Source organism: Phyllostomus discolor, chromosome X (genome assembly GCF_004126475.2).
Source record: "Phyllostomus discolor isolate MPI-MPIP mPhyDis1 chromosome X, mPhyDis1.pri.v3, whole genome shotgun sequence".
NCBI classification, from domain to species: domain Eukaryota; kingdom Metazoa; phylum Chordata; class Mammalia; order Chiroptera; family Phyllostomidae; genus Phyllostomus; species Phyllostomus discolor.
The window spans coordinates 38503861-38641668 of NC_050198.1; the positions used below are offsets into that span (position 1 = coordinate 38503861).

Genomic DNA, 137808 nt, shown 5'->3' on the forward strand with positions numbered 1-137808 from the left:
GTAATTCGTCCTCTTTCGTTTCTGACTTTCTTTACTTGGGTCCTCTCTTTTTCTCTTGATGAGTCTGGTTAAAGACTTGTCAATTTCTTTTATTATACGGGGATTTTAGCATTGATTTTTGAACATCGTATGGTACAAGAAATTTTCTGTAACATATAATAATTACAACACACAAGAACAGATACAGAGTATTCCAGGTACTACCCATGTATCATGTGCATCCTTATTTTTCCCACAAAAATTTGGGCAAAAAGTTTGCATTATACACGGCAAAACACGGTACATTTTCTTTTCTTTTACAAATTATATCTTGTTGATTATGCTATTACAGTTGGCCTGATTTTTCTCCCTTTGCCCCCTACACCCAGCGTACCCTGCTCTCTTAGGCCACAGTTCATGTCCATGGGTCATGCCTATAATTCTTTGGCTACTCCATCTCCTATACTGTACTTTACATCCCCATAGCTATTCTCTAACTACCTATTTGTAACTCTTCATCACCTCACCTCTTCACCCATTCTCCCTCTCCCCCCTCCCATCTGGCAACCCTCTGGTAAGCAACTTCTTTTCTCCTTCTTTTAAGACTCTGTCTTCACCTTTAAGGTCACTTGTGGCCTTTTAATAATGATGTGTCTTGCAGTGGGCCTCTTTGCATCCATCATAGTTGGGACTCGGCGCTCCCTGCACTTGCATGACTAGTTCCTTCAGGAAATTAGGTAACTTTTCTTTCCCTATTTTTTCAGATAGATTTCCAATTTCTATTTTTTTTAAATATTTTATTTATTTATTTTTAGAGAGGGAAGGGAGGGAGATAGAGAGAGAGAGAAACATCAATGTGCGGTCGCTGGGGGTTCTGACCTGCAACCCAGGAATGTACCCTGGCTGGGAATCGAACCTGGGACACTTTGGTTCCCAGCCCGCGCTCAATCCACTGAGCTACGCCCGCCAGGGCTTCAATTTCTATTTTTTTAACGTCCAGTTACAGGTGTCCCCATTTTTCCCTCATTACTCTCCCATGGGCTGTCCACCTCCACCTCCTACTTTCAATCCTACCCCCCATTGTCTTTGTCCATGGGTCCTTTGTACACGTTCCTTCGCTTCCCCCCTCCCCACTGGTCACTGTCAGTTTGTTCTTTCTTTCCGTGTCTCTGGTTCTGTTGTGCTCACTTGTTTGTGCTGTTGATTAGGTTCCACTTATATGTGAGATCATATGGCATTTGTCTTTCATCACCTGGATGCAAAGTAAATATTCACATTTCCAATTTCTTGCTCTCTGTCTTCTCCTTCTGGCACCCCTATGAGGCAAATGTTGGACCTCTTAAAGTTGTGCCAGGTACTGTTTGTACTATTGTAATATTTCTGCATTCTCCTTTCCTCTTGATGATTTTTGCTTCCTTCTGTCCCAAGTCATTGATTTGATTGTCGGCTTATCCATTCTACCATTGTTGCTTCTGTAAATTGTTCCTTATTTCAACTAGTGTTTTCTTCATTTTTGACTGGGGCTTCTTTATACTGCTGAGGTCCTCACTAAGCTCCTTGGGCATCCTTGTAAACAGTGTTTTGAATTCTGCATCTGAAAGATTGCTTGTCTCCATTTCCTTTAGCTCTTTTTCTGGAGTGTTGATCTGTAGTTTTGATCATGGCTCTTTCATCTGAGCCATGTTTCTTTGTCTGCTCATTTTGGCAGCCTCCCTGTGTGTGTTTGTATGTATTAGGTAGAGCTGCTTTGACTCTGTGTCTTGGTAGTGTGGGCTAATGCTGTAGGAGTACTATAGGGAACAGTGGCACAGCCTCCCCTATCGCCCAAGCTGGGTAATTGAGGTACACCATTTGTATGGGCTGAGTACGGCCTCCTCTTGTAGTTGAGCTTTGGCTGCTGTTGGCAGATCAGTGGGAGAGATTTACCCAGGCCAGTCAGCTGGAACAGCTGTCTGTGCCCACTGACCACCAACCTCTGCCCTCCGTGGAGAACCAGCTGTGCAGGGGCAGGGTGGTGGTGCCCCGATGTTGTCTATAGGTGTCTACTGGGTGAGTTGGCCCCGGGGATTCCCAGGTGGTGCAGGCCAAGGTCAGCCCCCACCTGTGTTTTGCCCGGGGCACCCTGCCTGAGCTATAAAGCAATCTTAGATGGCTGCTACTTGTGCTGGGCTTGGAGATTTTCAGGTGAACCTGAGCTGTGACTCTAATCTGGCTTCCCCTAAGGCTCACTGAAGCCAGCTGTTGCTTGCTTGGTAGGATTTAGGATCCCCGAGCATCCATTCTTATGGAAAAGCAGCTTGGGTGGGCCATAATTTGGGTGGGGTAGAGCCTCTGTGGATCTTCAAGGTGGGCCACTCAGTGTTGGTTTAGCCATGTTGGTGGACTGTGAGGTAAGCACCAGCCTAACCAGCTCTGTGGGGGGGAGGGCTCAGCAGATTGACAGTGGCCTGTGCTCACCCCGATGCTGGGCACTTTGTCTCCCTGTATACCGCTGTTGCCCTTCAAGCTGCCACCCCGGTGCTAGAGCTCAGAGGGGGTGAGTCTGAGTAGGTGAGTCCATGTGTGGGTTCCCCAAGAGGAACTGCTTAGGGCTCCAGCAGCCACCTCCACTGACTCAGTCCCCACTGGCTTTCACAGCCAGGAGTTGTGCTGACTGACTTGCCTTCCTGGCACTGGGATCTTGGGCTGGGGAGCCTGGTGTGGATCTGGGACTCCTGGCTCCCGAGATATCCCTCCCGAATTTTTATCCATGTGGGTGAGGGGTCAGCTTGTTCCATGTCCGCACCCCGCCTACCAGTCTGGATGGTTGGGGTTTCCTCAATTCCGTAGCTGTCAGACTTCCACTCAGCTGAATTTCCGACATTCCTGAGTGATGGTCGTTCTATGTTGTAGTTGTGATTTTCATGTGGTTGTGCAAAGCGGTGAGCCGTGTGTGGCTATGTCACCATCTTCACCAGAAGACCCAAGGCTTGTCGGTTTTGTTTCTCTGTCAAAGAACCAGCTCCTGGATTTGTTGACCCTTTGAATTATTCTCTTAGTCTCTATGTCATTTACTTCTGCTCTGATCTTGACTATTTCCTTCCTTCTACTTGCTCTGGGCTTTGTTTGTTGTTGTTCCTCCAGATCTTGTAGTTGTAGGGTTGGGCTGTTTATTTGAAAAACTTTTTACCTCTTTTAGGTAGGCCTGTGTGGCTATGAACGTCCCTCTCAGGACTGCCTTTGCTGTGTCCCAGAGGATTTTGGCTGTTGTGTGTTTATTTTCATTTGTTTCCAGAAATGCTTTGATTTCTCCCCTGATCTCGTTGCTAACCCATTCATTATTTAATAACGTGTCATTCAGTTTCCATGAATTTGACTGCTTTTAACTTTTTTCCTTGAGCTTGGTTTCCAGTGTGAAGCCATTGGGATCTGAGAAAATGCTTGATATGATTTCAGTTTTCTTGAATTTGTCCAGGCTTGTTTTGTGTCCTCTCATGTGGTCTACGTCTGAGAATATTCCATGTGCATTTGAACAGAATGTATATTTTGCTTCTTTGGGGTGAAAGGTTCTGTGTGTATCAGTTAAGTCCGTCTGATCTAGGGTGCTGGCCAGTGACACACTCCCCTTGTTGATTCTTGGTTTGGAAGATCTGTCCATGGTTGACAGTGGGATGTTAAAATCCCCTACTGTAACCCTGCTGTTATCTATTCTTTCCTGAAGTCCTCCGAGAGTTTCCTTATGTACTTGGGTGCTCCTATGTTGGGTGCATATATGTTTCTGATGTTTACGTCTTCTTTTTTAAATTTGTATTTTAAAGGATTTTATTTATGTACTGTTAGAAAGAGAGGAAAGGAGAGGGAGAGAAACATGGATGTGCGAGGGCTGCATCAATCAGTTGCCTCTCGCACACCCCCAACTGGGGGCCTGGCCCGCAACCCAGGCATGTGCCCTGACTGGGAATCGAACCCACGACCTTTCGGGTTGCGTGCCCGCAGTCAGTCCACTGAGCCACACCAGCTGGGATGCTTGTGTGGCCTTGATGAGTTCTTCCCTTCAGTATTATGAAGTGACCTTCTCTGTCTCTTTTTATGGTCTTTGTTTGGAAATCTGTTTTGTCTGGTATAAGTATTACTATGCTGGATCTTTTTCCTGTCCATCTGGGAATATTTTTTTTCTGACCCTTCACTCTCAGTCTGTGTAGGTTTTGGTTCTGAGGTGGGTCTCTTGTAGGCAGCATATATGTGGGTCCTTTCATTCCTCAAGTGTATTCTGGCCCTCTGAGTTTTTTTGTTTAGCAAAGCTGCTGCATCCTGCCGCATGCACAGGCCTGCATTCCCAGGTCCCCACCAAGCCTCAGGAATGTCTTAGCCCAACTTATTTTTGGAATATATTTTATTGATTATGTTATTACAGTTGTCCCATCCCCCCCCTTTATTGCCCTGCATGCCCCCTCCCACCCAAATTCCCACCCTTTAGTTCATATCCATGTGTCATACATATAAGTTCTTCAGCTTCTACATTTCCTGTACTACTCTTAAACTCCCTCTGTCTATTTTCTATCCACCATTCATGCTACTTATTCTCTTTACCTTTTCCCCCTCTCTCCCCCTCCTACTCCCCCTCTGATAACCCTGCGTATGATCTCCATTTCTGTGATTCTGTTTTTGTCCTCGTTGTTTGTGTAGGGTTTTTTTTTTACGTTTGGTTGTTAATAACTGCGAGGTTTTTTTGTCATTTTACTGTTCATATTTTTGATCATCTTCTTTTTCTTACATAAGTCCAGTTAAATTTCATATAAGAAGGGCTTTGTGATGATGAACTCCTTTAATTTGACCTTATCTGGTAAGCACTTTATCTGTTCTTCCATTCTAAATAATAGCTTTGTTGGATAGAGTAATCTTGGATGTAGGTCCTTGCCTTTCATGACTTGGAATACTTCTTTCCAGCTCCTTCTTGCCTGCAAGATTTCTTTTGAGAAATCAGCTGACAGTCTGATGGGAGCTCCTTTGTAGGTAATTCTCTCCTTTTCTCTTGCTGCTTTTAAGATTCTCTCTTTATCTTTAATCTTCAGAAATGTCATTATGATGTGTCTTGGTGTGTTCCTCCTTGGGTCCAACTTCTTTTGGACTCTCTGAGCTTTCTGGACTTCCTCAAAGTTTATTTTCTTTTCCAGATTGGGGAACTTTTCCTTCACTATGTTTTCAAATAAGTTTTCAATTTCTTGGTCTTCCTTTTCTCCTTTTGGCACTCCTATGATTCGGATGTTGGAATGTTTAAAGATGTGCTGAAGGTTCCTCAGCCTCTCTTCATTTTTCTGAATTTTTGTTTCTTCATTCTGGTCTGGTTGAATGTTTACTTCTTCCTTCTGGTCTAAACTGTTGATGTGAGTCCTGGTTTCCTTCCTGTAACTGTTGGTCCCCTGTAGATTTTTCTTTATTTCACATAATGCCACCTTCATCGCTCCCTTGGTCTTTTTTTATGTTGTTGAAGTACCTATTGAGTTCCTGGAGCATCCTGATAACCAGTGTTTTGAAATCTCTGTCTCATAGGTTGGCTATCTCTTTGTTGCTCAGTTGTATTTTTTTCTGGAGCTTTGATCTGTTCTTTCATTTGGGCCATTTTTTTGGTCTCGGCTCACCTGTTATGTAGCAAGGAGAACATCCTTAGCTGTTCACCAGGTTGGAGCAACCCATGTTGCTGCCTTGTGATGTTGTATGTGTGTGTGTGTGGGGGGGTGGTCAGAGAGGGAACAGTGCTGCTTGCTCCACTCTCTGCTGGTTTTTAGTCACTTCTCCCACTACCCACAATCAAATTGGGCCCTTCTGGTGCTGATTCCCAGATAGGTGGTTTGTGTACATTCTAGGACCCTGTGGGTCTCTCCAACGAACTCTTCTGTGAGGCTGGGAGTTTCTCCCACTGCTGCCTCAACCCCCACAGGTGTTTTCCGTCAGAGGCTTTGAGGCTTTATTTCCCCGTGTTGGAGCCCTGGGTTGCTCAGTCTGTTTCCCTCCTCAGTTGTTCCTCCTGGTTTATCTGTACTCGAATGTGGGAACACCCAGTCCACCAGTCACTGCCTTGCCCACCCTTGTCCTTCAGCCACTGCCTGCCTGAGAGTCCCCTCTACCCAGCTGCATGTCTCTGCCCCTCCTACTGGTCTGGATAAATATTTCTTCTTTTACTCCTTGGTTGTTGGACTTCCATACAGTTTGATTTTCTGGCAGTTCTGGTTGTTGTTTTTTTTTGTTTTTAAATTTGTTGTCCTTGTTTTGGTTGTACGAGGAGGCACAGTGTGTCTACCTATGCCTCTACCTTGGATGGAAGTCCAGTCTCACTTTTAAAAGAGTTTCTATGTGGCCCCCACACTGTAGCATGAGTCCCTGTGGGCCCTGTCTCCATGTGATAGGGGACTCAAGAGTTGGAAAATTTTAGTTTAAGGTAAAAGTTATAAGCCTAGTAAGTAATACATATGTTAAAGCTATTGTTTCAGAAACTAAAGATAAGGTCCATCCTGGCTCCTGGGAGAGACAGCCAACCTCCTGGGGCACTTCGAAAGATTACTACCTAGGGACAAGTGGAGGTATCCAGGCTTTTGTGTTCCAGGGAGAGACAGATGATCACCCGTACCTGGGAATATCTAACTTCCCAGGACAATAATGCTGCACTTTCTTTCACCTAATTCTTCCTGAATTTCAAAAGCTCTCACCACACCTTATTTATTCCCTGTTATAAATATGTTGGCTTGAACTTCTGGCCAAGTTGAAGGTGTAGGCAGATACACTGAACCTCCCTGCATAACCAAAAGAAGGACAACAACAAACTTAAAAACAAAAAAACAACCAGAACTGCCAGAAAATCAAACTGTATGGAAGTCTGACAACCAAGGAGTAAAAGAAGAAACATTCATTCAGACAAGTAGGAGGGGCAGAGATGAGTGGCCAGGCAGAGAGGACTCACAGCAAGTGGTAGCTGGAGGACCAATGTGGGCAAGGTGGCTGCTAACAGACTGGCATGGTGGGTGCTTCCAGAGCCCTGCTTTCCACAATTATGTGCAGATAAACTGTGAGGAACAACTAGGGAGTGAGAAAGACTGCACAACCCAGGGTTCCAGTGTGGGGAAAGAAAGCCTCAAAGCCTCTGACTGAAAACATCTGTGGGGGTTGAGGTGGCAGTGGGAGAAGCTCCCAGCCTCATAGGAGAGTTTGTTGGAGAGACCCACAGCATCCTGAAATGTACACAAATTCATCCACCTGGGAATCAGCACCAGAAGGGCCAAATTTGCTTGTGGGTAGAGGCAGAACTGATTGAAAACCAGCAAAGAGCTGAATAAGCAGCATGGTTCCCACTTGGACCCTTCTCACACATATAGTGCCACAACACAGCAACCTGGGTTTCTCTGCCCTGGTTAATACCTAGGACTCCTCCCTTTACTACATAACATACATCAAGACAAAGAAATATGGCCCAAATGAAAGAACAGATCAAAGATCCAGAAAAAATATAACTAAGTGACAATGAGATAGCCAACCTATCAAGTGCACAATTCAAAACAGTGATTATCAATATGCTCACAGAATTGGTTGAGTATGGTTGCAAAATAGAGGAAAAAGTGAAGGCTAAGAAAAGTGAAAACGGGAAAATCTGCAGGGAGCCAACACTGATGGGAAGGAAACCAGGAATGAAATCAATGGTTTGGACTGGAAGGCAGAAATAAACAGTCAACCAGAACAGAATGAAGAAACAAAAATTCAAAAAAATGAGGAGAGGCTTAGGAACCTTAGGATGTTGGAATGTTTAAAGAACAACTTCAAACATTCCAACATCCAAATCATAGGGGTTCCAGAAGGAGAAGAGGGAGAGCAAGAAATTGAAAACTTATTTGAAACAATAATGAAGGAGAACTTCCCCAATCAGGCCAAGGAAATAGGCTTCTGGGAAGTCCAGGAAGCTCAGAGAATCCCAAACAAGTTGGACCCAAGGAAACACACACCAAAACACATCATAAGGACATTACTGAAGATTAAAGGTAAGGAGAGAATCTTAAAAGCAGCAAGAGAAAAGGAGAGAGTTACCTATGAAGGAGTTTCCATAAGACTATCAGCTGATTCCTAAAAAGAGAACTTGCAGGCAAGAAGGGACTGGAAAGAAGTATTCTAAGTCATGACAGGCAAGGACCTGCATCCATGATAACTCTATCCAACAAAGCTATCATTTAGAATGGAAGGGCAGATTAAGTGCTTCTAATACAAGGTCAAGTTAAAGGAGTTCATCACCAATCCCTTATTATATGAAATGTTAAAGGGACTCATCTAAGAAAAAGAAGATGATCAAAAATATGAACAGTAAAATGACAACAAAATCATGACTATCAAGAATTGAATCTAAAAAATTAAAACAAAAACAAACTAAGCAAACAATAGAACAGGAATAGAATCACAGAAATGGAGATCACATGGAGGTATATGAGCAGGGAGGGGCAAGGGGGAGTGGTGGAAAACATACAGGGAATAAGTAGCATAAATGGGAGGTACAAAAGAGACAGGGGGAGGTTAAGAATAGTATAGAAAATGTAGAAGCCAAAGAACTTATATGTACGACCTTTGGACATGAACTTAGGGGAGAATGTGGGTGGGAGGGGCCATGCAGAATGTAGGAGAATAAAAGGGGAAATGGGACAACTGTAATTGCATAATCAATAAAATATATTTTAAAAAACGAGGCTTGGAAAGAAAATGTAAGATTTTTTTTAGGGTGTGAACCTGCCATTTTAGATCACCTGCCATTTGAATAAAATGCCCATAAAGATTTAATCCCTGTCTGCTTATTGGGTTTGGTATGTGACAGGTGGCATGAGCTCCAGTGTCTTCTCCAGTTGCACATATATTCCCTCTGCCCCCAAATCACACAGTCTCTTATAGTCACAGCTGGCTACCTCCTTACAGGGCCTCCAACAATTTTATGTCAAGTTTCTTTCTGAATCCTTCCTGGGTAGCAATGGAAAGATCCCCTCAGCTACACTATAGCATGAAGCGGTGATGGCCTGCTGTCCATGCTCCCTCTGGAGATGTTTAGCCTTGGGCCTGCCTGTTCTTGCTGTGCTGTTCCTGGAGCCCACACCTCCCAGGCATTCTCTTGCCACCCTGGTAGCTCACGGGTCATGAGATGATCTACAGCTGCACCAAATCTGTGCAACCAGGAGTGCTGGGCTGTACAGTGTTGTTGGTCTGCCTAGGAAGCCTGAGCCTTCTCTCACCATCTTGTTAAACTCCCTGTGTAAAACTCACCAGAGAGGTTTGAGATACCTGGGAATGAATCCTGACTGATACTTGAGGGCACCCCAAATAATTCTAAGATGCCTGCATCTACCCCTGCAGCTCTAGTCAGGGCACCAGCAGGAAACAATGGGAACCTTTGAAGTATTTAACTGAGGAGTGCTTAATGAAAAGACTATCTAGAGGGGTGTGAGCAGGCAGGGCCAAGGGGCCAAGAAGCAGTGGTGAGTGGGAGTTGCCTCATGTGGGCTCCGGAGAGCTGAGAGTTAAATCATCAGAACTTTGGGAGCTGGATGTGCACTGGAGCCAATAAGAGAGGCTTCTTTTATTTTATTCTCTAAACCACTTTATTGAGTTATGTTTAACAGGTAAAAAGCTGTGCACATTTCATGTATGCACGTCTATGAGGCCGGGGAGAAGCACACACCTGGGCAACCCTCACCACCATCAAGGCCATAGACATACCTTCAACCAAAGTTTCCTCCCACCCTTTTATTATGTTTTTGTGTATGCGTGGGAAGAATACTTATCATCACACTTAACGTAGCCAATTTTAAGAACCCAATTCAGTGTTGTCGACTGGAGGCACGGTGCTATACAGTGATCTGCAGAAGTCACTTATTTGCATAATAATTCAAATTTCAATGATATGAACTTACGATGAAATGAATTAGACTTTTAAAAGGTAAAACCCTTCATTTTCTAGTACTGTGCTACATGTTACTGTCACCCATGCTCTCACTGTTAATTTTGTCTATTGCAACTGTATGATAGAAAATTTTTTTAAAAATTTTATTTCAATTGTTGTTGCAGTGCAATTTTCTATCTTTTACTCCCATTCCAACCCACCCACCCAGCCCTCCCCTCCTCCCTCCCATTTCCACCTGCCCCTAGTTTTTATTCATGTGTCCTTTATACTCGTTCCTCTAAACCATTCCCCTTTTCCCCTGAAATTCCCCTGAAATTCCCTCTCCTCTCCCCTCTGAACTCTTGTCAGTCTGTTCTTTATTTGAGTGTCTTTGGTGATAATTTGCTCGTTTCTTTGTTTTGCTGTTTACATTCCTGTTAAAGGTGAGATCATATGGTATTTGTCTTTCACTGCCTGGTTTATTTTGCTTAGCATAATACTTTCCAGTTGCATCCATGCTGTTGGCAAAGGGAGGAGCTCCTTCTTTTTTTCTGCTGCATAGAATTCCATTGTGTAAATGTACCATAGTTTTTTGATCCGTTCATTTACTGATGGGCATCTAGGTTGCTTCCAACACTTGGCTATTGTAAATTGTGCTGCTATGAGTATTGGGGTGCATAGATTCTTTTGGATTGGTGTTTTAGGGTTCTTAGGATATCATCCTAGCAGTAGAATTGCTGGGTCAAAAGGCAGATCCATTTTTAGTTTTCTGAGAAAATTCCATACTGTTTTCCATAGTGGTTATACCAGTCTGCAATCCTACCAACACTGCACTAGGGTCCCCTTTTCACCACAACCTCTCCAACACTTGTTGTTTGTTGCTTTGTTTATTATTGCCATTCTGACTGGTGTAAAGTGGTATCTCATTGTGGTTTTAATTTGCATCTCTCTGATAGCTAGCGATATTGAGCATCTTTTCATGTGTCTCTGGATCCTCTGTATGTCCTCCTTGGAGAAGTGTCTGTTCAAGTCCTTTGCCCATTTTTTAATTGGGTTGCTTGTCTTCTTAGAGTGGAGTCATGTAAGTTCTTTGTATATTTTGGAGATTAAACCCTTGTCTGAGGTGTCATTGGCAAATATGTTTTCCCATACAGTTGGTTCTATTTTTGTTTTAATACCGTTTTCTTTAGCTGTGCAGAAGCTTTTTTATTCTGATGAGATCCCATTTGTTTATTCTTTCCTTTATGTCCCTTGCTCTGGGGCACGTATCAGTAAAAATGTTGCTGGGTAAAATATCTGAGATTTTCCTGCCTATGTTTTCCTCTGGGACTTTAATGGTGACATGGCTTATATTTAAGTCTTTTATCCACCTTGAATTTATTTTTGTGTATGGTGTAAGTTGGTGCTTGAGTTTCATTTTTTTTTTTTGCATGCAGCTGTCCAGTGTTCCCAACACCATTTGTTGAAGAGACTGTTTTTACTCCATTTTATGTTGCTGCCCTCTTTGTCAAATATTAATTGATTGTAGAGACTTGGGCTTATTTCTGGGCTCTCTGTTCTGTTTCATTGGTCCATGTGCCTGTTTTTATGCCAGTACCTGGCTGTTTTGATTACAGTGGCCTTGTAATACAGTTTGGTATCAGGTATTGTGATCCCTCCTACTTTGCTTTTCTTTCTCAAAATTGCAGCAGCTATTTGGGGTCATTTATGGTTCCATATAAATTTTTGAAGTGTTTGTTCTATGTCTGTGAAATATGCCATTGGTACTTTAATAGGTATTGCATTGAATATGTAAATTGCTTTGTGTAGTATGGACATTTTGATGATGTTAATTCTTCCAATCCATGAAAATGATATATGTTTCCATTTGTTTTTGTCTTCCTTAATTTATTTCTTCAGTGTTGTGTAGTTTTCTTTATACAGATCTTTTACTTTCTTGGTTAGATTTATTCCTAGGTATTTTATTTTTCTTTTTGCTATGTGAAATGGGATCTTTTTCCTAATTTCTGTTTCTGCTGTTTCATTGTTGGTATACAAAAATGCCTTTGATTTCTGGATATTGACTTTGTATCCTGCAGTTTTGCCAAATTCATTTATTAGGTCAAGCAGTTTTTTTAGCAGAGTCTATAGGGTTTTCTATGTACACTATCATGTCATCTGCAAACAATGACAGTTTTGTTTCCTCCTTTCCAATTTGGATGCCTTTTATTTCCTTTTCTTGTCTGATCACTGTGGCTAAAACTTCCAATACTATATTGAATAGAAGTGGTGAAAGTGGACAACCTTGTCTTGTTCCTGATCTTAGTGGAAAAGATTTTAGTTTTTGCCCATTGAGTATGATGTTGGCTGTAGGTCTCTCATATATGGCCTTTATTATGTTGAGGAATGCTCCCTCTATTCCCACTTTGCTGAGTGTTTTTATCAAAAATGGGTGCTGTACCTTATCAAATGCTTTTTCTGCATCTATCGATATGATCATGTGATTTTTGTCTTTGCTTTTGTTTATGTGCTGTATTACATTTACCGATTTGTGAATATTGAACCATCCTTGCATCCCTGGGATGAATCCCACTTGGTCATGGTGTATGATCTTTTTAATGTATTGTTGGATGTGGTTTGCCAATATTTTGTTGAGGATTTTAGCGTCTATGTTCATCAGTGATATTGGCCTGAAGTTTTCTTTCTTTGTTGTGTCTTTATCTGGTTTTGGAATTAGGATGATGCTGGCTTTATAAAAAGAGTTTGGGAGTCTTCCATCATTCTGGATATTTTTGGAACAGTCTGTGAAGGATAGGGATTAGCTCTTCCTTAAATGCCTTGTAGAATTCACCAGTGAAACCATGTGGACCTGGACTTTTGTGCATCAGGAGTTTTTTGATTACTGCTTCAATTTCATCTGCTGTCATTGATCTGTTCAGGCTTTCTGCTTCTTTTTTATTGAGTTTTGGAAGATTATATTTTTTTTAGAAATTTGTCCATTTCACCTAGGTTTTCAAATTTCTTGGTATACAGTTCTTCATAGTAATTTCTTACAATCCTTTGTATTTCTGTGGTGTCAGTTGTAATTTCTCCTCTTTCATTTCTGATTGTCTTTATTTGGATCCTTTCTCTTTTCTTGATGAGCCTGCTTAAAGGCTGGTTGATTTTGTTTATTTTTTCAAAGAACCAGCTCCTGGATTCATTGATCCTCAGAATTGTGCTTTTAGTCTCTATGTCATTTAATTCTGCTCTGATCTTGGTTATTTCCTTCCTTCTGCTTGCTCTGGGCTGTCTTTGTTGTTTTTCCTCGAGTTCTTGTAGACATAGGGTTAGGTTGTGTGTTTGAAATGTTTCTGTCTTTTTTTAGGTGGGCATGTATCACTATGAACTTCCCTCTCAGGACTGACTTGGCTCTGTCCCATAAGTTTTGGGTTGTTGTGAGTTCATTTTCATTTTTTTCCAGAAACTTTTTGATTTCTTCCCTAATTTCATTCTTGACCTATTCTTGGTTTAATAGCATGATATTGAATCTCCATGATTTTGAATGTTTCAGGTTTCTTACTTTGGGGTTGGTTTCTAGTTTCAGTCGCTTGTGGTCAGAGAGAATGGTTGGTATAATTTCGATTCTCTTAAATTTGTTGAGGCTTGCTTTGTGTCCTATCATGTGGTCTAGCTTTGAAAATGTTCCATGTGCATTTGAAAAGAATGTGTATTTTGCTTCTTTGGGATGAAGGGCTCTATATAAATCAGTTAAGTCCATTTCCTCTAGGGCATTGTTCAATGCCACAATATCTTTATTGATATTTTGTTTGGAAGATCTGTCCATTTTTGACAGTGGGGAGTTAAAATCCCCTACTATAATTGTGTTGCTGTCAATATCCTTCTTAAAGTCCTCTAAGATTTTCTTTATGTATTTGGGTGCTCCTATGTTGGGTGCATATATATTTACAATGTTTATGTCTTCTTGGTGGATTCTTCCCTTGAGTATTATGAAGTGACCTTCTGGGTCTCTTTTTATGGACCTTTTTTGGAAGTCTATTTTGTCTGATATAAGTATTGCTATCCTGGCTTTTTTTTCCTGTCCATTTGCTTGGAAAATTTGTTTCCAGCCCTTCACTTTTAGTCTGTGTAGATCTTTTGTCTTGAGGTGGGTCTCTTGTAGGCAACATATGTGTGGGTCATGCTTTCTTATCCATTCAGCTATTCTATGTCTTTTGTTTGGAGCATTTAATCCATTTACATTTAAGGTTATTACTGATAGGTACTTATTCATTGCCATTTTCGTACCTGTGTTTCTCTTTCTCTCTCTCTCTTTTCCTTCTTTTCCTTACAGTAGGCCCTTTAGCATCTCTTGCAGTGCTGCTTTGGTGGAGGTGTATTCTTTTAGACTTCTTTCATCTGGAAAGCTTCTTATTTGGCCTTCTATCTTGATTGAGAGACTTGCTGGGTAAAGTAGCCTTGGGTGCAGACCTCTGGTTCTCATTACTTGGAATATTTCTTGCCAATCTCTTCTGGCTTGGAGTGTTTCCATTGAGAAGTCAGCTGCTAACCTTATTGGGGCTCCCTTGTATGTTACTTCCTGTTTCTCCCTTGCTGCTTTTAAGATTCTCTCTTTGTCTTGGTATTTTGCTATTTTAATTATGATATGTCTTGAAGTGACCCTCTTTGGGTTCCTCTTGATTGGAACTCTGTGTGTTTCCTGGACTTGTGTGACTTTTTCTCTCATCAAATTAGGAAAGTTTTCCATCATTACTTTTTCAAATAGGTGTTCTATCCCTTGCTCTTCTTCTCCTTCTAGTATCCCTATTATACGGATATTATTACGTTTCATATTTTCTTGCATTTCTCTTAATCCTCTTCATTTTTTCTGAGCCTCTTTTCCTTTTCTTGCTCTTTCTGAGTGTTTCTTCTACTTTGTCCTCTAGCTCACTGATCTGATCTTCTGCTTCATCGATCCTGCTTCATTCCTTCTACTGTGTTCTTCAGAAATTGTATTCTTCATTTCCTCTTGGCCCTTGTTGATAGTTTCTATTTCCTTTTTCATGTTGATGTAGTTTTCAGTGAGTTCATTGTAGCTTCCCTGTAGTTTCTGGTGAGCTCATTGAGCTTCCTGACAATCATTGCTTTGAACTCAATATCTGATAGTTGAATTGTCTCTATTTCGTTTAGCATTCTTTCTGAGGCTTCTTCCTTTCCTTTCACTTGGGGATTGTTTCTTTGTCTTCCCATGGTTTGTGAGTCTCTTCTTGTTAGCCTCAGCTTCTTAAATTGATCTGTTCTGGCTCCCAGGGTTTGTGGTGTGAACTTCTGTAGTAGAATAGCAGTGGGTTTTGGTGGTGCAGTTTCCTTGATCTCCCGAGCTCACTGGTCTTAGGTTGTCATTTAAGTTGGCTTTGTGTTTGCCTTTGGGTTTTTATTGTTGTTGGGTCTTTCTTTGGTGGTTCCTTCCCACCAGCTGGTTAAATGAAGGTCACTCTGTCCACCACCTTTTGTATTTTGTTGTGCTGGTGAGGGCAGGTTGTGTTGAAGCTGGTTCTTCTGTGTGTAAAAGGTTTTAAGGATTCTCTCTTGCTCTTGTCCAGTTGTTTGTATTTGGTTCTGTGTCTACTGTTTAGTTGTATTTCCAGATAGGTCCTGGATTGAGGTTTGTGTGGTTACTACTCCCTCCTTCACCTTCTTCTGTTGTTATCTGTTAGTGGTTCCTTTGTTGTTGGGTTTCCTCTTCCAGTGGGTATCCTGGTGTTCACCACTTCCACCTACTCTTTTTTGTGATCAGTTGGAGGGGAAGGCAAAATGGTTGAAGACAGCAAGACAGTATTCTATGATATTTACAGTTGCAGCCAGTAGAGAAGAGATGGGAGATCCTTTGACTATGTATAGTGTTAACTGTGATCTTCCACCCAGCTAGCTGATTTTTCGAAAGGATGGAAAGAAGATAAGACTCTTGTTGGGGAAGAAAGGATTGTGAGTTGGATCTAGAAAGCAGTGAGGTTGTGGGAGGTCAGATTCTGAGGTAAGTTGAGAGTAAAGGATAGTAAATAGGTGTAGTGTGTGAGAGAATATAGTTAACCACTATAGTAATAGAGTTCAGGAAACTTTGAAATGGGCTAAGATCTGGGAGGGGTGTTTTGAGGTAATTACAATTGCATGGAACAGCAATTATTTACAATAATATTAGGGCAACAATCACATGACAGAATCTATGAGATCTATGTAACAAGAATAGGGAGTACAGTACCTCGAGCAGTGTGCTAATGGGACATAGGTGCAGTAAAGGACAGTAGATTAGCAATACGCTATGAAAGAGATATCAGGGGAAAGCTGTCAGGTCATTCAATATAACCAGCCTAGCAAAGCAGACTATACAAAAAGAAGAGGGATACAAAAATATTATTTAAAAAAAGATGTAAGAATACTGGAAAAAATAATAATACAAATATGCAATAACTTGCAGGTTCTCTGTATTAGCAAAGTGAAATTTGTCTCACTGTCCCAGCTGTTGTGATGCCCCTTCTTTGGGCTCAACTTTGGTCTTTTCACAGATCCAGGATTTTGTCTCACTTGTAGGTATTTAAAAAAATAAAAATAAAAAAGGCAGACGAAGGAAGTAAGAAGAGATAACATTGGAGGAAAGAAAGGAGGAAGGAATAAAACAAGAAAGCAGGAAAGAGAGGGAAAAGAAATCAAAAGAGAATAAAAACAATACAATTTAAAAATTAAGAATTGTTAAAAAATAGAATAAAATTAAAAAGTCTCTTGGTTTCAAAGTGGCCAAACCGGTTGTTCTGCTCTTGCTGGCTGCGGCAGGCTGAGGGATGATTGGTATGGCTTTTCTTTCTTGGTCAGCCACGTGCACTGTCTGGGAAGCTATCTTGGCTCCTCAACTCTGTGCCCTGGGTGTGGGAATCAGGCGTTTCCCCAGGGTTACTGTTGTGGACTGGGGTGTAGGGATGCTCTCCCGGTAGGCACGCTCACTCACCCTTGGCTGGGTGGCAGGGAGGGTGGGGCGGTTGATCACTTTAGGAGAATTCCCCAAACAGTGTCTGTCTTGTCACTCCTTCATCTTGAGAAATTCCTCCTATTCAAGCCTGCTGCTCCACACAATGGCCTAGCTTCTCCCGCAGCCCAACTCTCCTGCCACACCGGAGACTGTGGAGATCAGGGCCCACTGTGCAACCCAACTCCGCCAGTGTCCACAGCTTCCAAGGGTGCTCACAGCCCTTGTGTGTTTGCTAGCAACTGGGTTCCTCCCAGTGCCACTCAGACCTTGTTTGGCTGGGGAGGGAGCAGTTGTCCTGGCTCTCTCCCAAGGACTGTGTGGCAAACCCAGCAGCGGGAGCTGGGCCTAGGGCTGCAGCCCCTGGACCCCACGCTGGTCCCTGGGACCCTACCTGGTTGCAGCACTCCTCTTAGAGCCCGGTTTTTTGGTTCACCACAATCCTTTGTCCCCTATCTTCACACATGCTGAAGTATGTTGGTTGCTTGATCCTCTACTCTGTAGATCGGCCAGGATTGTCTCTCCTGTGTAGAGGGAAGCCGAATCTGCTCCTCCCTACTCCGATGCCATCTTAGAGTCCTGAATCCTGGTAGAAAATTTTATAAAGGTGAGCCAGTCTCTGTGCAACACTGTTCCGCGGTGTCCGCTGGTGGCTTGAAATTGGCCAGGGTTAGAATATTGACACCACAGAAACTGGCAAATGCTACAAATCAGGCCTCGGCTTAGTGTTTTGTCGATGGCCTAGCTTAAGCAAGCGATGGAGGAAATGTTAATAATAAGATGAGCTGTACCGAAAATTGTGTGTCGTCTGTGGCTGTTCCAGTGTGAGTAGCATAAACATTTGGGGAAATGCTTCTGCCACAGTTTAAGACTATTATTTGACTCAGAAAAGAAGTCGCGTATGTCGCTGATGGGTGTGTGTCTGTGTTGTTTCCTTTCTGCCTTACTCATTGATTAACGTGAATGAAGATCTCAAGCAACGTTTGAGTTAAGGGTTTGGCAAAAGCCAACTAAAACAATCTGTGAGAATCCATGAAGTCTATAAAATGTACAAGGAAGAGATCATTCTATTTGATTATTATTTGTAAACTGTGTACTACACATTCTTTATGAGTGAGAATTATAACAGAGTTAGAATTAGAGTAAACCTATTTGCACATGTATATGCATGCTTTTCAATCCCACCACCCTCCCCACACCCCAGGGAACAAGCTGTCAACCATTTGCCAGCATGCCACAGCTACCACGGGATGGTCAGGCTCCAAGGGAAGCCACCTTCTCTATAGCAATCCTGGGCCTAAATGTAGGGGCAATGCTACTGCATCCTGGTGAGAGCTGAGGAATGCAGCCCCTCCCAGGGCCGCAGGGAGCCTCAGAGGATGAGTGTTAGGGGAGGGGGCTACAAATGCCCTTGGTTCTCACTCCCCCCACCCTCTGGTCTCTTGCCAGTGGCCTCCATTGGCTGAGCCCAACTGGCAGCCTGAAGAAGGGCGCTTCCCGAGTGGTGCCATCCATGTGGGGCAGCCTCTGAGGCACAGAGCAGAGCTGGGTGAGGGCAGTAAGCAGAACAGCAGGTAGAAGGGCGGTTCAGAAGTAGCAGAGAGGAGCCTAGACGTGGCCTGTGTCACCTCCTGGGCTGAGGTGTGACAGGTGGGGCCTGGCACAGGAGCATGAGCAGTCAACATCACCAGTGAGGCCAGCTGGGGAAGCACTGTCCTCCAGGCAGGGAGCCCAAGGACGGGAAGGGGGCACTCTGAGGCGAAGTTGAGAAAGTGGAATGACGGTCACCAGAGGCTTTGACCTCCGTAGCTGCTTCGATCCCTGCAGCTTAATGAGGGCATTTGGTTTTGAGTTGCTTTGAAGAATTTTCGATCACAAAATCTTAGTTTACTGCCTCTGTCCTGTGCCTCAGCTGGGAATACCTGTGAGACCTTGGGTCCTCCTCTGTCATACCCATCGGAACAGCTAGCATGGATTGTCAGTCGGCACAGACATTGTTTCTGTGTTTGGTCACCTCAATCCTTGGCTCCCTGTCAAAAATATCCATGTTCCCTCTGGCAATGGGCGAGGACACACCTGACTGGTGCTGTTGCTCTTGTATCAGTCAGGGGCAAAGCAGTTGTACAGTCCTTAGATCATCCTGGCTTGTTGCCTGTGTTGGTGGCCAGAGCTGGTTCATGCCTGGGGCACATAACAAAAGTATTCACATAAACACAGATGGAGTCAGTGAGGTGCACCCTGCTATGCACTGAACATACAAGTCCTCTCTTCCGCATAATTGGAATACATTGAAGCCCTGACCCCGGGCAAATAGCGTTTGAAAATGGGGCTTAGATGAGGCCATGAAGGCAGGGCCTGCACGATGGGATGAGGCCCAGCCACGAAGACACTGCCCACTACTGACCTCCCAATTTCGGGGAGAACCCTTTCCTTGGAAGTCGTATGCTTCCCCTGATGTTTTTGCACCGTCTTTGGTTTTATGTGGGGGAGGTTGGGAGGCGGTAGCCCTTACTGCCTGCCTGTAGCAGCATGGTTTGGGAGCTGCTGTCAAGGCCGTGGGGGTGGAAGGTTCTAGTTAATCTCTTGGGAGTGTCTCCGTGGGCACTTAGGCACTTTCAGAGCCCATGCTCAGGGGAAGTGAGTTTCTCAGTTGGCCGGAGGGAACTGGCTGCTTGTGGGACAGGAGCTCATTGGTATGTTTTTCAGACATACTAATTATTCTCAGAATCCCCGAAGTCTGAGGCTGGCAGAGATTTTTCTTTTCAACCTTGTTTGAAACTAGCCCACAAGAGAATTTTTTTTTTAAATATTTTATTTATTTATTTTTAGACAGGAAAGGGAGGGAGATAGAGAGAGAGAGAGAGAAACATCAATGTGCGGTTGCTGGGGGTTATGGCCTGCAACCCAGGAATGTACCCTGGCTGGGAATCGAACCTGGGACACTTTGGTTCCCAGCCCGCGCTCAATCCACTGAGCTACGCCAGCCAGGGCTGAGAAATTTTTTAATAAGACCCATTTTCCCCCAGCATGCCAGCCGCTACTCGCTGTTTACTTATAGACACACAGGGGGCCCACTGGGACGCAGACCATTTCTTTCCCTCAGGCACACCTCTCCAAGTCCTAGCCATGGTGGCCCTCCAAGGCTATGTCGGCCACATCTTGACCCTGCTTCCCCTGCCACATTCACCCCATCTTTCTTCTCCCCTTCATCTGGACTTGCTCTGCCATTCAGAACCCCGATGACTCTCAGAGCAATCTGTCTCTTCCAGGATGGGCGTGGCCTGCGGGTCCTCAAGCATAGATGGGTGGGGCTTGGTGAGGGCACCTGGCGCCTCCCTCACAACGCAATGGGGTCTCCTCAGCGACCCCAGCTGGACAGACTGTGTGGTAAGTGTGGCTTGGCGGGAACCAATCCCGTGCCTGGAGCCTCCCATGAGTGCTGTGTGCACAGGCGCCACCTCTGGTGAGGAGGGTGGGTGGGGCTTTCTGAGAAGTTCTTGTGCCTCAGCAGTCAGAAGAGACTGCTGAGTGTGGCCTGGTCAGTGCTAGATAGCCCAAGAACATGCAGTCACCCAAGACCAAAGATGATGAAGGCTCGGACAGCATGGTGAGAGGTGCAGGACCACCCATTGGCCCAGGGGACTCCGTGGGCCCTGGAGACGCGGACAGCACCGGAGCCGAAAGCGCTGCAGCCGGGGAAGATCCCCAGGTCGACAGAGCACCACTGGACTCAGGGCTGGCTGGAGAGGCCTCTGACTTTATCAGAGACCTGGGAAGTGAGATGCAGGAGTTGTATCCTTTTTGAGGAGCCCCCTCCCTCCCGACATGGAGGTGAAGGGAGAGGGGTGGGCAGGAGGAGGGGGGGATGCAGGACGATGGGCGGGAGAGGCTTCGGGTCCTCGTGGCAGCGGGGTGGACTTCTGGTGGGACGGAAGGGGATTATGGGGACCCAGGGTCGCTGGGAGAAGCAGCTGCGGTGACCTGGGGACATGGCGGGGCGGCTCGAGGAGGACTGTGGTGCAGAGTTCCTTTAAGGGTCATCCCGGAGCGTCTTGGGTGTCCTGAGGGTGAGGGACAACCTGGCAGAAGACTGGCCTCTGACAGGTAAGGGGGCTTGAATCAGAAAGCCTGTGTAGATGGTGCCTTTACCTTAACTCCACCAGCACCCTCACGGTGCCCTTCCTGTCTAACGTGGATGCCGAAGTGGCCCTCAGGTTCCTGTTGCCAGGTGCTGACCTCTACCGCGGGATGGTTCTTTGGGAGCTCTCGGTGAGGGGCAGTGAGCTCTTTATGTAAGTACTTGAAGGGCCTGGGTCAGAGTAGCAGCAGGAGACGGGGCCAATCTCTGCTTGAGGGTCGCTCCATTGGAGAGGTGGAGACACCAAAGGGTTGGTCTAACTACGGAGGGCGGGGGAGAGGGTCACCGGGTGTGCCCCAGCCTGAGGACCTCCCCAATGAAGGAATAGGTCTAATTGACACGGGAAGGGGGGAGGGGTTGGAGTGAGGAGGGCCAGGAGTTAGCGCCTCTGACGTGATTTTCTTTTCCCCTCACTCTTAGTCGATTAACTGCTGAAGACTCTGAGCTCCTGCAAATTTCCACTGTGTCCTTGCTCATCCGGCTCCTCATAGTGGTGCAGATCATGCAGCACATTGTACCCCCGGTTTTTGCTAACTTTGAGCCCAAAAGAGCAAATTGAAGCCACAAGAGTGTCTCATCCTAGGCGGTGCATCCATCTCTAAGTCCATGATTTCTGCAGTAGTTGCTACTTTATTGGGGTAGCGGGGCTAGTTGTTTGCTGTATTGGCTCTTGGACGCTCTTGCCCTCTTCTTTGGATTGGTGCCTGAAATGTTCCCTCCTGCGGATAATAAAACTGAGCTAAAGTTTTGTGTGTGAGTTTCTTTAGAGCATCCAGATTAGCTTGCCTTTCTCCTTGGGTTGGAGGGGAGAGGTTCGTTCTGGGGTTCAAATATTCAAGTAGTACAGGCAATTGAAGACAAATTAGAAAATGAAAGAAAATGAAAATTACTTGCCTCTTCTCATTCAGTTTAACTACTGTCAGCATTTTGGAGTACATTTATAGAGGTGTGTGTCTACATTAATGTGTAGTAGTCGTGTAAACAAGCAAGGCTTATCAGGTTAACATTAGTTCTTTTTTCTCCTCTGAAATGTCCTCATTGAATATCTGGGCCTTATCTCTGTCGAAAAACTCTTCGAAACATCTTACTGAATGGAGGCATAGAAGATGCATTATACATAGATGCATTATATGCAGAATGCACAGTTGCATTATGTCATTGCTCAACACTTAAATCTTTCTCATTTTCCCCCAGCGTACATAATGTTTTACTGCAATCTTTGTTTACAAGTCTCTGCCTGATTGTCTGTTTCCTTAAGGTAGATTCCCAGAGGGACATCTATAATACAAAACTGCTCTCCAGGAAACGTGCCCACCCCCACAAGAATGCTGGTTTCCCCACACTCTGGTCACTGCTGTACGTGTTTCCTGCTGCAATACTAATAATAACAATGCCAAATTAAATTTAAAATAAAAAAAAATTAAAAACACTCATGCAGAACACTCATGCTCTGCATGAACAGAGCAAGGAAACCAGAAAGACTGGAATGTGAACTTCTTGCTTTACTGTCCTTGTTTCAGGTCAGAGGAGAAGAGTGCTGGGACAACTGGTTAAGAGTTTGGAGGGGGGGGAAGGGGCGGGGACAGCATAGTGCAGTCTTGGGGAAATACAATTAAAAAGAGAGTCATCTGTGCCCAGGCACCCTGATATGTACTTTGCCTACATCATTACCTATTCTCACAACAATGCAGTGAGCTAAGTAAGCACTAACATACCTTTTATGGGTGAAGAATTGCAGATCAGACAAGCTAAGCAACTTTCTCAAGGTCACTGAGCTAGGAAGTGGCAGAGGCCTGGTTTGAATGTAGGTCTGTTTGGTTCGAGCACCCAGTGTCTTAGCCGTGGTATCATACCAACCTCAGCACTGCCGCGTGGAGCCACGAGGAGGCTGGGATGGTGCTTTTCCTCCCGATGGCTCCGGGGAACATCCACGTGGCTAATGAAAGATGCCGAAATGGACCAATGCCGGAAAAGTAGAAGAGGAAAGAAGGTTGGTAAGAAACCCAGTCCTGGCTTTCCAGGGGCTCCCTGTACTCCCAGATCCTTTTACACGTTGAAACCTTATTTGACCCTCTTCGAAATGGACGTACACTGGTGATACCCGTTGCCCTGCTCCCCTGGCCTCACTCCTCACCTACAAAGAGGGCTCTTTTCAGGTGCTTTCAGGGCAGAAGAACACAATCTGCTGCCCACGCAGAAAACGTCTCCATAAAAAGTAGAAGAAAAACAGCTTTATTGTTGAGTAACCATTGCACCAGAACGTGATGTACATACATCACAGGCAATCTGCTAAGAGATTCCAAAGACAGAAAGCAATCTAACCCCTTTGCACAGCCAAGCAGCTGTAACTCATTGCACACACGTTCTCAAGGTGTCCGTAACCGGCCCTCAAGTAAGAGGACTTGACACCAGCAGGCCTCACACGTACTTCATCTTAAGTTTACCTGGTAGCCGGGGTGACCATATGCATTAGTTCACTGGTACCTTGGACTGAATGCGTGTGTCCCCTCCACACCTCAAATTCATATATTGAAGCCCTCCGAGTATCCATCATCAACTTTCTTGACCAGCTTTCCCCGGTGATGGGGACCGTGCAGCGCTTTGGGCCCCCCCCGCCGCCCGCCTTTCCCGCCAAACCTGGGCTGGGAAAAGGGGGCTGAGGCCCAACCTTGTATCCGGTCCTAGACAGTGGACCCTTGCCACAGCAGGGATTCCTGCAGTAGGTGCCACTTTCCTATGGGGCCCTAATCTTCTGCCTGCACTGGCCCTTGGGCACTTGCGGGCCACTCGTTTTGTTTAGCGCTTCAGCGTTTGTCTCTGCAGCAAATACAACTGAGCTACTATTCCATTTGAGTTTCTTTTCAACTGCAGCACCTCTTAACAGGCTTGGCTTTGTCTCAGGCTGGGCGGGGGGAGGTCTGGGAACCGTACTCAAGCACTACAAGGTAACTGAAGACAATTTAGGAAGTGGAAGATGGGTCTTGTCCCTCAGTATTAACTACTGTGAACATTTTCGAATCATTCCTTAGTTTTATAGGTGTATTTATATAGTCAATGTATAACAAATTGTTGCAAGCTTAACATTTTTACTAAAACTTTTCATGTAACATGAACTTTTCCTTTTTTCCTGAAGCTTCTTCAAACACATTATCTTTTTTAAGGATTTTATTTACTCATTTCTAAAGAGGGGGTGGGGGAAAGAAACATCAATCTGTTATCTCTCACACACCCGCCACCCGGCCTCTGGCACACAAAGCACACACGTGCCCTGACTGGGAATCGAACCGGCGACCCTTCGATTCCCACAGGTCTGCACTCAACCCACTGAGCCACACCAGCCAGGGCTTCAAATGCATTATTGAATGGAGGCATGGCAGACACTTTACAGTGTAATTATTGACCATTTAAATTATTTTCAATTTTTGTCCTATTACAGGATTCAAAGGAATTCTCATGAATAAACGTTTGCGTGAATGAATATGTCCTTAAGACAGACTCCCAGAGGCCCTGGCCAGTGTGGCTCAGTAGGTTGGAGTGTTGTCCCGTACACCAAAAGGTTGCAGGTTTGATTCCCGGTCAGGGCACATACCTAGGTTTTAGGTTTGATCCCTGGTCCGGGAGTGTATGGGAGGCAACCAACCGATGTTTCTCTGTCACCTCAATGTTTTTCTCTCTCCCCTCTTCTTTCCTCTCTCTGCAAAATCAACAAACATATTTTAAAATGTTTTCAAAGATACCTTCTAAGAGGTGGACTTACTGAGTTGAATATGATTGATTTATAAAGCTCTCCGTCTTCACTGCAGAATGGCACTAGAGAAAATGGACCCTCCAACCAGAGTGCTGGTTTCCCACATCCTTGTCACTATTGGGACTCCTTGGCAAAAACGTTTTTCAAAGTCTAGTTTGCACGAGAAGGGCAAACAACCCAGATATGATAAAATCAGAGCTTTGTGGGCTGAGTGGCCTTGTCTCAGGTCAGTGAAGAAAAGTGCTGGGACAACTGTTTCAGCCTTTCATGGGAAGGAGTGAGTTCCCTGTGTAGTATAGCGCAGCTCTTGCTAAGCTCACTTATTATAGCAGCTCTTTTCAACAGGCCATCGGATTATCTCCAAGATGATCATGTTTTCTTAGAAAAAAGGCAGTTTTACTTCCTTTTCAATGTGGATGACTTTTTTCTTTTGAAGATTTCATTTATTTGTTTTTAGACAGGGAGGAAGGGAGAGAGAAAGAGAGGGAAGGAAGTATCAGCACGTGTGGCCTCTGGTTCGCCCCCTACTGGGGACCTGGCCCCCAACTCAGGCAAGTGCCCTGATTGGGAATCGAACCAGTGATCCTTCGGTTCGCAAGCCAGTGCTCAATCCACTGAGCCAACCAGCCAGGGCTCCATGGGGATGACTTTTATTGGTTGATATCTTTTCTCATTATCGGACTGTGTTTTCCTGCTTCTCTGCATGCCTGGTAATTTTAGACTGGATGCTAGATATTGTGATTTTCCCTTGGGTGCTGGATATCCTTGTAGTCCTAGACATATTTTTTGCCGTCAGTAGTTCTGGATGCTGTTAAGTGACTTGGAAAGACTTGGACCCTTTAGAGTCTGGCTCTGAGGGTTTGCTGTGTGGGCCCTTTCAGAATGGGAGTCACCCCCCCCCCCCCCACACACAGGCACTACTGACGCAAAACCCTTGGGAGCGCCCTGCCCGATGCCTCCCAAATTGTGAGCGTTACCATCCTGGCTGGCGGGGACAGCCACCAGTCCCTGTCCAGCCTGAGCTCCCGGCATGGTTCCCTTTCATCCCTCCAGGTAGTTCTCCCCCGGCCTCATGTACTCTCCTCACACGCTTGTGCTGAGCCGCGGTCTGCGGAATACTCCAGGGGGACCCTCTGCGGTTAGGCAGCGTCCTCGCCCTGCGCCACGCTCTTCCCTGCGGTCGTCTACCTCGCTCACTCTAGGTGCTGAGAATTTCGGTTCCATCTCCTCAACTCGGGCTGTCCATGGGGCTCTGCCAGGAAACTCCCTGTCCGGACACTCGGCTGCGGCAAACGCAGGGCAGACCTCTCGTTTCTCGAGTCCCAGAGATCACTGCCCGTCATCACTCGATACCCGTCATCTTTACACCCTGCGTTTCATACACTGCGTCTGGTTTGGGGGGGTTCTTTCAAGTGAGCGGCAGCGTAAATCCAGTCCCCGTTACTCCATATGTGTGAACAGGGCCAGCCGTTGCAGAGCGTGGAGAACTCTGACGTGGTGAGCTGCGGGGAGAGAGCGGCTGATGCTGTCCCTGGGGTAATGGTGGAGGTGGTCATGATGAGGCCGACGAAGAATGTCCCCTGACAGCATGCAGCAGGAGGGTCCCTCCCCTCCCTCCCTCCCTCCTTCTTTCCTCCCTTCCCGTCTTCCTCCTTACCCCCGTTCCTCTCCATCCCTGGTCCTCTCTTTCTTGGTCCTTTTTCATTTTGTCCTTTCTTGATTCTTCCTTTTTAGAGAGTAATTACCAATGAATAGAAGAGGATTTGGCTCTTTTCCAACACTGTGCACTCTGCCTCTAGTCCTGACTCTTCCCTTATGGTTCTATTACATTTGGTTATTTCTGAAAGCTTGGATATTTGAGGATTACAGGATGGGGCGAACGTAGGCTTACACTTGTTTGTATGGAAAATAATCCAATAGTTAATAAAGAATAGTACACGAATAAACTGTGTTTCGAGCTCTCACAACTGTAAACCTGCTTTTGCCCCACCCTGTATAAGGCGTTCTGGGCGACATTCCCACAAAGGGAAAATGAGGAGCTGCAGGGCCCCATTCCTCCACTCTAGGGACTAAGGGACTGGCAAAAACTGTCAGAATCAACATTTACAGAACTCTGGAATCCAGTAGATAATGTACCACCAGGAATAGCTGGTGAAAAATGAAGGTGCTGATTTGAGGCAGGAGAGCGCTGTGGCATTTCAAATTGCCCACCTAACGTCCCTCAATATCCCCATCGTCAGCGGGGTGGACACAGCAGCCAGCACACCTGGCAGGTGGCCAGTACCATCATATTCACCGCTGCCTGCTGCCCTCGAGGTGAGGAGATTGTACAGGTTGTACACGACAGGAATCGGAATCTGAGTGGACTTGCTGAAATTCTACCCACCTCAGGAAAGGGCTGGGGAGAGGCCATTCTGTGAATTACAATTTGTGCCTTTTATGCTTTTGTATCACAGATTATTTCCCTCAGAGCACTTGTCAGTTTTAAAACGAAGAACCAATGGATGTTAGAGTGTATATGTATACTCACATACATGTGAGGAGTCTTGGTCAGTAAGGAGCCTTAGAACGGCATCAGGGAGGGACTCAGGGGTGGCTGGTAGGTTCCAGGGGTTGGCGGGTGGGGAGGGGGTGCCGGGGCTGTACCGTGTAGCAGCATTCTCTACCGATCCTGGCTCGGCCTCTGCTGTCCTGAACAAATTCCGTTTTCCTCCTGGGCACTCGGGACTGGGCCTGCTCTCTGCCTCTCTTTCTTCCCCATGCCTGTGGTGTCAGGCATGCGGGACGGCAAGAGGTTACCGTTGGGAGCAAGTTACCTAGTGCAATGGAGCATCACCTGCTCAGAATAAAAGCTTGGACTTTGTGGAGAGTGTTAGAAATGAAAACTGCTGTCTTCATCGAAATGGCTTGACTCTTTTTGCTAATCTCGTCCATTGCGGCCCTGAGACACACTGCCACTTGATCAGAATCTGGGGTCTGGGTGGTTGCCCTGGGATGTCTGTCTGAAGGGTGTCCGGGACTCTAAGATGATAAAATCCTGTGTGTCCCGGCCTTCTCTTTGCATCAGAGAGGTGACACTCATTCTTTCGGTTTTGGGGATGAAGATTCTGGCCGTCTCTCTAAGGTCCCTCAGCAGATTTCCTAACTGAAAACTGACATCCGAACGTGCCCTCTGCCTTTGCCCTCTGGCGCATGACCTCACGGTGCAGCCAGTGCGAGTAAGCGTGTGGAAGAAGAGTCAGAAGCAGCCTGCCACACAGTACAGTGGCTCTCAGCATGGGCTCTGTAGCCGGACACAAGGATTCATTCAGTCGGAGGCCCTCCCCTTGAGAGCTAGGTGACCTTCGACCACTACTCTGGCAGCTCTGGACCTTAGGCTTCTGGGTCTGGGGACTGGCGATGGTGACAATACTACCCGCAGGGGTTTTCCCGAGAAGTAACTCAAGTGAATGTCATTCAAGCGCTTGGAATAAGCACCCATGCAAAGGTGGGTTGCGTAAAGGTTAGCAACCATATTCTGTTGTCGTGCTCTTGTAGCCTCGGTCCTTGTTCCCGTTCCTGTGGCTGCATGGGAAACTGCCCCCAAAGGTAAGCGGCTCTACGCAGCCACAGGCCGTGCGCACAGATCACAGACTGTGGGGGTCAGGAATTGGGACAAGGGCAGTGGAGATGTGCTGTCCCTGCTCTGCCGTGTCTGGAGCCTCTGCTGGGAGGACTGGGAGGACTCAGGCAGGTGTGAGCCGGAACCCTCACTCCCTCGCATCACTCCCCTGGTGGCGTGGCACGACTGGAAAGCTGGGGCCCTGTGGACCGGAGCACGTCCACACGTCCACACGGCCCCCCACGCAGCTTGGCTCCTTCACGGCATGGAAGCCTCAGGGGGGTCCATCTTCTCACAGGCAGCTCAGGGTCCAGGGCACCTAGCCCAGGGGACAGACAATCCAGCAGCTATACCACCTTCCACTACTCAGCCTTGCAAGTCACACGGCATCACTTCCACTGCGCGGCATTGGTGCAAGCAGTCACAAGGCAGCTGAGACTCAAGGGTCGGGGACACAGACCCCGCCTCTCAAGAGGAGACCGCAAAGGACATCGTGTAGCAGAGCACGTGGGTGGACTGAGGTTAGGTCCATCGCTTGGAAAAGACACTCGGCCACACTGTTGTGATCACCGTCAAACCCACAGGTCGAGACATGGTGGTGAATCCACTCTCTCCACTTGAACTAGGAATGCTCTTTGTGAGGTCAGCCGGTGAGTCTATGGCCTGGGCAGGGGGTTCACATGCCATGGTCCGCACAGGGGTTGGAAGGGGGCGCCCATCTCTGTCTCTGCTTGGCTCCCAGGCCCACCCAGTGTGCCCTGAAGTCCCCACCCATGCATTTACTGCCACCTGGTGACAAGACCCTCCACTGCAGATTTTCCCCCCCTTAGAAGTCACAGGAACCTCTTGAGTTCTGCCCAACAACTGGTTCTTATACAGGCAGAAGGTGAGAATGCCATCACTTCTTTGATGACCCTTCATCGGGCAGCACACTCAGACAATGCGAGGTGGTTTGGGTGACTTGCAATTCCTTATTGGGTCAGCTTGGGGAAAAGCGACAGACTCCCATTCACATTGCAGGAGAGGGACGCAGAGAAGCCAGCTGTGACCAGTGGGCAGCTGGGACCGAGTGTTCACCGAAGGCAAACCCTGCGACTTCGGTAGAGGTTTCCGTGAGACCATTTAAAAAGGTGACCCCTGGGTACACAGTCCCTTCTGATGGTGTCCAGACCCAGAGGGAACCTTCTGGCCCCTCCCCGACCTTGTCGACGGCGTCCCATAGTGCACGCACCCAAAGTGTTGAGATGCCCAGGGAACACAACTCAGAAAACTATTCTGAAACTGCTATGATTGCAATGGTACTTGGATTCCCAACTCTCCATGCCTCTGTCATGGACACAAGAGCACCGATTTCCTCCCAGTTGTCAGGGGGATACCTGAGATTATTTGCAAGACTGGGAGAACCGTAGATCCCTCCAAGGTGCCACGCAGCTGAGAGTTCTGTAAGCCTTTCTCCCAACACTCTGAAGAAACCAGCTTTTCTCTGCTTCCATCTCGCTTGCGTGCGCTCTCTCTCTCTCTCTCTCTCTCTCTCCCTCTCTCCCTCTCTCTCCCTCTCTCTCTGTCTCCCTCTCTCCCTCTCTCTCCACACACACACACACACACACACACACACACACACCCCGCCTGACAGGATAAAGGGACCTTGAGAATCCTCCCTGTTTATGCCTGAGCTGTGACCTTCTTTGGAAGAATAAAATATAGGCATGCTGTCTCTCAGGGAGAACTGGCCCTTCTTCCCAGGAGATTAGCACCTTTGATCTTTAGCCATTCCCTCGGGCAGAACTGGCCCTTCTCCTGGAGGGACAGAGTAGTTAGTCAAGTCACAGAAGGCCTTTGGCGTGTAGCCACTTTTGTCTAAAACATACTTAATCCTAGCCCCCAAAGTGACACTTTGGAATCTCACCCAAGGGAAGGACACCTCGCTTGGAACTTTTCCCAGGTGGACCCCGGATGCTGCTGTCTCCAGGATTCCCCAGTGTCTGTGTTCGGGTGTTGGTGATTTCCCTCTGCCGATGTATGCTCTTGAATCTTGCTTTCCTCTTGCTCTCGCTTAACAAAGCGCTTAACTATTCGCCTTTGACTTGGGGTCTTCATTGTCGGTGAATCCAAACCTCCAAATCAAGTGGCCACAATCTCATACGTGCCCCTTAATGGCACACCGCCCCCAACCCATTCCCTCCCTTTCATGCTGTATCCTTCCCAGCATTCTTTCAGAGAGGACATCCTGGAATCTCTCAACCGGAATCGGCTGGAAGAGCCAATGTGCAAGAACAAACAGACGGGGATCTATAGTTCGGTGAAGGTGACATTTCAACAGAGCGGGGGAATATTCGGTCAGTTGTGTTGGGACAGCTGACTGACAACGTGGACAGAAAACAAGGTTAGATCCCAATGACTGGGATGGTCATTTCAGCACTGCTAGTCAGAGTGAACAGTGAGAACGGCACAAAGGCCTATAGTAGGGGGCTGGTTCAAATAGCCATGGAACACACGTTTGTGGATCACGACACAGCCCACTGCCCACGCCCTGCCTCCTGTGTGTTGGCGTACAGAAGCTTTAAAAGCACAAACGGGTGTGGGAGGTCGTCAGAATGAAGCCCCTCCTACGAAGGAGAGGGGCGGCAGGAGCAGCGGCAGTGGAGGGCGAAACAGGCACTGCCGGGCCTGTTCCCTCCAAAGAGGGGAGCCGGGGAAGGTCCACGAGGGTGACAGGGAGCTGAGCTGGTGGTCCCCTGAGGCCCAAGGTCTGGTGTACAGTCTGTTGCCCCCACACAGCCGTGTCCGATAGGCTCACACAGACACGAGAACCCTAAAAGAAGATGATGGGTTTGCCAGAGCCAGCCCCGGCCCACCCGGGGGTGTCCCCCTCGGCACCCAGGCACCGAGTCCCCAGCGCCAAGTCCACCCAACCGCACATCCTCCTGTGTCACCTGGGCTTGGCGCACTGAGGCCCGTGAGCTTGGTCACAGGAGTCAGCTGCTCAGAGCCTGACTCGCCCTGTCTGAGTGCCTCAGGCACTGCTAGAGGCGGGCGCTGGCACGGGGGAGCACCAGCCCATAGGTCCCAGGGACTTCACCAGGTGTCCCCTCCCCAGATGCCCTGTCACGGCTCCTGCCCCAGTCGTGGCAGGCTCTGGCCCGGCCTCCCTCCGTTCCACCCCGTGCTTTTCGCACAGCAGCCGCCAGGGCCTCATTGCTGGATCCAGACCTGGAGGCTCAGCCTTGGCGTGCCCTGGTCAGGGCCCCTCCCCCAAGGTCATCTGGAAGACCCAGCTCAGCTGGCTAGGCACTGAGCACAAGACCGCTCCCACTTGCAGCCCTGGCACCCCAGGACACACTCCAAAGCCCCCAAACATGCCACAGAGTGACGAGGGCTAGCTCAGCAGCCCGTGGCGTTCAGGAGGCCTTCTGTCCTCAGTGCCGACCCTGCCCTGCTCCTCTGCCAGGGAATCGGTTTCGCTCAGCCCCCAGTCCCTGGGGGAACAGTGGCCGGCGTTGCCGGTGGTAGTTAAAGCGGCTGTCCAGAAGGCTTCCTTGGCCTCCTTCCCAGGCTCCTCCTGTCCACGCCCAGCATCCTGTTCTTGCAGCCCCCACTCAGCCAAAACTCTCCCTCCCACAGTGCCCCAGGAAGGGGCTACTGTCCTACAGGTACACTCCCAGTACCTGTCCAGTCCCATCAACCACTCGGATGGAGAGCAATCAACCCCCCGTCAGTCAGATCGCTCATCTACTCCCCACACACGCCGTTCTCTGTATGTTTGCTGTATGCCACCTGCAAGCTGCTGGCATACAGGAAAGGCCAGGGTCCAAGCCGCTCTTGACTCTCGCCTGGATGCCAGTCTCCCCGTTTCTGCCTTGTCTGCCCTCAGCCCTTTCTGAACACGGGAGGCACTAGGGTCCTCTCTAGCTATCAGGTGGCCCTTCTCCCTCTCTGTGCAGAACCCTCCGCTGGCTGCGCTGCACCCAGACTCCTCCATATCGGACAACTCCCCACTGTCCCCGTTGTATCTCAAGCAATGTGCGCCTACCCACCACTTCTTCCCCATCTGTTAGAGAAGGGTGAGGGAGATCCAGGGCTGGCCAGGAGCATTCCGGGCCCAAGAAAGAGAGTAGACAAGAGCAGGGTGAGAGATCATGGGCTGGTTAAGGACAACACGTGTTTGGGACTATTCTGTGCCAGGCAGGCACTACTCCAGGAGTTGGGCATATGGCAGGGGTAATGCGTAACGCAGCGGGGAGGGGAGGAGGGTTGCAATTTTAAATAGTGGGGCCAGGAAATCCTCTCTGCAGGGGTGGCATTTGAGGACCTGAAGGAAGTCGGGAAGTGAGTCAGGTGGAAACCCAGGGGAAGAGAGTCCCGGACAGGTCAGAGCCAGTGCAAAGGCTCTGAGGCAGCACAAGGGCCAGGTAGTTTAGAAAGCGAGAAGAGGCCAGTGTGGCTGAATCAGAATGAGCAAGGGAAAGAGTGGGAGTGCTTAAAACCAGAGAGGAAAGCAGGCCAGATCACATCGGGAGTTTTAGGTCTTCGGCTTTGTGCCTGAGTAAGGGTCCCCTCTGCCGATTTTCTTGAACAGAAGAAGGAAGTGATCTGACTTGTTTCACAGCAACCCAGCAGCATCAGCCGCCCATCTGTCGGGCTACGCAAGTAGACTGATTCTGGGCTTTGCAGGAGACGGAGGGAGAGCCGACTGTAGATCAAGAGCATCAGGCAGACAGGACCCTGGGGATGTGCAGAGGACCCCTGGGTTACTCAGGAGAATGCTGATCAGCACATGTGTGTGAGGAAACTACCCTAGGCCTGAGAAAGGGCCTCCAGAAAGGATTCAAGGGGGCTGTGCTCATTGCTCAAGCTGGAGCTCTGTGAACATCTGTCCCCACCGGCCACAACAGAAGGCTCTCTCTTCTGCAGACGTGAGGGAGGGACCGAGGCGCTCAGAAGGGTGATCCTGGACGCATGAGGACTTACTAGAGCCATTTTACCTTTTGTTTTCCGATTGCTCTGTATGACCGTTGTTTCTTTTCCCTCGTGTTTCTGTCTGTTGTTTGAGTGTAGTGGTTCTCGATGGGATTCTTTTCCCCACCTCCCCTTGTTTGCCAGTTTCGTGTCTCGGCTCTGGATTTTTGTTTTGTGGCTACCATGAGATCTGTATAAAGTGTCTCCTGGACACAATAGTCCCCTTTCTCCTCCTTGCTCTTTCTCTTCCTTTGCCTGGACCAGGTGAGCCCTTTCCCCCTCCTCTTGTATGCTTCCGTTATCACAAAGGATCCCTTTTCACGTTGTGCACCCATTACCATGTGCAGTAGTTATAGTTAATTTTCACATCTTTTGCCCTTTAACCACTGTTATAATTCAGTGTCTGATACCCTGTTCTGAGGTAACGTTGCGATTTCCTGCTTCCGACTGCCATCTTACTCACAGTTCTGTGTATTTTGTCTGTTTGTTGTAGGTGCAAGAGCTCCTTTCCGCATGTCTTTCACTGCAGGGCTGGTATAACAAATTCCCACAGCTTTTGTTTGTCTGGGAATGCCTTCATTTCGTTTTCATACCTAAAGGGTAACTTTGCTGGTTTCTCTCTTTCAATATTTGGAATATACCATTCCATTCTTTCCAGCCTTGTAGGGTTTCTACTGAAAACTCTGACGATGACCTGAAGGTGTTTCCCTGGCAGGTTACTGTCTTTTCTCCCTGACTGCCTTGAGAACTCTTTCCGGGTCATTAACTTCTGACAGTTTTCATACAATGTGCCTTGGGGGAGGTCCTTCTGTGTTGAGATATGTAGGTATTCCGTTAGCCTCTTGTATTTGAACGTCCAGCTCCTTCCACAGGTTTGGGAAGTTCTCACTGATTATCCCTCTGAATAGACTCTCTGTTCCCCTCTCCCCCTGCATCCCTCTGGGAAACCCATTCTCCTGATGTTGCTCTTTCCTATGGAGTCAGATAGTTCTCATGGAATTCATTCCTACTTTTAAAATGTTAGTTCTCTTTCCTCTTCCCCCTACCCCCTGAAACATTTCTAGATTTCTGCCTTCAAGCTCGCTAATAATTCTCCCTTCCATGTGGTCTGCTATATTTTCAATGCTTTCTTTTTTTTAATTTTTTAAGATTATTTATTTATTTATTTTTAGAGAGGAAAGGGAGGGAGGGAGGGAGGGAGGGAGGGAGGGAGGGGGAGAGAGAGGGAGAGAGAGAGAGAGAGAGAGAGAGAGAGAGAGAGAGAGAGAGAGCAAACATCAATGTGCGGTTGCTGGGGGTCATGGCCTGCAACCCAGGCATGTGCCCTGACTGGGAATCGAACCTGCGATGCTTGGTTCGCAGCCCGAGCTCAATCCACTGAGCTATGCCAGCCAGGGCTCAATGCTTTCTAATGCTATTTCCGATATGCTTCATCCCATTTGTTGAGTTCCTCAGCTCCACAATTTGTTTGGTTCTCCCTGACAGTTTCAAGCTCTTTGGAGATGCACCCCTTTAGTTTGTTAAGTTTGTTTCTGAGCTCACAGATGTGCCTTTCTGAGTTTTCTCAATCTCATCGAGTTACTTCATAACTGCAATCTTGAATTCTCTGTCATTTCCATGACAGTCTTCCTGACTGAGTTTGCTGTCCAGAGACGTTTTATTCTCTTTTTGCACTGCCATGTTACCTTGCTTATCTTTTTTTTATTTTATTGATTATACTATTACAGCTGTCCCATTTTTTTTCTCTTTTATTCCCCTCCACACTACAGCACCCTTCCCACCAGCATTCCTCCCCCTTAGTACATGTCCATGGGTCATACATATAAATCATTTGGCCTATCCCCTGGCTGGTGTGGCTCAGAGGATTGAGTGCTAGACTGTGAACCAAAAGGTCAACGGTTCGATTCCCAGTCAGGGCACATGCCTGGGTTGCAGGCCAGATCCCCAGTAGGGGGCATGCAAGAGGCAACCACACATTGATGGTTCTCTCCCTTTCTTCCTCCCCCCCTCTCTAAAGGAGAATAAGTACAATCTTTTTAAAAATAAAAATGTTAGTAAAAGTGATTAACTGAACATTGTGCTAGGAAAATATAACTTTTTCAAGAAATAAAAAAAACCTTAGTAGGACTAAATTGAATTTCAAGGAAATTGAATCAGTGGTTTAAAATCTACCATCACCTACATGAAATCCATTAGGTCTAAACAATTTTATCAAGCAAAGAGGAGACATTCCTAATGTTATACAAACTTTTATGTAGAAAAATTATGAGTGCTGCAACAGCTTACTTAATAAAGCATCATATAATTTCATACATAAATACTGATTTGTATGCATAAGAGAAAGGGCCTTTTTTCTTTTGGAAAGTTCAATGACAGTACCATTTTCCCACCCACATGGTAGCAGGGTGGGCATCTGCAGCCTGTACTTTTTTATTGGGGTCACACCTTATACATAACTTTGTCTATTGGTTTTTTCACACCAACATGCTACATAGTGTGTTCCATTATCACAAGATGCTCACAACACTGGCTGTGCAGGTGCATGTGGTTGACATGCAGCTTGTTTTTTCTCTGTGGCTTTTGGTGGCTACAAATGATGGTTCAATGAGCTCCTCTACAGTGCCAAAGTCACTGTGTGTACCTGACTCTTACAGTTAAACAGGTTAAGGACACTTCCTGAGTGCTTGTTCCATCCTGCCACATAGGAGGTGTAGCATTACAGGCCTGTCCCCTGCACCTTGCCAGCGGAGCACCAGAAGTCTTTATTTGCTGCACTTTAAAATTGCTTTTTGTTTTAGTTGGAGTCTGTGTTGTTTTAGTTACTAGCTCAAGAGAAGTGCTTTTTATTGTGCTTATTTTACTGGCCACCTGGATTTCTCTCGAGCATCAAGCAGCTGGTAACACAGATGGCGTGTGTGTGAACGGGGAACAACACAGGTTCCAGCAGGATGTGCTTTCAGCTGTGCATCTCTACCCCCTAGACTCAGCCTGGAAAATCATACGGTCATGGCTAATAACTCAGGCATGCTACTTGCCTCACAGGAAGCATCCCACCACTTGTTCCAGAAACCCAACCTAAGTCAAGTCAGAAAGGAAGTAGAACCCCTCTTTTCTGGGCAAACAGCCTGGTTTAAAATCTTTGGTATGGAGCCCTGACTGGTGTGGCTCGGTTGATTGTCATCCAGCTAAGTGAAAGGCCGTTTGGTTCCCAGTCAGGGGGCACACCTCGGTTGCTGGTCCGGTCCCAGTTGAAGGGTGTGTAGAAGGCAAGTGATTGATGTTTCTCTCACACATTGATGTTTCTCTCCCTCTCTTTAAAAATAAATAAATCAAATCTTTTTAAAATTGTCTGGTGTGGAGTATAGAGTTGGCCCAACAGAAGGAAAGAGACAAAAGACAAGGTTCCAAAGAGCAGCATCTCCCAGCCACTGCCCAGTGCCATGTGTGGGCCCGACTCAGGTGGTCCAGGGACTAGGAGGGAAACTGTAAGATTCCCAACTGCTACTGCAGCTGTGTGGCCCATACGGGTACCACCCCATCAGAGCCTGAGGAAAGTTCCCGGGAAGAGAATGTTCACCTGTCTCACTGTTCCTGTATCTCACCTTCTTTCTTTCAACCACCTTCCAGAAGAGGGAGCTGGTAAGAGAAGGGCTTCTATGTGCCTTTGTTCACCCTGTTAGAAGCATGAAGCCCACCACGAGAGCCAGCCAGCAGCCACTACTCAGGGCACAGGTGGTCTAACAGCCCCATCACACTGCAGCCTACCCCCTTCTCCGCCCACATCCGCTGGCTCCAGTAGCAGTGACCAGCTGGAGACGAGATGTCCTAAGAAACAACAGTCTCCACGCCTGCAAGGGCCTGCCCTGCACCAAACTCCAGCTTTCCTTGCCATAAAGCACCATGTGCTTTTGCAGCTCAGTGGCCACCATCAGCCTGGGGAACGTGCCATCTAACACAGCTGCGGGTCCTGAAGACACCTGCCTGCAACTGCACTTGTCCTAATCTGTGGACTCCAAAAGATGCCCCATACTGGGTTGAATGGTGACCCCCTAAAGTATGCACACATCCTGACTTCCAGAACTTGTAAATGTGACCTTATTTGGAAAAACAAATTTATGGATATATCCACAAACTTATTTGTGGATATAATGAAGATAAGGATCTTGAGGTGAGATCCTCCTGGATGGCAGAGGTGAGTCCTAAATCCAATGACTTGTGTCCTCGTAAGAGACAGAAGAGAAGACATGGTCAGCCTAGGAGAAGAGGCCATGTAACCATGGAGGCAGAGAGTGCAGTGACACATCTACCAGCCAAAGAACACTAAGGGCTGCCACCAGAAGCTGGCAGGGTAGCCTGGAACTGATTCTTCAGAAGCAACCAACCCCGCCCACAACTGGATTTCAGACTTCTGGCCTCTGAAACTGGTAAAAAAATGAATTCCTGGTGTTTCAAGCCACTGAGTTTGTGGTCATTTTTTACAGCAGCCATGGGAAACTAATACATCCTCAAAAACCTAAAAGTGCTCTTGAGAAAACTGAGGTATTAGGATTGAAATGTAGCACCCATGGGTGGAGAACCAGGCTGCATCTTTAATTTTTCCCTGAAGCACAATCTGCATTTAGACATCTGGGCTTCAGGAAATGGGAGTCAGTCCTAGCCCCGGAGAGACCAAGAAACCTCTTAGTCCAGGCTTGTTTTCAGAAGGAGCTGCTGGCCGTCTTCCAGCATGAGACTTAAGCCCTACTTCTAGTCAGCCCTCTCACTGCCAAGCAGCAGACAACCATGTGAGAAGGCCCAGGGATAGATTAGCAACATCCCATTCCTACACAGGGGAGCTTGCAGGAAGGCAGGATCGAGGGCCAGGGCACCAAGGAGTAAATGATGTGTATTCTTCCTCCATTTCCACTGTCCTTTTTTTTTTTTTAAACAATGTTACAGGGTAAATGCCTATGGCTTTGACATCCTAGGAAATATTCAGAATCTTGCAAAACAACAAGCAAGAGTCCTCTGGTATTTGTAATCTGCCAGTGATTGCCAAGTGGCTTTCGTTTGCAAAGCCAGGGCGTATAGGACTGATGCAAGGAACAGCGTCCCAAACTTCTAGAATGTGATGAAACGTGGCCACTGCCACTCAGGCCAGAGGGCAATGCTCTCGGGGAGAACAACAGCATGCTTCAGTGCTGGGGAAAGGAAAGGTAAAGTGTACCTGTGAAGAGCATTCCCCGTCAGACCATGAGGTGGCTGCAACTCCAAACCCAAAGCAGTGGAGGAAAAGCGGATAAACGTGACTACACAAAGATGACAAACTTCAAAACATGCTAGTGCAAAGTCACAGTAGGGAAAGGTCATCGCAGCTTCCATCACACAGAAAAGCTGATCCCATTAATGACCAAAGAGCTCCTACAAACCAGGGAACAAATGCTAACGGCCTAATAGCAAAATGGGCAAAAAACACAAACAAGCCATTCACGCCAGAATTGAAAAAGAACCCTGAAGCTCTGAAAGATGCTCAAGCTCACTCTTAATAGAGAACTATACACCTGGTGGATGGCAAAAGCCCACAGCTTGATACCCCTCACTGGGGCAAGGCTATGGGGAATGAAGGGAGAGCAGGAAACCACACTGGGGGGCACCAGCACCACCAACCCCATTCGCAGATGCTCAGTGCGGCCGCTTGCTTCTAAGAATCCAACCCAAAGACACACATGATTGATGCACATGGGTTTTCACTGAGGTGTTTTTTATGGCAATAAAATGACTGACAACCCAAACGCCATGGTGCAGCCTCCCAGCGGAAGAGCACACAGCCCTCGAGTGCACCAGCACCACCATGTGCTGGACCTGGGCCGAAAGGAAGGCCCCCTGCCATCTCAAGCTGTGAAGCAGTTCTGAGAGCCCCAGCCTTGATTCTTGACTTCCCCAGTTGAGGTGGAAGAAGAGGGAGCCCTGGAGGCAAGTGGTTCAAGCAGACAGAACGAACAGAAAGAGCAGCATATCGGGCCTAGCTGGGACGCTGTGTACCCTAGAAGAGACCAACCAGCAGATGGCGGAGCTGAAGCAGAACTCCCTGCAGCTAGCTCTTGGGGCTCAAAGAAGTGGCCCGCCGTTTGTCACCTAACCTGTAAGTCAGGACTAGACAGGCAGGAGAAGAAAGCACAAACTGCACTGTCCTGGGCTGTTCATCGGCGGGCGGCCCTACTGAATGCACTCCATGACATGTATCTGCAGGGTGTCGATATCAGGAGCCTGATACTGGCACTTGGGACAACAGTAGTCAGGTGGATCCTCTGGGGGGCTTCTCCTCTGGGGGGGCAAGGGAAAGGACTGGTGAGCTGCGGAAAAAGAACAGGCACTGGTTATAGCACAAACTGCAGGGAGGGGAGGAGAGAGAAAGTACTGAGACTTAATGGGACCATCCATCAGATCCAACTACCAGGGTCACCACCACCTTCCCTTTAGCAACTCCCCTGGGTGGGGGGTACCAATAAGGAGGGGCAGCCAACACAAACACCCACCGCCTAGGCTCCATGGGCTGCCAGCACCTTGCCCTCCCGTACCCTTCCTCCTGCAGCTCACTCACCTGGGGCAGGGGCCAAGGGGGGCTGGGAGACCTCTACGTGCCGCTTCCTCATATCTTCAATCCTTTGAGAAGAGAAAGCATCCAATCAGTAAACGCAAGCCAAGCTCCAAATGGCACACAAAGCTGACAGGAGGACAAGGGTGATAGGCAGGGAGAGAAAGGGCCAGCTCACCCCACCTGGACAAGCCAGAAGCACTCAGTCTCTCGCAATTACTACTGAAGCCCCGACAGCACCCATCCTCCTTTGCACAAACTGCTCTGAGGCACGTGCTCCAAGGCCTACCTGGCGGACTCCTGACAGCTGGCCTTCAACCTGCTATACTCCCGCTGTAGCTGCTCCAGCTGCTCCTGCAGGAGCTCCTTCTTCTCAGCCAGCTTCTCCCGCGCCTGCCTCTCAGCCTGGAAATCTGCCTTGTAGATATCCGCCTGACAAAGCCAAGAGAGGGGATCATGACCCCCCCATCAGACATTCATTGGACACTCCGTGCTGGGCACCAGGGGGCAAGGCAGAGCCCACTCCCACCTCCCACAGCCCATGGCACAGACAGAGTCACTCCAAGTATACTGAGAGGTCAAGGACCAGTGCAAGGGGCTCGAAGAGCTTCCAAGAAGCCACTGCAAAATGACACCAGAGGCATGCCAGGTCCCAGCACCAGTGGGCCTGGTCTACTCGCCCACATGCAAACCACAGAGCAGAGCCCTCACCTGGGCCTTCAGCACCGGAACGGTCTCCATCACAATCTTGTGCTGCTCAGCCTCCTCTTTCAGCTTGTCAATCACTTCCTGTTTAGCCACCAGGGCCTCCTCAGCCTGCTGGAGCTGCTGCCTGAGATCTTCCAGCTGCATTCCCTAGGGATAGGCGAGGGGAGCTGACGAAGCTGGAGCTGGCCCAGGGCTGCAGTCGTGCTAGCCCCAGGCTGGCTGCTACTTCAGATGAGAAAAACCAAGAGAAAAAAAAATCGGACCCAGCTGGCCCACCAACCACAGATATCAGTGTGTGTAGGGCACAGGAAAGGTGGAGGCCTAAGAGGGGACTTCTGAGGTTATCTGGCACAACCTCCCACCCAGGCTGACATTCCCTTCCCAGAATCCCCAGCTGACAGCCCTCCTCCAACCCTTCAGAGGACAGGGGCCACACTCCCTCCTGAGGCCATCCACTCCACACTGACCTGGTCTAAAAACTAACACTTCACCACACGCCCACTGAGCCAAAACCCATCATCAGTCCTCCCACTCTGCCACCTAGTCAGGGGCCTGCCGTTTCCTCACAAACACACTCACACACAGACACAACAGTCAGGCACACACACAGGTGCAGTCACAGTACAAATACATGGGCACACAAACAGCTGCACACACAGACACATGTGCAGATAGATACCTGCATAGATGCACTCCCACAGACACACAGATGCACGCGCACATACCACCCAGCCTTCCCTCTGAAGATCAAATGGCCAGTTTTGTAATTAACTCTTCCTATATAACCAGTTTCAGGCTGTACCCTTCAAAGCCTCCTCTGGGTATGTTCGTATTTCACGAGCTCCTTCTTAAATTGTGATTGCTGGAAACTGAACCCAGTACAGGCCTAATAAGGACAAACTACAAAAGGGTTCCCAGTGGACTTTAACACTGGAGTAGAAGCATTCCTGAGGAAATCCGAGCCAGGAGCCAAGTGGTGATGGGTAGCTAAAGGACCCAGCACAGGCAGCTAGCAGCACAGCCCACGTGTTCCCATGCCCCATGGCTGGCCCTAAGCCATCACACTGCAGCCTTGACCAAACTCTAGGACAAGTCGAGTATCCCTCCCCAAAGCCAATTATCCACAAATCTGGGAGAGCAGGCCCCATGGGAGAGGAACTAAGGTCAGTTCAGTCCTAGGTAGTCCCAGGGAAGTCCCTGCCATACTCACTCGGTTGCGTTCGCTGTTCGCCATGCTGTTCTTGATGTGGTTGTCATAGTCTTGGAAGAGCTGGTGATAGGCTACCTGTAGCTGGGCCAGCTTCCGCCTAAGAAAAAGGAGCTTTTGCTGGAGAAACCACCTTGTCTTGGTCCAGCCATAGCTTCTCCTACTTCCAACTCCACCCTCTTTCTTCCCTCCACAAATCTGAATGGGGCTCCCAGGGCACATTTGTGCCCTAAAGGCCATCAGCCCTGAGGCATGCTTGGCTAAATAGTTAATATCATTTTCCTTAAAACAAGTATTTGTTAGAGTATAAAAATAAATGTTTATAATAAAATAGAACTGTCCTGCATACTTTAAAAAAGTCAACTTCAGCCCTGGCTGGTGTGGCTCTGTGGATTGAGCGCCAGCCCGTGAACCAAAAGGTTGCTGGTTCAATTCCCAGTCAGGGCACGTGCCTGGGTTGTGAGCCAAGTCCCCATTTGAGGGCAAGCGAGAGAGGCAATGAATGTGTCTCTCCCTCTCCCTCCCTTCACCTATCTCTAAAAATAAATAAAAAAATAAAATCTTTAAAAGAAAAAAAAAGTCAACTTCAAGAAAAACATAGGCAGGCAGGACTATTCTAGATTAAAGGATACTCAAAAGGTATGCCAGCAAAAAGAATGAAGGATCCTGGACCAGATGCTGTTAACACATGAGCCAAATGGTGGAGTGTGAATAGGGACTGGAAAATGGAGAATGTTACCGTATCAAAGATGAAATCATTTGGGTGTGATAACGGTAAGGCACCAAACCCAGCCCTCAGCCACAGAGTCCCTAGAAGGGCTTCCCCCAAAAGCCAGAAAGCCACCAACAGCTGTCTGGTCTCCATCCCTCCCATATTGAATGCCCACTCACTTCTCCTCTGAGGCAGCCTGGCGCTCCATGCGCAGGGCAGCCTCCATACTCTGGTTCTGCATGCGCAGCTGATCCACCTGCACACTGTGCTGCTGCTGCAGTGCCTCCCGCTCGCTCTCCAGCTGCCGGGCCTGCTCGCTGGCTGCCCGGGCCCTGGCATGGAGGAACAAGGAAGTCACAGTAGGGCCCCAGCAGGAGCAAGGGTGCTTGCAGCACCCCTGCTGTGCTGAGGACTGCCAGCAGAAGGAAGCTGGGAGACAGTGAACTAGAAGCTCTGCAGTCTTCGGGGAGAGGACAGGCACTGGGAGCAGGGCACAGGGAGGAGTCAGAGTTCAGAATATCCTGTCAATGCTGAGCCAGCACAGCATGAGAAGGGCAGGCACTGTCACTGGACACAGGGACAACTGCAGGGCACCAGGTTAGCGGCAACACATTTGTATCAATGCAGGGCCTGGCCAACAACCAGATGCAGGTGGCAAGGAGACCTGGGGCTCAAGTTCAGATTTATGACATCCATGTGAAAGCCCCTTCAAAGGTAAAGGAGGTAATCCCAGAAGATGTGATGGGGCCAGGGCAGAGGAGCCCCTCGGAACTACCCGTTAGGTTCTAACAGGTGGGTGCTGGGGGCCCTGGCCAGAGCAATCTCAGTGGAAGGGTCAGGTGCGATTGGCAGGAGAGGAAGTAGAGGCAGCCAGCAAAAACAGGCCTTTCTAGAAGGTCAGGGGAGGGGTAAGGTAAGAAATGAGGTGGGGCTGCTAGAGGGAGAGGCAGGGTCAGTGCACTCGAGCAATGCTTCCCCCCGCCCCAGTTGCTGTTCTAGCAATGGCAAGGAGGTGGCCGGCCCACCTCAGTGGCTCATTTGGAGATACAAACACCCACACCTGTAAGAACAGCCTCCCACCTACCTGCCTGAGAGACGCAACAGCCTTGGCAGGGAATTCCTCTTTCCTTCTATACTCCCACTATAACAGCTCATCTCTTCTCCCCTGGGTCCCCCCACAGCCCCCAGTCTTCTAATCCAGGCCTCATATGCCCCATGGCCCCCAGTCTCCCATCTCCACACTCGTATTTCCTAAACCTCCAGTTCCAGGTTCCAGTCATGTCATCCCACTACCCTGAGGCCTTCCACAGTTCCCACAGCAAGGCGATGGTGGATGGTTCTGGGTGGGAGGAGGTTAGTGGGGGTTGTCACTGGTCTGGTTTTCTACATCTGTCCAAGTATGTTGAACCCACATTTCCCTCTGTGATCGGATAAAACCTAGGTGCAGCTGCCATCATCACCAGATGGAATGCTGCCTGCCAGGGGCCCTGGAGACGGGGGAGGATCGTTCCAACGTGACAATCCAGAGACTCATAGGGCAGGCGTGCGTGCGAAGTTCGAGGCTGTGCAAACGGCCACATTGAATGATCTGAGAGACACAAGCAAGGTATTGTGTCCTGAGCAGTCCAGCTCAGCGTTTATATGCTCAGCTACATCAGGGAGGGGCAGGAACAGAGACTGCCCAAGAGCCTATAGCTGCCAGAGTAAATGCCCCTGTGGAGTGCTTAACTGACCCAAGTCAGCTGTGAAACTGCACTGACAACATAAATCCTCCAGCAGCTTCTATAATGTGCACAGAAAAAAGGCAAGAAAAGCCGCAAACTCTCCTCAAAACAACACGTGACTTTAGAAACACAGAGGTACAGAAGAGTATATAGGAGAAAGCAGCAGAATGCCGTGAGCAAGAAACAGTGAGGCTGAGCCTTTCCTCACGGCCTGATTTCCAGATGGAAGCATCTTCACACTGTCTTCCATATCACTCTGATGATGGGTGGGGAAAACTCCTGACTGCTCCTCAACCCTCTTTCAGGAAAGTGCCCCCGACACACCTAATGCACCCTGATCCCCTACTGCACTGGGGAAGCTGGGGCCACCCCTGTCAGCAGGACATCCTCCTGCAGGGCAGCAGCTGGATGGCATGGGAACCAAAGAAACAGCCGTGCCCGTTGATGCAATGGCTTCACTTGTGGGAACCCTTCTTTGCAGAAAAGAACAACTGGCAGGCCTGAGGTGACCAGCTTCAGAAGGGCCACTTGCAACACTGGCCCTCAGGTGGTGGGCACATGGGCCGTGAGCCGGTGCACGTCCCCTGGGTCGATGTGACAATTTCCCTACTGATAATGGTGGTCCCTGCGCCTGGACTATTTGCACAATAGGGTGGGTTACGTGGAGCACCTGCTCTCCTTTGGGAGTGGGGCATTTGGTATGGCACAGGGGGCCCACGTGACCAGCCCCCAATAAAACCTGGGGCGCTGGGTCTCAGGTGGGTTGGTTCTCTGGGTCTGCAGTGACACATTTTTCACTGTTGAAGAGGGAGAGTACTTGGCAGGCCCCTCATGGGATTGAGGGGGAGAGGAAGCCTGAGGCCTGGGGTTCTCCACCCCTGACCTGTGTCCTCTGTCCTTGAGGGTCCTGAGGGTACCCTTCCCAGTAATAAATCTCAGCCATGAAGGCACTGGGAGTACTTCCAGAGACTCTGTGGATCTCAGGTATGCACCTGTGCCCCCACAAATGCCACATAAGGAAATAATTCAAACTCCAGCAAAAAGTCAGAGAGCCCAGAAGTGCTGCTGGGATCCAGGTCCCAGATACCCAGTTCACAGCTCGGCTACATACCTGCCCCAGTGCCCCACGCACTCGCTCATCAAGTCCTCCAGGCTGTCCTCCCACAGAGGGACCCCTGGAGGCTCCCAAACTGCCTCGTTATTCTCAAGCACCCTGCCAGTGGCCTCCCTGGTGGGCTTTCCCTCCCCACTCACCTGCCCTCCAGAGCCTGCCGATCCTTGGTGGCAGCCTCCAAGCGACTCTGGCTCTCCTGGAGCTCCCCCAGCAAGGATGTCACCTGGGCTTTCACCGAGGCCTTGTCCTCAGCCATCTGCTACATGAACAAAAAAAGCCACTTCCTGTCAGCAATGCTTTCTCACCAGCTGCCCACTCCAGGGGACCCCAAACCCTAGGGCAGCCTGCGAGCACTAAGATGTGTCACCTTGAAGGCTTCTCCCCTGCCCTTGGCGCCCCTGCTCACTTCACCTCTCACCTCCAGGAGTCTGCTGACCCCAGCAAGGCGACTGAGACAGTGGAGAGGGGTTAGTCCCCTAAGCCCACATTCCCAAGCCCCTCTTCATCTCTACAGACAGAGAATGATGAGACCCAGGGACACCAGAGCGCAGAGGGACCTCAAGTCTCATAAGGCTGATGACCAGGTCGTGAGGGCAGAGCCCCACAGGAGTCTCTCAGCCTCTCTGAGACTTTGTGTCAAGGGAGGCAAGACACAAAGACAGCGACAAAAGTACATGCTCCCTTCCACAGGCCCAGGGTCACTAAAAGGTAAGATGGACTGTCACTGTTTCCAGAAGACCTCCACCAGCAACAAAATTCAAGAGCTATCCAAACTCTCCACTGTCTGGCCGCCCTCATCACACTGTCTGAACCCAGGTCCTCTGTGGCCTCAGGCTACTGCAGCCCAGGGTTGAGACTCAGTCGTCCCCTCCCCGACCGCTCCGCAGTAATCCCTCTGTAGTAACCACCACTCCTGAGGTTGTTCTGGGAGACCTCTCTGGAAACGATGACATCTCTGTGGGTTTTCAGAATGCATATGGCTGGTGACACAGGTGGCCAGAGCCCCTAGCTCTCCCACACCTGGGAAAGGGCCTGCCCTGTCCCCTTGGCTACCTGTTGGCATCTCTTTAGGTGCTCCACCTCCTGCAGGGCCTGCTCCCTCTGCCTCTTCAGGTCAAACTTCTCCAGATTCAGTCTCTCCACCAGTTTCCTGGCCTCCTGGAATTTCTGTACAAGGAACTCCTTCTCCTCCCTCTGGCTGCCTTGAAAACGCTGCAGCTCCTCACAGCATTCTCTCAGCATCTGGTTACTCTGCCGGATGGCATCTGGTAGCAGAGGAAATGGCAGAGGGGAGGTAAGGCCTGGCCACTGGCCTGCCAGCCTCTCCCTGGGCCTGTCGAGGCGCCTTCCCCATAAAACCATGCTGCCTCTCACACGGAGAGAAGGCTTCAAAACACTTTTATTTTATGAAACACTTTCAAAGTCAATTATGCTAATGATATGCCCCTAGATTTCTCCAACAAAATACTGAACACATTGGCTTCACTCAGAAGTGTGTCCCAAATGTCACTTTATTTGTAAGTGATTCCTGGAACTCATTTGTATTCTGGTGGTAGTTACAGGCATGCCTGCCCTAGGGTGCGCAGTCGGTCACTGTCTTTGGGATCGGTAGGTCCTGACCCACCTGCACACTCAGGGGATGACCACTAGGGCAAACTTCCCTGTGACCCTGCTGGCTGCAGCCTGGGAGGGCCAGAGGGCTTGAAGTGGACCAGTTACTCACCTCTCTGAGACTCACCGTCCTCATCTGCAGATTCAGCGGGGACAATTGTACCCATCTGACAGGATGAGGAGGGTTAAATGAAAGAGCAGACAAAGTACCTGGTGCACAACACAAATCCAAGAAACAACCAGTCCCGCTCTCACCACGCTGAAGGATGGGCATTTGTAAATGCCACACACTCAGCAGAGGCCATGGAAAGGCGACCCACACACCCGGGGGACACCCCAAGCAGCAGCAGACCATCAGGGGTGACAAAACTAATCAGTGATGTGCAAAGGTTCTAGCAACTACAGAGCTATAGAAAATGGGGGCAGGCAGTAGCTTTGTGTCACCCACCCTCTGGCCAAAACCCTTGACTACCTAACTAGCTCCTGCTGATGGAATATTTCTTTCACTGGAACTTCAGGGGCTTCTGAGCCTGGCTCCAAAGCTACCTTCTGCACTCTACTGTCCCTGTGTGACTCGTCCCCTGCAGAAACTCAAAGCCCTCCTGCCCTAGGTACACTATTCCCGCACCAACCTCCGCCTGTTACAGGCCTGCCCAGCCCCTGTCCAAGGCTCAGCTCAGGTACAATTTATTTTTCCATTGAGGTAAAATGCACAGAACATCAAAGTCATTGTTTTAACTATTGGGATTATTTTTAAAAAAGAAGAAGGTAAAAAACTCATGAACACGGACAACAGTGTAGAGATTGCCAGAGAGAGGGAAGTGGGAGGGTAGAGGAGGGTATAGGGGAGATAAATGGTGATGGAGGGAGACTTGACTTGGAGTGATGAACACACAGTACAGTGTACATATGATGTTTTATGGAATTGGGCACCTGAAAGCTGTATAATTTTGTTAACCAGTATCACTCAAATAAATTCAATAACAAGGGGAAAAGTCTATTTTAAAGTATAGCTGACCCTTGACCAACATGGGTTTGAACTGCTCAGGTCCACTTATATCTGGATATTTTTCAATAAACATAAAGTAGGCCCTCAGCATCCCTGGGTTTCGCATCCGAAGATTCAACCAATCTCAGACTGAAATGGTGTTTTTCATCCATGGCTGGGAAAACATGGATGTGCAGGGCCTACTGTATGCAGTAGTCCCCACCTTTTTATTTTATTTTGTTTAAGATTTTTGTTTAATGTTTAGAGAGAGGGGAAAGGAGGGAGAAAGAGAGGGAGAGAAACATCAATGTGCGGTTGCCTCTCACACACCCCCAACTGGGGACCTGGCCCGCAACCAGGCTTGTGTCCTGACTGGGAATAGAGCCAGCAACCTTTTGGATTGTAGGCCAGTGCTCAATTCACTGAGCCACACCAGCCAGGGCCTCCGCCTTTTTATATAAGGGAATTGAGCATCCGTAGATTTTAGCATGGGGTTGGGGAGGAGTCCTGGACTCAACCTCTTGTGGGTACTGAGAGAGCACTACAGTTAAGTTTTCGGTGAATCAAGTTATATAAAGATATTCAACTGTGTGGGGGTCAGTGCCCCTGATTCCCATGTTGTTAAAGGGTAAACTATATATAGTCATTCAACGGTTTTAATGTATTCACAAAGCTGTGAACCCATCACGTCTAACTAGTTCCAGAACATCTGCATCACTCCTAAAAGAAACCCCATACCTACCAGCAGTCACTTCCCCAGTGTCCCCAGCCCCTCATCTGTTTCCCCAGCCCCTCATCTGGTGGCAACCACTCATCTGTTTCTCTGGACTCACCTCTCCTGGACATGTCACATAAATGGACTCTGACACTAGGTACATGCAAGTTCTTCCATACAATTTCCCCCAACACATTCCAATCAAAGTCTATGTCCTGCCTTCTGCCCCCTCCTCCACAGATACAATCATGAACATCAAGGGGGAGAGACACCTTCAAGACCTCAGGGGTTTGGCCCAGGGCCTGACACACAGCACCTATTTAGCAGAAACCCATGTAGCCAACCCACTGCATAAGGGTGGGTCAGGTAGCACAGGTGAAAGCCATGCAGCCACAAGGCCTCCACCTGCCACTGGAGCCTAAGCTCCCTGTGAGGGAACCAGAGGTGCCACAGTCCTTGCACTGGGGGCTTACCACACTCTCACTTGAGTCCCCCTTGCCAGAGTGCTCTCCTGAGGGCAAGCAGAGGACATGCACATAGCTGTGGAGGATGAGCTGTCTTCCCATCCCCAACCTGGCTGTCAACTCCATGTGGCCCCAACAGAGCAAGACAGTTGACAACCTCTGGGAACACTGTTGGTGATCATAACTGGAGGGGTGCTACTAGCAACTAGTGGGTGAAGGCCAGAAACGCTGCTCAATACCCTGCAATGCCCAGATATCACTGGATGTCTGAGCACTGAGGTGGAGAACTCAGCCCTAAGGGCAGGCGGGTCTTGTTGGCTCTCTGTGCTCCAAACAGGGCTGTCTCCAAAGCAGGCCAGGCATCCAGGAGACCAACCAGCCTCTTGGGGGCAAGCTGACTGCACTGGACCCCTTCCATCCTGGAAGGAAAGACAATTAATTTCTCTTGACAGGAAAAAGAGATATATTCCAGGCACAGGTTTGGCACTCTGACTGCAGGGCCTCAGCTAGATCAGTCTCTGAGGCTGACAGAGCATATGACTTGCCAGCACAGGGCCCCACATAACATCCCATCACACCAGGGGACACACTATCCAGCAAAAGAGGTGGAGTAGTGGCCTTATGCCTATGACCTCCACTGGTTGTGTCACATGCCAACTCACCAGTCCACTACAATAGTGGACAGCTGACTGAAGACAACAGAGACACTGGTCTGGAGGCAATTTACACAAGCATGAGGCGCCACCCTCCAGGACATGGTGTACATAGGGGCTGTGACCTTTACAAGCCCTAAGTTCCCAGCATGAACCAAGGGATAAAGCAAAAGGGGCTGCATACCCCATCACTGCCCATGGCCCACCTGGGAGTCTGTGCGCTCCTCCCTACAGCTCTGGGCTCAGCAGGTTAGACGGTCCCCACAGCAGAAACACAAGAGTCTCTTTGAATTAGAAGCTAGGGGTGCCCCCTGGGCACCTGGGGCTACTCATAAGTATTGAAGGAGTGGCAGGCCAGATTTGGAGCCCCAAGGGCATGACCATGAGGAGGGCCCCACTGTCACACGGGAGAGGGAGGGGATGTACAGCACCCAAGGACAGCCATGTCACCTGAGGGGCACAGTACCACAGCCACTGGGACCTGGAAAAGCTGCTCCTGATCCAGGTGAGGACAGTGAGTGAGTGGGGGCTGTGATGGAGACAGGGATGGGATGGCCAGAAAGAAACTCGACTACCAGCTGCTGGCTAGGAAGGGGCTGCTGAAAGAAGTCCCTTTAGCTGAGGGCTCTTCACAAAGCTGCTAGGCACCTAGCCCAGGGTTGGGAGCCAAAGACTCCTCCCTTTCTCAAATCAGCCCACAAGCCCTTCCCAGGCAGGCCACTCCCCCTCTTAGGAGACCCAAACCAAGTCTCGCTCCTTCCCAGGATAGTTAGCCCTTAATGACTAATCAGTATGGAACTATAAAGGCCTGGCCATGTTGGCCCAACTTGGGGCACTTCGGAAGGGTCATTCCAGCTCCCTGTAGGGTCAGCCTGCACCGCAGCCCAGCTCTCCCTCTGTCCACCCGTTTCTTTCCTGTCCTTCCCTTCTCTTCCCCAGTTTTGGTCCTCAAAGCACTCAGAGCACAAGAAACTTCCTGCACATTATTCTCCATCTAACAATATGCTTCCAGGGAACCCCACCTAAAACAAAGGAGGGTAGCTGAGCTTAAACCACTAGCTGGCTCTGAGATGCGCCCGTCCCCCAAACCCAGTAAACACAGAGGCACAGGTGAGAAGAGTAAGCCTTCCCCCCAGCACAACTGGGTGCCCTGACTTTTTACTCCACACCCCCTCTGTCCTCCTCACCTCGGAGCTCTTGATTCTCTTCCAGATAGCGCTGGAAGGTCTCGGGAGCACCCTGCTCTGAAGGCAGGTGGAGCATGGCCGACTTCCCCAGAGAAGATTCTTCACCCAGCACGTCCTGGTCCCCAGCCGGGCCACTGCTGGGCTGCACCATCTCACAGAGCTGGCTCTTCCAGGGGGGCCTGATCATCCAACAAGTCAAGGTCTGGAAGGAAAAGGCAGTGCAGGTATCACACGAGACCTGTGCAGAACTCTTACCCTGCAGGACAAGGAGCGCAGTCTGTGCAGTGGTTTGGGGGCCACACTTTAAGCAGAATGCCGAGCACTTTGGCAAGTGTAATAGGGTGTTAAATGGGCTTTCTGGTCTAAAAGGTGACACATACTCCCATTCCAAAGGGAGGCGTATGCCCATATGTAGGACTTAGAAAGGCCATGGCTCAGCATTGGTTATAACTCTGTCTAGTGCCTGTTCTGGGCTGTAAGTTGAAATGAAGAATTTCACCAAAGGGAAGAAATCAGAAGAGGATGACTTTTGGAGGGAGGTGTCTGTGTGGTGGGAATCCTACCCCATACACAACATCTCCAAGCAGGAGTGAAGGCTGTTGGCCCCTCACCTAGTGCAGTGGGTTGAATGACTGCCACCAACAAGATATGTCCATGTCCTGACCCTCAGAACCTGTGGGCATGACCTTATTTGGAAGAAGGGTCTTTGCAGATGTAATTAAGTGAAGAATCTTGAGAGATCATCCTAGACTAGGGTGGTCCCTAAATCCAGTGACAGGTGTCCTTATAAGAGATAAAACAGAAGACACTGACAGAGGAAAAGCCATGTGAAGGTGGAGGCAGAGCCTGAAGTGGTGTGGCTACAATCCAAGGAATGCCTGGAGGCACTAGAAGCTGGAAGAAGCAGGAAAGATCCTCCCCTACAGCCTCAGGAGGGAGAAGGGCCCTGCCGATAGTTGATTTCATACTTCTGGCCTTCAGAATTGGAAAAGGATAAATTTCTGTTGTTTTAAGCCACTCGGTTTATGGTCATATTTTACAGCAGCCCTAGGAAATTAATACACTTAGTAAGAGGGGCTTCAAGGAAACTGATCAGAATCTGATAAGTGTTCCCTGGAACTAAGGGGGCCAATGGGGACATCTGGCATCAGACATGTGCTGAGGAATCCCAAAGTAGGAGCTGGGCTCACAGCCTGAGACAGTGAAGCAGAGAGACGCGCTGAGCTGTTCCCATTCTCTTGTGAACTAAAGCAGAGGCAGGCCATGTGTGATAGAACCCACCTGGAGCCTTTTCAAATCCTGCCCAAGACTGACTACCTGGAGTAACAGGCCAATCTCAAATCTCCAGGCCTGAGCAGACGGGCTTTAACACCAGATAAACTTGAACATTTGACTATTCCACTGAACACCCCACTAACCCATCAGCAGTATCTGACCAACCTCTGATCCTTCCCTAAACTTCCAGAACAGCTCACTCTCCTGGTTTTCCCTCTACCTCACTGGCTGCTCCAGTTCAGTCTCTCTCACTGAATCCTTCTTCTTAATCCATCCCTTCATGTTGAGGTGCCCCAGGGCTATGTTCTGGGATCTCTTCTCCTGTCTATCTAATGCCACTCCAGTATTAATTCCATCCAGTGACACAGCTTTAACCCCCACCTTAATGTTTATGATGCCCCAAATCAGACTTCTTTCTTGACTTCCAGACTCACATATCAAACTCAACATGTCCACTTGGAATCTAGTAGTCCTCCCAAAATTAACCTATCTAAAAATGCACTCCTGACAGTTCCCAAAAGCCAGTTCCCTACAGCCTTCCTTATCAGTTGATGGCAAATCCACTCTCCAGTTATCAGGACAAATATCTTAGAGTCCTTCTTGATCCTGTCTCTCACAGCTCACATCTAATACATCAGGAAATGCTATCAACATGTGTCCCTGAATCTACTTGATGACACTAAGCAATTAATGTTAATTATCTTGGGTGTGATAGTGGTATTGTGGTTATGTTTTTTTCAAAGTCCTTTCTTGGAGATGCATACTGAAATACTGATAGATGGTGTCTAAAATTCACTTCAAGATAATGGGGAAACTCCTAGGTGTATACCCAAAAGAAAACACATGTCTATACACAAATGCTCACAGCAGCATTACATAACAGCCAAAGAGTGGAAACAACCCAAATGTCTATCAACTGATGAGTAAACAAAATCTAGTACAGTCACATGCTACAACATGGACAAATCCTGCAAAGCGTATGCTAAGAAAAAGAAACGACTCACAGAAGACTACATATTGTATGACTGCATTATATGAAAAGTACGGAATAAGTAAATACATAAAGACAGAAAGATTAGTGGATGCTTAGAGGTAGGGGAGATGGAGTGATGGGGGTGCTATCCAAAGGGTACAGGGTTTCTTTTTGGAGTGATAAAAATGTTCAGGAATTACTGGTAATGGTTGTAGAACTCTGTGAATACACTAAAAACAGTGAACTGTACTATTTAAATGGGTGAATGTTGTCGTGTGAATTATATCTCAATAAAGCAATTGAAAATAATAACAGAAGATTGCAAAGGGTATAAATTAAACAAAATTAGCCATGAGTTGATAACTGTTGAAGCTGGGATGTGGGTACTTGGGATTTACAATACCGTTCTTCCTACTTTTGTATATTTTTGAAACATTTCATAAGGAAACACTCAAAGCACCATTGTCTCTCACTTGGAGTATTACTGCAATAACCTCCTAATAGGTCACCCTGTTCCTAACCTTAATCACTACATCTGGCCAGAAAAATCAGCCTAAAAAGTAATTCCAATCATGCCCTTCCTCTAATCAGACCTATCATGGCTCCTCATTGCCCTTCGTGTAAAAGCCAAAGTCCCAAGGGCCTACAAGATCCTGTACCATCTGATCCCCCATTGCTTCCTCTCCAAGTACCTCACTCACTCTGCTCCAGCCATAGTGGCCTTCTTGCTGTTCTTTGAACATGCCAGAATGGCCCATTCATCCTCTAGTCACACAAACGGTATGAGGTCAGGTAGACATTAATCGTTTTCGCAAAGTGAACAAATGGAGGCACATGAAATAAGATAGCTGCCAAACTGTATTGGGGCCTTTTTAAACAATTTTAACAACTTCAAATGCAGCCAAGTTTGATGAACAGAAAAAGTCTCCGAACTAGAATCATGCAAGAACTAGGGGTGTGGTCAAACTCCGCGGCAGCAGAGGAGGGACAGGTGGAAACAGTCCCACTAGCCACCAAAGTAACTTGGGTCCTGCATTGGCACCGCCTGGGCCGGGGCTCTAGAAGCGAGAGGTAGAAAAACACGGGGCCCAACAGGAGTAGAAAACCTGGATGTCCGGGGGAACCTAGGAGGCGGCGGAACGCCCACCAATGGTACCCTGTCTTCCTGTCTTCAGGAAAGAGGACCACACCTGTCAGCAGAATCCGTCCTACGTGAGATGGGCCGGAGCAGCGAGCCCCGAGCGATCCTCGGGCGCCGTCGCTCCAAGAAAGTCCCGATTCCGTAGTAGCTCTGCCCTCCTCCCGCGGCTAAAATTCCAACTTCCGGCTTCCGGTGTCTTACTGTGGGACCCGGAGGTAAAACACACAAGCCCCTCCCTAACCCAGAAAGCCAGCAAGAAGTGTGAAGGTGGTTGTTTTAGAAGGAAGCCCGAGCCCGTAAGCCTCGGCCTGCCCACAGGACGCTCCCCAGTGATATCCACCACCCGCTACTTTTCCTGGTGTCAAACGTACCTTCCCCTAGTCTCTCGGGTAGCGACGACCGGCCTACGGTTGCTTGGGTGCCCCGCCCCCTCCAGGGGAGGAGCCACGACAAAGCAATTTAATAGGACTGATTTGACCCCAGCCAGCGACCGGTCCGGACCAGGGGGTGGGGCTGTGCTGTTAACGTAGTCTAGGGGGCGTGGCCATGGCGCCGGCGGATGTAGAGCCCTTCACGAGGGCGTAAGGCCGCCGGGGGCGGGGGAGAAAGCTGGGTTGTAGGAGTCGGGACTATCCTGTGATGGATACGTGAGCAAACGGCGCGGAGCTGCACGCGGATCTGGTAGGCGTAGGGTACGTGGCACAGCGGCACGGCAGAGCGGCCGGCGCAGGTGCCCAAGGGGCGGGGCGGGCCAAGGCTGGGGACGTCGCGCCAAGGGCCAGCCTGCGATGCGCGCGCACCTGCCCGCGCCCCGCCCCCGCAAGGGATGGGTCCTTGGAGGCCCCGCCCGCGCGCGCCTCGTCTGAGACGGTCAGCTCAGATCTGGCGCCCGCCCCCGCTGGTTAAATGGACCGGCGGGTCTCAGGCCCCGGAAACGGCCAGAAACTTCAGGGCTGTGAGCGCGACGGGCGGCGAGGCTCAGGTAACGAGGTGATGGGTGTCACCCCAGCGGACAGGCGTGCTGCCCCGCGAGTCTCTTCGGTGTGCCATGCTTGGGAGCCGGGCAAAATTAAAGGGTCTTATACCATCCCATTGTCCCCATTGGACCCCTGAGGAAACAGACCATGAGACGGGCGGTGATTTGCCTAGGTCTCCCAGCTTGGCCGGAGGAGGGCTGGAGCTGCGGGGTCTAACTTGCTCCAATTCTGTGGACTTTCCACCTGATTTCCAGGGAGATGTGAACCTAAGGCAGGTCGTGCGGTACTCCAGCAGGTTTTAACTCAGTCCCACAGAACTGAGGCTTTAGTTGGAATCCACCAGTGTTTTGAGTAATTTTACAATGTACACTGTAAAAGAAGGCTGCCCGGGGAGCATGGCCAGAGCCCAGAGCCAGAAGTTTCTAACCCCTAACCATCCTGCCACTGCCCCTGCCCCTACCATTCATAGACAGTGAGTGGTTTTAATAATCAGACCTCAGCTGGGTGAGAGCCCAAAAGACCCCTCAAGAAAGGGGCCAACTTCTCAATGCTCTTCTGTTCTCTTGCCTTGTTAATAAGTTTTTCTTTCACTAGAGAGCATCATGGCAGAGCAGGTGGCCCTGAGCCGGACCCAGGTGTGCGGGATCCTGCGGGAAGAGCTGTACCAGGGTGATGCCTTCCATCAGTCCGAAACACACATCTTCATCATCATGGGTGCTTCGGTGAGTCTCCCCCAGGCTCTGCATCTTAAAATCCAGACTTAGAGTGTGACTTTGCTTTTGGTCCCTTCCTGCTGGGTGCCTGAACTTTCCCATCTGGGCTTTCCCTCTTGCTCCTGCCTGTGTGCCACCCCAGCACCACCTGGTATACACTCACTTCAAGGCATATCTGGAATCTGTGCACAGCCATTGGCTGTAGACCCAGGTCCTAAAGCCAGGGGGTCCTTAGGGACTATCTGATTGGACTTCCTCCTCCCTGGGGAAAACTGAGATGCAAACAGGAGAGACTATTCATTGTGTCTATGTTTTTAAACCTGTTTGTGACTTGACAAATGTCACACAGTCAGTTAGTTGCAGGGGCAGGATCTGAGGCTCAATCTCCACCTTGTCTCTCTCTACCACGTCAAGTTCCCTGGGGACGAACATTCAACCTTTGTTTGAACGCTATCTCTTTGCCCCAACTTCCAAGGCCTGCTGAGGAGCTGTGACCTGCCCCATTGCCTAGCCAGTGGCACTGCCATTTGCTCAGATAGGAAAAGTCATGACTCCCACACTGGGGCCTCCTCCCAGTGTAAAGTGTAGAAAAGAGATCTGCTGGGTGGCAAGATGTGTACAGGGGTTGGTGAGATGAGCTGTCAGGGCTCATCTGGAAGTAAAAAGCATTTTTAACCCTGGACGTGACCAAGAATCTGATAAGCATCACAGGACCATTTTTGCCTGTAACTTACCACATAATCTTGAGGGAGATTCTACCAAAACTAGTTAGCTCTTGAAAGGATAGGCATTGTCTCTCTGCACCTTTCACACCATGGTCCCCTCAGTCTGGAGGACCTTGATTCTTTGTTCATGCTTTATAATGTGCTGTAGCCCTTTGCAGAGACTATTCTCCGTCAACTTTGAGATTCTGATCAGAATTGAAAAAAGAAAGCCAGAATGCAGGGCAGAAGGCAGAGCAGGGAAGAAGGGCTCTCTGCCAGTGGGACTGAAGGGAGGTCCTCTGATTCCCCATAAGGCCAAGTCTGGGGAGTAAACAGGAGGAGCACACGAGGGAAGGCTTGGCCTCCACCCTGGCCCCAGCCTGGTCCTTAGGGGAGCTATACCTGTGTTGGCCGCCAACCTTATCACCTAGGACTCTGACCATTAGGCCCTTTGTCCAAGAAATAGTTTGGAAGAGAAAGTAACCCAGGATTATTTCTCCTTTTTTCCTCATTCCCATGCCAGCCTGACACAAGGTGCTCTAAAAGAGCATCCCAGACCGCAGTAAATGGCTTACAGTTCCAGACCCTTGACTCTTAGACACTTCATTGAGGGCATCCAAGCTTGCTGTGTAACCTGGGGCAAGTGTCTTGTCTTCTCTGAACCTGTGTGTCCACATAGCAAATGAGGCCTTTGAAGCAAGGGTCAGGGTGCTCAGGCTCTGCCAAGCTGCTTCTGTGACTCCTCACTGCCTTCACCCTGTGGGCTAGCTTGGGATTGGGCAACTTTGTTTCTTTGTAATCAGTAGGGTTCCCCTTTGTTCTCCTCTGCTCTAAGAGTGACAACAGAGGCTTCTAGAGCAGAAGTGGGGAAGTGCCACTCCAGCAGGGTGGACTGGGGGAGGACAGGGTGTCCTCCAAAGAAGAGCCCTGTTTGTCTGTCCATCCTTCTGTTCAAGGGGGCTGGAGCAGGGTGGGCTGGCCTCCCACACTCAGGGAGCACCTAGAACAGCTCCCAAAAATCCAACCTCCCGTGCCTGCTCCTTCCATGTAGAAGGTAGGCAGGGTGGTAGTGTGGGAAACCAGTGAATTTTCTGTTTATTCATCCAGCAAATGGTGATCAAGTGCCTCCTCTGCAGCGCAGAGGCACAGGCCCCGCCCTCCTCCTGGGACCTGTGTACTAGGGGACCAGGACCCAAGGTGAATTAGCAGCCCAGTAAGAATTCAGAGTGGCACATGTGACAGAGGACACAAATGGGCCCTTGTGTTCCCAGCCCCATTCCTCAGCACGTAAATCTGATGAGGAGGGCCTTCAGAGCGAGGCTTGCAGAGCCAGGGCCGGGAGCCGATATAGAGCACACAGTAACTGGCAGGTCCCCCAGGGCAGGCTGGGCCCATGTGGCATCCTGTGTTCTTTCCTCCTCCCTCGCCCGCTTACCCAACCCTCACCCGCACACCCCGCTTCCTTCCTGGGGGCATCATGATGTTACCCAATGGGCTTAGAGCTGCTCTCTGTTCCTTCTGCTGTATAGCCACTTCCCCCACCTTCTCAGGATTCCCAACCCCAAGCAGGAAGGGAATAGAAGTACTTACTCTATTATGTCCCAGTCCAGAAAGCAATGAAAAGAAACCAGTTTTTCCCTACAGACCAGCATGGGGTGGTCTGCAGATCCTTGGGCCTGGCAGATCACTTCCTCCTCCATCTGATAGGACCTCTACCAGACTGGAATGACTCCTCCAGGGGATGTAGAGAGGAAGGGGGGTAAGAGAAGGAGATAGGACAGGGGGTCTGCTTGGACAGGATAGGCTTACTGCATGGTCCTCAGTGAGCCCTTTATCTCTCTGGGCCTCAGTCTTGCCACCTGGACCACAAGCGCCATGGGCTCAGTGGGTGCTCAGGACCCATCTCAATGTACAAGGAAAGGATGACCTGGCAGCCCTGGCCGCTCCCTTTCCTTGGAATGTTTCTGCACTGCCTTCCCCTTGGGCTGATAAGATTCTTGCTGTGTCATGATGATATTGGCACCCCCCCAAAGCCCTGGTGATTCATGAGCCCTAGAGTGGAGGAGGGAGGCCCTTTTGTTGACTTTGCAGCCAAGCTTACCTCAGTAGCCCCCAGTTCTCTCATCCTTGGCAAGGAGCCATCTGTGCCCCACCCAACACCCAGGCTCCACCCTGGGAAACCCAAGCAGACCCTTGACCTGAGTGACCCAGGGCGGATGGGATGGCCCACCCCTACAGGGCCTCCAGCTGGCAGCCAACCCCTGGCGCTCTCTGCCACACCTTCTGCCCTAAAACCCTCACAGACAGACATCAGCAGTGGTTTGGGCTTATAAGACAGGATACTGAAGTCAAACCTGAATGACAATAAGCAGGTGGTAGCCCAGGTTCTTTGGCTCCAGCCAGGCCAGATATTGGTAGCTGGAGATCCCAGTCAGGTCCTGCTTCTCCAGCTAAGTCACCACGTCCCCAGACAGCTCCTTCCCAGCTGTGGTCCTCAAGCAAAATTGAAAAATCCAGGAAAGATTGCCGTATCTCACCACGAGCCCCTATAAATTTGTGCTTAGATTCGGTCAATGTCTTCCCACATTCCTTCTTGCAAAGGAGTCCAGCCCTAGCCAGCAGGGAAGGGAGCCCAGATATGGCAGCTGCCAGACTACACACCCCCCTCCCCACCCCCACCCCCCCCACCCCCGCCCTGGTCCCACATCACCTCTTCCTTGGGTGACTTGGAGTCCGGCAGACCTGCTGGCTGCAAGGGCTGAGCTAAACAAGACCAGCAGGTTCTATCGCTAATTAATCCCAAAGGCAGTAGTAAGAACAAACAGCTTGGGGTGCGGGGCACTGTGACTCAGCAGAAGGGAAACTCATCCCCTGCCACCAGTCTATTGCCCATAGTCTGTCCTGATTCCTCACAGCCTGCTGGAATTTGATGGTAAGCAAACTTTTCCTGCCATGAGGAAGGCTGGGAGAAGTTTGCAGGTTGTGTGTCTCATTGTTTCTCATGGGGGCTAGCCCCCAGCAAGCCCTCTCTGGAACCAGCAGGGCCAACGTGGAGCCAAAGTGACAGAAGCAGAGTCCCCATCCAGCCCCACTGGTGAGAGAGGGTAAAAGCTGGCACTGACAATTAGCCATGAGTAGTACCTCTGTGGGGGCCATTGGGCACTGAGGGACATGGAGGGGAATCTCAAAGCCCAGACTAGGGGGTCAGAGCTGGACCTTGAAGGACCAGTGAGGGCAGCCATCTGATGGGGCTGTGGCAGCACTTCATGTGGAAGGCGGCAGTCATAATAGAGACCCACTCCAGAGCATTTGGGAGAGCAGTTGGCAGGCTTGAGCAGGGGCACTGGCACAGTGTACCCTTGTTTGGGGACTGCCCATTTTGGAAATGTGGGGTCCCGATGGAGCCTGAAGAAGGCCAGTAGACATGTTACTTGTGTGAACTTGGTGCTCAGCGGACTTGGGGCTGGAAGACACTTGGAGTTGTCCACATGCAGGTCCCCACCTAAAGCCCTGGGTAGAGGTCCAGTCACCCAAGGAGACTGGAAGTGAAGCAAAGAACAGAGGAACAGGAACATTCAAGACCCCAGACATCCCTGAGCTCCCACAGAGCCTGCTGTCTCAGAAATGGCCTTCCCCCATCCCCACCCATAGTAAGGTGGGATTTCCTGCCCAGGAGTACCCTCCCCCAGGCCTCCAGTGCCTCCCTAACTGCCTATCTCCAGGGAGATTTTAACCAGATAGGGATTGCTTTGGTTCCAGTGGCATGGCCTCCTTTTTTTTCTGCCTGGGGCAAATTCAGATCCACTCCACCCTAGCATGTTCCCCCCTCCAAGTGGTTGGTAATGCTCAGTGGACAACCCACGCCCATCCTGTGCTCCAATTACAGGGCAGGCAGATGAAGGGGCTCCCTGCTCTGTTCTCCAGGAGCCTGTGACCATCCTTACCCTTTCCTCTTCTACCTGGAGGGGGAATTCAGTTGTTAGTTTATAAAATTTAAGACTGTTGGAATGACTACAGCAACTGAACTGGAGCTTGAGGAGAAGAAACTTTGTGATTCTTTCTAGTGAGACTTCCGTCAGATTTGTGGGATTCACCATATCATTGCTCACAGTTGCTGTGTGTCCCACCCTTGCTTTTATTTTGGAATATTTCTCAAGTACACAAAGTCAACAAAACAGCTCTATGCACAGCCACTGTCCATCACCCAGCTCCCACAGCATTCTGTTACCTTGCTTTTATCCTCTCCCTACCCTCTGCTCAGTTCTTGTTTTTTCAGTCTTGCTCTTTTTTTTTTTTTAAGGAGGGGCGTGTGTGTGTGTGTGTGTGTGTGTGTGTGTGTGTGTTTCAAGATTTTGTTTATTTTTAGAGAGAGGGGAAGGAGAAAGAGGGAAACATCAATGTGTTGCCTCTAGCGCCCCCTACTGGGGACCTGGCCCACAACTCAGGCATGCGCCCTGACCGGGAGTCAACCAGGTCTGCAGGCCGGAGCTCAGTCCACTGAACCACACCAGCCAGTGCAGTCTTGGTCTTTTTAAGGCAAAATGTGCACACATTGAGATATCAGATCTTAACTGCAATTGGTCACAAGTCTTGATGATGATACAAGATGTTTCCATCTCCCCAGGAAATTCTTGGATGGCCTTCCCAGCCAATCCACTCCCTGCTCCAGGCAACCACTGATATCATTTCTATCACAATAGATTAGTTTTCACCTATTCTAGAGTTTCATTTAAGTGAGCTCAAAGAGTAATTTGCCTCAGCGTGTTTTTGAGACAGCACCTCATTGCTTATTGTTGGCTGAGTAGTATCCCATTGAGTGAATATACTGTTTGCCCATCTACCTGTTGATTCACTTGAGCATTGGGGTGGTTTTCAGCTTGGGGATATTGTAAATTAAGGCTGTTATGAACATCCATGTACAAACATTTGCTTTACATCCTCTCCATCACTTGGTGTTGTCCATCTTTCAGAGTACAGCCAATTCTAGTGGATATGAAGTGGTATCTCATGGTTTAATTTGCATTTTTCTCACAAGTGATGATTTTGAACACTTTCTCATGTGTTTATTAGCCATTCATTTCTCTTCCTTGTGAAGTACGTGATCAAGTCTTTTACCCATTTTTAATTGGGTGGTTTTTTTACTATGGTGTAGAAGTGGCTTGTATATTCTGGAAATAGATAAATTTGGTGGCTATTTTCTCCCAGTCTATGGCTTGTCTATTCCACTTCTTAATAGTATCCTATGAACAGGAGTTTTTTAATTTTGATGAAGCCTTAATTTTTCAGTTCTTTCTGGTTATTGCTTTCTGTGCTCTAAGAAATCTTTGTTTACTCTCATCTATTGATTTATTTAATCTAGCAACCTTGCTAAACTCTAATTATAATAATTTGTCTGTAGCTTGGTTTGAGGTGGTTCTATTTCAGTAGACAAGACTGTCAGCCATTGTACAAGTAACGCCAGTTGTTTTGGGTTTGTTTGTTTGTTTGTTTGTTTGTTTTGCTTCCTGTCTCACCCTTACATCATTTTCATTCTGCCACCTTGCTGTGCTGGCTAGGGCCTCTAGTTGGTCTTGGACTAGGGGCAATAAGACCCTGGCCAGGTAGCTCAGTTAGAGCATCATCCCAATACACCAAGGTTGTGGGCTCCATCCTCGGCCAGAGCACATATAAGAATCAGCCAATGAATGCATAAATAAGTGGAGCAACAAATTGATGTTTCCTTCTTTTCTCTCCCTCTCTCTAAAATTAGTAAATAAAAGAAATTTTTAAAGCTAGTAGAAGGCACTCTTCTTGCTCCTGGTGGTTATTTTTTTTAAAAGATTTTATTCATTTATTTCTAGAGAGAAGGGAAGGAAGGGAAAAAGAGAGGGCGAGAAACATTGATGTGTGAGAGACACATCCATCAGTTGCCTCTCACACACCCCCGACCCGGGACCTGACACCTGGCCTGCAACCCAGGCACGTTCCCTGACTGGGAATGGAACCAGCAACCTTTGGGTTTGCAGGCCGGTGTTCATTCCACTCAGCCACACCAGCCAGGGTGCTCCTGGTTGTTTATAGGGGATTATCTCAACATTTTCCCCCTATGTATGATCTTTATGGGGCTTTTATAGGTACCTTTTATCAAGTTAAGTGAGGAAGTTCCCTTTTATTCCTAATTTGATAAGAGTTCTTACCGGGGTAGATGTTGAATTTTGTACAACACTTTATCTACATCTGGTGAGTTTAGCAAGGTTTCCAGGTTTTTAAAAATCAATAGATAGAAGTAGACAGTGGTTCCTTATAGATTTTTTATTTACTCTGATACTATGGTGAATTTCATTCATTTTCTTATTTGAATATCAAGCCAACCTGTTGTTCCCAAGATGCCTCCCAATTTGGCTCTAACATGTAACATTTATAACATTGCAGGACTGGGTTTGCTTATGGTTTTTTGCAGGATTTTGCATCTGCACTTGTGAATGTGAATGAGACAGGCCAAAGAGTTCCCACATACCTTTCTTATAGGTCTCAGGACCAAGCCTCTGCAGGCCCCATAAAGTGGCTTAATGAGTGCTTCCTATTCTGTTTGCAGCAGAGTTTGTCTCAGACTGGAGCGCTTGCTTCCTGGCGTTGTGGCAGAACCCGTTGGCAAAGATTCCTGTGCCAGGGTCAAGGTTGGGGTTGTCTTTGTGGGAAGGTTTAGTGACCGCAGTCCTGTTTCCTTAATGACCATTGCCCACTCAGGTCTTTCACCCCATTTTGGTAGGTTGGATTTTTCAAGAAATTTGTCCATGTCTGGGTTGTGGTCCAGGTCCACGTTAGAGGGCGCGTGAGAGGCAACCACACATTGATGTTTCTCTCCCTCTCTTTGTCCCTCCCTTCCTCTCTCTCTAAAAATAAATAATAAAATCTCTCGCTCTCTCTCCCTTTTTTTTTTTTAAAGAAATGTGTCTATTGCATCTAAGTTGTCAATGTGGAGTAAGGCTGTTCATAAAATCCTCTCATGTGTTGCCTGACTGAGATTTTGTCCCATTGCCTTCCTAATTCCTGGTGCCTTTTAAAAAGCAATCTTGCCAGAGAGTTGTCTGTTTTTTATTAGTCTTTTCAAGCACCAGCTTTTGGCTTTCTTCATCTTTTGGTTTTTTGTTGTTTTTTTTTTTCCATTGTTTCCCACCTTGTAAATTTTTTTTGGCTTAAAAAGCCTGCTGTCCTTTTTCTAACTTCTTCAATTGAATGCTTAGCTCATTAGTTTCAAGTCATTTCTTTTTTTTCCCCCTAACATAAGCATTTAAGGCCACCTATCACAAGTTTTGATATGTGCTGCTTCCACTGCCATTTGGTTCTAGTGAATGGAGTTTTCAAGTTTCCATGTTTAGCTCATGAGCTGTTTAGAAATGGGCTTTTTGGTTTGGGTTTGGTTCCTCTTGCTTGCACTGAGACCAGAGATCATGGTGTTTGTGACTGACTGCAGGGAGGCCAGGTTGGTCGTGGTGCTTCCTGGCCAGCACAAGGTGCATCCACTTCACCGTGGCTCCTGCGATGTACATGGGCACTGTTAGTTCAGGGTCGGGATAAAGGGCTAGCATAGGCTCTAATTCAAGCTCCTCTGACTACGTACAGGAGCAAAACAGGTATGCCTGTGGTTGAGTGGTGACCCTAAGTGGGTTGTTCTGTGGGATTTTTGGAATCTCTCCATACAGTTAAATAGAGGAGGGGAGTGTACTGGGTACTGGGTCTCCAAGTGGGGAGATGATCTAGGTTCATGTCTCCAGCTTCTCCTAACCATGCCTGTCCCCTCTGCCACAGGGCGACCTGGCCAAGAAGAAGATCTACCCCACCATCTGGTAAGCACCCTTCTCCACTGCCCCACTGCCCCTTGCCCTCTCACCTTCACTGCCCTCCCTGCCCTGGCCACAACCATGCTCTGCCCTCAGGTGGCTGTTCCGGGACGGCCTTCTACCCGAAAACACCTTCATTGTGGGTTATGCCCGCTCCCGCCTGACAGTGGCCGACATCCGCAAGCAGAGCGAGCCCTACTTCAAAGTGAGTAGCTTCTGGGTTCTCTGAAGGAAGTATCCCCCCACCCCGTCCAAGGATGCCCTTCCCTCCTCCCATCCCACTTTCTGTTCTTCCTCCCCTCAGGCCCTGCCCTTCTCTCTCTGTCCTGAGGGCAGGGCCATGTTAGAACAGTCACCTGGGGCCACTCACACCCAAGCACTTCTCATCCTTGCCCTCCACAAAACCACCCACACCACACTGCAGAACTGGCACGGAAAACTCTGCCTACCTGCTGCTGCCACTCCCCAATGACAGGAGCAGTGCAGGGAGCCTGTTTCCCATCTCGCCTTCATGTGGACTCACTGTGCCCCAGGGCTAGAGGTGAAGAAGCCTCTTTACCATAGAAACCCTACAGATTTGGGTTTTTCCAACACACTGTAGTTTGGTATAATGACTTTAGAGAGATTTTTCTCCAGTATGTTTCTCCCCGGTCAAACATTCCTGAAGTTTGACTTCTGTCTTGGGGCACGAGGTCCCCAAGGGTGATGGTGCCCATCGTGGGCCTGGCCTGGGACTGCTAGGTCCCCATCTGCTGTAGTGACACACGTCACCTTGGCCCCCCTGCTTGGATGTGCAAAACTGACAAAGTAGGGGTGAGCCCCATGTGGGGCCAGGATGGCTGACTTCCATAGGAGCCTGCCCTGGCTGTGGGAAAAGCGAGGAAGGACTAACATCCTTTGTCCGTCTTTCCCAGGCCACCCCAGAGGAGAAGCCCAAGCTGGAGGAATTCTTCTCCCGCAACTCCTACGTGGCTGGCCAGTATGATCACGTAGCATCCTATGAGCACCTTAACAACCACATGAACACCCTCTGCCAGGGGTCACCTGCCAACCGCCTCTTCTACCTGGCCTTGCCCCCCACTGTCTATGAGGCCGTCACCAAGAACATCCGAGAGACCTGCATGAGCCAAACGTAAGACTTGCCTTCTGCCCTTCCTTCCTGCCTGCGTGGTGTGCCATGCCTTGGTCTGGCCGGCCCTGGCAGCTGTCCAGTCTCTGGGGCACGCCGCTCTAGGGAATCCGAAAACGAAGAATGCCCCATTTGTTCACTGCGTGAATTAGCTCCACAAAGAACGGAAGAGTCTGTAAATATGGTAGCTTTCTGACGTTCTTGCTGAAAAGGCTACTACATGTATTTACATTTTAAATCCTCGTGTAAATCCTCAGGGTCTTATCTGTATCACTAGAAATCCAGCTGTTCCTGGAAGCAGTCCCCACAGTAGCACAGGGCGGCAATGTGGCTCCATGAAACTGCTAGTTGCTGCTTTTCTGGCTTTTTGGTGTTTCCCAGGGTTCCCTTCATGGTCACCAGGTGGCAGTGTTGCCCAACAAAAATCCTGCTGCCTGGGCTTGGGCACCCCGTTGTTTTCCCCAAGCAGAAACCATCTTTCACTTTCTCCTGGTTTTGAAAGCCAAACGCCATGTTGACTCTCAGTGGGGACTAAGAAAGGGACTTTTTCCCATTTTAAAACTCATGGAGATAACTGCCCTTGATGTCCCCTCCTGCTCCTCCACTTGCCCTGGAGCCAGTTCTGTCCCCACTCCCTGAGGACAGGTTATCGGGGGCGATAAGGTTCTAGCCCCTGCTCCCCAGTGAGCATGTGGGAGTGACGCCACTCTGGGCTCCTGCAGAGGCTGGAACCGGGTCATTGTGGAGAAGCCCTTCGGGAGGGACCTGCAGAGCTCCGACCGGCTGTCCAACCACATCTCCTCCCTTTTCTGCGAGGACCAGATCTACCGCATCGACCACTACCTGGGCAAGGAGATGGTCCAGAACCTCATGGTGCTGAGGTGCAGCTGGGGCCAGGGCAGGGGCAGGCACTGGGGGGCCTCGCCTGCCCTGCAGCTGCCCCATCAGATGCAGCACCAGCCTCTGCCCTGCCCCTCCCTCCCTGCAGATTTGCCAACAGGATCTTCAGTCCCATCTGGAACCGGGACAACGTCGCCTGTGTCATCCTCACCTTCAAGGAGCCCTTTGGTACTGAGGGTCGCGGGGGCTACTTCGATGAATTTGGGATCATCCGGTGAGAGCCCATGTCCCCCTTCCTAGAAGGCCCATATAGGCATGGGGCACAACCCTGCCTCCCTGCAGGGTCACCCCTCTCTTTTCTAGGGAACTCCTCCTTCCCTGCCCCAAAGTTCAAATTCTGCAGTGAGAGTATCTGATTAGTCAGTGGTACCTATGAAGGGAAGGTCACTGTCTCCTTCCTTGCCTTGAGGGGACCTGGCAGACACTGAGGATCAGGAAGCAACTTGTTGCTCAAAAGTCCCACTTGAAGCCCCTGCCCCTAGAACCTGGCCAGCAGGGTGGGGCTGAGGCTGGCTCACTCCTCACACCTTTCTTCCAACCTGGAAGCCCCTCACCTGAGTTCCACCTGTTTCCCTGCCAGGGATGTGATGCAGAACCACCTGCTGCAGATGCTGTGTCTGGTGGCCATGGAGAAGCCTGCCTCCACTGACTCAGATGATGTCCGCGACGAGAAGGTGGGTGGAGGGGCACCCCCGGCCCTTGGTGCCAGCCCTGGAAACCAGCCCTGAGCAAGGGGTGCATTGGGCTGGGACTCAGAAGCCCAAGATGTCACGTGGCAGGACTAAGTGACTGCTGTGCGACCAAGGGCAGACCCCTTGCCTCTCTAAGTCTCGGCTGCTTCAGAAAAAAAAAGGGGGGGTGTTTCTGGGAGGCTTTGGGGTCATGTGACTCATACTCTGTCCCATGCATGGGGCTGCTCCACCTTTTTACCCAAGAGACCCCTGTCTCCCCCACCTCTTTCCCAGGTCAAGGTGTTGAAATGTATCTCAGAGGCACAGCTGGAAAATGTGGTCTTGGGCCAGTATGTGGGGAATCCCAACGGAGAGGGTGAGGCCACCAAAGGCTACCTGGATGACCCCACAGTGCCTCGGGGGTCCACCACTGCCACCTTTGCGGCTGTTGTCCTCTATGTGGAGAACGAGAGGTGGGATGGTAGGTGACATCTCCGAGCCTGGCAGGCAGGCTGGTGAGCCCTCACAGAGCTCTTCTCCCTGGGGTCCGACCCACTCAGGGGCATCGGGCAGCCCACAAGGGACGCTGGAACAATGAGAGCCCGTGGGGTGGGACCTTGCCACACATGTACACACCTTCACTGGCACGTACCCTGTCAGATTCACTTACACACACTCCCTCATACTCTCATGCACATGCAACATGTGGTCTGGGCTGCTAGCAGACCCGGTTCTGAGGCCAGCCTTGTCCCCACACAGGGGTGCCCTTCATCCTGCGCTGTGGCAAAGCCCTGAATGAGCGCAAGGCTGAGGTGCGTTTGCAGTTCCGCGACGTGGCTGGAGACATCTTCCAACAGCAATGCAAGCGCAACGAGCTGGTGATCCGCGTGCAGCCCAACGAGGCCGTGTACACCAAGATGATGACCAAGAAGCCCGGCATGTTCTTCAACCCCGAGGAGTCAGAGCTGGACCTGACCTATGGCAACAGATACAAGGTAGATACCTAGCCAAGGGTGGGGCCGGGGGGCTCAGTGTGCACAGGTAGCCTCAGGGACACCCTCTTTTGCAGAATGTGAAGCTCCCTGATGCATATGAGCGCCTCATCCTGGATGTCTTCTGTGGGAGCCAGATGCACTTTGTGCGCAGGTGAGGGGGGGACTCGTGCCATGTGCAATGGAGCTGGACTGGACTCCAGGCAGTGGGGATGGCCTGCCCCCTCCCTTTCTCCCTCCATGTCCCCACATCCCCCCAAAGCTACAGTGTGTCCCCTCAGTGACGAGCTCCGGGAGGCCTGGCGGATCTTCACCCCACTGCTGCACAGGATCGAGCGTGAGAAGCCCCAGCCCATCCCCTACATTTATGGCAGGTGAGGGGGTGGGCAGGGCAGGAGGGATGGGTGGGGGACACTGGGCTGGAGGCTCCCTCATGTCTCCCTTCTGCCTGTCTCTCTGTCAGCCGAGGCCCAGCGGAAGCAGATGAGCTGATGAAGAGAGTGGGTTTCCAGTACGAGGGTACCTACAAATGGGTGAACCCTCACAAGCTCTAAGCACTGGGTTCCTCCCCATCCCCTGTCTGTCTCTGCCTTTCCCACCATCCCACCGCCTGACCCCGCATCAGGAGGACTTTGGGACCACAGGCCTCAATTGCACATTCCTGGCCCTGGGCGCAGCTACATTCCTCAACTACCGACACTCAACCACACTGTGATCGTCCACAGCTGACCCTGGCCCTGCCTGAGCCAGCTTCTGTCTATGGGACTGAGCCCCAATGGAAGGAAGGAAGAGTGGCCCCTCCATTTGTCCCAGGCTTCAGCCTAGGACAGGAGTTAGGGATGAGGTAGAGTATCAAAGGGACAGTGGCCAACCCAGGCCCCCATTGGCTACGGGCAAGCTCCTCAGGACCTGGGGAAAGGGGGCAGATGTGTCCGCACTAGCCTCAGGGCCACTCTACATTCCTGATCACTTGCCGGAGGGGACTTCCGTGCTGCCCAGCCATCCCCCATGTCTTGGGCCCCCTGAATGTCCCTCTGCCCCACCATGCCAACTCTGTACTCCATGGCTCACCCCACCTGCAGGTTCCCCCCTTGCTATTAGAAAAGCAGAAGCAGCAGGTGGGATGCCCCACCTCAGCCCCTGCCATTAAATGTAGACAGACACACCTGTCCCCTGGTTTTGTTCTTGCCACCTGTGACTGCAGAGGAGGGTACCTGCCCCTGAGGCCAGCCTACCTGGTAGAGGGCCTCTAGCTACCTGCCTTTCTCAGGACCCACCTCTCACCCCCTCCCTGTCTCCCACTTGCCACTAGTGGCTGGGCTGGGAACCTGGATGTCCTTCACCCTGACCCCATGTCCTGTCATGACCCAGTCCTGCATTGCAGTGCCTCCAGAGTCCCCCTTGCCTCTGTGCCTTCATTCTTCCCCACTCCATGGGATACAAGGATAGATCAAGTTATTTTCATCTTCCACCTTCACGCTTCGCTGAGCATCCGCCCCATGGATCTCCACCCTGACTGTTCCTGCCCTGGCCAGGTCACTTTAGGGCACAGGTGGCAAACACAAGGCCTGTGGACCAAATCCAGCCTAGCACCTTGTTTCTGCCTGGTGGCAGCACCAAGCCCTCACTTAACTGTTAAGGAGTAGTTACATGTATACAGTCCTAAAATTACATTCTACTCTTTGAAGGTAACTGTGAAGCTGATGTGTCCCCTGGTGAGTTTGACACCCCTGCTTCAGGGAATTGGGGAAGGCCATTTACACACATTGCTGTCCCACAAAAGTAAACAGCATTTAGGAAGGAAAGGCAGCAGGAGTTTGTGACTAATATCAGATGCTAAGAGGGAGGGGATTAGGGAGGTACCACAGCTTGGCCACTCGGAGGCCAATGGCTGGGGTCTTGAGGTCATAGAGTCTGCTTGATTTTGTTCCCCAGAGCTGCTGTAACAGCGTTCGGGGTGGGGGGGGGCGGCGAGGGGGCTTAAGACAACTTGTTTATCCCTTCACGGTTCTGGAGGCCAGATGTCTGAAATCGAATGGGCAGGGCTGCACTGTTTCTAAGGCTTTATGAGGGTCAGTCCTTGTGTCTTCCAGTTTCCGGTGTAGCTGCAATTCCTTGGCCTGTAGACATCAGTGTCTGCCTTCATCATCATGCAGCCCTCTCCCTGTGTGTCTCTTTTTGTTGTTGCATCCTTAACATGGCATTTCACTTGTGCTTGGGGTGGTCAGTTGTGGGGGAGAGTTCTATAGAAAGGAAGATAGGTTTTTTCTCTCTTAAATCTTAACCAAGGTTATGTTTATTGATTTGAAAGAGAAAAAGCAATGTGAGATAAAAGCATCCATTGGTTGCCCCTCTATGCTCCCCAACTGGGGATTGAACTCAACCTAGGTATATGTCCTGATCAGGAATTGAACCCACAACCTTTTGGTGTACGGAATGATGCTCCAACCAACTGAGCAACCTGGCCAGGGCTGTCTTCCTGTTTCCTTATAAGGGAACCATATTTGATTGTGTGCCCATCATAATCCAGTGTGACCTCAACCTAACTTACCTTAATTACTTCTACAAACAGCCTATTTTCAAGTAAGGTCATATTGTAAAGTTCCACATAGACACAGATTTGGGGAGAGGGCAGACCGTACAACCCAGTGTACTCCCAACAAGGGCAGCACCCCTTGAGCATCCATCCCTGCTCTCTGGCTTCTCTCAGCTTAGCCCTGGGGAAGGTGGCAGGCAATGACACTGGCACCTGCATCCATGGGCCTGGATCCTGTTAGATGCAGCCAACCAGGAAGTAAATGAACAGATGAAATGATCAGGGGGTGAGTGGTACATTTTCTGGAGGGAACAAACCAGTAACCCAGGAAATGGCCAGGGGAGGAGAGCTCAACTCCCAGAGGTAAGAATGTGCACTGGGGCCCTGCAGCTGGCAGGGCTCCGTGTTACAGAATGGGGAAGTGCTCCCACTGTTAGCAAGAGCTTGGCCACCATGGCCCCTCCCTCCAACTGAGCCTATGTTCCCTCTGTCCCTCACCCCTGCTTGAGAAGGTGATTGCCCAGGGCTTTTGGCCACCATGGCCCCTCCCTCCAACTGAGCCTATGTTCCCTCTGTCCCTCACCCCTGTTTGAGAAGGTGATTGCCCAGGGCTTTTTCCTCCAACCATCTTTGGCCTGCCATTGAAAGCCAGTTGTTCCTACTCCTGCACAGTCCCCCCTGAGCTGGGATGGCAACAGCTGGAAGCCTAGTGCAGTTTCACAGGCGGAGCAGCAGGGAGGAGGGATGGATGAGCCAAGGATCCTGCCCAGGTCTCTTCAGAAGCAATATATAGAACAAATGAAGAAATTCAAATTTCGGGTTGGCCTGTTGCCATCCCATAAGTTAGGATGGCACGTCACCACACACACACGCATGTACACACGTACCATGTCCAAACTGCGTCCCCAGGCACCATTCCTGCTGTCCCCATCTCCTGTAACCAGGGGGGGCAACACCACCATGTGGGAGGAGGGAGATCAAGTTCACCTGGACCCCACTGAGTAGGAAAAGGAGATTTATGGGACAGGGACAAGTCACAGACCCTTAAGTAAGGTAACTTTCCAAGACTGAATTTGGATCTCATGGTCCCTCCTAGCCCAGCTCCATTCAGAGCACCTGAGAAGGCTCCATGTGGACAGGCTTTGTCTGGGGGACTGGCCTTGGTCCTTACTGCTGTGGTCTGGAGAAGGTGCAATGGGGCCAGCCTAGGAACTCAGGCTCCCTGTAACCCTTTGGCTTCAGGGGGCTACAGAGAGTCTTACCCTTGACCTCTCTTAGGTGCAACCACATGGCTGCAACAGGGGCAGGCAAGGGTTTCTAAAACGCCCAGGATGACACAAAGAGCAATGGATCCCCAGATAGTGACCCCAACGGTGCACAGCTAGTCCTTGAAGGCACAGCCACGCCCCCCCCCCCCCCCCCCCCCCCCCCGCTTACCACAAGAGGGCACTATCCTCTTGCCTGACCCCACAGGAGTCTTCATGCTCAGAGCACTTTCACTGAGCTCCCCTGACCTGGCCCAGATGTTTACAGATTTGGGGGGGGGGGGGAGCCTAGCAGAGCTGTGTGCTACACTGAGGCATAGATGTGAGGACACTTAACTGTCACCTGACCTCTGGGTGCCTATGAAGGAGAAAGAGGTGAAAGCCTTGGTGAGGACTGTCATCTGTCATCTCAGCTCTAGGAGCCTGCAATGGGGAAGAGGTCCCAGGTAGAAATTCAGCTGTAATCTCCAGTCTGGGTACCTACAATGAGGCACAAGTATAAGGGACCAGTGAAGACAGTCAGTCACTTGTCACCTCATCTCTGGGTGAATACATTCTGACACAGAGCTTGGAGCCTCACTGAATTGAGTCAAATATCACCTCAGCTCTGGGGCCCTACAATGGGAAACAGATGATAGCCAGGTGAGGAGAGACATCTGTCACCCAGTGTACATACACTGAGGCAGGTGCAATAAGTCGCAGATGAGGAAAGACACCTGTCACCTGAGCTCTGGGTGGCAACACTGGTGTTGAGGTATAAAGGTTTTCAACTGACATCAATTCTGTACAATGGGACAAAGCAGGAAGGCCACATGAGGACAGGCAACAGTTCCCACAGCAGGGGATGCAGGTGTTGACAGTGCACGAACATTTAACTTCTGGATGCCTAGACTACGGTGAGGTTTAAGGGCCCACAGTGGAAAGCCACCTTTCCCATCAGTGCTTTAAAAAAAAAGATTTTATTTATTTTTAGAGAGACAGGAAGGGAGGAAGAAAGAGGAGACAAACATCAATGTGTGAGAGAGACATCAACTAGTTGCCTCTCGCGTGACCCCAACCAGGGACCTGGCCTGCAACCCAGGCATGTGCCCTGACCGGAAATCAAACCGGCAACTCTTTGGTTACAGGCTGGCACTCAATCCACTGAGCCACACCAGCCAATTTTTTTAAATTGATTTTAGAGAAGGGGGAGAGAGAAGAAAAAAATCTATTTGTTGTTGCACTTACTGATGCATTCATTGGTTGCTTCTTGCATGTGCCCTGACCGTGGATTGAACCCACAACCTTGGCATATTGGGATGACACTCTAACCAACTGGGCTACCTGGCCAGGGTCCCACATCAGCTCTTGATGTCTAACCTCAGGTAGAGGCATGGACAGATGAGAGTATTTAACTGTTACCTCAGATATGAGGCACCCTGAGGCAGAGCACGAGGACCCAAGACACAACACACAAGTAACACTTTGGTGATGGAGCCACACTGGGGCACACATAAGGGCACTTAAGTGTCACCTCAGCCCTGTGTAGCTACACAAATCAGAGACATTAGTGCCCAGGTGGCAGCATCAACTGAAAGCCCAGATATTGATATTTATGCCAGAAAGGAGAATGAGGGACTAGGTAGAGCCCATAAAAGCATCAATTATCACTTCTCACTGGGTGCCTGCACATGAAGGCCCACGTGGAGACAGTCAACTAAAAGCACGAACATTGGTGCCTACACAGGAGAGGGGATGAAGGGCCATAGAGGTGATTCAATGGTCACTTCAGCTCTGGGTCATTACATGTAGGCAGAGACATGAAGGACCAGATGAGGACAGTCAACTGTCCATTCAGCTCTGGGTGCCTACACAGAATAAAGAAATGAGGGCCCGACTGAGGGCCACCAACTCTTTCCTCAGCTCTGGGTGCCTATTATGGGTAGAGACAGGAGGTAGTTGCACTGGGGCAGAAGCACAAAGGCCCATATGATTATCATCGGCGGACAACCCAACAGTTGGTGTCCACACTGAGAGAAGGGCAAGAGGGATCAGTTGATGGTATCAACTGTCACCTCACGTCTGGGTGCCTAGAGGGAGGCAAGGACATGATGTCCCAAGGAAAAACAGTCAACTGGAACCATAATTATGGGAGCTACACTGGGACACAAGCAAGAGGCCGCAGAGAAGACATTCTCTGCCACCTCATGCTGGTCGCCTATACCGAGGCAGGGACATGAGGACCTGTGACATGACAGTCTAATGCTCTCTATGTTCCCATTGAAAAGCAGTCCCACAGAGCGACTTCGGTCAAGAAAGTGGTGTAGGCAGACATGGCTTGCCTCTTCACAGAATTATAACCAAGATATAGAACAACCACTGCTCAGAACAATCAGAAATCGAGTTGAATGGAAGTCTGACAACTACAGAATTAAAGAAACCACGTCTATCGAGACTGGGCACAGACACAGAACTGGCTGGTCCCACACCCACGTGAGGTGGACAAAAATTCAGGAGGGATATCTCAGGAGCAAGGAGTCCCAGCCCCACACCAGGCCCCAGGCCAGGGTTCCAGTGCCAGGAAGCTAAGTCCTCACAACTTCTACTGCAAAAACCAGTATGGATTGAGTCAGTGGAAGAAACTTCTGGAGCCCCAAGCAGCTCCTCTTAAAGAACCCCCACACAGACTCACTCCCTCTGAGCTCCAGCACTGGAGTAGCAGCTTGAAAGGCACCACTGGCATACTGGGAGGAACTGAAGTGTCTGGCATCTAGGCCAGCAGAGGCCATTGTCCCTTTTCTAAACCCTCCCCCCACAGAGCCACATAGTCTGCAAACTGGTGTCTTATCTGAGACTCCATCAACCTGGCTAATATTGTTTTTCCTGCCTCAGAGATCTCCAGAGACTCTGGCCCACCCAAACCACTTTTCCATGTGTATGGCTGGTCCTGGCTCATGCTTCACAACTTCCTAAATGCTCTCAAACAAGCACAGCTGGCCTCAGTGAACCCCAGGCCTAGCACCAGCAGCAACCAGACTAGACTCACAGCTTGGCTCCACCTGGGAATCTCCAAGTCCAGCAGAAGTAGCAGCTTTCTCAGATTGCTTTATAGCTCAGGCAGGGTGGCCTCTGGCAAAACACAGGTGGGGGCTGACCTTGGCCTGTACTACCCAGGAAACCCCAGGGCCAGCACACCTAGTGGATAGCTACAGACCATGTGGGACTACCACCACCCTGCCCCCACACAGCTGTTTCTCCAAGGAGGGCAGAGTTTGGTGGTCAGTGGTCACAGCCAGTCCTTGCAGCTGACTGGCCTGAGTAAGTCCCTCCCATTGATCTGCCAACAGTAACCAAGGCTCAGCTACAAGAGGAGGGTGTACTCAGCTCACATGATGGGTGCACCTCGAGTACCCAGTTTGGGTGATGGGGAGGCTGTGCCACTGGACCCTACAGGACACCTAATACATTAGGCCATGCTACCAAGACACAGAATCAAAGCAGCTGTACCTAATACATAGACACAAACACAGGGAGGCTGTCAAAATGAGGATACAAAGAAACATGGCTCAAGTGAAAGAACAGACCAAAACTCCAGAGAAAGAGCTAAACAAAATGGAGATAAGCAATCTATCAGATGCAGAGTTCAAAACATTGGTTATTAGGATGCTCAAGTAATTCACTGGGTACTTCAACATAAAAAAAAGCAGGTACAAATAAAGGTTACACTAAGTGAAATAAAGAAAAACTTATAGGAAATCAACAATGGAGTGGAGGAAGCCGAGATTCAAAACAATGATTTGGAACATAAGGAAGAAAAAAACATTCAATCAGAACAGCAAGAAGAAGAAAATTTTCAAAAAAATGAGGATAGCCTAAGGAGCCTCTATAACAACTTCAAACATACCAACATTGGAATCATAGGGGTGCTGGAAGGAGAAAATAGCAAAAATTGTAAACTGATTTGAAAAAAATAATAAAAGAACACTTTCCTAATGTGGTGAAGGAAACAGACATGCAAGTCCAGGGAGCACAGAAAGTCCCAAACAAGATGGACCCAAAGAGAACCACACCCAGACATAAGTAGAGAGTTACCTACAAGGGAGTTCCCATAACACCGTCAGCTGATTTCTCAAAAGAAACTTTGCAGCCTCCTTGTCTCTGGCTCATGGCATTCTGGTGTGTTGTCCTATATACTCTTCTGTAACTTCGTGTTTCTAAAAGGCACATAGTAAAACAAACTTTAAAACAATTTCTGCCCTGGCTAGTAGGGCTCAGTGGATTGAGCACCTGCCTAGGAACTGAAAGGTCTCCGGTTCAATTCCCAGTCAGGGCACATGGGGGTGGGGGGAGTTGCAGACCAGATTCCCATAGGGGGCATGTGAGAGGCAACCAATAGATGTACCTCTTGCACATTGATGTTTCTCTCTCCCTCCCTCCCTCCCGCTCTCTAAAAACAAATAAATAAATTGTTTTGAAAAATAAAATCCTAGGGAAAAATAATAACTAATTACGTCCCCAAATCCATCTGCCATTTCCTAGGCTTCAGAAATCCGACCGCAGGGCACCAGCGTGGCTCCGCCACTCCAAGCCTAGGAAGCTGGAATCTCCCACCAAAGAGGAGTCTCTGGTGGGAGACTTCTGGGGCGGAGCTCACATAAAACCAGAGGCCGGGCGGCGCGGGGCCCTCGCGAGGGCCCCTCTCACCCGGTGGCTCGAGCAAACGGCGGAGGCGGGCCTGTGCGTGGGGCAGCACAGTGCCAGGGGCGGGGCCTCCGCTGCTACCCCTACCCAAACCTGGCAACAGAGAAGCAAAGCCCCAGCCAAAGGCGGGAGTGATGCCTGCGGGCTGTGGCCCCGCCCCGGGCCGCCATTGCCGGGCCTGTGGAACCGGGCTACCACAGTTCTCTGTCCTTTTTTCGCTGAACAGAGTGGGACTACCGGCCTGATAGAGCTGTGCCCGACTGAACGCGCATCTCCCCACGGCTAGGCAAGTCTCCGGCCGGCCCAACCGCGTTGGCGGCCCCTGGGCCGGGAGGGGCAGCCTGAGCTGGGGCCTCCCACGGGAGGGCCCCGCGTCCAGGAGAACCCAGTCTCAGAGGCTCTCCTGGGCACAATCAACCTTGAGCCAACTGGTTCCCGAGGCCCCTTCCTGTGCCTACAGTGCTTCTTTCCGTGTTCCGGAGGAGTCCGGTCTGGTGGCTGGACGAACAAGTCGGTGCACCCATCGCGCCGGTACCCGCAGCACTGGCTTATTCCTGACCCCCACCCAAAACCTGCTCTTCTGCTTTATTGCCTCCAGAGCTCTTGGTCCCCAAATAGTTCACCTGCCGGCGGCCCCAACTCAGCGGGAGAAGTGGACATGAGGTTGGCAGGTGGGTGGCTTCCACAGTAAACGGGAGGAAGTTGGAAAGGGGACCCTGTGGAAGCCCAGGTGACCACTAGGTTTCCTTTGGCAAACTGCGGACTATGCACAAAGACTCATTCTGTGACCTTGAACAAATCCTTTTGCTTCCGAGGATTTCAGCTCCCCAAACTGTGAGATGAGGATTAGGATAGTGAATTTCTACCAACTCAGGTAACTGGATGCTGTTTGAAAAATGAGTTGTGGAAGAGAGTCCCTGGACGATGGGGGCTGGGTGGAGAGGCAGTGGTCCTAAAGGAGAAACTGAACAAAGTGGCTGTGAGTTTCTCAGTTGGACAACAAAGATAAAGATGGATTTCAGGGGTTGGGGGGTGGAGAACAGAACTCAAGAATTGGAGTTGAGACCTGTTAAGGTTGCAGTATTATGAATGTATTCCACTGGAGCTGGCTAGTGAGGAATGGGCTGGGAGGGCATAGCCTCAAGGCTAGGGCAGGAAAGTAGAGAGCCACTGCTCCTTGGGGGTAATTCAAGCCAGGGGTAGATGAGAGCACCTATAAGGAGGGTAGGGGAAGGAGAGTCGGGTATAGGCAGAGAAGGCAGGCAGCCTGGGACAGAGGCCAGGGAAAGTCTAACTTTTCAGGGGAGGGTAGAGTAGGACGATCTAAGCAAGGAGAATGAGCAGTGTCCAGAGAGTGTTGTTCTGGGCAGTCAACTGAGAGGGGTGGAGGGAGATCAGGGCTGACAGGTGACCTGGGGAGCTTACACCAGGAAGGTCATAGGTGCCTTGACAACAAGCTGTTTTTTTAAAAAATCGTCACCTGAGGATATGTTTCTTGATTTTGAGAGGGGAAGGGAGAGAAACACATCCATGTGAGAGAGAAATATCTATTGGTTGCCTTCTGTACATGCCCCATCCAGGGATCGAACTCACAACCTACGTGTGTGCCCTGACTCAGAATCGAACCTGCAACCTCTTGGTGTACAGGACAATGTTCCAACCAACCGAGCCACCCAGCCAGGGTGGCAACAAACTGTTTTGGTGGTGCTATGGAGGCAAGGCTAGATTGGAGTAGGTTGTGAGAGAGTGGAAGAGCCACTCTATGGGAAAGAGCCACTGTAGATGCTTTGAAGGAGCTGGTGGGGAAGAGGAAGGATGGAGAGAAAGAGAGATCAGTGGTTCAGTGGGATGTGATTCTGAAGGAGGGCTTTTCCTTCTGTGCTTTTTTTTAAACATTATTTTAAAATATTTTTTAAATTTATTTTTTGGAGAGGGGGAAGGGAGGGAGAAAGAGAGGGGGAGAAACATCAGTATGTGGTTGCCTCTCACGTGCCCCTTTCTGGGGACCTGCCCCACAACCCAGTCATGTGCCCTGACAGAATCGAACCAGTGACCTTTCCAGTCACAGGATCATGCCCAACCCACTGAGCCACACCAGTCAAGGATTCTGTGCTTTGTTATGAGGAAAGGTCATGTGTTGAAAATAGAAGAGAAAGACTGAGATAGAATGGTTGATGTTACAAGAAACCTGAGCAGGGAGGAGAGCTCAGGGTCCAAGTAATAGCAGATGAAGGGGCTATTCTTCAAAGGTAGTAGGGACCTCCTCCGTCGTAACAGGAGAAAAGGGGACATAATGGGTGGAACACAAATATCGGCAGCCTCAGAGGCAGGAAGTTAGGAGGCTCCTGGGGGAGTGCTGGAGCCCCCTTGAGCAGTGACTTCTGAAAGGCCCCTCCGTGTGTGCCAGGGAGAACCAAGCCGAGAACCTTGGAGGTGGAACTCAGTTTCCTCCTTCCACCTGTCAGGAGCTCAAGTCCCTGGCTCCTGCCTGGTGGATGGCAACAGGTCACCCCATTCATTTCCTCTGATCACTTCTTCCCAAGTATATGGGGAGATCTGGTCATAAGAGACCCTAGGGTCTTTTGGGAGCTTGCTGGCATCTGAAGTGGCCTTCTCTCATCTGTCCTGCCTCCAGGCCCCCTCCGAATCGTTGTCCTGGTTGTGACTGTGGGCCTCACCTGGATCGTGGTCAGCATCCTCCTGGGTGGGCCTGGCAATGGCTTTCCTCGCATCCAGCAGCTCTTCACCAGTGAGTGTGGGACCCTTTCTTGCCCCGCCACCGAGGTCCCCAGGGCAGCTACCTGGGTCTGTGGGCTGAGGCTCAGGGTGGGGGTGGGGGGAGCCTGGGTTTTCTTTCCCTTCCTTGAAGGCCATCTCTAGGTGCCCTCAGTCTGTTTCCTGGAACCCAATGCAGCTGGGAAGATGCTTTGGCTGGGAAGCCAATCTCTGCTAATTAGAATTCTGAGCCCATTTGCATTGGGTGGGACCTAAGTGAGAGGCAAGGGGACTTCTGCTGAACATTGGGCTTGACACCCTGGTTGCTCCCTGCAGGCTTTCCACTGAGCTTTAAGATGGGGAGGGGACTCTACACCATGTCCCTGGTGATGAGTCACCTTTGTACTCTTTCCAATTCCAATTTACCCTTTTCCTGGATCAGGGAGCTTTGCTTAGGAACATCATTTAGACTCGAGCAGGAACATGGCACTATCCACCTGGCTTAGCCCTTGGCCTCCGAGTCTGCTGCCCCACTGCCTTGACTGCATGGTACAGGGCCAGGCTGCCCTGCTGCGGGCCTCAGAGGGCCTCCACACTAACAGAAACAATTCTCTGTACCCACAGGCCCAGAGAACTCAGTGACTGCAGGTAAGGCTCCTGTCACCTCCCTGCTCCTCCTCATACTGTTTATGGGGTACCCTTGCCTGTCCCTAGTTCTGCAGGGTTTCAATCCTCCATTTATCTCTCCTCCAACTGGACCACACAGCCTCCTGCAGCTGCTTGCATGTGTGAACCTAGAAAACATGTTACCTGCTTCCAGAATACTCTGGTAGGAAAGGCCTAAGATAGGCATTCCCACTCCAAAAGGGAAATTTTGGAAGGAATAAAGGAGCCACCAGTCTCAAGCAAGTCCAAAACCCAGCAGGGAAAGTGCCATTAAGTTTCAAGGGCTCTGAAGGATCTTCTGCAGCCCAATACTCTGTCCTCTGGGCCCCCAAGTGGGGGGTGGGCATCTGGAAAGGAGGGCATGGGCCTAGCCTGTGGGCCTGGGTTGTCTCTGGCCTCAGCAGCCACCCTCTGTCCATAGAGCCATCCTTTCTCTGTCCCTTTCAGTTCAGGCCGGCAGTGTTTCTGCTGTTATAAAATTCTCAAAAAACCGTGTTGGTCTCCTGTAGACTTCATGGACAGTAGGGTCCTCCAGATCTTTCTCGGGTAACCCCATCTCCATCCCTGGCTTCTGCTGGCATGGTTGAGTGGATCCACAAGTCACCTCAGCTCTTTGGAGAACAGTTGTCTGGCCACACCCCTGCTGTTCTCTCCGGAGCATGCTTTCTCAATAGGCTGAGAATTCCCCAAATCTTCATGTTCTGGTTCCTTTATGCTTAATGATCCCTTTCCCACTTTACTCTCTCCTTTCACATTTTACTATGAGATGGGTCCAAGGAAACCAGGCCCTGCTCTCAACACTTGGCTTGTAAATCTCAACGAAATGCCCAAGTTCAGCATTTACAAGTTCTGGCTTCCCCCAGCACACTAGAACACAATTCGGCCAAGTTTTTTGTCACTCCATGACAAGGGTGGCCTTGCCTCCAGCATGCAATATCATGTTGCCCATTTCCTCCTGAGATCTCACCAGAACAACCTTTAGCATTCACATTTCTGGGAACATTCTGGTCATCATTACATATGTACCCCCAAGATGACAGAAGTTTTCTCTATTGTTCTTGTCTTTCTGAGCCCTCCCCACCATCCCCTTTAATGTCTATATTTCTACTAATAGTCTCTTCAGAGTAATCTAGGCCTTTTCCAACATGCACCTCAAAATTCTACAGCTTCTACACATTACCCAGTTCCAAGGCCATGTCCACATTTCCAGGGGTTTGTTACAATAGCACTCCACTTCCTGGGGTCAAAATCTGTATCAGTTTCCTGGGGCGGCCATACCCTCCAAGGACTCTAGGGGAGGATCCTTCCTGCCTCTCCCAGTTTCTGGTGGCCCCAAATGTTCCTTGGGTTCATGCTCACATCATTCCAGCTTCTGCCTCCATCTTCATATGGCCTTCATGTCTGTATCTTCTCTTCTGTCTCTTCTTTTTATTATTTTTTTAAAGATTTTATGTATTTATTTAGAGAGAGAATAAGGGAGGAAGAAAGAAAAGGAGAGAAACATCAATGTGTGGTTGCCTCTCATGTGGCCCCCCCAACCAGGGACCTGACCCACAACCCAGGCATGTGCCCTGACTGGAAATCCAACTGGCAACCCTTTGGTTCACAGCCCATGCTCAATCCACTGAGCCACACCAGCCAGAGCCATCTCTTCTGTCTCTTATAAGGGTTCTTGTCATTGGATTGAGGGCCACCCTGCTCTAAGATGATCTCATCTTAATGAGTTACATCTTCAGTGACCCTGTTCCCAAATAGGGTAACATTATGAGATGCTGGGAGTTAGAACATCAACAAATCTTTTGTGGGGACACAATACAACCTGTGACAGAGGCTGTCTTCCTCCTGTCCTTTCACCTCCACCCTGAGGGAACTGGGTGCTCCCTTTGTTACCGCTTTCCTGCAGTCTGTTCTGGCCAACCTCTCACCTGTGCACCTGCCCTCCAGGCTGCTCTTTTCTCTTCTCTGACCAGTGGCAGAAAACCTTCCCTGGGGCCCTTGTCACCTTGCCCTGAGGCCAGCCCCAGTGGATACGCAAGTGTCAATACAAGTGTCCCTGGCCTAAGCAATTTCCCCTTGAGGCACTGGTCCCCTGCTCTGTGATCACTGATTCCTCCCTATGGGCTGGTCCTGACCTCGCCCTCTTAGACCTCAAGTGACCACAGGGCCAGGCCCATGGTCATCCCTGCTGTCCCCACCCAGAGCCGCGGGCCAGGAAGTATAAGTGCGGCCTGCCCCAGCCATGCCCTGAAGAGCACCTGGCCTTCCGCATGGTCAGCGGGGCTGCCAATGTCATCGGACCCAAGATCTGCCTCGAGGACAAGATGTGAGCTCCTTGGGGAGTACAGGTGGGGTGGGGGAGGGAATGGGTGATTGGAAGCTGGGTCTGCAAGGGCAGATGAGCGGAGCAGACGTGCCACTTGAGAGCTGTCTCCTTACCAGGCTCATGAGCAGTGTCAAGGACAATGTGGGCCGTGGACTGAACATTGCCCTGGTGAATGGTGAGTTCCCTGTGATGTGGGGTCACAGTTTGGTTCAGGACAGTGGAACCATGCTGTGACCTTCCCCTCCCTTGCCTTCCCCTGCAGAATTCCCAGGGAGGGGGCATCAGGGGTCCATGCTAGCTGAAGTCTCTACAGAAGCAACTCAGTGAATGAAAGCTTGGGAGCAATACAGAACTAGAAGTTCCCAGGAAGTTGAAGGGTGCTTTGTAGGGAGCCCCTGGGGGGACTCAAATGCCAGGCAGAAGCTCTGCAGCCTTGAGTGGGCCACAGCTGTCTGAATAAGGAACACAGTTGGCATGAATATGGGGGGATATTTGAAAGCTTCCAGAAGGGCTGTACCCAGTGGCCATGACTGTGCCATGAGCCTGGACTGGGAAGACTGAGGTGGTAGGGTGGAATTGCCCTGGTAGCTTGCCCAGCAAGATCCCTGTCCTCCCTCTTGACCCAGGGGTCAGCGGTGAGCTCATCGAGGCCCGGGCCTTCGACATGTGGGCAGGAGGTGAGTGGCTGCCGTGGCCTCCCACTTTTTGACTGTGCAGCAGAATGACCGGGTGTCCTTCCCCTGAAACACTGCTCTTTCTCTGTCCATTTGCTGGGGGCTTCTCAAGTACTTCCTTGGGCTCAGAAAAGGCAGGGGGATGGACAGGTATGTCATCATGGGGAGTTCCCTGGCCAGTTTGTCCCTGCACCCACTTGGTGACCCTTAATGGGGTGTGTCCCTGGCCTGATCCCTGCTTTAAGTGTCCTTGTTGGAGAACAGGGGATGGTGGGGAAGGGATGCTCAGTGATGCCTGCTGCTTCATGTTCAATGGAACCTGTGCTCCCAGATGTCAACGAGCTACTGAAGTTTATTCGGCCGCTGCATGAAGGCACTCTGGTGTTCGTGGCATCCTATGATGACCCAGCCACCAAGTAAGTGATTGCCTGGGCCGGCCTCAGCCTCGCCCTCCTATGGTGACAGCTCACATCTCTTCCTTCTGTGTGGCAGGATGAATGAAGAGACCAGGAAGCTTTTCAGCGATCTGGGCAGCAAGAACGTCAGGGACCTGGCCTTTCGGGACAGCTGGGTGTTTGTGGGGGCCAAGGGTGTGCAGAACAAGAGCCCCTTTGAACAGGTATGGGTGGAAAGCCTGGCACCTCCACTTCCCAGCTCAGGGCAGTTGGCCTGGCCCTTCTGCCTGCTTCCTGTGAGGTCCCCTTCTGTTCATGCTGCAGCCTTCCCTGAATTCTGCCCCAGTGTCTGCACCCGAGGCAGCCCTAGCCCCCTCCCAGTCGGCCCAGGGAGGGCAGCAACATGGACGTTCCCTGTCCTGTATGGGTTTCACCCTAAAGGGGCTTTAAATGGCAGAGCTTTCATGTTGGCAAGACTCACAACTAAGAAACTTTCCTCCCAAATCTCTACCTCTTCAAGATGCTTGGTCCTGTCCATCCTCCCCAAACCTAAGACCCCCATTCATACTGCATGCCCTTCCCCCAGCAGCCCTGGCTGCCATCTGGCCAGCTGTTCCTCTGGGGGCCACATGTATCAGGCCCCATGTGAGGGGCTGGTAAGCCCCAGGTGCCATCCTCATCTTTGGGAGGCTCCGAGCTCTGTGAAAGCCATGTTGTCCCCAAGACCTGCTCCCCACAGCAGGACAAGAACAACAGGCTGTTTCAGTGGTGTCTGGAAAGTTCTGGCTTCCAAAAGAGCAGCTTAGCCCCCAGAGAAGACATGCCACCTCTGCTCTTGCTCTTGTAGCTTACGGCATCTCCATGTGGGCTGGGTGAAGGTGGAGGCAAATGGACTCCCTCCGTGCCTTCCCCGTGTGTGCCCGGCCCAGGGAAGTGCAGAGAAGTTGACCGCCCTCACTCCACCTGTGAGTGGGGCAGGCCAGTGAAGCTGTTGCTATTTTTAGATGAGAAAATCAAGGTGCTGGGACAGACAGAGGGGGTGAGTGCCCTGAGAATGCACGGTTGGTTGACACCACCACAAGGGGACTGACGGCTCTGTCTGTCTCCTGTGCCCGAGGCTGAGGCTGTGCCTTCCTGTCCCCTGCCCCCGCAGCACGTGAAGAACAGTAGGCACACCAATAAGTACGAAGGCTGGCCTGAGGCACTGGAGATGGAAGGCTGCATTCCTAGAAGAACCACAGCCAGCTAGCCAGCTGAGCCCAAGCACCAGGCTGAGGGAGGCTGCGCGTGCCCGGCCCAGGAGGAGGCAGCAGCAGTGCCAGTGAAAGGCTGAGTCCCTGCCCCACACCTGGCCAGGAGTGTTTTCTTGCATCAGCACCTCTGGACTCCAAGGTGGTGACCAGTGTGTGACTGGTAGCGGGGACTGCAATAACCAGCCTCATCGTGATTTGTCAGGGGATCCCAGGTACCCATATCCTTCCTTTCCTAAAGCTGCTTTCCCTACTCAGCTCCCACCCAATTCCCAAGCACCCCTAGGCACAAAGCCCTGGGTGCCTGCCCCCTCAGGGCTGGTTGGGCATCCCCCAGAACGTCTCTGCCCCAGAGCCACTCACTGCCCTGCAGGCTAGCCCTGTTTCCAGTGTGATCCCTTCTGGTGAGCCACACCTGGTGGCCGTGGCAAGGGACCTGGCTGCCTCCTCCCCCATTCTCTGCAGGAAGGGGCCACCTTAGAGCTTGGTTGGTGGGGCGGTAAGGTAGTTAGCCTGGTTGTGGTCCCTACTGCAATGTGTGGCAGCTCCTGCAGTTTGTCGGAGGGCCCGCCTTCTAGACAACCTCTTAATAAATTGGTGCCCCCCAGTGGAATGAAGTACATTCAGCGCGGAGTCTGGAGTGATATTGTCCTTGGGGAGGGACATGTCCCAGAGGCTCAGCCAACCTACCCCCATAGCCTTAGCACATAGCCTTTGTCTCCAAGACTCCTGCCACACCACAGACAGGTCCTGCAGTGGCTGAGCTGTGACTCAGGCGGTGAGCAGAGCAGCTCCCCAACCGGCAGCCCTGTATCCTTGCCCAGGGGAGGCAGTTCTGCCCTCCTGGGGCTGTAGAAACCCACATACTCCCTCCAACAGCACAGCCTGTTGGGACCCAGATGGGGATTAAAACCAGCCCAGGTGCCTCCCCAGCACACCCCACCTCCCTGAGAGCTAGTGTGTCTTTCCAAAGCACTCATCTTTGGATGCCTTTGAAACCAGGGCTGCAAAGGGCAGGGTCACGTGGCCTGCTGTCATTTCTCACAGATTTGTTCTTTCCCTTCACTGAGTGAGAACCAGCAGAAACTATCAGAGATTTTGCTGGAATGCCACATCCGGGGGTGCAGAAGTGGTCTGGGGCCAGAAAAAAGAGAAGGCATTTTGGACTCCCTAGATGGGAGGAATTGGGGTACTGGCTGGACAGCTTCGAGGGGGCCATGGCGGGGACAATGGACTGTTCTGGAGGTGGGCTTCCTGAGCCTCTGCCTTCTGGGACTTAAATGCTGCCAGAGTGCAGGCAAAGTGTCAAGAAACGAAAGATGTGAGACACAGGCAGAAGAGGAGTGAGAGGCCCTGGGACAGCACAGGAAGGAGAAGCTTTGGTTGTGATGCCAGGACTAGGAAGGATCAGGGAAGTGGAGACCCGAGGAAGGTCCAGCTTGCCCAGGAGATGGTAATCGTGGAAGCTGACACCCAGCCTGCCCCTGTGCCAAGCAGTTTACATGTATTTATGTTTCAGTAGGCTTTCTTTTTTTAGAGAGTTCACAGCAAAGTAGAGCAGAAAGTACAGAGAGTTTGTTCTCGCATACATACCCACTAACACCTCATCATCACCCAAGGCTCAAAGTTGACATTGGGGTTCCCTCCTGTGTGGTAGTCTGTGGGTTTGACAAATGTACATAGTGATATATATCTACCATTGGAGTATCATACATGTATTCATTTTGTAAACCTTGTATTCTGGAAATTTTCAAAGGGTCCCCAAAGTAGTGAGAATAGTATAGATGAACCCCAGTGTACCAACTAGGGGCTACCACAGGGATCAAATGGAATGGAGCCTCACTGCAGGTCCATACTGCAAGGCTGGGAGCTGTGTAGACCCCTCCGTAACTCTCAAACAACTGCTGTGACTGCCCAACCTTCCCCAGTCACCAAATGCCTTTCCAAGACCAGGCAATGTTAAATGCGGCTTGTGCCCCAGTGACAGCTGCTAACTACTCAGGGGGCTATGCCCTCACTGGGAGTTGCCACGGTCACACAGGTAGAAAGAGCAAGCCAGATTTATCCCCCACTTGGCCTCTCACAGGCTAGAAGCCGATGGTGGTGCGGAGCAAGCCTGCCTGACTTTTCAAAGTAGAGGTCCAGCTTTATCCTACAGTCTTTCTCACCAGGGTGCCACCCGCTGCTCCCTTGGCCCTACCCTTTAGGAGTTATAACTTTCTCAGTTACAAGTACCAGAATTCCAACTCAAACTGGCATAAGCAAAAATAAGTAATGACAGGAGGTAGACTTATTGTTCCTGTACTGTACCGCAAAGCCCACGGGTGATTCTAGCACTAATGTCATCAGGACAAGGGCTATCTCCATCTCTTCGCTCTGCTTTTCTTTGTATTTGATTCCTTCTCAAACATGCTGTTTCCTCCAGGTAGGGGAGGCAGCCCCAGCCAAAAAAGACCTTTTGGCTTTCCCAGTAGTTCCAGTACTAGTCCCTGAGGACTAACTCTCATAGGTTCAGACTAGAGTATGGGTTTATCTTTGCACCAGTCTGCGTGGCTCTGATTGGCTGTACCTCGGCATGTGCCTACTCCACAGGCCAGCATGGGGGTCATCCACATGCAAACCTTCCCTACTGGGAGTGGAGGAGAGATGGTTCCCCTAAAGGAAATTGAGGTGCTGCAACCTGATGCTGGGTAGGCACTATACTTACCTGTAAATATCAAATATATCCCATTGTTGTGCTTGTATAGAATATGACTTCCATGCATGTTTATTTATCACATGGTTTTCCTGGAGGCCCCAGCCTGGAGAGGTAGGCATTCCTCTCACAGTAGGGTCACAATGGTGACCCTATTAATGATATGGTGGCAGGTCTCCCATCTGAAGTGCATTTGTGTTGTTTTGGCTGTCACTATAATTTGTTCTATCTGTTCCCTCAGTCCAGATGACTTCTCTTACGAAACTAAATACCTGTAACTGATTTGTAGAGCCCTTCCTCCTCTGCTGGGGTAAATCAATTCCTTAAATATGAACATTCTCTTGCCTTTAATTTAGCCATCCCTTTTTCCTTCAGGGAAAGCCTCCAAATCCCCTCACGTCAGACACCCCAGCAGCCCACTCTGGCTTTTCAGGGAAGGTTGATGATATTTGCTCTCCTTGACCCTGGCAACAGTTCCCATTCTGTTGGAATATAAAAACGCAGTTTTCCTTCAAGAAGGACACATCTTTCAGGTTTTCCTTTCCCTGATCATCCACCCATTCTCCTTATCCCTCTGGCCATCTTTGTGCTGTCCTCAGACAGCCCCACCCCTACCTCACTTCTGCAAACCGCAGTCTTCAACGCAGCATGTGCCAATACCAGTCCTCTCACGTGTGCTAACCTGCTTCCTTCAGGACCGCATTTGAGAGGGGCAGTTGCAAACGTTCCGGGGCACCATATCCACACACAGATGGCTTACGCGTTACTGGCCCTCTGAGGCTAGAGCTATGGCCTTGAGTGTTTACATCACCCACATAAATCAAACCCTCTTGAGCTTGTGACCCCACCATGTGTATTTCTACACACATATCCTATGCATGTATTTAAGTAATTTTAATAAACCTACAGATGATCTCGTTTAGATATTCTGAACGATGTGCACCTCGTGGTGCAAGTACCTGCAACTTTAGCGACCATAGCCTCCATCACAGCTGTGACAAGAGGTTCTTCCCAAGCAGTGGGTTGCCAGTGACCCACTGGCAGACTGAAAGTAATTGCCCTGAAGCCTTTGGGAACAAGCACTTCGCCTTCGACGCTGCACTTGTTTACTGTCTTCCCAAGTCCTTTCTACACCCTCACCACCTTTCCGCCCATCCTTATGCCATATCTATTTGCGTTTCTTTGCTGTGAATCCTCTGGACCTTGCTGGTGGCGCCAAATAGTGTTGGGAGGTGGACAGGTCCACTGATGTTCCAATGTGGAAATAGATGCTCAGTCAATGCTTGAACGAAGGAAGGTGAAACTAGGTCGAGCCTGGGACCCAGTGTCCAGGTTGGTCGGACTCGGACCTCAGACTACAAGGTGGGCGCCCGGAGAGGGAACATGGTCGAAACCCTGGTCCCGGGAATCTCCGGGTTTCAGCTCCGCTAACAGCAAAACCTCTGTCTCGTCGCAGCATGTTTGGGAATGACTGGGGAGCCTAACCGGAAAGGGTCGCCCCGCAGATGACACACAAGGCTCCCACACCGCACGAGACCTCCTCTAGCGGCAGCCAACTGCGACCCGGAAGGCAGCCAGGCCGTCGCTCCCACATGCGTCACATCCGGTGGGAACAGGCCCCCGGGGGACAGCCGCGGCGAGGTGGGGCGGGGCCTGGGGCGGGCCGGAGGCGGGGCCTTGGTGGGCGGGCCCGGCCCCCGAGGGCCGAGCTCGCCGTCGTCCGCCGGCGGGGCGGGCTCTAGCGCTGTCGCCGAGCTTCGGGGCTGTGGCGGCAGGTGAGAAAGGGCGGGCAGAAGGCTACTTCTGGCCCCGACCCGGCTCCACGCTCGCTCGCTCAGTCCAGGTAGCCGACCTGACATGGAAGGACCGCCGCTCCCGAGTTCGTGAGGCCTGGCGCTGCTGCGGGACCTGGGAGTGGCGTGAGGGGTCCCCTCGCTGGGATCCCGGTACCACCTGGGCGGGTCGCCGGCCTGTCAGCTGCGAGGTAGCAGCGCGAGCCCGGCAGCGGCGTTTCCCTCCTTCCGTCCTTCCCTCTCTCCCGGGTTTGCGCTTGAGCTCTGCTTGTTCCCAAGCCGACAACTTCTAGACTCCCAGCTAGGGAGAAGCCCTGGGTCAGCACTGCCAACTGCCCTAACATAACACTCGGCCGGTGTGGAAAAAAGCTGCTAGCCCGGGGTTCTCTTCCCTGCCTTGGGGTACATCTGCTCAAATTCTTCCGGCCCTTCAAGCAGAAATGGCGTGGGATCTGGGCCAGAACCCTCTTGCAGTGAGTCAAATCTGCCCACCGTACTGGAAGGACAGAATAAATGGTCCTTAGCCTCCTCTCCTTTCTGAACTGATTCTCGCCACCCCTGTGGTTTCAGTCTCGTGTGCCTTCATCTTTTCCTTGTGATTCCCTTCCACCTTGCTCCTCATATACTCCCTCTGGTTTTCCTGCCTCCCTCTTCAGCTGTGGGACGCAAGGCTGGACCAAAACCTCCAGGGTAAGTGACCTAAACTTCAAACCAACAGAAGCTATGGCTTCCTGGGTCTGTAGGGGGAAGACTTTCCCACGGATGAGTCTTTTGCTTAACCTGCCCTCCACCCTCTAATTCCCACGCTCCCCAGTCTCAGATGAGGGAGACCAGGGCCAAAGGACAATAGGATCTAGAGAGGCGGGGGCCTCTTCCAGGACTGGGACACTGCAGGGCATGAAGCAACCAACAGTAGTGATGAAAAACCACTGTGTCCCCATTCTGGTTGCCCCAGTTCCAGCAGGTGATGTGACAATAGGGAGGTGGCCACCCAAATAGAGAAATGGAAGGAGGCAGACCTTTTTCTTTCATGCTGAGGCACCCCACCCCCACCTAGAAAAACTCTTAGTCCCACTGGGAGTTCCAGGCTCTGGTCAGATTGCATGTGGATATGGGGAAGAGCCTCTGGACTCCAAGCACACCCCTCAGATGTGACACAGTGGCTCTAGGATTGCCAGAGGAGTGAAAGCTCTGGCAGGAGGAAAAGCCCCCACACCAGACATGTGGCCCTATCTGACCCCCTCCTGCTGCTTCTTCCAACAACTTCCCTGGGGAGGGGGAACCTGCACTCCCCCAGCACCCCTATCAGCAGGTGGGGTAGGCGAGATGGCCACAGCAACAGTGTTTACAACTGCATGTTGGTCGTGGACATCAGCTCTTGGGGTCTTTGGCTGATGGTCACGCTTTGCCCACACCACTTTGCTGCTTGCTTTTTGCCTAACAAGTGACACCCACACACCCTAACGTGCTCTCTGATGGCCTCTTGGATATGGCCTGAGCCAGTGTTTCTCATCGGCACCCTTTCTCTCCTCAGGCTTGTCTCCTTGCCATCCCTGCACAAACTTCCAGAGAGTTCATCCTAGTTGTAGCACCACTGCAGACCCTCTGTAGCTGTGTCTTGAAGCCAGTGGAGGTCAGGCTTGTGGTGACAGGATTGAGGGTGGCTCTTCCAAATCCCTTCATATCAGGACACCTCCTCAGGGTCACGGTGCTGGAGCAAGCCCAAGGAAATAAGCAGGTATGGACAGGCTGACCAGGAACTCCCAAATGTAGGTGGCCACTCTGGGTGAGGGATGGCAAGCTTGAGGCAGTTGTGCTGGGGGATGGGACAGCCGAATGGCACTCAACGCCCTGCTGAGTCTCTCAGTGGTGGACTTCCAAGGCCTCATGTTTCTGAGTTCACCAATACTCACCCTCACCAGCCACCTCTCTGTGTTCCTTCTCTCCTCAGGAAGAGCTCTGCCACCAAGGAAAGCAGCACAGGGCCAGGCCTCTCCCATGGACCCTTCTCAGGACAACCCAAAGGCACCAGTGAGGCTGTTCTCCTAAGCCACAGAGGGCCTGGGAACACCATCCTCCGGGAGGAGCCATGGTGTTTAGAAGGGGCAGCTCCCAGCTGTGGTGTGGACCAGGAAGGGGTAGCGGTTGCACAGGCACCCTAGGCAAGCTCAGGGCTGCCCTGCTGCTTGTCAGCCTGCTGTGGGGGGCCCAGGGAACAGCCAGCACCAACCTCAGCACAGCTCTGGGCCATCCTGGGCCACTGCCAGGGGGCCGCTACTTGAGCATTGGGGATGGCTCTGTGGTGGAGTTTGAGTTCCCAGAGAATAGTGAGGGCATCATCGTGATCTCAAGCCAGTACCAAGGCCTGAGCAATGGGTCAGGGCCCAGTCCCACCCTGAGAGTTACCTCCTTGGACACAGAGGTGCTGATCATCCAGAATGTGAGTGCCATAACCTGGGGCATTGGGGGTAGCTTCGTGGTGAGCATCCACTCAGGCCTGCCTGGGATAGCCCCACTGCACATCCAGCTTGTGGACCCCCATGAGGGCCCACCCATGCTGATTGAGGAGCGAAGAGATTTCTGCATTAAGGTCTCACCTGCCGAAGACACCCCCACCACCGCTGGCGCTGACCTCACTCACTTCTCAGAGAACCCCATACTCTACTTGCTCCTGCCTCTTATCTTTGTCAACAAGTGTTCATTCGGGTGCAAAGTGGAGCTCCAGGTTCTGAAGGGGTTCCTGCAGAGCCCCCAGCCCATGCTGCTGGGCCTGCTGGGCCAGTTTCTGGTCATGCCCTTCTATGCTTTCCTGATGGCCAAGGTCTTCATGCTGCCAAAGGCCCTGGCTCTGGGCCTCATCATCACCTGCTCGTCACCTGGTGGTGGAGGGAGCTACCTCTTCAGTCTCCTCCTTGGAGGGGATGTCACCCTGGCCATCTCCATGACTTTCATCTCCACAGTGGCTGCCACTGGTTTCCTGCCACTGTCCTCAGCTATCTACAGCCACCTGCTCAGCATCCACGAAACACTCCACGTGCCCATCTCCAAGATCCTGGGGAGCCTGCTCTTTATCGCCATCCCCATCATAGTAGGTGTGTTGATCAAGTCCAAGCTCCCCAAGCTCTCTCAGCTGCTGCTGCAGGTCATTAAGCCCTTCAGCTTTGTACTGCTCCTGGGTGGCCTCTTCCTGGCCTACCGCATGGGGATCTTCATCCTGGCAGGCGTCAGGCTGCCCATTGTGCTGGTGGGCCTCACTGTGCCCCTGGTTGGCCTCCTGGTGGGCTACTGCCTGGCCACATGCCTGAAGCTGCCAGTGGCCCAGCGGCGGACAGTCAGCATTGAGGTAGGGGTGCAGAACAGCCTGCTGGCCTTGGCCATGCTGCAGCTGTCCCTCCGCCGCCTTCAAGCCGACTATGCTTCTCAGGCCCCCTTCCTTGTGGCACTGAGTGGCACCTCAGAGATGCTGGCCTTGGTTATTGGCCACTCCATCTATAGCAGCCTGTGCCCAGGTCCCTGAGGCCCCTGGGTCAAGCATTTGCCACTCCTCGCCCCCACCCTACACCCACTGTCCCCACGGTTCTTGTGTACCAAAGGCCTTTAGTTCTCATGCACTATGCACTCAGAAAAATCCAGGCTTATTTTTGTTACTGGTTTTTTATTCTCCAGCTTTCAGTGCCAAAGAGGCCGTGCTGAGTTGGGTATGTGGGCACTGCCCAGAAAATATATTTCAATAAAAGAGAAGCAAACTTGGGTCTCTTCCAATCTTTGCTGTTTGGGGCCTGACCGTGGAGGTAGGAAGGGTGTTCACTGGGTAGGTGTGGGCCAGGGTGGAGGACTGGCTCAGGTGACACGGTGACCTCTGCACAGACTTTCTCTCTTAGCCCTCCTTCCCCATGCATCCCCCTCTGTGAGAGGTGGGCCTCTGTTCTAGAATGAACTGTAGGGGGATGCTGGCAGACGCCTGGCTACCCTGCCTGTTCCCAAGTTCAACTGGCTTTCCACAGCCAAACTAGAAAGGAGGAGGCAGAGGGCCTGTGGCCAGTGCTGCAAGCTTGTCAGGGTGGGGCCCTTTGTGGACTCGGGAGAGACAGACTCGGGGACAGCAAGGACCTGCTTCACCCACTGGAAAAGCTGGGCGGGCCAGGCCGTTCGGCGGGGCGGGGCCAGCAGACTCCCAGCCCTCCCTCCTCCCTAACCCAGCTCTCAAATGAAGCCCACCTGGTCCAGCTCGGTCCTCTTCCCTATCCTGGAGGGCGTCCCTACACCGTCGCAGTGGTGGACTTGTCACCCTGGGCGGTCTCCGTGCGAATACAAAGCGGAACCCCAAGGAGACTCCCCCTCCAGGGGTGACAGGGGCCGGGCGGGCCGGAGGCGGGACCGGGGGAAAGCCGCACCCCTCTCGCCCCTTCCGGCAGTGGCGGGCGGTTCCGGCGCGCGCCCGGGCGGCGGTACGCCGGCGTGCGGATTTTAGGGTGCGCGTCGGCCTAAGTGGACGCCGAGGCGGCCGCCATGCAGCTGACGGTGAAGGCGCTCCAGGGCCGTGAGTGCAGCCTGCAGGTAGCGTCACCAGACCCCTGCAGCGAGCCGGCTCTCTCACGTCCCCCTCCCCTTGTGAGGCGCAGGGCTGGGGTGAGGGTGGGTACAGGACTGGCGGGCCAGCCCCTCCAGGAAAGCCGGGAGAACTGCCCACAGCAGGGGCTGCAGGCTCAACCCCTGCTCCCATCCTCGGCCTGACCAGGTATCGGAGGATGAGCTGGTGTCCACGCTGAAACATCTAGTCTCTGAGAAGCTGAACGTCCCGGTGCGCCAGCAGCGGCTGCTGTTCAAGGGCAAGGCACTGGCAGGTAACGCGGGGAGAGGCGACGCCCAGGGAGCCCCGCACAAAGTTGGGGTCGGGGTGTCCAGGCCAAGCTAGGGCAGCAGTATGATGGGGGGTGATGGCCACTTGACTGTCTGGGCGATGGCTGAACCCTGCTCAGCCAGATGCCACAGTGCTCCCTGAGGTCACCCCCGCCGCTGTGGGTAACAACTTCATCAGTCTCTTTTTGGGCAGATGGGAAAAGACTCTCCGATTACAGCATTGGGCCTAATTCCAAGCTCAACCTAGTGGTCAAACCACTGGAGAAGGTGTTACTGGAAGAAAGTGCCGTCCAGAAACTGGCTGAGGCCTCACCCCCATGCCCACCTGCCTGGCAGCTGATTGCCAAAGTCTTGGCACGCCACTTCAGTGCTGCAGATGCCAACAGAGTCCTGGATCAACTACAGAGGGTGAGAAGGGTAGCCACAGATGTCCACTCCTGCCCCAGCTGACTCCCACCTGCCTCTGTCCTGGTGTACCCCCATTGGCATCCCCTGAATCCTTCTGGCCTTCTCTCTTTAGGATTATGAGAGGTCCCTGAGCCGCCTGACCCTGGATGACATCGAACGTTTAGCTAGCCGCTTCCTGCACCCCGAAGTCACTGAAGCTATGGAGAAGGGTTTCTCCAAATAGGATTCACAGAGTATGGGCATGAACCCAGCCAGGCTGCAAGCTGCATGTAGCATTAAATGTGTTCTCATGTTGCAATTTGGCTTATAATAATAATAGCTGGTGGGTACCCAGGAACGTGTGCCCAGCTCTTGCTAGGTGCCAGGCACCACTGAAAGCACTTGACCTGAGTTTGCTCCTGCACCTCAAACAAAAGGTGAGACAGCCGAGGCTCCTTGCAGTGAGGTGGGGGAGCCAGAATCTGAGTCCAACCAGCTTCTAGAAGTGCCTCAGGATGAGAAAGAAAAGGGGCTGCTTGGAAGATTTCGAGGAATGGGCTGTAGCTTTTTGTGTATAGGCCACTGAGAATAAACTCTCAAGAAGTCACTTGTGACTTCATTCCAGACCTCTGGCAGGCCCAGCACTGGTGGGGGACTAAGTGACAGCCAGCCCTGGGCCCCTGCAGCTGCTGCAGCCAGTACGCACTTGACGAAGGAAGAGCAGGTTGGGGAGTCGGGGATGAACATGGCCCAGCTCTACATTGCGACCTCAGGCAAGTCCCTGTGTCGTGTTGGTCCCCAGTCATTGACTCTGCCCAGTAAAGTCCACTCCTTAAACTTCACTCAGTTTCCTTCATCCTTACCCCATACCTGGGGGTGGTCTGCAACAGTCTTCCCTTCTGTATCCCATAAACAAACAGGCCAGAAGCTAAGCAATGGCTAAGCATGTCCTAGAGATGGGGTGTCCTGGCCCTCCCTGTCACAGCTCTTACTTGGGTACCCCCTTCGCTTGTCTCCCACTGGACATGGACAGTTCTTGCTCCTTAGGGATGACAGGTGACTGGCTGGAGGTCACACAGCAAGACCAGCCTCAGCAGGCCCCTGCACCATGTGCTCATTCACAGAGTGGGAGCAGACCCTTCCCCTGCCATGTGTGCACAAGGGCTTTCATTTTGCATGCCCCCCCACTGCCTAACAGGAAGCCTCAGGGTGCCAGGGAGGGGACAGAAGCATGGTCTTGTGGCACTGGTCCTCCCACCCTGCTGGGTGTATGGGCACTAGAGCTCATTTAGGCACCTGCTCCTTGGAGGAAGGTGCTAAGGGCAGTTGAGGCTGGGAGGAAGCTGTGTGCACAGGAGGATGGATGCTCTGGCCCCACCACCCTCCCTGCCTGAGGCCCTTCTGCTGTGTCCCTAGGCTGGGAAGACAGACAGAGGCCTGCCGGGTGAGGGATTTGAAGAGTAGACGGTCCCTAGTCCCACCTGAGAGCTGGGAATATCAAAGAGCAGGGCCCGCCTAGGAGCCTGTGTGATCTGGCAGCTCACGTGATAGACTTGCCAATGCTCTCATTTATTTCAAGTCAGGAAGTTTATGTTGAAATTTTAAATAGCACTTGAGGTGAATGTGAGACTTTGATCCAAAAAGAACTATATTAGTTAGGCTGCTTTTGGTTTCCAGTAGTTGGTTTAACCATAATGGAAATCGGTTTAAACAATAAAGGAAACTTACTGGTTTACAAAACTGAGAAATTCAGGGGTATTGGCAGCAGATGAACAACTTCACCAAATACCCAGTTTTGTCCTACCTCCCCTCTGCACTCCGCAGTGTCTGCTTCGTCCCAGGCTGCCGCCTCAGGATCAATAGATGGCTGCCTGCAGCTTCCACTGAGTCCCTCGTGTATAGCCAGCAAGGAGCACCTTCTTGCCCTGTAGTGTAGCTTCTTTCTCAGATGCCCCCAGCAAATAAATGCTGTCCTTTTATTGGTCAGAACTGGGTCATGCCTCCAATCATTTTGTCCAGGGGCGGGTTGGGGTGGGTAGTGGGAAGCCAGCCCCCTGGAAACACCTAGGCTGTGGGAGGGAGAGGGAGATTCTCAACAAAAGCCGGGTCCTTGGGAGGGCAAGTAGTACCCCAAATATCAACTGTCCACTGCAGGGGAGTGACACGGATGCACATTTCAGACAGACCCTAGATTTGGTCACTGAGTTCCTTGTACCAGTGCCTCCCAGCCCGGGGATGACAGCCATCTGGTGGCTAAGAGTTATCCCCTGGGAAGATGGGGGTTAGGAACTCAGGGGAGATTGAGCTGGGCGTGGAGACAGGAGTGAAGTCTTCAGGGTGTATGATGGGAGCCTCACTGAAGGAGGAGCTGACTGGGACCCAGGCCCAGTCTGATTCCAGAGCCCTCTGCAACTGATGGTTGTGAGTTACCTATGGAAAGGACATCCTAGAAGCTGTGAAGATGGATGAGGTGGTTTCCCAGAGAGTGTGGCATGAAAAGAGGAGAGAACTGGACCTTGAAGAACTTCACCAGCTGGAGATGTGGTAGAGGCCAAGAACATCCCTGGATGCAAGGCTACAGGGGGAGCTCAGTGTCAGAAGCCAAGAATGCCCTTCCAGAAAGGGGAAGTTGCCCACTGCTATGGAGAGGCAAAGGGAGGGCAGGACAGAGCCTCCTCTGCATTAGCAGCAAGAAGGTCATTGGTGATGTTGGGAGTGGGTCTCCTCACATCTGCAGTGTGAGGAGACAAGGTGGTGACAGTGACTGGGGCTGCCTCAGTTCAGAAGATTGTGTGTGGTGGGACAGGGATGGGTAGGAAAGGGAGGAAATGCTACAGGAGGAGGCCCAGGTGGGGAGGGGCCAGGAGGCTCTGGTCCAAGTGCAGTGTTCTCAGGAGAGGACAGGGACTCCAAATGAGGGGAGAGGAGCCGCAGGCTGCATTCTACATCTCTAGAGTCTGGGGATGGCCCCGTGGACATCTGCAGGCCCCAAATCCTAAGCTCCTTCAATGGGTGTCAAGGTTTACTGCAGGGGCTATGCCCCTCCTAGCCAGGTGTCCACCCAGGCCAGCCACCCACTGCCAGCTGTCTCCTGCCCACTGTGAGGCCCTGTGACCCATCGCCTGCCCCTTGAGAAGGGGCCTCAGACAGTCCTTGACCTACCCCCAGGGATACAGTGCAGCTTGAAGGCCCTTGTGATCTCGATGACACTAGGAGAAGGCAGGATGAGTGGTGGCTTTTTGGAGAGAAATGGTTTGGCACCTGGACTGAGATGTTTGTGACACCATTCCCCAAGGGCCCAGGGAGGAGGGGCAGACTCAGAGGAGAGCAGCATTTGCTTTAGGGTGGGCTTGTTGAGTTAAAGGTGCCCAGGTGACAGATTAAGGGTGCCCACAATTTGTTGGTGCTTTGCAGACCTCCCATGCAGGCCTGGCCAAAACCAGGCCTTGCCAGCCCCCATAGGTCCAACAGGGGCACTGCATAGGCACGCTAGGCACTCTCAAAGCAAATGTGACAGCCGTAGTTGGCCTCAGACCTCCAGGCCCTAGAAACCCTGCAGGAGAAACAACGGCTCTGTCCACCTGCAGGGCCCAGCTGGAGTGGCCTCCCTGGGCTCCTGGGGACTCGACCCCCTCCCCACCCTATCCACATACCCCTCTTGGGGTGACCAAATGACTCTGGCATTCCTCATTCCTTGCCCTCTTCTGCCCTCACTTTCCTGCTTTTTCTTCCATTTCACTGCTCACTCTGCTTGCTCCTTTGCCGGTTTTTCCCCTTCACGCACACATCCCACCTTTTAATGTCAGGGGTCTCCAGGGCTCTGTCCCCAGAGCCCTTCTTTTTCTCTCTCTGTATCACTTCCCAGGAGAACTTGTCCACCTCTACTCCCAGCCTTCTCTCCTGAGCTCCAGGCTATGTCTCTAGAGTAAGATTCTGAGACAGCTCTTGGCTGTCCTGTAGACACCTCATTCACTCCTTTAGTACACACAGCCTGAGTGCCTACCACGTCCCAAATGCTGGTAACACTGGATCTGAAAGACACAGTCCCTTCCCTCTTGGCCTGCACATCGGCCTGCCTTGATGAATGAATATACCACTCAGCCAGGCTTTTAAGGACAGGAAGCAGGAGGCCACTTTTGCCCCTCCCAACTCTCCCTTCTCCATAGGCAATCAGATGACAATATTTTTGGAATTGTCCTGAGTGGTTGCCTTGTAGATGTTCCAGAATCTAGGTATGGAGGGAGAAAGAGAGGGAAAGAAACATTGTTGTGTGGTTGCCTCTCGTGTGCCCCCTACTGGGGACCTGGCCTGCAACCCAGCCATGTGCCCTAACTGGGAATCGAACCTGCAACCCTTTGGTTTGCAGGCCAGCACTCAATCCACTGAACCACACCAGCCAGGGCCAGCTTAAGTGTTTTTGATGAGAGCGCTACCGTGGGAATGCTGTCTCTTTCCCCCTCCCCGCCACCCTCAACATCTGGAGGCACTCAAGGTCAGGCTGTTGCACTGTTGGGGAGGCTCAGCCATATGGTCAGGGTGGGGACTGCGTCGTGGTCTCTCTGTTGTAAAGTGGCATTTTCCCATCCTAATGCACAATGGATCCAGGGTAAAACCTTGAGTCCCTGTGAATATCCTGCTCCCCAGCAATCTTAATCTAATGGTTTTACCATCCAAGAATGACTCTTGCCTGAGTGAATTGCATTGGTGGCTGCAAAAATGGTGGCTTTTCTATGCTTTCTTTCTTTCTGCAGTTCTCAATTGGCATTTATCCTTTTTCCCTGCTATCTTTTCTCAATTATCAAATTATTTACCCAACAATTTAGAATCCAAGAGTGTCATTTGGGGGGATAATTTTTATTGGACTATAGTATACATAGAGTAATGTGCACAAATCATCTCTTTACAGCTCGATGGATTTTTAAAGTGAATACACCCATATACCTATCCCATCCGGATCAAAATAGAGAATATTGCCAGCACCAAAGAACCTTCCCTGGTGTCCCTTTCAGTCATACTCCTCTTGAAAGGGTTTAATACCCTTTTGGATGCTCACATTGTTCTAGCTTGGGTTCTTTCCTGTTGATTCCAGTGTTCCTTTAACATGGCTGGTCCTTTCATTTTTCAAGCACTTCCTTCCTGTCACTACAAGGTTCCACAGGCTCATCTTGTATTTAGTTTTCCTGGCCCAGCTCTAGAATCAGGCATTTCTCCCAAAAGCTCTGGTTCTTTTCAGTGGAGAATGGTGTTGAGAAACCAAGGTCTGAATGCAGGGTGTTTACATTGCTGCTGGGTCTCATTGCTTCTAGACTCTCTCACTGGACAGAACTTTGAAAGATAATTTTTTAAGAGTTTAGTCTTTCCACGCTACCCAGAGAGGGGCCCATATGGCATTGTTTTCAGTTGTCATGTAACTTAAAGGGCAACTTTCACAATGTCCAGAGGCCTCGATGTCCTACAGATGAAGGAGGGGGATGTCCTCAAATTCCGTGCAGCAGGAACCCACTTAGATGGCACCAACCTTGACTTCCAAATAGAACAGGACATCTACAAAAGGAAAAGTGATGGCATCTACATCATAAATCTGCAAAGAACCTGGAAGACGTTCTGCTGGCAGCTCATCCCTTTGCTGCCATTGAGAACCCTGCTGATGTCAGTGTCAGATTGTCCAGGAACACTGGCCAGTGAGCTGTGCTGAAGTCTGCTGCTGCCACTGGAGCCACTCCCACTGCTGCTGCTTCACTCCTGGCACCTTCACTAACCAGGTCCAGGAGGCGTGATGTGGGAGCCGAGACTTCTGGTGGTTACTGATCCCAGGGCTGGCCACCAGCTTCTCACCAAGGCGGCCTATGTTAACTGCCCACCATCGCTCTGTGTAACACACTCTCCTCTAGGCTATGTGGACATTGTCATCCCTGCAACAACAAGGCGGGTCACTCAGTGGGTCTGATGTGGAGGATACTGACCAGGGAAGTTCTGTGCATGTGCAGCACCATCTCCCTTGAACACTCATGGGAGGTCCTACCTGATCTTTACTGCTACAGAGATCCTGAAGAGATTGAGAAGGAAGAGCAGGCCACTGCTGAAAAAGCTATGACTAAGGAGGAAATTTAGGGTTGAATGGACTGCTCTGGTTCCCGAGTTCACTGCTGCTCAGGCAGAGGTCGCTGACTGGTCAGAAAGCGCAGGTGCCCTCTGTGCCAACTCAGCAGTTTCCTGCTGAAAACTGGACTGCTCAGCCTGCCACTGAAGCCTGGTCTGCAGCCCCCACTGCGCAGGCCATGGAGTTGGGGGAACAACCACTGAGTGGTCTTAAGCTTTTCTCCCACATACTGTTAACAGAATGCAAATAAGATTGACAGAAAATAAACAGCTTCTAAAGAGAGAGAGAGGAAAGGAGGGAGAGAGAGGTGGGGGGGAGTTAGTTTATTCTGCAATCCCCCATTTTAATCCAGCATCACAGTTCTCTGTGTCACCTCCCCTTATTCCACCTGGAGAAGTCTCATTCCTGGCAGCATCACTATATTTACACATTGGCTCTACCACATAAAGCCTGTCTTAAAGTACACCCAAAATAGCTTTACAGTCCCCTCATCACTGCCATTGCTGACAACATGCATCCTAAGAGCAAAGTCAGTGTCTTTTACCCAAAGAATATATCTCAGGAAGGGAGTATAGTCAGACAGCTGAGTTTAAAAGGCACCTGAATTATTTTCTCTGTGTGATTTTGTTATAAATTGGATATGCAGTCAGGCTCATTAGCTTTTGTTTTTATTCAATTTTAGCACTTGATTTTTTCACTCTTTTTTAAAAAAAGATGTTATTGATTTATATTTAGAGAGAGGGCAAAGGAGGGAGAAAGAGAGAGAGAGAAACATTGATGTGAGAGAAATAACAATCGATGCCTCTCGCAGGCCCCCAGTGGGGACCTGGCCTGCAACCCAGGCATGCGCCCTGACCAGGAACCAAATCAGTAACCTTTCAGTCCCCAGGCCAGCACTCAATCCACTGAGCTGCACCAGTCAGGGCAGATTTATTCACTTCTTCAAATGTATTTTTGCACATTTAAAATATTTACAATGGTTCAGCCCAGGCTGTTGTGGCTCAGTGGATTGAGCACTGGCCTGTAAACCAAAGGATCATAGGTTCAACCCCCAGTCAGGGCACATGCCTGGGTTATGGGCCAGGTCCCCAGTGGGGGGCATGAAAGAGGCAACTACACAATGTTTCTCTCCCTCTCTTTCTCCCTCCCTTCCCTTCTGTATAAAAAATAAATAAATACAATATTTTAAAAAGATAAAATATTTACAATAGTTCAAAGTCAAAACTACACAAAAGTCTGTTCCAAAAAATCCCACACTCTTATCAACCTCCTATAGGTGACCATTTTCATTAGTTTTGAGTTTCTCCTTCTTGTGTCTTTAATAAGTATGTGTGTATGTGAGTGCATATGTCCTTTGCACTCTGCTTTTTTTTCACATAACAATGTATCCTGAAAATTATTTCATTTTTATTAGATTTTCATTCTTTTTTTCTTCAAGATTTTATTTATTTATTTTTAGAGAGAGGGAAAGGGAGGGAGAAAGAGAGGAAGAGAACATCATTGTGTGGTTGCCTCTAGCATGCCCCCCTCTAGGGACCTGGCCCACAACCCAGGCATGTGCCCTGACTGGAAATTGAACTGGCAACCCTTTGGTTTGCACGCTGGCACTCAATCCACTGAGCCACACCAGCCAGGAAAGATTTTGCCTCTTTTTTACTGCTGCTTAGAACTATTGTATGAATGTACCATAGATTAGTTCACCAATTCCCTGATGATGGACATGTACCTTGTGTCTGATAACTTTATGTTACCAATTATATTACAATGAATAATTTTATGCATCTTATTTTGTATTTGTGAAGTAATTTCCTGCATGGGGATTGCTGGGTCCAAGACAGTGATTGAGTTTTGTACATATGTAATGTTTTGTTTCATTCAATGTGCAAAAAATGGCATACTGTATAAACTGTACTGAATAAGAAAACGGTACCAGAGATGATATATCAACAACATATTGATATATCAAATATAGAACAAAACAAGATTTTAATTTCAGATTATTAGAGATGCTATGCAGCAATTTAAAATGGGCAAATGCGATGAAGTGTGCTTGGAAGTAGTATGTTAGAGTGTTGATCCAGAACTCCTCTCAGAGGTGACATTGGACTCAAGATCCTACAACAAGGAGCCAGCCATGGGAAAGGTTGGGGACAGTCTTCCAAATAGAAGAGTAAGTGCAGTGGACTAGGACCAGGGCACCCCTGGTCAGGAGCTGAGAAATGGCCCCAGAGGCTGCAGAGAATGAGGAAGCAGACAGGTTGGGGTAGAGGGTGGAGGAGCTAGAAGCCAGGACACCCAGGGTTTTTATAAGATACAGCAAAGAGTTCAGATTTGATTCCAAGGGCAATGGGAAATCGTTGTAAGGTTTTAAGCAGAGATGTGATATGAAATTATTTATATTAAAATTAAGACTTAATCCTGGTGTGTGAAGAACAGGCTCTAGAGGAGCAAGTGTAGAAGAAAACCAGGTAGGAAGCTGTGGGAGGAGCTCAGGGAGAGACTAGCAACAAAGAGGGAGAGAAATGGGCTGATTAGGGTCTGTTTTAAGGGGAGATCCAACAGGATTTAATTATACAGTTCAGCTCTGTATCCTTCCTTATGATTACAATGAGGAAAATGGAAAACTAACATGATAACCACCGTCAGAAATTTCACATCACTTTAAAAATTTATTTTTGAGTCCTGGCTGGTGTGGCTCAGTTGGAGCACAAAGTGAAAGGTCTTGGGTGCAATTTCTGGTCGGGGCACATGCCCATGTTGAGGGTTTGGCCCCCTGTTGGGTGCTTGCTGATCAATGTTTCTCTCCCTCTCTTTCTCCCTTCTTTCCCCTCTAGAATTAATAAAAGTAAAAAACAAAAACACGTATTTTTTTATTTAAAATGTCATATAAGGTCACTGTCAAAAATGTTCAGAAAAACAGAAAAAGGAAGTTATCACCCACAGTGCCATCACACAGAGATAACAAGTATTTACTTTTTGGTGTATTGTTCTAGGGTGTATATAGTTACTAAGTTGGGATTTTTGTGATTTTAGTTTTGTATTTTGATTTTTCACATGTGAAATTAGCTGTACTCCCATTGCCACTACTTTATCTCAGGTCCCTATCATTTCCTTCCTTGCCGGGGGTTTCCCTGCTGGCAGGCTTCATCTTCACACTGCCCACCCAGTGGTCTTTCTAAAAGGCAAATATGATTGGCTCGTCGCCCCCTTTAAAATCCCCTTTGATTTCTGCATCTACATCGGCGATGAGGTCAGGGTACCGCTTGAAGACTATCCGACCCCACCTCCCCCCACGAATCACTACAAGGACCTTCAGCCACATTTCTTGGGGACACTGAGCCCAGGGAAGGGACAGGGAGGGAGACTAGCCCACCTGTCTGATAGCCTCACCCGAGGTGGGGGGGGAAAGGGGAAAGGGTTTGCACAGCGACACTGGGGTCACAGGTCGCTCTAAGGGGCGGAGCGTCGTGAGCTAGACAGCCAACAAGGTGTCTGCAGGCTGTGGCAGGGCTGGCTGGGCGAGAACCAATCTCCCGCCCTACTGAATTGCGAGGCGGCGAGGATTCTGCGCACGAGCTCTGGGGGTCCCCAGTTAAACTGCGCGCTAAGGGGCGGAGTTTCGCGAGGGAGTGCCCCTTGGGGTCTCCCAGACCCGCGGGTTGCAGGACCAGGCTGGTGGGAACTGACCACACAACTGGTTTCCCATAGCCTTGTCACTGTTGGGTCTCCTTGGCAGCCTCCCTAGGGACCTATTTGGGCAGGCGCCCTGGGGTCCAGTCTTGCCCGAAAAGAAGGGGCTTCTTCAGGGAACCTCAGTTTTTTCACGGCCAAAGGACTCCATGAGAGCCCAGAGCACGGTCGGTTTGGTGGGAACTGACCACACTCCTCACTAGGGCCTTGCTGCGCAGGCCTGTAGGGTAGAGTCAGCGTGAAGGGGCGGAGAACGCAGATGGTTAAATTCGCGCCCCGGGGGCGGGGTCGAAGGCGGAGCACGGCGGCCATGCAGGCAGCAGACGCAGGCACTGCTGGAGCCGAAGGCCTGGATAGCCAGGATGGCTACGCCACCCCGCGGGGTGCAGGCGCGGCAGCCGCTGTTGCCGGCGGAGCTCCGCGTGTTGCCCCAGCACAGAATGCCTCAGGGTGGGGCGGAGAGGCAGCAGTCACGGTCAGAAGGCCAGAAAATCGACTACTTACTTTGTAACCTACCCGAGGAGACAGCGAGGAATACTCTGGGGGCTGCCTCCTGGAGGGTTGCTTTGGGTGCCGAAGGACGGAAATGTTGAGGCCGAAAGGGGAGCAGAGGGAACCAGGCGCAGCTTGGGTGTGTACGGGCCAGGGGCAGTCTGGAGGGGAAGAGGAAATAAGAGCGGGCGGGGGGTGGGGGATAACGAGGTGGCCGGTGGGAATTAGGGCTAGGGCTGCTCTGCAGGGGGTTGATGGAAGTAGTCCTTGGGGAGGTGTGTGAGACTAGTCAAGGTGGGCCTGAGACGGGACCTGAAACCAAAGTCGGTGTGGATGGTACCTTAACCGAATCTCCACCAGCGCCCTCAGTGTGCCTTTTCCGTCCCCCTTGGAGGCAGACATTGCCCGTGGATCCCTGGCCCCCGATGCGGAACCCCACCGAGAGGCAATTCAGAAGGAGCTCACAGTGAGCGGCAGCGTCCTAGCCGTGTAAGCTCTAGAAGGAGAAGGGGCAGCAGGTGGCAGGGCCAGACTCCCCTGAGGGGCGCTTTATTGGAGAGGAAGATACGCTCAAGAGTTAGGTCTGGGGGAGGGACTTGGTGTGGTCTAAGCGGGTGTTGAGACAGCAAAGGATTCAGTCTAATGCCCAGGGGCAGAGCAAGGAAGAGAGGGATTACCACCTCTAATTTGACTTTCTCCCCCCGCCCTCACTTTTAGCTGCTGGAGAGCTGAAGATGCTCACCTCCTCCGAATTTCCATCATCAACTTTCTTGACCAGCTTTCCCTGGTGATGCGAACCATGCAGCGCTTTGGGCCCCCTCTTTCCCGCTAAACCTGGGCTGGGAAAAGGGGGCTGAGACCCAACCTTGTATCCGGTCCTAGGCAGTGGACCCTTCCCACAGCAGGGATTCCTGCAGTAGGTGCCACTTTCCTATGGGCCCCTAATCTGCCTGCAGTGGTCCTTGGGCACTTGCGGGCCACTCGTTTTGTTTAGCGCTTCAGTGTTTGTCTGTGCAGCAAATAAAACTGAGCTACTATTCCAAATGAGTTTCTTTTCAACTGCAGCACCTCTTAACAGGCTTGGCTTTCTCTCAGGCTGGGGGGGGAGGTCTGGGAATGGTGCTCAAGCACTACAAGGTAACTGAAGACAATTTAGGAAGTGGAAGATAGGTCTTGTCCCTCAGTATTAACTACTGTGAACATTTTGGAATCATTCCTTAGTTTTATAGCTGTATTTATATAGTGAGTGTATAACAATAACATAATGTATAATATTTTGCAAGGTTAGCACTTTTTACTAATATTTTTCATTTATCGTGAACTTTTCCTCTCTAAAACTTCTTTGAAAGCATTATTGAATGCAGGCATAACAATCATTATAATGTAATTATTGACCATTTAAATTATTTGCAATTTTTGTCCTATTACAGATAATAATTCAATGGAATTCTTGCATATAAATGTTTGTGTGAATCATTGTGTCCTTAAGATAGATTCCAGCCCTGGCTGGCGCAGCTCAGTGGATTGAGCACCGGCTGCGAACCAAAGCATCGCAGGTTCGATTCCCAGTCAGGGCACATGCTTGGGTTGCAGGCCATGGCCCCCAGCAACTGCACATTGATGTTTCTCTCTCTCTCTTTCTCCCTCCCTTCCCTCTCTAAAAATAAATAAATACAATCTTAAAAAAAAAGATAGATTCCAAGAGGCCCTGGCTGGTGTGGCACAGTTGGTTGGAGTGTCATCCTATGCACCAAAAGGTTGCAGGTTCAATTCCCATTCAGAGAACATACCTAGGTTGTGGGTTTGATCCCCAGTTAGGGTGCATATGGAAGGCAACCAACCGATGCTCTTTTTTTTAGTACATTTTATTGATTATGCTATTACAGTTGTCCCTTTTTTTCTCCCCTTTATTCCCCTCCACCCTGCATCCCCTCTCCCCCAGCAGTCCTCCTCCTTAGTTCATGTCCTCAGGTTGTACATATAAGTTCTTTGACTTCTCCATTTCCCATATTTTTCTTAACCTCCCCCTGTCTATTTTTTACCTATCATCTACGCTTCTTATTCCCTGTATCTTATCCCCTGTTCCCCCACTCCTCTTCCCTACTGATAATCCTCCATGTGATCTCCATTTCTGTGATTCTGTTCCTGCTCTAGTTGTTTGCGTAGTTTGCTTTTATTTTTATTTTGCGTAGTTTGTGTAGGTTCAGTTGTTGATAGTTATGAGTTTGTTATCATTTTAATATTCATAGTTTTGATCTTTTTCTTAGGTAAGTCCCTTTAATATTTCATATAATAAGGGCTTGGTAATGATGAACTCCTTTAGCTTCTTCTTGTCTGGGAAGCTCTTTATCTGCATTTCAATTCTAAATGATGGCTTTGCTGGATAGAGTAATAATCTTGGATGTAGGTCCTTGCCTTTCATGACTTTGAATACTTCTCTCCAGCCCCTTCTTGTCTTGGTGTGTTCATTTTTGGGTCCAACTTCTTTGGGACTCTCTGAGCTTCCTGGACTTCCTGGAAGTCTATTTCCTTATCCAGATTGGGGAAGTTCTCCTTCATTATGTTTTCAAATAAGTTTTCCATTTCTTGGTCTTCCTCTTCTCCTTCTGGTACCCCTATGATTCGGATGTTGGAACATTTAAAGTTGTCTTAGAGGTTCCTAAGCCTCTCCTCATTTTTTTTTTGAATTTTTGTTTCTTCATTCTGTTCTGGTTGAATGTTTATTTCTTCCTCCTATTCCAAATTATTGATTTTGAGTCCCAGTTTTCTTCTCTTCACTTCTTCCTTTATTTTGCTTCTGTACTCAATCATATCTGTGAGCATCTTTATTACCAGTGTTTTGAACTCTGCATCTGATAGGTTATTTATCACCTCGTCACTTAGTTCTTTTTCTGTTTTTATTTAAAAATATTTTATTTACTTTTAGAGAGAAGGGAAGGGAGGGAGGAAGAGAGGGAGAGAAACATCAATGTGTAAGAGATACATCAATGGGTTGCCTCCCACAAGCCCCTGAATGGGGACCTGGCCGGCAACCCAGGCATGTGCCCCATCCAGGAATCAACCTGGTGACCTTTTAATTCACCGGCTAGTGTTCAATCCACTGAGCCACACCAACCAGGGCTTTTTTTCTGGGATTTTGATCTGTTCTTCCATATTTTTTTTTGTCTCAGCCTGCGTGTTACATAGTAAGGAAGAGAGCCTTAGATATTTGCCACCACTGGGCAACCCACTTCCCTCTGTTGTGGCACTGTCTGTGGGGGAGGGATCAGAGGGAGAACAGTGCCACTTGCTTGGCTCTTGCCCCACTTTCAGTAACTTCCCCCACTACCCACAAGCCTAATCGTGCCTTTCTGATGCTGATTCATGGGTGGGTGGGTTTGTGTACGTTCTAGGATCCTGTGGGTTCCTCCAATGGACTCTCCTGTGAGACTGGGAGTTTCTCCTGCTGCTGCAACCCCCACAGGTTTTTTACAGTATTGAGACTTTATTTCTCCTTGCTGGAACCCTGGGTTATGTGATCTGTCTTGGTCCCTAGTTGTTCCTTCCAATTTATCTACATGCAAATGTGGGACCACCCAGCCTGCCAGCCCCCCCCACCCCCACCTTGCCCACCCGGTTGGCCAGCTGCTGCCTTGCCGCACATCTTCTCCACACTGGCCACCTGTCTCCACCCCTCCTGCCAGTCTGGGTGAATGTTTGGTTAACTCCTTGGTTGTCAGACTTTGATTATCTGGCAGTTATGGTTCTTTTTTGTTTTTAAATTGGTTGTCCTTCTTTTGGTTGTGTGAGGAAGTGAAGCATATCTACCTACATCTCCATCTTGGCCAGAAATCTCCAACTGGTGTTTCTCCCATAGATGTATGTGTCTCTCTCTCTGCCTCTCTCTCTAAAATCAATAAACATATTTAAATTTTTAACTGGTATGTCTGTATTTCATGAGCCATTAAATTTTAACCAAATTTCCTTTTTTTAATTGGATTTTAAAATTTTTAAATTATATTTTATTGCTTATACAATTACAGTTGTCCCAATTTTTCCCCTTTGCACCTGTCCACCCACTATCCCCACTCCCTCAGGCAATCCCCACACCACTGTTCATGGCCATGGGTCACATGTATAAGTTCTTTGGCTTCCCCATTTCCTATCCTGTACTTTACATCCCCATGCCATTCTGTAAGTACATATTTGTACTTCTTTTAAAAAAAAAAACATTTTATTTGCTTATTTATTTCCAAAGAGACAGGAAGAGAGGGAGAAAGAAAAGGAAAGACACATCAATTGGTTGCCTCTTACATGCCCCCAGCTGGGGACCTGGACCACAACCCAGGCTTGTGCCCTGACCAGGAATTGAACCAACAACCTTTTGGTTCTCAGGCCAGTGCTCAACCCACTAAGCCACACCAGCCAGGGCCTATTTGTATTCCTTAGTCCCCTCAACTCTTCACCCATCCCCCAAATATCCCCCTCCCATCTGGCCACCATCAAAACACTCTGTGTCCATGATTCTTTCTCTGTTCCTGTGTGCTTAGTTTGTTTTTTAGGTCCAGTTGTTGACTGGTATGTATTTTTGCCATTTTATTGTTCATAGTTTTGATCTCCTTTTTCTTAAGTGGAGAATTTCCTTTTTCTTAAAGCCCCTTTAACATTTCATATAATAAGGACTTAGTGATGATGAACTCCTTTAGTTTCTTCTTGTCTGGGAAGCTCTTTATCTGCCTTTCAATTATAAATGATAGCTTTGTTGTGTAGACCAATCTTGGCTGTAGGTCCCTGCTTTTCATGACTTTGAATATTTCTTGCCAGTCCCTTCTAGCCTGCAAAGTTTCTTTGGAGAAATCAGCTGACAGTCTTATCGGAACTCCCCTGTAGGTAACTAACTTCTTTTCTCTTGCTGCTTTTAAGATTCTCTCTTTATCTTTAAACTTTGGCATTTTAATTATGATGTGTCTTGGAGTGGGCCTCTTTGTATCCATCTTATTTGGGACTCTGTGCTTCCTGGACTTGTATGTCTGTTTCCTTCACCAAACTAGGGAAGTTTTCTTTCATTGTTTTTTCAAATAGATTCCCAATTTCTTGCTCTTCTCTTTCTCCTTCTGCCACCCTTATGATGTGAATATTGGACCTCTTGAAGTTTTCCCAGAGGTTGCTTATACTATCCTCATATTTTTGGATTATTTTTTCTTCTTGTTCTGATTGGTTATTTTTTTTCTTCCTTATGTTCCAAATCATTGATTTGGTTCTTGGCTTCATCTACTGTACTGTTGTTTCCCTGTAAATTGTTCTTTATTTCAATTATCTTTCATTTCTGACTGAATCTTTTTTATGCTGCTGAGGTCCTCATTATGTTCCTTGGGCATCCTTATAACCAGTGTTTTGAACTCTGCATCTGATAGATTGCTTATCTCCATTTCATTTATCTCTTTCTCTGGAGTTTTGGTCTGTTCTTTCACTTGAGCCATGTTTCTTTGTATCCTCATTTTGGCAGCCTCCCTGTGTTTGTATCTATGTATTAGGTAGAGCTGCTTTGATTCTGTGTCTTGGTAGCATGGCCTAATGTACTAGGTGTCCTGTAGGGTCCAGTGGCACAGCCTCCCCTATAACCCAAGCTGGGTACTCGAGGTGCACCCATCATGTGAGCTGAGTACACCCTCCTCTTGTAGTTGAGCCTTGGCTGCTGTTGGCAGGTCAGTGGGAGGGACTTACCCAAGCCAGTGAGATGCAAGGACTGGCTGTGACCACTGACTGACAACCTCTGCCCTCCATGGAGAATCAGCTGTGCAGGGGCAGGGTGGTGGTGCTCTGACGTCGTCTGTAGCTGTCCACTGGATGTGCAGGCCCTGGGATTTCCCAGGTGGTGCAGGCCAAGGTCAGTCCCCACCTGTGTTTTGTCCAGGCCTACCCTACCTGAGCTGTAAAGGCAGGTTACCTGTGCTGGGCTTCAAGATTCCCAGGTGAAGCGGAGTTGTGAATCTAGGCTGTTTGCTGCTAGTTCTAGACTTACTGAGGCCAGCTGTTGCTTGTTTGAGGGGATTTAGGAAGTGGTACAATATGAGCCAAGACCAGCCATTCATATGGAAATGCAGCTTGGGAGGGACCTTAAGCTGCATGTTACAGAGTCTGCGGGGGGGGGGGGGGGGGGGGGGGGGGGGTGGTCTAACAGTGTTAGCCAGGTTGATGGAGTCTCAGATATGGCATCAACTTGCCAGCTCTGTGTAACTCTGTGTGTTGAGGGTTTAGAAAAGGAACAATGGCCTCTGCTCACCTTTATGCCAGACACTTCAGTTTCTCCCAGTATGTCACTGGTGCCCCTCAAGCTACTACCCCAGTGCTTTAGCTCAGAGGGAGCAAGTCTGAGTAGATGAGTCCATGTGTGGGCTCTTTAAGAGAAATTGCTTGGGGTTCCATAAGTTTCTTCCACTGACTCAATCCCTGCTGGTTTTTGCATCTAGAAGTTGCGTGAACTTATTTTCCTGTCACTGGAACCCTGGGCCAGGAGCCTGGTGTGGTCTGGGACTACTTGCTCCTGAGATATCCATCCCAAATTTTTATCCACCACACATGGGTGTGGGACCAGCCAATTCTGTGTCTGCACCCCTCCTACCAGTCTGGATAGATGTGGTTTCTTTAATTCCATAGTTGTCAGATGTTCATTCAACTCAATTTCTGTCAGTTCTGAGTGATGGTTGTTCTATATGTTACTTGTAATTTTGATGTGGTTGTGTGAAGAGGCAAGCCACGTCTGCCTATGACACCATCTTGAGCAAAAGACTTATTTTTTAAAAAGATTTTATTTATTTTTTAAAGATTTTATTTATATTTAGAGAGAGAGAGAAAGGGAGGGAGAAAGACAGGGAGAGAAACATCAGTATGTACTTTCCTCTCACGTGGCCCCCACTGGTGACCTGACCTGCAACCCAGGCATGTGCCCTGAAGGGAGGGAGAAAGACAGGGAGAGAAACATCAGTATGTACTTTCCTCTCATGTGGCCCCCACTGGCGACCTGACCTGCAACCCAGGCATGTGCCCTGACTGGGAATTGAACCAGCAACCCTTTGGTTAACAGGCTGGCAGTCAATCCACTGAGCCACACCAGCCAGGGCTATTTATTTATTTTTAGAGACAGGGGAAAGGAGGAAGAAAGATAGGGAGGGAAACATCCAACATATGAGAGATACATTAGTTGGTTGCCTCTTGCTCCCCCCAAATTGGGGGCCTCGTCCACAACCCCAGGCATGTGCATGAGAAGGGCAAACAACCCAGATACAATAAAATCAGAGCTTTGTGGTTTTGTGTTTATTTATTTTCAGACAGAGAGGAAGAAAGGGAGAGAGGAAGAGAAATATCAATGTGTGGTTTCCTCTCGGGCACCCCCTACTGGGGACCTGGCCCCCAACTCAGGCAAGTGCCCTGATTGGGAATCGAACCAGTGATCCTTCGGTTCGCAAGCCAGTGCTCAATCCACTGAGCCAACCAGCCAGGGCTCCATGGAGATGACTTTTATTGGTTGATATCTTTTCTCATTATCGGACTGTGTTTTCCTGCTTCTCTGCATGCCTGGTAATTTTAGACTGGATGCTAGATATTGTGATTTTCCCTTGGGTGCTGGATATCCTTGTAGTCCTAGACATATTTTTTGCCGTCAGTAGTTCTGGATGCTGTTAAGTGACTTGGAAAGACTTGGACCCTTTAGAGTCTGGCTCTGAGGGTTTGCTGTGTGGGCCCTTTCAGAATGGGAGTCATCCCCCCCCACACACACACAGGCACTACTGACGCAAAACCCTTGGGAGCGCCCTGCCCGATGCCTCCCAAATTGTGAGCGTTACCATCCTGGCTGGCGGGGACAGCCACCAGTCCCTGTCCAGCCTGAGCTCCCGGCATGGTTCCCTTTCATCCCTCCAGGTAGTTCTCCCCCGGCCTCATGTACTCTCCTCACACGCTTGTGCTGAGCCGCGGTCTGCGGAATACTCCAGGGGGACCCTCTGCGGTTAGGCAGCGTCCTCGCCCTGCGCCACGCTCTTCCCTGCGGTCGTCTACCTCGCTCACTCTAGGTGCTGAGAATTTCGGTTCCATCTCCTCAACTCGGGCTGTCCATGGGGCTCTGCCAGGAAACTCCCTGTCCGGACACTCGGCTGCGGCAAACGCAGGGCAGACCTCTCGTTTCTCGAGTCCCAGAGATCACTGCCCGTCATCACTCGATACCCGTCATCTTTACACCCTGCGTTTCATACACTGCGTCTGGTTTGGGGGGGTTCTTTCAAGTGAGCGGCAGCGTAAATCCAGTCCCCGTTACTCCATATGTGTGAACAGGGCCAGCCGTTGCAGAGCGTGGAGAACTCTGACGTGGTGAGCTGCGGGGAGAGAGCGGCTGATGCTGTCCCTGGGGTAATGGTGGAGGTGGTCATGATGAGGCCGACGAAGAATGTCCCCTGACAGCATGCAGCAGCTGTAGTTGCTACAGGTAGGGTGTCTTTGTCCCTAGGTTTTTTTTTTAAGATTATATTCGTTTATTTTTAGAGAGTGGGGAAGGGAAAAAGGGAGAGAAACATCAACGTGCAAGAGATACATCCATTGGTTGCCTTTTGCCTGCCCCCAACTGGGTACCTGGCCTGCAGCCCAGGCATGTGCCCCAACTGGGAATAGAACCAGTGACCTTTCGGTTTGCAGACTGGCTCTCAACCTGCTGGGCCATACCAGTCCAGGGCTCTCTGGCTTTTTCATAGAAATGATTCTTAAGTTCTTATTTATTGATGGATAGATGAGAATTTAGCTCTTTTACACAATCTACTCTGCTTCCTCTTCTCTTTCCCAAGTGGTTCTTTTCAATTCTTGGAATTTTTTTCCCATTGAGGTAAAAGTTCACCTAGTTTAGTTTTTCTCATCCAAGTACTAACCAGGTCCAACTTTGCCTAGCTTCTGAGGTCAGACAGGATTAGGCACGTTCAGAGTGGTATGGCTGCAGACTCACCAAGTTTAGTTTTTCATAGTGGTAATTTCTGTAATTTCACAGTGGTGATTTTTAAAACCACCTTCTTTTATGTGCTCTTTTTCCTTCCTGCATGGTTCTCCCGAGCCACCTGCCTGCACAGCTGTCATCTTGGGACCTCCCTTTGGGCTTGAGTCCTCATGCTAGATCAACTGGCTTTCCCTTTATTCTTTTACCTCTCCTTTTTGTTTGTTTGCATCTGAAATCAGGTTTAGCGAGGTGTAATTCCCATAGTATAAATGTCCGCATTTAGTGTCGCAGGTTCAATTCCCAGTCAGGGTACATGCCTGGGTTGCAGGCCATGACCCCCAGCAACCGCACATTGATGTTTCTCTCTCTCTTTCTCCCTCCCTTCCCTCTCTAAAAAATAAATAAAATCTTAAAAAATTAATTAAATAAATAAATGTCCGCATTTTAGGTGTACTGGTCTAGGACTTCGTCAGATACATATACATAGTCATGTAACCACCACCAGAGTCTACCATGTTGGCCCCATGGATGGGCTGCTGAAACTGCTTGCAGCTTTAACATCTAGGTCAGGCCACAGAACTGATCCAAACCTGCTGTGGGGTTCCCTCCCCCCCAGAGACAGCCAAAGCCTTCACAGTGGCCTACACAGCCCTACGTGATCCGGCCCACGCCCCCCGCTGTCCTCCCCTCCCCTCTCCACCTTGTTCACTCTGATTCAACCACGTTGGCCTCCTGTCACATCTGAGATACATTAGGCCCACTGCTGCCTCAGGGCCTTTGCACTGGTTCCTTCCTGTCTGGAGCTCTCTTCCCCCCCTGGGGATCCACTTGATTCCCAGATGATCAAATATCAAATATCATTCCTGGCCACTCTATTTAAAATTGCATTCCATTTCCCACCTGCACTATCGTAAGAGGTGGGGGGGTAAGAGGTAGGTAGGTGTATCACGAACAAGATACAACAGGGACAGTAGGGAGTTGTCAGATAGGAAGAGCTATGGGTGCAGCGAAGCCACTGGAGGGTTCTGAACAGAGCAGGACAATGGGACAAGATCCACCTTATATCTTAACAGGACTCCAGTACGTCCCACGCCGAGAATAGGCTGAGAGCAGGCAGGGTAGAAACAGGGATAACTAGTGAGTCCAGGCAAGAGACAAGGGTGCTCGGACCAGGCTGGGGGCAGCAGAGGTAGGGAGAAGGGAGCAGATTCTGAATGGATCTTGAAGGTTGAGCCACCAGCACTTGCTGATGACTTGGACATGGCCTTGAACTTCCTTACATCCTCTGGAACCCTACGATGAGTTCCCCTTCCTCCCATAAGGGGGTCCATTTCACCTGGAGTCCACCAGTCTCTCAACCTGTTTCCCATGTTCCTCGATCACCTACCTGCCCCAAGTGCAAAGCCACAACAGACTGCATTTTCCCAACATTTAATTAGGAAAAAAAATTACATGAACAAAGGAAAACTCATGCAACAAAAGAGGAGAGAATTCGGTTTCCCGGACCATGAGATGGGGTCAGATTCCTCAGAAGAGGCTGAAGAACACAGGAGTAAGGCACTGCCGCCTCGGCCCCTCGGGGCAGGCGCAGGATGGGGCAGCAGAGGGTGAGGGGGTCCAAGGCAAGTGCAGACAATACTGAGGAAGTTTGGCAGTAGGGCCAGGAGAAAGAGAGTTCTGGAGCACCCAGGACCAGGGCAGGCCCCAGAACGCGTCTAGTTATAGCTCTCCAGCTGCGTGGAGAGCACAGGCCCTGTGAGAATGTACAGTCCAACTCCCAAGAAGTTTGGAGACGGATGCTGTGGCCCAGCTGCGGGGGACCCCTTGGCTCGGCCACAGTCCAAGGGCAGCTTCAGGTGCCTTACCCCTCTCTCAGTGCTGCTGGTGCCGAGGTCCCCTTCTGGGAATGGATAGGGCCAGCCATGGCAAGGGTGAGGTGCCAGAAGCTAGGCCAAGGCTGACAGTGTCACAAGGGAGTCAGGACGACTCAAGGAGAGGTGAATGAGGTTGGCACCATCCCAGGGTGGGGCGACACATATTTACAGATAGAAAGGGTGAGGTGGAGATAAATTAAATAAATAGGTGGTTGGGAGTATAAATAGCAAGGAGGGCAGGGGCTGTCACAACACCTGGGCGCAAGGGCAGGAAGCTGGGGGTATTGCTGCTGCTGGGGTGGGGGGCTTGGTCCTGTCACCCCCTCCCTGCCTGCAGGGCCCAAAGCAAGGCACTAATGAAGGGGGCCCAGGTGTGCTAGGGGCAATTTGGCCCGGTGACCTCGCCTGTGCCACCCCATCCCGGGCTCAGCCCTGAGACCCAGGCATGAGCCCACCCCCTCTTTGATAGGAGGATGGCCCAGGACTGAGAAGCCGCCTCCTCACCGGTTCTGCTACCCTTAGCTGTTGCTGGACATGAGGCTGATGATCTGTTCCAGCTTCTGGCGCAATTTATGCTTCCGACAAGAGACATCTCTGTCCAGAGCGGTGAGAACCTGGGGGGGGGGGATGGGGAAAGGCCCCAGAACTGGGCTCACAGGGACGGGCCTCCTCCTCCTGGGCAAAGCCCTCTCCCCTTGACATCTTGAGCTCTTCCCTCCCTCGGACCTGTTGAGCACATCACTCCTCCCCTGGGGCCCTAGGCACAAGGGAAGGGCTCCACCCTCTCACCTCTGAGCACACCCCCTGTCTTCTCCTGGACCCCAAATCCTCCTCCAACTGCAGAACTTTCTTCTCCTCTCCCAAGAGTTGTCTGGACTCATTGTACCCAATTTCCCTACTCCCATCCCCTCTGAATACCTCCCCCCAAAACCTCTCTTGGCCAGGTCTCCACGATCTTGTCACCAAACCCAGCCAGCGTTCTTGGGCCCCCTCCCCCTTGACCATCAGCAGGACCTGCCAGCCAATCACTCCCTCCTTCCTGACCCTCCTCTGTAGGCAGTGGTGGGGGTTCCTCACACATGTTCCAGGATCAGCTCTGTACTCTTGGGGTCCTTCCCACCCCACTGGCCACCCCCACCTGTCTCCATTGCTGCTCCCCATCTTCTCTGCCACCTCTGAGTGTCCCAGAGCCCCAGGGCTCAGTGCTTACTTAGGCCACCTCTCCCTCTACACCCACTCTGCTGCCCTTGCTGAGCTCATCCAGGCTCGGGGCTATGTCCTGGCTCCCAAATTCCTATCTCCAGCCAAGAACACACCCTGAAGCCCACACCTCTATGTCCCTTGCCACCTCCTCCAGTCACAAATCCCACAAGCCCCACAAAGGGCTTCCCACCCACCCCGTGCTCCTGGCCCTCAACTCTAGTCAGTGGCTTCTCTTCTGATCCCTCATATCCCAGCACTGAGGACAGTGTCACCTGTGCTAGCCTAGGGCCCTGCTTCAGGGGGTGAACATAAGCAATCTGAAAGATGGGCTCCCTACAGCCTCCATCCCCTTCACTTCCTCGAGGCACAACTCAACTCCCACCAAGTCCCCTGCCTTTGTCACCCTGGGAGCAGCACACACCTCCTGGCGGTACTTGGTGACATAGAAGTAAAGCTCACTGAGTGCACTTAGGACACTGAAGTCGCTGGCATGGAGGCGGGACTGTTCCACCAGGTAGGCATCCATGTCCTGGTCACTGATGGACGCCATCTTTGCAATATCCCGGTAGTACCTGTTGAGACCTGCCGTAGGTCACACGGGCAGGTGGCACAAAAGCCAAACTCCCTGCCCTGGTTGCCAGGCCAGCCTCTAGGCCTTCTTCCTGTGGTTGGCCCACCTCAGACAAGCCCACCCCAAAAGGGAAGCTCCAGCCTCCCCCAGCCCACAGCAGGTTCCCCCCACCTGCCTGGCCCTGCCTCCCCCAGCAGGGGGCCACAGGATAGGGCACACCTCTCTACCCAACTCTTGTAGTTGGGGATGTCCTTGGCATAGAGGAGCTTATTGGAGGGTGAGTCCTTGCCCAGGCGGTGCTCAGACGTGGAGCAGGAGTCCATGAAAGTCTGTGCCACCACCGACAGGCAGGCGTCTGTGATGCTGCTCTTGTGGATGTCGAACACGAACTGCGGATTCTTAATCACATTCACCCAGAAGCGCAAGGGCAGGCTGAACAGAGGGACACACACATGCGGTTCCCTGGTCTCCCCATGAGCACCCTGTCATCACTGTTCCCCCCAGGGTTCCTGCCTGGCTGGCCCACACCTTGTCCTGAGCAGTAAGACTGATGCATTTAGGGTTAACAGCCTTTTCTTTAAGTTTCTGCCAGAGACATAAGAGTAAACACCTACCACTCGGGCTGAGCTACCAGAATCTCTGCCCAGTGCAAGGCCCTGAGGACTAAGAGCCACCTGTGGGTAATGGCCCCACTACCAACCAGCCAAACATCCCATACAGCCCAGCTCCAAATTGCGCTCACTCGCCCTCTTTGCTTAGTGGAACCATGAACTCTAGTCCTCTCCTGCCTGGGTGACCACTCCAGCTCCCATCAGTTGTCCTGACCCTGTGGCCCCTGAGTCTTGCCAAAGCCATCAGCCTCTTTTGACCACCCACCCCAAGAGGGGCCAGCAGGGGTAAGGCACAGGGCAATACCAGTTGCTCTTCCAGGTATGGCGTACGTCAGGGTCACTGATCTGGTGCTGGTCGGCCTGCTCGTCCAGAAAGTCAAACATGTACTTGATAGCCAAGGGCAGGGCAGAGCCCCGGTGTGCCGTGCTGAACACGGTCTCAAAGAGGTCGTCCACAAACTTCTGCAGCGTGCCCTGTGGGGGCACGGCAAAAACACAGGCTATGAGGGAGGCGGGTGAGGATGTCCCCATAGTAGGACAGATGGGGGACAGGTTTGGCAATAAGCAGGGCTTCCCTGCTGGGCCAGCACACCCCTGAGCCGGGGTGGCACGGGGCGGCACAGGGCGGGCCCACACCTTGGTGGCCAGCAGCCGCGTCAGGTAGATCTCTGAGACCATCTTGCTTCCACGGTCCCCCTCACGGTGGTCGGCATGGTCATGGTTCTTCACCAGGTGCCACAGCTTTGTGCCCGTCTCCTGGTCAGGTGTGATCATGGGTGCCCGAGAGCGGAGGCTGTCAGGGCTGCTGGCTGTGCGGAGCAAGCTCTCTGGGGCAGAGGACCAGTTGCCCCTTAAGCCAGTGGGACCACACCAGCCATCGCTGGGGCTCGTGCCCCACCCTGTCCCGAGAGCCCAGCAGGCTGAGAGGGGCCTGTATGCTCTTGGTAGCCCACCCTGCTTCCAACCTCTGAGGAACTGGAGACCTTTCAAGGGCAAGGTCCAGGGAGGTTACCAAAGCCAAGCTGGCTGCTCAGACAAGGACTCCCCATGACAGCTGTCATAGCCTCAAAGGGCACAGGGCCAGCAGAGGCCACCATACTGAGGATACCTACCATAGCGGCTGAGGGAGCGGGTGAAGGTGAAGGAGTTGGCCATGTTATAGGCAGACACTTGTTTGGGCACCAGTGCCACCAAGGAACCATCTGTCACCTGAAGACCCCAGAGACAGAGAGGGGACAGTGCAGGAGGCCGAGGAGCCACGGGGCTCAAGCTACCACCCAGCCAGACCCTGCAGCATGCATGCAGAATAGTCCCCAAGGCTTCCTGAGAAGGCCCTGGGAAAGCAGGGGCCAAAGAAGAAAGGAGCCAAGACCTCTGCTCCTGTGTCATCAGGGCAGGGCCACAGCTCCTAGGTGGCCCTGGGGATGAGTGGCCCCCAGCCACTCACCTGGTAGTGTGCCAGCGAGTTGACCCTCTTCCAGTCACACTCGATCTTAGTGGTAACATCCTCATCCTGGAGAATGATGCGGGCCATGCGGCCCTGGCGCCACTCTGTGGGCCACAGAGTCTTTGAGGTCCTGCTCAGTGTCCCCTGAGACCCTGGGCCCACTCAGAGGACAGAGTCCAAGTGGGGGGGGGGGCACGTGTGTGCCAGTCAAGGTAATGTGGCCACCAGGTGGGATCCAGGAGGACAGGGTGCAGGCCTTACCTAGGTCCATGTCCTCAGCTTTGGGACGCTGGGAGTACGGAATGCCCTTGTACACGGCATCCAGCAGCTTGTCTTTGGCCTGGGTGATACTGTCACAGTTGAGAACCTTCACTGGGACCTGAGTGCTGCCCTCACTATCTGGGCACACACAGTACAGGGTCTGCGGGCGAGGAGAACCACAGGGTGGGTCCTGGGCCAAGTTTCCACACATGCCACCAGGCCCAAATCCTGCCCCCCAGACCCCCCATTCACCAGCGTCTTATAGTCAATCTGCTGCCGAATGAGCTTATCCTCACTCAGGGAATAGCGCGCCTCGCCTGTGATGGCATCGATGGGGCCCTTCTCCATCTGCTGCTTGATGGCACAGTAGAGCAGGAAAAGTGGCTCTCCGGCGCACTCCTGCAGCCAAAGTCGGGCACAGGTCTTGCTGCCTGCCTGACAGCCAGTGACTTCCCCACACCCCACTTCCCGGCAGCCCAACCACCAAGCGCACCTTCAGAAACTTATGTAGCAGGAATGTAAACCAGTTGGTAAGCATCTTCTCAGCCACCGACTCCGTCCTAGGGTGAAAAGGCTACTGGGGCCCTGGCCTGGCAGGGGTTGGGGCTGTTCAGGGGCCAGGCTGGCAGGGGTTGGGAGCTGGGGCTGGGACAGTACCTGCGCAGTAACAGCTTTGGGTGGTTCTTGCTCTCAAGGTTTTTCTCTATGAGGTCTGCCAACAGTTGCTTGAGCAGCCCCGTGGCATAATCAAGGCGGCTCTGCAGGGCCACCATGGTGAGTGAAGCCACGGTGCCACGATCACGCATGGAGAAGCTGCTCTGGGCCTCCAGCGTGTGGATGAAGGTGAGCACGAAGGCGCGGCTATGCAGTAGCTGCCCAAAGAGGCGTAGAGCCTTCTCGACATTGGGGGGGCTCTGTGAGGGACAGAGTATGTCAGAGGGTGCGGCAGTGGCCCTGGGGGTGATGGGGAGTAGGCAAGCCAGGTGGGAGGCTCACATCCAGCTCCTTGAGCACTGGGTGAGCCTCGATGCCTGGGAAGAGCACACGCACGGCATAGGTGCGGTAGTCCAGGAAAGGGATCTGCACCACGTCCATATGGTTCGTCAGCTCGTTGATGTCTGTCTGCAGTTCAGCAAAAGCTGGGAAGGGCAGGGAGAAAAAGTAAGTGGAGCAAGAGGAGTGAGGCACCCAACCCACCCACCCTGCGCCACACCCCTACCCTAGGCACCTTCCTTGCATTCCAGAGCCACTCGGGACTCTAAATTGTCCATCTGGAGTTGGAGCCGCTTGAGTGTGCGGTCTGCATCCTGAGTTTTGCGCTTGTAGGCGACCAGCACAGCGGTGATGGCTAGCAGCAAGAGCCCACCCCCTGCTGCCAGCCCCACCATGGCTGGCAGCGTCAGTGCCCGCTCAGCTGTGATGTGTAGGGTGCCCAGCCAGAACTCCAGGCCGCCCACCAGCACCTATGGGGATAGGCTCACAGTGAGCTGACCCCCATACCCATCCCACACTGCCCTGGTGCCCTTCCCACCCCCACCCACCCACCATGACAGGCTGCCGGCCTGTCTGACTGGGTGAGTCACAAAGGAGTTGCGTGTCTGAGACGGTGAGTGCACACGGCTGGCCCCCAATCAGCACGGTGTAGTTGAGGCGGGAACTGCCAGCTGCCACGGGGATCAGATTCTTGCCCTGCATGTGGAGGGCATGGTCAGCCAAAGCTCCCCATCACCCTGCCCCTCATAGCCCCTGCACCCCGCTGGCACCTTCAACACTACGTGGGAGCCAGGTTTGACATCCAGGACGCCAGAGGGTCCGAGCGGTTCAAAGCTGGGGTCAGGGTAGTAGGTGAAGGACGACCGGTTGAAGGAGCGGGCTGTCTGCACATGGTCGAGCAGGAAGCCAAACTCATCAGGGTGTTCGCCCTGGGCCCGAGGCTGGGGCCGCCCCAGGAAGATGCCAGGGGCCTTGCACAGCATGGCAGTATCATTGATAACCTGGCACGTCTGCATGGACAAGGGCAGGCAGCTCAGCGCATGAGACTGCGCAATGGCAGGAGTGGGGCAAGGGCAGCTGGCACTCACATTGGTGGTCTCGATGCCTCTGTACTTGGCCCGGACCCGGGGTTCTTGAACTGTCAGCAAGTGGGTCCCACTCACGGTGATGGCAGTGCTTCCACTGGGGACGGGGAGAGGGGCATTAGGCCCTGTTCCCCAGTGCCCCCAATCCAGCCCTAGAGAGCTACCAAGGCTGCAGTGGGGGCCTGGGGCCTCTCACACCTCAGGTCACGGGTAGGTGCCAGGTGCTCTGTGGTCAGGAGGATGCTGCCCCCTCTGCCAATAAAGGCTCAGGTTTAGAGGAGGTATACTTTGATGTCCAAGGACCCAGGTGCCAGTAAGGCCCCGGGGATGAGAGCATGGGGACCCATTCTCCCTAGGCTCTTACTTGATGATGCTCCAGGTGGGCTCAAGGTGAGTGACAGTGGGGTCCTGGGTGTAGGTGTAGAGAACTCCAGGACTGGAGATGTTGGCACGGTCAATGGCCAGGGTGATGGGGGCCTGGCTGGGGCCCAGGGTGGAAACAGGCGAGATACACACGATTGCTTCGGCATCTCTCCTGTGTCAGTGAGTGGAATGCTCTGAGCAGGTGGCCCAGGGACCTCACGGGCCCTGCCCCGCCCCGCCCCTGCAGTCCCTACCAAATGCCCATCCCAAGACTGGCAGGGCCCCACCCACCTCACAAACTGGCACTCGCCATCTCTCACGATCACTGTGACCTTGCTGCCAGCATCTAGAGAGTTTCCAGAGATGGTGAGCCTCGTGCCCCCCGAAGCCGGGCCCCGACTGGGACTCACACGGTCGAACGTTGGGGTCTGTGGGAGAAGCAGTCCCTGAGGGGAGGGAGAAGGCAGCCCAGTACGGGCCATACCCTCTCAGAAGGGGAGGGCATGCGTGGGAAGGAGTGGGCGGCTCACACACCACAAAGCTGTAGAGCTGCTCTGACTGCGTTCGGAAGTCGGCAGAACAGTCACCCACACAAAGTTCCACCGGCCCCGGTGGTGGACTGGGCACCAGCGACTCCTCCATCTCACATACGATCCTAGGGGTCAGAGAATGTCAGAGGCAGCCTTGGAGCACAAGCCTGAGGGTCTGCACAGCCACACTCACCTCTCGGCGCTGATGTACTCAGCGGGGATGGAGTTGCAGCGCACACCAGCCACCCGAAGGCCCACCTCTCGGTAGGTGAGGCCCAGGTTCTCGCCCACGATGGTGACTTGGGTGCCTCCCTCCTTGGGCCCCATGAGTGGGTGGATCTGCAGAACAGAACAGGAGGTGAGAGGGTAAGCCCTGATTCCCAGGTGCCCAACGTGCGGAAGGTGTGGGACGCTAACCTGGGCAATGCGGGGGTGGCTGCAGCGGGTGCCCTTCTGGCTTGGGTGCATCCAGTTGGTTTTGGGAGCCGGACAGTGGGCCCGCAGCTGGCACCTGTGCTCTGAGACGCACCAGCCACAGTTGAAGCGAGGGTCGGCCTTCAGGCAGAGGCCGCAGCTGGGTCGCTGTGCCCAGCACTTATATAGAAGAGCTGTGGGCACAGAGGGCACTGCTGGAGGGCAACTATGGGGAGCTAGGGCCACCAAGGGCCATGACAGAGGGCCCCGGCTTGTGCAAACTTTGCCCCTGAAGGCAGGTTCCTCAACCCCATCTCACTCCTCACCTCGGAAGGTTGCAGGCTTGTCGATGGGGAAATCTCCATCCCACACCACAGAAAAGTCCAGCTCAGTGTCACCATAGTCATCACCTTCATAGGAGTACTGGGGGAGAGGGACCACATGACCCCTCGGGTCACCTGCCCCAGCTACCTGAGGCTTCCAGGCCAGTAAGCTGGACACAGACCCAGGGTAGGCGCGGCAGGGGAGCCTCACCGAGGCATTCTGGCACTGCACGCTGCTGCTGTTGAAGCGCACAGCGGGCACCCGCTGCTGCCGCCCCTGTACTCGAACCACACACTCGTAGTTCTTCTGGCCCGACTGGGGCTGTGGCAGGTTCTTGGCCCGCAAAGTAAGAGGCTGCATGACGCCAACTGGGATCAGGAGGTCCCCGCTGGGCAGGATCTCAGGACAGCCCTGGGTGGGGGAGAACTCCCGTCAGCCACGCACCAACTGCTGCTATATTGGCCCAATTGGGCCAGCCCTGCATTGAGGAAACTCCAAGAAACCAACAAGATCAAAGGCAAAAAAGGCAGAGGCCAGCCCACACATAACCCAGCCCCCTCGCATGCAGCACCCGCCTCACCTCAGGGCTGTGGACCCTGCCTTCTTGGAAGGAGCACTCGTGGGGGTGGCTGGTACACACATGGCGGTACTTACACCAGTGGCAGGGGTATGGGCTGCCAACGCAGGACACACACCTGCAGGGGAAAGGCTTCGGAATCAACAGAGAAGGCCAGACCTGCCCCCTCACCACCCCTCCTATGGGACACACAGGGAACCAAAGGAGGAAGGTGCCAGGGCCCTTCCCAGGCCTACACAACACAGCAAGGGTTGAAGTGACATGGGGAGGACAGAGGTCAGGAAGGCCAGTACTCACGACTGGAGGACGCTGCAGTTGTAAAAGACAAAGTCAGTCCCAGCAAACCTCACCCCAGTCTCCTTGGAGAGCAGCTGCAGCCGCACAGTGCGGGTGGCACCTGCAGCAAACCCAAGGGTAGCTGTGAAGCAGCCAGAGCCAGAGAGTGCCCCCCTCCCCAGCAGCCCCAGCCACTGACCATGCCCCCTGGTGAGAGCCCGGAGCTCCTGGAGAGAGGGCGAGGGGCAGCGCAACTCCCCGGAGGGCAGCAGAATGGCCTCGTTCTCTGTCACCTCCTCGAAGGCACAGCTCACGCCTGCGCTGAGGTCTGGCACATTACGCATGGCCACAGTCAGCTGGGGAAGGCAGAGGACTCAGCAGGGTATGCCCCCAACAAACTAATGCATTGGCCCACCTCCCACACGCACATTACATCACTTACCTGTACCCCAGGTGATGTCACTGATACATTGTTGGGTCGGACCCGCACCTGGACACACTTGCTCAGCTCCTCAGCAAAGCCATGTGGGGCTGAGGCACCTGGGCAGGCCCCTTCTCGACAACATCTGCATGGGGTCGACAGCGGATGATGCTTGACAGCATCCACAATGTCCAGAGCCCGTCCTGCACCTGCCCTGGGAGGGCCCTATCCAGGGCTCAGTGGGGGCCCAGGGAGGATAGGGTAGAGCTGGCTCAGCCCACAGTGCCGTGGCCCACAGGGTCCAAGTGACCTCACTTGGGGTGGAGCTTCTGCTCATTAGCTGGAGAAAGTGGAAGGGGAGGGAGGGGAAGGCCTAAAGGGCCCACTGAGAGAAGTGACCACGTGGGCGAGGGCAGGTACTGTCCTCCCGAACCAACAACAGGCCTGGGAGGCTCACCGAGGAACAGAGCCTCACCGAGCCCATGATCTGCACCCAACCCCACGCCCAACCCCGCGCTGCCTCCCTCACCTGTGCAGCAGCACACACCAACCACAGTGCGGGTCCCTGGAGCCCAGGCAGGCCGCGCAGCTCACGTACTGCTCACAAGTCTCCACTGGGAGCTGGCTCACCTGGGGACAATCTTATCAGCACCCACCCCACACCCACACAGCCGCCCACCGCCACCCGCCTCGGGCCCACCTGCTTCTCACTCAGGAGGTAGATGTGCCGGTGGTCAGGGCTGAAGAGCAGGTCTCGAAGTATGGGGCTGCCATCCACCACAGGCACTGTCTCGTATAGGTGGGCATTCTGGGAGCCATCAACTCGTACCTGGGCCACAAGACCAGGGAAGAGGGATGACCAGTCAGTCTGATGCCACAGCAGCACCCCCTGTACCCAGGGTGTCCTCTTCTAGAGCCAGGAACTCCCCAGTTTGTGGCCAGGCTGAAGCCAGGGCCTGGCAGGGCTCACAGCGACCTTTCCCTGCCCCCACAGTCTCCATGAGCAGGGGAAGGAGGGCTCAAAGGCCATCCCCTGGAGGGCCTTGAGGGTGACTCAGCCAGCCAGAAAACACTCCCAGGAGATAGAGACAGAGAGATTATTGATGCCTAGGTATGGGGGATGGGAGAGAGCGGTGATGGCCAAAGGGGAAGAGGTTTTTAGGGTGATGACAATGTCCTGGAATGAGACAGTGGTCAGGGCTGCACAACTCTGCAAACTGACTAAAACCACTGGAATGTGTTCTTTAAGCAGGGGGAATGTACGGGATGGGAATTATACCTCAAAAAAGCTGTTGAAGTGACAAGGGCCCAGGAAGGGAGCAGACCCAGCCCAAGACCTCAGCAGCTCCCTTCACAAACCTTCCCCCAATCACCACCCACCCCCGTCACCTGGGGAGAGCTCCAGTATTGCCAGGCAGGCACGGAGAGGATGTGGAGGCCATCCTGACTGTGCTTTAGAACACACCCGGACTCCCAGGGGCTCACCTCCCCATTTCACACCACCCCCCGTCCGGGGACAGAAGCAGCTATGGCTCTGCTGCACACAAGGGGACAAGAGGGAAAAGATGGTTGTGTGTGTGTTCATTTGACTAGGAATCCAGCAATGACAACTGAGCCATGGCTACCTCCTCTCCCGCCAGGGAGGCCCCAGGATAGGTCTGGTCTCTGTCCCCATGGACACAGGAAGCCAGCAATTGAGGCTGAAGCGAGCAGCATGCTGGCACAGGTGATGGCTGCAGCAGCTGCCTGTAGATCCTGGCCAGTCTCCTGGGGCCCAGCCTGGGAGGTCCTCCTTCCCCTGTGGGCTGTGTACTGTCCAGGGTCTCGCAGGGCTCACTGCACATTCCTGTCCCCACCCCTTACCCCATGATCTCACAGCCTGCCCCAGTCGCCACGTGCCAAGGGGGCCAGGGCCTACCTTCTTCAGACTGCCGCTGCGAGTGCCGATGAAGACCACAGAGTGCTGGTGGTAGGTGTAGGCAGCCACGCTGGCCATGCCGTCGGTACTGTCGGCCAGCAGGGGCAGCCCCTCGATCACATGCAGGCCACCCAGTGGCTGGTTCAACACCAGCCCGCAGAAGTTTCCATTTATCTGCATGGGCTGGTGAAACAGGATAAACGCACGTGAGCATCAAAGCTTGGGGACAGCAGCAGGACAGAGGTCATGAGACCCCATGTTGAGGAAGGGAGCAGGATCTGGAACTTGATCCTCGCCACCTAAGACCAACCACTTGCCCTGGACCCCACAGGAAATCGGGGGCTGACGAGAGAGATGGAGGAGGGAGAGGAGGCAGGGACGCATAAGGAGAACGACGAGGCATGGGCCTGCGAGATGAGCCAGACTGGGAGATGGTCACTGACTCAGCGAGGGACACCCATCAGAGACAGCAAGAAGCACCACATTGGGAATGGATGGAGGGGTGGGAAAGCACAGAGGTGGTCCACAAGTAGGGAGCACCCACCAAAAGAGACAGTGAGAAGGCAGGCCAGGGGAGAAGGACAAGCAGCAGATGCAGGGAGAGGGCAAGAGAAGACAGGGCTTCCTGAGAGGGAGAAGCAGATGTTCCCAGGCCAAAGCCCGCTGTGCTCACAGTGTTGATGCAGGGCAGCTCCTTGTTGAGCAGCCAGGGCAGGGCCAGTGTGCCTTCCCCTCGATAGCAGGACTGTATGCGGCGCCGGATGTGGGCATTGATGGTGCTAAGGGTAAAGAGACAGAGGACGGTCTGCCGGGGCGGGCTTGCCCGGTTCTTCTGGCCCTGAGAGAAGATAGTAAAGAGGATGTCCTCGTCGGCCGGCACACCCAAGGCCTGGGCCAGTAGCAGGCCAGGCTTGGCCAGGTGGGCACTCTGCACTAAGCGGTACTCCACACCACGCCAGGAGCAGCCGATGGGAAACTCCACATATGAGTAGAACTCCGAGTCCCCTGCGCACATGCGCACGATCTTGGATGTGAAGAATTTCTCGCCCGCTGTGTCCAGCAGTGTCTGCTGGGTATCCAGCTGCAGTGTCAGGAAGTACACGAAGGAGGCACTCACAAAGCCGTAGACGTAGTAGATGTCAAAGGCGGGGTACAATGACAGGGTGTCTGAGGGGATCTTGATCTGTGAGGAGACAAACTCATCCTGGTACACCTGGAGAGCAGGTCGAGGAAAGAGCATGGGACGAGACCTGGGTCTGTCATCAACCTCCCAAACTCTGGCCCTTCAGCCCCCCACAACATGGTCCCCCCAGGGCTTCCCTCATGACCTCCCCTGGCCCACAGTCATAGGAGCCCAGACCAGAAGACAGGGTGAGCAGCCCTGTCCTGTGCCTCAGCCCATCCTCCTGTCCTCAGAAGCTTGTCCTCTCTAGGACCAGGGTTCTTCCAGAGGTGGAGCCAGGACAGAGTGAAGGCAGGAGGGAAACAGGTGCTGGCACTTGAGAGGGGCAGGAAGAGAGGCAAGGGGAGGAGGGTGAACAAACAGGCAAGCTCACCCACCAGACTAAACATGTCGGCACTGTCCTCATCACTGATGAGCTTGCGGGAGCTCAGTGTGGGGAAGTACTCAGACTTGCCATCCACGGCAGTACCCACAAACAGCTTGCTGGGCCCCTGGCCCTGCTCCACGATGACACCGGCCATGGAGTCGGGCTCCTGGGCCCCCGATAAGTAGTGCTCCTTTCGGTGGTGGGGCTCCCCCAGCTTAAAGAGGTCATCCAGGCGCAGAAACTGGCAGATGCCTTGCCAGATGCTGCCACAGGCCACCAAGCGGCGGGCAGCATAGTCTATGAGAAGCAGCTTGTTCACATTGTCCACAGGTGCCAGGCGGTGGGTGCACACGCGCATACTGGGGGGTGGGTAGCAGCGAGCATTGTCCTCAACAGGCCCTGTGACATGGGCCCGTAGCTCGGTCAGGTTGGGGGCCAGCTTGAAGACTCGGTTCACTGCGCCCACAAATACCTCCCCAGTCACCCGGTGCACAGCCAGGTGGGTGAGTGTGGTATCTGTCACGGAGAAGGCAGTGAAGGGCCTGCTGCCACCCAAAGCTTCCCCCATGACAAGGAAGAGCAGCAGGAGGAGGTTGACAGTGGGCATGGCAGGCGGCTGCACCCCAGGACGAGCCTGAGGAGAGATGGTGAATGCAAGTCAGAGGTCAGAGCCCCCTGGCTCAGGCTGCCAGCCCTCCTCCTGCTCCAGGACCCCCAGCAGGCTAAGCTCCATGCCACAGTGGGTGAAAGCCACTCAGTCACCTACCACCACACCAGAGCCAGAGCCCCAGATGGTGACCGTGGCTGGGAAAGGAGGGGCTTCCACCAAGGCGCATGAGTGAGCAGTAAGAGCAGGCAGGCTTGGGGGCCATCAATCATCCCCCACCCCCCACCCCTGGAAAGGAGCCAAGAGGCCTTGCCTCAATTGGGCCACACCCAAGGGGGCAGTGGAGCCAGATGCTGAGAAAGGCAGGGAGGGAGGCCCTCCTGGAATGAGACCCGAACACCAGATCCCAGAGCTGAGAGCAACTAGCCACATACAAGAGCCACTGTAGACAAACCCCAGGCCACAGACACTACCCACGCCCAAGTTGGGGGAAGGGGAAAAGCAGGGAGAGAACAATCACAAGCCAGGGCTGGGTTGGGGGGTGGAAACACCACCCCAGAATGGCAGAGCCACCAGGAGCCCTGGGACAGAGGTCTGGGGCAGCAAGGCCTGAGACTGGACCCAGAACCACAACCGCATTTCCATTCCTGGCCCCAGCTGCCCCCTCGCCCCGAGGGCCTCCCTCAGCTGGCTGTCCAGGAGCGTGCCGTCTGGCCTACCGGCTGCAACACAAAGCCAAGTCTCGCCTGCCCACCCCCACCCCCAGCCAGGCACCACGGAGACAGACATAAGTCAGGCTCTGCTCACGCACAGCCAGACAGATGGCCCAGGCAGTCCTGCACGGCTCTGCCTCCATATCCAGAGGTTAGCTGGAGAAGGAGAGGTGCCAGGGGGCCCAAGGAACCCTATGAAAGGGGAGCATAGTCTCCAAATACAGAGACTCTGGGGAAATGGGGTGTGGGCCGTAAGGACAGGCCACACCCAGCTGTCCCGCCAAACCCAGGTGGCAAAGATAGCAGAGCAGTGTCATAGCAGACATAGCTTAGTGCTACCCTCCCAGTGCCCAAGCCTCAGGGGAGACACAAGGTACCCAGATTCAGGGTGGGGTGGGGGATGCAGGGAACCAAATCACGGAGGTGCAGAAGAAAGGAAAAAAATGCATTTGCTAGAACAAGGAGCAGGCCTAGCTTGAAACTGCAAAGTTTCAGCTCAGACTGATCACCTCGTCAGGGTTCTTTTGTCAGGTCCACATCCTGGACCCCTAATGCAACAGCCAAAGAAAGGAAGGCAAAAGAAGACAGACTGCATCCCACCCTCACCTCCTGCACACTCAGCAGGAACACAAGCCTAGGAATGGGGACCAGGACAGGTCCGGAGGGTGACCTGGAGAGGCAAGATCTGCATCCCAAGCCCCCATTCCAACCCATACCTGTACTTGGGAGTCAGGGGCATCACAGGCACACCCACCTCTCTGCTACAGCCCAGCCAGCAGAGAGCCGAGGATGAGGACTGCCCCTAGCAGAAACAGGGCTCCAGAGCCGGTTCCCCAGAGCTCCCATTGCCGGCTACCATGCTGCTAGCCAGGCTCGCCCTGCCCCCACCAGGGGCACCCCTCGGCCGACCCACGGGGACCCTAGTGGATGGAGGCGCCACAGCAGTCCTTGGAGAGGCTGCTCCTCCACCACAAAGGGTCCTCATTGGGAAGGGGGGCTGGGCTTGGAGTGGCCGTCCCTACCGGCTCCGTGCACGAAGGACCAGTCAGGCCAGTGCCCAAGGAGCAGGAGGAGAGGTAGGGCGCGACCCCCTTTAAGGTTGACAGAACCCTCGGAATGCCCAAGCCCCTGCTGCCGAGTAGGCTGGCCCTGCATGGGTGACAGGGGATGGCGGCCACCTACCTGTCCCTCTGCCGCCTCTGGCTCCTGGTGGCCGCCCGCCAGCCACGTGGACGCGCCCCCGATCCCCACACGGTCCCCCCACCGCGCCCCACGTCCCGCGCCCTATGCCCCGCGCCCCACTGCCGCTGCCGCTACCGCCACTGCCGCCGCCGCAGCCGCCGCCGCCCACACACTGGGCAGGCCCGCGGCCGCCAGGGCCTTTTAAACACGGACCGTACCACCGCGCCGGGCGGGGGCGCCCAGGAAGGGCTGGGCGGCCGGGCGTAGGGGCTAGGGCCGCTCTTCTTCTGGGTCGGTGGAAGGACCAGAGCGCAGCCCGAGCCCCGTGAGCCGCCGGGGTCCCAACTCAAGGAACTGACAGCCCCCCCACTTGCGCAATGGCCGCGTCCGCAGCGCGCGCCTGTCTCCCTCCTCCCCACCCGCTGCCTCGGGCAACCCTGGGACCCGCGCGCGCCCACGCCACACCCCCTTGGGCCGGGGGCGCGCGCACCCCTAGCTCAAACGCGTGCCGGCCCCGCCCCACCCTAGCGCTTGGAGTGATGCCGGGGCCACCTGCTGCCGATGTGCAGCCTCCCTAGTCTCTCAGGCGCACGCCAGCCAAGAATTCTGAGGTCCTTCCTTAGGACACTCTACCCCTAATGGTCGGTAAATAACCTGGAGGGCCCACGACTAATAATATGCAAATACCCAGCCCAAGGACTTGAGGCTGTCACCATTTACACTTGGCCCCTTCCGCAGCCAGACACCAGAATGGGAATCTGGTGCTTTCATTCCCTTGCTTTCCACCCATAATTCAACTATCATATAAGTCATTTAAATCACATTTAAAGTGTGACATTCAGCCCTGGCTGGTGTGTCTCAGTGGACTGAGTGCCAGCGTGCGAACCAAAGGGTTGCAGGCCAGGTCCCTAGTAGGTGGTCTGTGAGAGTCAACCACGCATTGATGTTTCTCTCCCTTTCTTTCTCCCTCTCCACCCCTCTGTCTGAAAATAAATAAATAAAATATTTTTTTAAAATAAATAAAATGTGACATTCAATAACAGTATGTTCACAAAGTTGTGTGAACACCCCCACTATGGAATTCCACAACATTTTTGTCACTCTCAAAAGAAACCATTAGCAGTCACTCCCCAGCCCCCCTCCCTCCAGCCCCTAGCAATGGTTAATCTACTTTCTGAGTAGGATTTGAGTGTTCTGGAAGTCTCATATGTGTGGGTTCGTGCAGTATTCATGTTGTCTTTCGTGTCTGGCTTCTTGTACTTACCATAGTGTTTTCAAGATTCATCCATGTTCTAGCATGCATCAATACTTCATTTATTTTTTAAGGCCAAATAATATTCCATTACACAGATAGGCCACATTTCATTTTCCATTCATCAATCAGTGGACATTTGGATTGTTATCATCAGTTGGCTATTGTGAATAATGCTGCTAGGAACATCTATGTACAAATTTTTGGATGAACACGTTTTCATTCCCCATCTGCTTAGGAGTGAAACTGCTGAGTCACATGATAACTCTATTTACATTTTTTACATGTTTGGAAAAAGCGCCAAACTGCTTTCAAAAGTGGTTGTACCGTTTTACATTCCCACCAGCAGTGTATGAGGGTTCCGATCTTTTCACATTCTTGCCAAGACTTATTATTAGCTTTTCATTTCTGGCCATCCTAGTGGTCCTGAAATGGTATGCTGTGGTCTCGATGTGTGTTACCTTGAGGACTAATGATGTTGAGCATCTTTTCATGAGCTTATTGGCCATTTGTACATCATCTGAAAGGTTTATTCAAGTTCTTTATGTATTTTTAATAAGATTTTTGTTTTGTTGTTGTTGAGTAGTAGGAGTTCTTTATATATTCTGTATAGAAATCTCTTACCATATACATGATGTCTAAATGTTTCCTTTCATTCTGTGAGTCTCTTTTCACTTTGTTGATAGTGTACTTGGATGCACAGTTCTACATTTTGATGGTGTCAAATTTATTTATCTATTGTTACTTGTGCTTTGGTTGCCACATTTAAGAAACCATTATTAAATCCAAGAACACACGGGTTTAGTCCTATGCTTTATTCTAAGAGTTTTATAATTTTTGCTCTTACATTTAGGTCTCTCCTCCACGTTGGGTTAGTTTTAGTACATGATGTGAGACTGTGGCCCAGCTCGTAATTTCATGTGTTGCTACAATCTAGTTGTCCCAGCACCATTTTTTAGTAGCTTTCCTTTCCTTTTTCTTATTAAAATTCCTCTTTTTCTTTTTCTTTTTTTATTTTATTTATATTTAGAGAGAGAGGGAGGGAGAGAGAAAGAGAGGGAGAGAAATATCAGTGCAAGAGATACATTGATCAATTGCCTCTCACACACCCCCAACTGGGAACCTGGCCCACAACCTGGCCCACAACGCAGGCATGCTCCCTGACTGGGAATCGAACCAGCAACCCTTTGGTTTGCAGGCTGGTACTAATCCACTGAGCCACACCAGCCAGGGTTTAATTTTATTTTTTCATTACAGTTTACATTCAATATTATTTTGTATTAGTTTCAAGTGTACAGCACAGTGGTTAGATAATCATATACTTTACAAAGTGTTTCCATCAGACATTTTCAGTACCCACCTGGCACCATACACAGTTATCACAATATTATTGAGTATATTCTCTGTGCTGTACTTTACATCCCCTTATTCTGTAACTACCAATCTGTACTTCTCAATCCCTTTACCTTTCTCGCCCAATCCTCCAACACCCTCCCCTCTGGCAACCATCAGTCTGTTCTCTGTATCTATGAGTCTGTTTCAGTTTTGTTTGTTCACTTATTTTGTTTTTTAGACGCCACATATGAGTGAAATCATATGGTACTTGTCTTTCTCTGACTGACTTATTTCAAATAGCATAATACTCTCCAGGTCCAGCCATGCTGTTGCAAATGATAAGATTTCATTCTTTTTATGGCTGAGTAATATTTCATTGCATATCTGTACCATGGCTTTTTTATCTGCTCATCTACTGATGGTCACTTGGGCTGTTTCCAGATCTTGGCTACTATAAATAACACTGTCATGAACATAGGGGTGCTTATGTTCTTTCAAATCAGTGTTTTAGGTTTCTTTAAATGTATGCCCAGTAGTAGAATTGCTAAGTCAGAATGTGGTTTTAGTTTTAATTTTCTGAGGTATCTCCTTACTGTTTTCTGCAGTGGCTGCACCAGTCTGCATCCCCTCCAACCATACACTAGGGCTTCCTTTTCTCCCCATCCTTGCCGCATAATAGTATCTTTTAAAGAGCGAAAGTTTGAATTTTTGATGAAGTCCAATTTATCAATTTTTTCTTTTATGATTAATGTTTTTTTAATTTCCAGTCCAAGAAAACTTTGCCTAGCCCAAGGCCACAAAGATTTTCTCTAATGTTTCATTTAGATGTTTTTTAGTTTCAGCTTTATTTTTAGGTCTACAACCCATGTCAGGTTCATTTTTCTGTGTGAACTAAATAGGGTGTATGAGTTTTCTGTGGCTGCCGTAACAAAATTCCAGAGTGGCTAAAACAACAAACATTTCTCCTCTGGTAGTTCTGGAGACCAAAAGTCTGAAATCGAGGAGTGGGTAGGGCCATGCTCCCTCCAGAGGCTCTAGGGGAGGATCTTTCCTTGCTTCTTTCAGCTTCTGAAGGAGGATGGCAATCCTCAGCATTCCTTGGCTTGTATATGTGGCACATGTCTCTCTTGTCAGGTGGCATTCTCCATGTGTGTGTGTCTGTCTCTTCTCTTCTTAGAAGGACACTAATCATACTGGATTAGGGCCTACAGTATGGCCTCATTTGAACTGGATCACGTTTGCATCCAGTTAAAGACCCAGCCTCTACATCAGGTCTCATTCACAGGGGGACAGGACATAAACATATCTTCCCAGGGGACACAATTCAACCATACCATCAGGAATAAGGTTTACTTGTTATTCTCTGACCACTGTGGCTCAGTTGGGAGTTGTCTAGCCAAGCAAAGGGTCGCTGATTTAACTCCTAGTCAGGGCACGTGTCTAGGTTTCGGGCTCAGTCTCCAGTCACAGCATCTGTGACAGGCAACTGATCAATATTTCTCTTCCTCTCTTTCTCCCTCCCTTCCCCTCTTTCTAAAAAAAAATTAATGAATAAAAATATTTCTTAAAGGTTTACTTTTTCGAGTAGAGGTACTTCTCATCAAGATGGCAGCATAGGCAGACATGGCTCACCTCTTTTCACAACCACATCAAAACCACAACTAAAATATAGAACAACCATCACTCAGAACCATCAGAAATCGAGGTGAATGGAAGTCTGACAGCTACAGAATCAAAGAAACCACATCCATCCAGATTTGTAGCAAGGGCACAGATGCAGAATGGGCTGGTTTCTCACCCACATGTGGTGGATAAAAATTTGGGAGGGATATCTCAGGAGTCACAGCCCCACATCAGGCTCCCCAGCCCAGGGTATCAGTGCCAGGAAGGTAAGTCCCTACAACTTCTGGCTGTGAAAACCAGTGGGGATTGAGATGGAGGAAGAAACTTCTGGAGCCCCAAGCAGTTCCTCTTAAAGAACCCACACACAGACTCACCTACTCAGGCTCACTCTCTCTGAGCTCCAGCACCAGAGTGGCAGCGTGAAAGGTACCAGTGGTATACAGGGAGAAACTGAAGTTTCTGACATCAAGGACAGCAGAGGCCACTATCCCTTTTTTAAGCCTTCCCCCTAAAAAAGCCACAGAGCCTGCAAGCTGGTACCATATCTGAAACTCCATCAACCTAGATAACACTGACCTACCCTGGAGATCCGCAGAGACTCTTCCCCACTCAACTTATGGGCCCACCTAAGCTGATTTTCCATATGAATGGCTGGTGTTGGCTCATACTGCACAACTTCCTAAATCCTCTCAAACAAGGACCAGCTGGCCTCAGTGAGTTCCAGGCCAACCACTAGCAGCAAACAGCCTAGATTCACAGCTTGGCTTTGCCTGGGAATCTCCAAGCCCAGCACAAGTAGCAGCCTTCTCAGATTGCTTTATAGCCCAGGCAAGGTGGCCCTGGGCAAAACACAGGTGGGGGCTGACCTTGGCCTGCACCACCCAGGGGACCCCAGGGCCTGCACACCCAGTGGACAGCTACAGACGACATCAGAGCACCACCACCCTGCCCCTGCACACCTAATCCTCCATGGAGGGCAAAGGTTGGTGGTCAGTGGTCACAGCCAGTCTTTACAGCTCACTGGCCTGGGTAAATCCCTCCCATTGATCTGCCGACAGCAACCAAAGCTCAACTACAAAAGAAGGGTGTACTCAGCTCACACGATAGGCACACCTCGAGTACCCAGCTTGAGTGATAGGAGAGGCTGTGCCACTGGACCCTACAGGTAACCTAGTACATTAGGCCATGCTACCAAGACACAGAGTGAAAGCAACTCTACCTAATACATAGACACAAACAGAGGGAGGCTGTCAAAATGAGGATACAAAGAAACATGGCCCAAATGAAAGAACAGACCAAAACTCCAGAAAAAGAGCTAAACGAAATGGAGATAAGCAATTTATCAGATGCAGAGTTCAAAACACAGGTTATAAGGAACTTAGTGAGGACCTCAGCAGCATAAAAAAGACCCAGTCAGAAATGAAGGATATACTAATTGAAATAAAGAACAATTTACAGGAAAACAACAATAGAGTGGATGAAGCTGAGAATCAAATCAATGATTTAGAACTTAAGTGAACAAAAACAACCAATCAGAACAACAAGAAGAAAAAAGAATACAAAAAAATGAGGATAGTATAAGCAGCCTCTGGGAAAACTTCAAGAGGTCCAACTGCTCATCATAAGGGTGGCAGAAGGAGAAGAGAAAGAGAAGTTGGAAATCTATTTGAAAAAAAAAACAATTAAAGAAAACTTCCTTCATTTGGTGAAGGAAATAGACATGCAAGTCCAGGAAGCACAGAGTCCCAAACAAGATGGATGCAAAGAGGCCCACTCTAAGACACATCATAATTAAAATGTCAAAGGTTAAAGACAAAGAGAATCTTTTTAAAAAAGATTTTATTTATTTATTTTTAGAGAGGGGAAGGGAAAGAAAAAGAGAGGGAGAGAAATATCAATGTGTGCTTGCCTCTTGAGCAACCCCTACTGGGGGCCTGCCCCACAACCCAGGCATGTTCCCTGACTGGGAATCAAACTGGGGACCCTTTGGTTTTCAAGCCAGTGCTCAATCCACTGAACCACACCAGCCAGGGCTAAAGAGAGAATCTTAAAAGCAGCAAGAGAAAAGCAGTTAGTTACCTGCAGGAGAGTTCCCATAAGAGTGTCAGCTGATTTCTCAAAAGATACTTTGCAGGCTAGAAGGCATTGGCAAGAAATATTCAAAGTCATGAAAAGCAGGGACCTATAGCCAAGATTGCCCATCCAGCAAAGCTATCATTTAAGTTGAAGGGCCAATAAAGGGCTCCCCAAACAGGAAAAAACTAAAGGACTTTATCATCACCAAAACATTATTATATGAAATGTTAAAGGGACTTCTTTAAGAAAAAGATCAAAACTATGAACAATAAAATGGCAAAAATACATATCTATCAACAATTAAATCTAAAAATAAAACTAGGCAAACAAAAAGAACAAAGACAGAATCATGGATACAGAGAGCATTTTGATGGTGGCCAGATGGGGGGGCAGGTGGGGGGGTAGTAGGTGAAGAGGTGAAGGGATTAAGAAGTACAAATAGGTAGTTACAGAATGGCCATGGGAATCTAAAGTACAGTACAGGAAATGGAGTAACCAAAGAACTTACACACATGACCCATGGACATGAACAATGGTGGGGGGATGGCCTGAGGGAGTGGGGGGTGCTGGGTGGAGGGGATACAGGGAGAAAAATCAGGACAGCTGTAATAGCCTAGTCGATAAAACATAATTTAAAAAATAAATTTGTTTTTTCCATTCAGATATCCAACTGCTCCAGTACTATTTCTTTTTTTTATTATTTGATTTATTGTTTGAGAGAGAGAGAGAGGAAGGGAGAGAGAGAAAGAAACAGTGATTTGTTGTTCCACTTGATTATGCATTCATTGGTTGATTCTTGTATGATCTGGGATCCAACCTGCCACTTAGGCTATGGGGACGGCTCTCTAATCAACTTAGCTACCCGGCCAGGGCCAGCACCATTTCTTTTATTTGTTTACTT

At 50.9% G+C, this 137808-nt stretch overlaps 7 protein-coding genes and 2 pseudogenes across 19 annotated transcripts; 7 read left to right on the top strand and 2 right to left on the bottom strand.

The window, feature by feature from the left end:
- The first annotated feature begins 18881 nt into the window (after positions 1 to 18881).
- LOC114505878 lies at positions 18882 to 19026 on the top strand (annotated as a pseudogene).
- Positions 19027 to 35689: 16663 nt separating this feature from the next.
- On the bottom strand, positions 35690 to 54731 carry IKBKG (inhibitor of nuclear factor kappa B kinase regulatory subunit gamma). Of its 4 annotated transcripts, none has more exons than XM_036016748.1 (10): positions 54371 to 54726; positions 50933 to 51134; positions 46368 to 46579; positions 45455 to 45570; positions 42656 to 42808; positions 41768 to 41864; positions 40561 to 40704; positions 40139 to 40281; positions 39856 to 39917; positions 35690 to 39607 (listed from the first exon to the last, which is right to left on the bottom strand). In XM_036016748.1, the coding sequence occupies exons 2-10, from the start codon at positions 51117 to 51119 to the stop codon at positions 39471 to 39473; spliced, it is 1251 nt and encodes a 416-aa protein (XP_035872641.1). In that variant the 5' UTR covers positions 51120 to 51134; positions 54371 to 54726; the 3' UTR covers positions 35690 to 39470. The 4 variants fall into 4 exon arrangements, 3 of the variants coding, with proteins under 3 accessions (XP_035872641.1, XP_028378093.1, XP_028378091.1); XM_028522292.2 differs by having other exon boundaries at positions 41789 to 41864; positions 45455 to 45573; XM_028522290.2 differs by having other exon boundaries at positions 45455 to 45573; positions 54371 to 54721.
- A 123-nt stretch (positions 54732 to 54854) lies between these two features.
- G6PD (glucose-6-phosphate dehydrogenase) lies at positions 54855 to 69396 on the top strand. 3 transcript variants are annotated; one of them, XM_028522288.2, is made up of 13 exons: positions 54855 to 55013; positions 55893 to 56020; positions 64504 to 64541; positions 64632 to 64740; positions 65450 to 65667; positions 66387 to 66545; positions 66653 to 66778; positions 67145 to 67238; positions 67530 to 67716; positions 67995 to 68230; positions 68305 to 68381; positions 68509 to 68601; positions 68691 to 69396. In XM_028522288.2, the coding sequence occupies exons 2-13, from the start codon at positions 55901 to 55903 to the stop codon at positions 68779 to 68781; spliced, it is 1548 nt and encodes a 515-aa protein (XP_028378089.1). In that variant the 5' UTR covers positions 54855 to 55013; positions 55893 to 55900; the 3' UTR covers positions 68782 to 69396. The 3 variants fall into 3 exon arrangements, with proteins under 3 accessions (XP_028378089.1, XP_028378090.1, XP_028378087.1); XM_028522289.2 differs by having other exon boundaries at positions 54855 to 55002; XM_028522286.2 differs by lacking the exon at positions 54855 to 55013 and adding an exon at positions 55146 to 55303.
- A 7260-nt stretch (positions 69397 to 76656) lies between these two features.
- FAM3A (FAM3 metabolism regulating signaling molecule A) lies at positions 76657 to 85357 on the top strand. Its single transcript, XM_028523168.2, has 10 exons — positions 76657 to 76994; positions 77307 to 77379; positions 79344 to 79457; positions 80048 to 80071; positions 82289 to 82412; positions 82529 to 82587; positions 83039 to 83089; positions 83418 to 83502; positions 83579 to 83705; positions 84635 to 85357. The coding sequence occupies exons 2-10, from the start codon at positions 77367 to 77369 to the stop codon at positions 84728 to 84730; spliced, it is 693 nt and encodes a 230-aa protein (XP_028378969.1). The 5' UTR covers positions 76657 to 76994; positions 77307 to 77366; the 3' UTR covers positions 84731 to 85357.
- Positions 85358 to 89097: 3740 nt separating this feature from the next.
- On the top strand, positions 89098 to 92969 carry SLC10A3 (solute carrier family 10 member 3). 5 transcript variants are annotated; one of them, XM_036016897.1, is made up of 3 exons: positions 89098 to 89201; positions 90754 to 90957; positions 91171 to 92969. In XM_036016897.1, exon 3 carries the CDS (start codon positions 91309 to 91311, stop codon positions 92734 to 92736), a length of 1428 nt encoding a protein of 475 aa, XP_035872790.1. In that variant the 5' UTR covers positions 89098 to 89201; positions 90754 to 90957; positions 91171 to 91308; the 3' UTR covers positions 92737 to 92969. The 5 variants fall into 5 exon arrangements, with proteins under 5 accessions (XP_035872790.1, XP_035872786.1, XP_035872787.1 ...); XM_036016893.1 differs by having other exon boundaries at positions 89113 to 89909; XM_036016894.1 differs by having other exon boundaries at positions 89113 to 89372.
- A 635-nt stretch (positions 92970 to 93604) lies between these two features.
- UBL4A (ubiquitin like 4A) lies at positions 93605 to 96459 on the top strand. Of its 2 annotated transcripts, none has more exons than XM_028523045.2 (4): positions 93605 to 93776; positions 93958 to 94063; positions 94273 to 94487; positions 94600 to 96459. In XM_028523045.2, exons 1-4 carry the CDS (start codon positions 93729 to 93731, stop codon positions 94708 to 94710), a joined length of 480 nt encoding a protein of 159 aa, XP_028378846.1. In that variant the 5' UTR covers positions 93605 to 93728; the 3' UTR covers positions 94711 to 96459. The 2 variants fall into 2 exon arrangements, with proteins under 2 accessions (XP_028378846.1, XP_035872792.1); XM_036016899.1 differs by having other exon boundaries at positions 93620 to 93776; positions 94258 to 94487.
- A 3421-nt stretch (positions 96460 to 99880) lies between these two features.
- LOC114505197 lies at positions 99881 to 101255 on the top strand (annotated as a pseudogene).
- A 2938-nt stretch (positions 101256 to 104193) lies between these two features.
- On the top strand, positions 104194 to 105792 carry LAGE3 (L antigen family member 3). Its single transcript, XM_028522971.2, has 3 exons — positions 104194 to 104763; positions 105109 to 105237; positions 105466 to 105792. The coding sequence occupies exons 1-3, from the start codon at positions 104516 to 104518 to the stop codon at positions 105578 to 105580; spliced, it is 492 nt and encodes a 163-aa protein (XP_028378772.1). The 5' UTR covers positions 104194 to 104515; the 3' UTR covers positions 105581 to 105792.
- Positions 105793 to 115116: 9324 nt separating this feature from the next.
- On the bottom strand, positions 115117 to 130941 carry PLXNA3 (plexin A3). 3 transcript variants are annotated; one of them, XM_036016829.1, is made up of 34 exons: positions 130622 to 130939; positions 128130 to 128753; positions 127687 to 127782; positions 127243 to 127407; positions 126570 to 126752; positions 125352 to 125480; positions 125181 to 125281; positions 124673 to 124796; positions 124430 to 124586; positions 124252 to 124351; positions 123958 to 124072; positions 123588 to 123788; positions 123380 to 123476; positions 123057 to 123247; positions 122833 to 122978; positions 122644 to 122764; positions 122401 to 122537; positions 122111 to 122281; positions 121750 to 121843; positions 121432 to 121671; positions 121214 to 121357; positions 120897 to 121131; positions 120665 to 120807; positions 120326 to 120582; positions 120162 to 120228; positions 119921 to 120067; positions 119669 to 119828; positions 119408 to 119511; positions 119073 to 119169; positions 118597 to 118787; positions 118265 to 118434; positions 117569 to 117781; positions 117200 to 117350; positions 115117 to 116189 (listed from the first exon to the last, which is right to left on the bottom strand). In XM_036016829.1, exons 2-34 carry the CDS (start codon positions 128724 to 128726, stop codon positions 116094 to 116096), a joined length of 5340 nt encoding a protein of 1779 aa, XP_035872722.1. In that variant the 5' UTR covers positions 128727 to 128753; positions 130622 to 130939; the 3' UTR covers positions 115117 to 116093. The 3 variants fall into 3 exon arrangements, with proteins under 3 accessions (XP_035872722.1, XP_028378732.1, XP_035872723.1); XM_028522931.2 differs by having other exon boundaries at positions 127243 to 127782; positions 130622 to 130941; XM_036016830.1 differs by lacking the exon at positions 130622 to 130939 and having other exon boundaries at positions 127243 to 127348; positions 128130 to 128289.
- Positions 130942 to 137808: the final 6867 nt, after the last annotated feature.

What these genes read in the sequence shown, in the direction of transcription:
- LAGE3 (XM_028522971.2), top strand. Translation starts at nt 104,516, where the DNA reads ATGGTTAAATTCGCGCCCCGGGGGCGGGGTCGAAGGCGGAGCACGGCG. An exon ending in GAAAATCGACTACTTACTTT is followed by an intron (nt 104,764 to 105,108) that starts GTAACCTACCCG and finishes AATCTCCACCAG; the next exon opens with CGCCCTCAGTGTGCCTTTTC. An exon ending in AGCGGCAGCGTCCTAGCCGT is followed by an intron (nt 105,238 to 105,465) that starts GTAAGCTCTAGA and finishes CCTCACTTTTAG; the next exon opens with CTGCTGGAGAGCTGAAGATG.
- G6PD (XM_028522286.2), top strand. Translation starts at nt 55,228, where the DNA reads ATGGACCGGCGGGTCTCAGGCCCCGGAAACGGCCAGAAACTTCAGGGC. An exon ending in ATGATGTCCGCGACGAGAAG is followed by an intron (nt 67,239 to 67,529) that starts GTGGGTGGAGGG and finishes CCTCTTTCCCAG; the next exon opens with GTCAAGGTGTTGAAATGTAT. An exon ending in ATCCCCTACATTTATGGCAG is followed by an intron (nt 68,602 to 68,690) that starts GTGAGGGGGTGG and finishes TCTCTCTGTCAG; the next exon opens with CCGAGGCCCAGCGGAAGCAG.
- PLXNA3 (XM_028522931.2), bottom strand. Translation starts at nt 128,726, where the DNA reads ATGCCCACTGTCAACCTCCTCCTGCTGCTCTTCCTTGTCATGGGGGAA. An exon ending in GGCTCTCACCAGGGGGCATG is followed by an intron (nt 124,352 to 124,429) that starts GTCAGTGGCTGG and finishes GGTTTGCTGCAG; the next exon opens with GTGCCACCCGCACTGTGCGG. An exon ending in GCCACCCCCGCATTGCCCAG is followed by an intron (nt 122,979 to 123,056) that starts GTTAGCGTCCCA and finishes TCTGTTCTGCAG; the next exon opens with ATCCACCCACTCATGGGGCC.
- FAM3A (XM_028523168.2), top strand. An exon ending in GAACATTGCCCTGGTGAATG is followed by an intron (nt 82,588 to 83,038) that starts GTGAGTTCCCTG and finishes CTCTTGACCCAG; the next exon opens with GGGTCAGCGGTGAGCTCATC. An exon ending in CTTCGACATGTGGGCAGGAG is followed by an intron (nt 83,090 to 83,417) that starts GTGAGTGGCTGC and finishes CTGTGCTCCCAG; the next exon opens with ATGTCAACGAGCTACTGAAG.
- UBL4A (XM_036016899.1), top strand. Translation starts at nt 93,729, where the DNA reads ATGCAGCTGACGGTGAAGGCGCTCCAGGGCCGTGAGTGCAGCCTGCAG. An exon ending in GCCGTGAGTGCAGCCTGCAG is followed by an intron (nt 93,777 to 93,957) that starts GTAGCGTCACCA and finishes CGGCCTGACCAG; the next exon opens with GTATCGGAGGATGAGCTGGT. An exon ending in CAAGGGCAAGGCACTGGCAG is followed by an intron (nt 94,064 to 94,257) that starts GTAACGCGGGGA and finishes CAACTTCATCAG; the next exon opens with TCTCTTTTTGGGCAGATGGG.
- SLC10A3 (XM_036016897.1), top strand. Translation starts at nt 91,309, where the DNA reads ATGGTGTTTAGAAGGGGCAGCTCCCAGCTGTGGTGTGGACCAGGAAGG.
- IKBKG (XM_028522290.2), bottom strand. Translation starts at nt 51,119, where the DNA reads ATGATCAGGCCCCCCTGGAAGAGCCAGCTCTGTGAGATGGTGCAGCCC. An exon ending in AGAGAATCAAGAGCTCCGAG is followed by an intron (nt 46,580 to 50,932) that starts GTGAGGAGGACA and finishes CTCTGCTACCAG; the next exon opens with ATGCCATCCGGCAGAGTAAC. An exon ending in TTCCGGTGCTGAAGGCCCAG is followed by an intron (nt 40,282 to 40,560) that starts GTGAGGGCTCTG and finishes TGGCTTTGTCAG; the next exon opens with GCGGATATCTACAAGGCAGA.